The sequence below is a fragment of the Mustela nigripes genome, chromosome 13 (genome assembly GCF_022355385.1).
Source record: "Mustela nigripes isolate SB6536 chromosome 13, MUSNIG.SB6536, whole genome shotgun sequence".
NCBI classification, from domain to species: Eukaryota; Metazoa; Chordata; class Mammalia; order Carnivora; family Mustelidae; genus Mustela; species Mustela nigripes.
The window spans coordinates 98,722,538-98,844,433 of NC_081569.1; the positions used below are offsets into that span (position 1 = coordinate 98,722,538).

Sequence of the window (121,896 nt, forward strand, 5' to 3'; positions counted from 1 at the left end):
GTTTGCTGGTGATTCAAAAGTAGTTCTTTATTTTTAACCTTTAAACAATCCATTTTGTAATTTTCTGATGTTAGTGAGTTGACATACGGATCCTTTTTGATCAAAGATTTCCAGAAAGAAAAGCAAACTCTGTTCACGGATTATTCAATCAAAACACAGGGTATACTAGGACTGTCTAGGACCATTTCATAGAAATTAAATTCTGTACCTTCCATGTTAATGTGCTGTGGTCTCAAGGTGGGTTAGGAAGACCCGCTGGAGGATTACAGCAAGACTGGATTAAAAAGGTGGAGCTGGGGATTAACTCCTTGGTTAGGGAGGATTAGCTTTCCGTGCACTGAAAACTAGAGAGAGGTTTCTTAATGGCACTGCAGGGATACTGGAAGGATTTTCCCATGCCTCCAGGCCATGATTAATCTGTAGTTTCCCCCAAAGCAGCTTGTATTAATATTGAGGCTGAATAAATTTTCACCAAGATCATGGGGGGATAGTGGTGAATGTACTAACTTTGGGGAATTCAGAAACCAAGGAAAGGTCCTGATGTGGCCACTGATGATCAAAGTCTCATGCTGTCTCTCAGTTCACACATCCTCTAAGAATAATAGGAGCTAATACGTATGAATGCTTTCTAAATCCCAGGAACTATGAACATTTTGTGTACATCTCTTTAATCCTCACAGTCTCCTGTGGGCTGGGACTATAATCCTGTTTTGCAGGTGAGGAAGTGAAAGACCATAGAAGTTGGTTTCTCCAAGTTCATATGGTCAGTACGACCGCTTGGATTCCAATCCTGGTAGACAGACTCTCTTACCCTGAACATTACACCATGTCCTAAAATGAGGGAAAAGGATTAGAGGATGGTGAGGGTCCAGAGAACCCTACCAGTATGAGTCTGTGAGTGTGTAGGTGCGGGGGGGAGCAGAGGCAGAAATCTCTCTCTAGGCTGGGAATACATACCATTCAGATCTAGCCCATTCCCTCACACCACTGAGAAATCTTTTGGGAATACGTCTTCACTGCTAGGCTACAGGTAGCAGTGTGGGACTTGGTTTGGCTCCGTGCCCCACAAGGATACTTAATCAGGGCCATTCCTTTCTGAGCATGTGGGTTAAGTAAGATCTCAGTGGTAGTGGGACCTTGGAGAAATGAAACTGCCGGAATGTTGGCGACAGAGCAAAATGCTGCAGCAAGAAGCTGCAGGCTCCCAGCCGGCTGCCTTGAGAGGGACCACGTAGAGCAGGAGCAGCCATTGAGGCTGGTGCTGGATTTCAGGGCCAGAACCTGGCCAGCGGCTGTGGCCCCCCAACACCAGCAGCAGCAAGCAGCACCATCCACAGCTGGCCAGTGCAGGCTAAGCAGCCGGGGGCAGGAGGGGAAGCCCAGGGGGCGGACAGGCAGTGGCTGGAAGCTGTCGAGGAGGTGAGGGGAATGAGAAGGGGGAAGGAAGGAACAGAGGCACCCGAGGGACTTGGAACAAAGGGGGAGCGGGGTTCTGGTCACATTAGTGTGAGTAGCGCAGGAGGAGGCGAAAACGCGAGCTTGAGTGAGAGGGAAAGAAGCAAGCAGCGAAGAGCTACCCAGAAGAGAAGGAGGAAGTGGGAGATGCGCCGCTTCCTGTAGAAAGCACGATGATTGAAGACAAAGCTGGGTGGGGACTAGTCCCTGGGCTGCAGGCGCCGCTGCTACACACGCACAGCGCACAGCGGCGGCCGCTCCGTGGCAGCTCCTACTACTGCTGGGCTGGGCGGCGCGGGGCGGGCTGCGCGGGGCGGGCTGAGCGGGCTGCTCCGGGGCTCGCCTGCACACTTCGGCTCCCACACAGGAGACCGGCCGCTCTCCGACCAGCCGCGGGCGCCAAGGTAAAGGGGACGCTTTTCCGCTTGCTCCTTTCTCCGTGAGAAAAGGACCCCCGCCTACGGTTTTTCGGGGCAGATTTCTGAGGGAAGATAGGGACTTGGCTTCAGGAGTGGGGGAAAAGGATCAGGATGGGTTCTTTTAGAAGGGCTTTTGAGAATGATCAAATTTGTAGCACATTCGCCTTAAAAAAAAAAAAAATCATTGGCGTCTAGCTTTAGTGATTCGTCAGGAAAGCACGCTACATGCAAGGAGCCCTTTGCATAGTTCTCTTGGAGGAAGAGCAGGGATCAGTTGAAATGAATTGGGGCTCTGAAGCTGTGGGCTCATCTGAGCGTGCAGTTCCCTCATTTTGAGGGTGTAAATGGTGGAAAACGTTGGTTGCATTATCTTTCCTACATATTTCACTGAGATGTCTTCTGTTTTGCAGTATAATGACTGATTTTAGTCTTTCTGTTCTTCCTTCCTTCCTTCTTTTGTTTTTTGTTTTTGTTAAATCCTTTTGTACTCAGGATTTGCCAACAAAGACTGGAATAGCGTTTGTGAGGGGCAATATTTACCATTAAAAAAAAAAAAAAAAAAAGGTGTCTTCCTCCCTGGGCTCTGTGCAGCTGCTTTCAGGGTAGCCTCAGAAACAGCTCCCATTTGCCAGTAGGTCTCCTCCTGAAGTTGCATCTTTTCTCAAAGGAGTCTGGCGGGTTTAACTTGTCCAGAATCAGATATGTATGGATTGGATGTTTCTGTGGATTTTATTCATCTGTAGGTCAAGACGCATATTAACTTCAGTGAGGGACAAAATGTGGAAGTGGAGCAGGGTTATTTCTTTACCTGTATACGCTGTAAGCAGAGCCAGATAGTAAAATCAGAATGCAATTTTGTTCTTTGCTTATCTTGAGCCATGGGTCCTGTTAATGAGAGCCCATAACCTTGACTTGTTCAGATTTATGAATGATACCTGAAAGTCCAATAAATAGGTCTAACAGACTGGAAAATGACATTGTGAGATTTCTTTGGCAGGATATGGAGGAGGAAGAGTTTAAGACCCTAGTGAAGCATGATTTAAGAAATTAAGCTTTGTCTCCAACGGAAAGTGTGGGTGAGCAATAAATGGTCATTGATAAAAGGTTTTTTTTCCTTGAATTTTTAGAATGAAAGGATTAGAGGATTTTCAGAGGAAAGAAGGAATTGCTTATAGTGGAGTAAAAAACAATAAAAAGGTCATAGTTAGGCACTCAAATTCTTAAAATGCAGTTTTTAAATCCTACATATGCCATTGAGAGTGAATATGTTTCCTCCTTTATTACCATTCTCAATTATGAAGAGCTTGTAAGCTCTCTTTTTTAATGCCATTTTTCTGAAATCGATTTGGTGTCTCAAAATTTGTGGTGTAGCAGCACGTTTTCAGAGATAAGACTCCTTAGTCACTAAAAAAAAATGTCACTTTTTAAAGCTTACTTATTAAATTAAACTTGTACTGTGCCTAAGGGGTAAAATATCGCTGGTGTGGAAACCATGGAGTTTCCTTGCAGATTCATTGAATTTAATCAAACCTGTAGGCGAGATAAGTCATTCCCTTTCTTTCACAGTTGCACCTCCCATTTCCCTCCTAAAGAATAAAATATGTAAAGATAATCTTCCACAGAACAGGTGGAGGGTAGATCTTGGATCCAGAATGCCCCTAATCGGAGTTCCATGATCAAGCCGCATGTCATTAAATGAAGTAGAAAGTTGGGAATCTGGGCTGTATGAGGCTCCCCCCTTGGTCCTTACTCGTCTACGGGCTGGATTTTCACTAGATTGTGCTAACACCCTGCTTTGTTTGGGGATGTGTACACAGTCTGTGTTCTTCTCCTCTGTGTGTTTCACAAGAGTGAGAAAATGAAACCTTGGCCCTTAGGCACAGGGGAGTCAAAACGACCCCCCATTCTCTTTCACAAAACAGCTGAGAGTTGCCTATTTTCTGCACTCCACAAAACATTTCCTTAATTGTTCAATTCCATCTTGAAGCACAACATTAGTGAGTAACAGCTGATCAGTAACTGTGATGGTAGAAGGTTTAGGAAAAAGATAAAAATGCTTCAGTGCTATAAAATGAGACTCTTTCCACTTGTTCTGGCCATATGGAATATTGAAAGACATAATGCTTTTGCTCAGAGTATACCAGGGCCTTTGAGGGAGTCGACCTACACTGAAATTTTAATCATACGGTTTTTTTTTTCTGCCATATGGCCAATGGCTGGGTGGAAACATGACTCCCATTATTTCGTGGCCAGCCCTGGGCCTCATATGGTAGGCACAGAGTGAATGTATTTGGTTGACGGACTCTTTTAGCTCACTTCAGAAGGCAGGTCTAACTTTTAAGTATAAAAGCTCTATCGTCAAAGCAGAAAGCCAGTTCCAAAAGACAGCTGTGGGTAAAATAAAAGAACATCGAGGTGTGAAAAGAACATGGGCTTCGAGAGTCAGGCAGATCTGCCTTTGAATCCTACCTCTGGTTTTTACTATTTGACCCAGCACGTTAACGTATAAACTTTAGTTTCTTCGTTGTAAAGACAAGCTAATAGTGCATAATCAAGGTTTGATTTTTGTTTGTGTTGTGGTGTTTTGATTTTGCTTTTGTGTGTGACTATGTGAGTGCCTGGTGCCTAGTAGGTACTCAGATGTCAGTTTTCCTTCCCTGGTGGCATACGGAAAAGTTAGCATGTTGTTCGCCGTTGCCACCACTGCCAAGGTTCCAGGAGACATATATTTTTTTCTTTATTGGGGTAAAATATGTATAACATAAAATTTCCCATTTTAACTATTTTTAAATAAACCTTCTGTGGCATGAAGTATATTGACGTTGTTGTATAACCATTACCACTAATCCATCTGCAGATCTTTTTCATTTTCTCAAACTGAAACTATTCCCACTAAACAATAACTCCCCATTTCCTTCTCCCCACAACCCCTAGCAACCGCCATTCTACTCTCTGTCTCTAGGTACCTCATACCCGTGAATCCTGTAGTATCTATCTTCTCTGGCCTGGCTTCATTCACTTAACCATAATGTCTTCAGAGTTCATACATGTTATAGCAGGTGTCAGAATTTCCTTCTTTTGGGGGGCTGGATGATATTCCATTGTGTGTATATGCAATGCGTTGTTTATTCATTCATCTGTTGGACACCAGGTTTGCTTGCATGTTTTAGCCATTATAAATAATGCTGCTGTGGTCATGGGTGCACAGTTATCTGTCTGAGTCCCTGCCTTCACTCTTTTTGGGTACCCAGAGTTGAATTGCTGGATCAAATTGTAATTCTACTTAATTTTTTGAGGAATGACCATACTGTTTTCCACAGTAGCCGTACCGTTTTACAATCCCATAGCAGTGCACTGGAGTTCCGGTTTCTCCTCACCCTCACCAACACTTGTTATTTCTAGGGACTTTTGTTTTTCTTGATAGTAGCCATACTAAGGGGTATGAATTGGTATTTCTTTGTGTTTGACATTTGCATTTCCCTAAGGATTAGATGTTGAACATCTTTTCATAGGCCTAGTGGCCATTTGTAAATTTTCTTTAGAGAAATGTTTACTCAAATCCTTGGCTCGTTTTTTAATTGGATTGTTTTCAAGGAGACATTTTAAAATGGACACATCTTAACACAGTGTGTCCTAAAGATCCTGATTATAATATTTGAATTTCATCTCCTGCATATAGCAGTATTATCCCTGCCCAAGTAAAATACTTCTCTCAGAAGTAACTTTTAAAATCAAAAGGAGAAAGTAAGAAAATCTGCCTAGCTCCTGATAATTGGTGATATCAAGAACCTGATAGTGAAATCCAATCCCTATTGTAGACAGTCACGCTCGTGACCCTTCTGCTTACATGTGGACCAGACTACTACAAAGGAGGCATTGGGGCACTGTCCTTCCAGCGTCTTTCTAGTTTCTTCTCATCAGCTGGATGAGAAAGAAATGCTCAATAGTTGGCAGTGTCAGGAAAAGGAAAGAGCATCTGAAGTGCTAAATTGTTTTCCAGCTCTTTATAATGGAGAGGATTAACCTATGGAGAAGGAGCTATAATCGTTAAATAACAATAGATTTCTGAGAGAGGTTTCTACTAACGAAATGGGATTCTAATCTGAATTCCACTTTTGAAAATGGAGAATCCTTCTGGGTTTCATTTCTCACTACACATTTCACCCCCTGATTCTGAAACTGGTGAGGCAGTGTATGGCCAGGGCTGAGGGGAGTTGGACAGGAAGATGAAGGGGGACTCTTAAGAGAAACAATATCTGGGATTTATGGTTGGTTAGAGGTTGACTTTGAATGGTTTGAAGAGCTCCTGAATGATCATATGTGAAATTCTTGTAATGCACTCTTTGTGTGTGTTTTTTTGGTTGAATAATGAACCCCATTTTGTTTACTTTGCCAATCTGTTTTTTCTACAATTACTGGGTTTACTAGATCCAGGTGGAGAAGGGAATTACAGAGTTGTGTTAAGACTTAACCCCTGGCCTGGGGCACCTAGGTAGCTCAGTGGATTAAAGACTTAACCCCTGGCCTGTGACCTCATGGAATGGTACAACTGAGAAGACCTGGAGATGAGCTTGGTATGTATCAAACTCTCCATGGTGGATAATAGAAGTGGCCCAGAAATTAAGTTACCTTTTTAGAGTTGCACAGATGATTAATACCTTAAGTTCCAATTCAGTCTCCATTTCACCTCCCTTTGTGTTAGATCAAATGGACAGAGAAAGTCTTTACACTTTGTCATTTTTAAAATTTTAGGACAAAATTATTTTCTTTAAAAAGAAGACCATAATGTTTAAATTTAACATTCTGTGTAAGTATGCAGTTTATGCATTCAAATTTATTTCAGTGTAAAGATGGCACAGTGGGATTTGAGATTCAGATTTTCAGGTAAAAGCATTAGAGATGTGTAATGTTCCCCCAACCTCTTGTGTTAAAGAAAATAAGTTGTATTTAATGAGAGTCATTGTTCAGACAATCCCTAGGGGACTTCATTAAACATTAAAAAGAGGGAGTTCAATCTTAAATTCTAGTGATAACATATTTCTTAGAAATGGTACCACTGTATGCCAAGGTTTGAGATATGACAGGATCAGCTCTTTTATCTCTTGGCAAATATATGTAAACAGTCAAGCTCTTACTGGAGAGGCTTGGGAAAACCAGTCCCTTGACCCCTTCCTCCCTGTTCCTTTGGCCTTTATTTGTCTCCCTGCAAGCCTGGTCGTCAGGGTCAGACCTTCCCACAATCCTCTCCTCAAGCACCTGGCATTCAGTGCTAATGAAGAAGCTCTAGAGCTGGGTTCTACTGCAACATTAGCAGGGCCATTGCTATTCTTCGAAACCCCTTTTCTTTTTTTGAATTTCATATTTTACTATCCCCTATACATTTTCAGTAAATCCATTAAGCCCAAGTCCTTCCTTTATTTATTACAGGCGTATTTATTATTTTTTATTCCTTTATTTATTTATTGCTTTTGTTTGTCTGAGAAGGCATATATTACAGGCTTCCTCAGCCTCATTACTTACCACCTTAAAATTTCTCTGTGTCTCTATTCTCTTTCCCTGTTGTCTTAGGTCAAATTAACACAGCCTTTTGCTGAAGCTATGAGTAAACTCTACTTGCACTCTCTTTTCTATTTCCTTTTACATTTAGGGGACTATGTTCTGATAATAATTCTATTCCTTTCCTACGTATTTGGTAGGAAAGGAATAGAATAGAATAGAATAGAATTTATTGATCCTTTCCTCTTTGCCTGTAGATGTGGTTAGTTCACACATATAAATTCAAAATTAAACCTGCTGCCAACAAAGCTTCCCCTTGACTTTTATAAACTCTACTAACTTAATCTCTCTCTAACCTTAGGGGAAGAAAAATAGTTTTCCCACTACCCTTCTAAGTTCTCATCTGGGAACCCTGTAACAAAAGGAAGATTAAAAAGAGAAAAAGCACACAGTTTTATTAATATGTTATACCTCATGTATATCCAGGGAAAAGTGAGTAACTCTCAGTGGTGGCTTAGAATTCAGGCTGAAATACCATCTTCAGCTAAAGACAGAGGGGGAGAAGTGGAGGAGGCCAGTTATGGGGAGGTGACCAGGTAAAGTATGGTAAATAAGAGTAAGATTTTTTATGCAGACTTAAATTCATGCCTGTCTACTGACTAGAATCTAGTGATTTAGTCATACTTGCCTTTCAGGTAGGAGAGAGAGGCGCCCTTATAAGTGGAGATTTCCTTTATAAATGTAAATTTCCTTTACACAAGCGGTAACTTCTAGTCTGTTTTCAGAATTTCTCCTGTGTCTGCTGTTTCCCAAAATAACCTGCTCAAAATAATCCTTATGTCAAGGAGGCATATTTTGGGGTGGCACATTCTGTCACCCTTCATAGTTCTCTGGAGGCTCCCAACTTCCCCACTGACTCCCAGGTTCTATTCCCTAAATATGTTTGTTCTCAAGATTTGAATTTTCTGCCCCTTAATTTCTCCCTCTCCCTTTATAAAATCTTTTCTATGATTTCTGTCATTATCACCATGCAGGTCAGTTCCAAATCTGATCCTTCATCCTGATCACTCATCTGCTTTCTAAACTTGTACATCAAGCACCCTACAAAAATTCAAGCCACTGAAAATGAAACTTAAATGTCCAAATCTGTGCTACCATTGCCTTTCCCCACTCAAAACCAGCTCTTTCCTGATTCCCTGACTATTAGTGACACCCCATTCTCTCAGTCCCTCATTTATAAAATCTCAATTTTGGTGTTTCTCAAAAAACAGTTCAAGTTATGGCCAATCCCATAGCTTTTGGCACTGTCATTGGGAGCATATCTTGACACTATCTACTCTTTTCCATGTTGATAATTGGTGTCTTAGTTCAGGACCTCCTAACCTCCAGCTAGGCTGGTTGGTTTGTGTTCTTGCCTCTCCCTAGAAAAACTTTTCTACTTCCTCTTCCACACTTCACCCCACAGTCTTACTTCTCTGAATAGCCAAATTCCATTTGTTCTGTAGATGCTACTTCTTCCATGAAGCCTTCCTGTGTTTCTTCTCTGCCCTCCCCACTAAGAAACAATCTGTACCTCCCCTGAAATCTTTTGTTCTTTCTTCACAGCAGTTAGCACATTCTGGTGTGTATAATGGCAGTCTGAATTTTTTCCCCTTCATCCAGCTCTTTGAGGACAGTGTCCACACCCAGTTCTATCTTTGTCTTCCTTATAGTATACAAATACAGTTTTATGGGTTTTTTTTGTTTGTTTGTTTTAAAGATTTTATTTATTTATTTGACAGAGATCACAAGTAGGCAGAGAGGCAGGCAGAGAGAGAGAGAGAGAGAGAGAGATGGGGAAGCAGCCTCCCTGCTGAGCAGGGAGCTCAATGCAGGGCTCTCTCTATCCCAGGACCCTGAGATCATGACCTGAACCAAAGGCAAAGGCTTTAACCCACTGAGCCACCCAGGCGCCCCTGTTTATTTGTTTTTAATTTCAGCTTTATTGTGGTATAATTGACAAATAAAATGGTAAGATATTTAAAATGTACAATGTGATGATTTGGTACATGTATACATTGTGAAAATATCCTCATTATTGGGTTAATTAACACACCCCTCACTTCACATATCTGTTATTTTGTGTATGTGTGTGTGTATGTGTGTGTGTGTGAATATTTAAGTTCACAAATGCAGTTTGTTTATAATTCATTTATTTATTGAACTTTTTTTTGTCACTTATTTTTGTCACTAGGATAGATATTCTAGGAGCTCTCTAGGAGCTCAGAAACTACAGGGGAAGCAGGCAAATGCTGACATAATTACACTCCAGTTGGTCAGCTTGTCCACAAGTCTTAACTGCATGTCTGCAATGTGCCACGTGTCCTGCAAGGGGCTGGGGAGACTTGGAGGAACAAAACAGGCCAGTTCTTTGTTTTCTTGGAACTCACATTCTAGTGTTGGGAGAGATCCAGTAAACACATAAACAAATGGCTTTTAGATCTGGCTGCATATTCAATATTGCTGAGGGGTACTTTGGAAAAAAAAAAAAAAGTACCCAGGTCCTAACCTCAGCCCAGGCTGATTAGATCATAGCCAGGTGTGGACCCCATCAACAGAAACATGTTCTAATACAAGAAAATATCTGGTAGTGAGAAGTGTGGCGATGGATGAAGATAGAAACAGGTTGAATGATGGAGATTGTGCATATGATGGTGGTGGTGATAGAAATGTGTAATCCCTGAAGACCTCGTGGTGAGGAGAACACCATGTGAGGATCTGGGGAGAGAGGGTCCCCAGGCAGGTGCAGGTGCCTTCCTGATGTAAGGATGTGGTGAAGTCCCAGAGGAAATGTTCTTTTCATCTACGTGTATAATAATCTATGAAATAGGTCTTTCTTCTCCAGAAAGCAGCTTTTGCATTAAACTAGGCAGACTCCAAATGCAGCATACTTGGTGGCTCTGTTGAGTACTTGGTCTGGGTTAAATTTTATTCAGATCAAATTGATTTACACAGTCAGGAAGACTGCTTTGTTTAATTGTATTTTCCTACACCACAGTCGGTACTACAGGGCTCGTTATCTGAATTAAATGCCGACGTTATTGTTTAAAATAACCTTAGGAATTTGGTATTATCTCTTAGATGGACAAAGTAGAGAAAGCAATGATTTCTGCCCTTAATTCTGTTTGGGGGAACCAAGGAAAACCTTGCAGAGGAGTCATTCAAACCACACAGAGTCAAGCGCTTGCTCATGGTTGAACAAGCAAAGCTCAACACCTTTCAGCAATCAAGTTGAGAACTGGCATTTGCCAGGCATGCTGTTTGTGCTGCTGTGTGCTGAGTACTTTATGTACATTACTGTTTGCCATGAGTTTTAAAAATCACCCTATGAGATGGGAAGAGTGTTTTTCTATTAGGGCACTTTTGGCTGCTGGTAAAGGAACACCATACCAAAATGGCGTAAACAATGGAATTTGCCTCAAGAGGTCCTGAAGGAAAGGTAACCCCAGAGTTATTCACAACTGGGCACTGTTCTTAGCAACCTGCATTCTTTCCCCCCCTGTTCTGACATTTTCAGCAGGTGGGTGCACTCTTCTTAGGCTTCTCCCCTCCCCATGCTGAGGTGGCTGCTTTCAGACTAGCGGCTGGATTTCAGTATCTAGAGGCACAGTGAAGGGACTCATTTCTTTTCACGTACCTCTTATTAGTGTGACAGAAAAGCTGTCCCCAGCTGAATTCCCCTCACAGTTCACATGCCTTATCTCAAGAGACTAGGCAGATGGAACTGCTGTGACTAGCTCACGTGAGAGCTTCCTCCTGAGGCAGTGGGGGTGGAGGGGGAAGTGGCGGGGTGGGGAGGTGGGGACAGCAGCCTTTCCTCTCCGGAGAGCACAGCCACCAGATCCCAGAGAAAAGGTCTGGTTCTGTTAGCAAAGAAGAAGGAGTTAATGATTATCAGGTAGGCCATGGTGTCATGGAGTCCGACACCATTATTACTCCTGGTTTATAAGTGAAGATATCAAGGCTCAAAAAGGTTAAATAACATCAAGATCACACAACTGGGAGTTGGACAGTGTTTCCATGCATTTCCCATTGAAAAACACAAAGAGCTTGTTTTTGTTCATGGTGGTGATCTAGGTAGATTGGAGAACGAATCCTGAAAGAAAATACAAAATGGCTAATGCGAGACCTTAAAGAATGGCCTTCTAAACATATCATTCCAGAAGAAAATACATCAGGTCCTATGAAGCAATAAGAATATTATTTAATGTAGACAACAATTAATTTAGTCTTGCATTATCTCCATTGTGAACACACACACACACACACACACGCACACACACATTAAATTTAGTTTTCCTGACTGGTCAGTGAAATCAATTTGATGTGAATAAAATCCACTCTGGGCCAGGACAGGAGCTAGAGAGGTTAAGGGCTCTGTGTATGGCGCCTGTTAGACTTAAATGAAAGCTTGTTTCCTCTCGAGAGGTGTGTATTTTGTTGATTACAGCACCTGTGCAAGAAGAATGACTCATCTCTGGAATTCCTGATTATGAGTTATTTCGAAAATTGGTTTTCACTTTGTAACTCTGGAGGCAGCAGTCACTTCCATTACTGTTGTCTCTTCTTCATGGTTCCTACTTTCCACGGAGGTGGTGGGTGTATTTGAGAGGCCCCATATGTGAGGCAGCCATAGTGGAAAGGGAGAATTTTGAAGTGGAATTGCTGACATTACAGTGTTTTGACTGCTTGTCTTGAGGTGTGCTTTCTTTGCCTCCTCATCAGGGCAAACTAAGGATTAATAGTAGGAGTACCTTTTCTGTAATAAATGATGGAGTGCTTCCTACTCATATTTGCATTTTTAAACAAGAGAGTAAAGTTAATTTCTAGGCTTTGCCAATAGAACTCTGTTTAAGAGTGCTTTTCTGATCTGTACAGAAATGAGAAAAATTATGAAAAAATTTTAATAGGAAAAAAATCTATAATTTTAGAGTCTCTTTGGAGAATTGAGCTGGTCCTTTGCTTTTGTAAAAAATATCTCATAAGGGCACCTGGGTGGCTCAGTGGGTTAAGCCTCTGCCTTCAGCTCACGTCACCACTTTACACTTCTCTGTCTACTTTAGTTAAGTATAGCCACAACTCTTGTATTAGCCAGCAAAATGAGGGTAGAAGTGCTCTTTACCACTTCCAGGAAGAAGCTTCTGAGAACCAGGATGCGATGGCTGCCCTGGGCAGTTGGCAGTGGTAGAAGCACAGAAATGGGGGGTGCACTCTTAAGCCTGGGTCTTGGGGTAAAGACAATAAGGGGGGGGCGTCCTGTTCCTGTCCACTGACCTGCGATGCGCATGTAGTGAGAATGAGAAATAAACTTTGGTTCTACACCAAGATTTGGGGGCTGTTTGTTACCATACAGTATAACCTAGCCTATCCTGACAGATTCATTCTGGTTATCCCTTCAAACTCTCGAGGAAAAGCATATTATTGGTAACAGTACATAAAATATGTAGCCATCGGGAAACTGTAATTTTTAACAACTATTTTGTGTGTATGTGTGTGTGTGAGTGTGTGTGTTAAGTGTTGTGTTCTGTGTCGCATCAGGAGATAGAGTTTTAAGTTAAACAGATTTAAAAGTTTCCATTTCCATTTCTTTTAAAGTAAGGTTTATATCCAATTCATGTGGAGGAAAACTGACATAAAAAATTACCAACCTTTTTTTTTTTTTTTTTTTTTTTTTTAAGAGCGAGTCAACCATCTTGCTCAAGTTAGGACTCTTGAGTTCTAGGCTCAATGCTGTCATTGGAAAATGGTCCCTTTCATTGATAGCTTACTTAGAATGATGCCTTATGAAGCAAAGAATCTTTCCAAGATAACAGACTAAGCCACACCCATGGCCTTTGTCTCTGATAAGAAAATGGTCTTCCACGGGCGCCTGGGTGGCTCAGTGGGTTAAGCCGCTGCCTTCGGCTCAGGTCATGATCTCAGGGTCCTGGGATCGAGTCCCGCATCGGGGTCTCTGCTCAGCAGGGAGCCTGCTTCCTCCTCTCTATCTCTGCCTGCCTCTCTGCCTACTTGTAATCTCTCTCTGTCAAATAAATAAATAAAATCTTTAAAAAAAAAAAAAGAAAATGGTCTTCCTAAGCCCTGTGGCCCTGTTCCAGTTATAAACAATGACACTTGCTACATAGAGGGTCTTAAATAATGCGAATTGTATAAATGAATGGAAGCAGTCCACAGTTTTTCCAAATGTCTAGATTCTTTCATGTTTGCACTTTTAAAGATTTATTATTTATTAGAGAGCATGTGTGCATGCCTGTGTGCAGGGTGGAGGGGTAGAGGGAGAGAGAGAATCCCACGCGGACTCTACGCTGAGGGGCTCCAGTTCATGACCTATGAGATCATGACCTGAGCCAAAACCAAGAGTGGGACCCTCAGTTGACTGTACCACCCAGGCACCCCCATGTTTAATGTTTTTATTTTGGACATGGGTTTAAAAACATCTTGGCACTAAAACTTACCTCTCTTCTTTTGTAACACTTCGCATGTGGCTGACCGTGTGCCCACACATTTAGGCTATTTTACTTGATATTTTTCACTGTCGCTTTTATTTCACTTGATTATTTCATTTGGGTCTCTAAAACTACATTATGAAATACCTTAATTATTTAAATTAGGGACAGATTAATTATCTCCAGTGTACAAACTCAAATTAATTTCATTATTAACCCAAGTTTTAAATTGATTAATCTTGGAGCGGTTAAGGAACCAAGTGGGGTTTTTTTTTGTCATCCTCAAGGAGAAGGGCATATTTGATTTGATGAATCTCTCTCCATCACAGCAGTTATGCTAATAGGGGCAAGAAATTTGCAAGAAAACTTTGAATAGCTTTTATAAACCACCCAGAAACCGGTGTGTCTGGGGCTTCTGGGAGAATAATCTGTGAGTCATTTTAAAAAAACAAACACACTCATAATCACAGTGCATGTTGTTACCATGGTAATTAGGCCTGTTGAGTTGGCTTGCTTATGTTCCTGTCAAGAGAAGAGGGGGAGAGGAACTGAGAATTCAGAGCTTGGACTATGAGCTTCTATTTGCCTGTTGCAAGAGAGAGTTTAGGGGGTTCTTGAAAACGTACTGGCATAGTCATCCTAAGAGGGAAGTGAGGAAACTCTGGCATCCTGCCTTTGTTATTGAATATAAGTTAGCCATATTAGTGTCGGGTGTTGTGATTCACAGGAGAGAAAAGGACCATTTGGTGTTCTCTCGGGGAGAAGGTAGGGGGAAGTAGGTCCTTTATCTGATGCATAATTATATTTAAGTCTCTAAGGTCTACCTAGGGAAGTGTCTTGTGTGTAGGTCCACAGGGCTCTAATGATCTTCTAAAAGGCACCAGATACCACTAGCAAAATGTTATAGTGGATTAAGGGATCTGTGTTAGAAAGCGTGTTATTCTAGGGGCACTTGGGTGGCTCAGTGGGTTAAAGCCTCTGCCTTCGCCTCAGGTCATGGTCTCAGGGTCCTGGGATCGAGCCCCATATCGGGCTCTCTGCTCAGCAGGGAGCCTGCTTCCTCCTCTCTCTCTATCTGCCTCTCTGCCTATTTGTGATCTCTCTCTCTGTCAAATAAGTAAATAAAGTCTTTAAAAAAAAAAAAGTGTGTTATTCTATTATGGGTAGACACTGGTTTCAGAGCTGATTCCCAAGGAGACGAGGTTTCTTTTCTCTAATTGATGGAGTAGATGTGACTTTTTTTTTTATCTTGGACAGTCCTCTTATAATACAGGCCCAGATGAGGGAAGTTCTGTGAGCTCTGACAGATCGGTCACCATTCCAGAAGAAAGTAAAATCAAAATACAACGTTTGTTTGAGGGGGTTACCTGGGTGGCTCAGTCATTAAGTGTCATCATTAGTCTCAGGTCATGATCCCAGGGTCCTGGGATCGAGGCTTGGACAGGCTCCCTGCTCAGTGGAGAGTCTGCTTCTCCCTCTTCCACTCCCCCTGCTTGTGTTCCCTCCCTCTCTCTGTGTCAAATAAGTAAAATCTAAAAAAAAAAAAAAAAAAAGTTTGAGGATAATCAACAGAGTTATTGGGCCACTGGACTTAATAGTAGGAGTGAGTCATTATGATTTTATCTGAGGGACAAACAATAGCCTTAAATTAAAGATACGAGTTAGTGCACATGAAGCTGTTTTTAAATGTTTCTAACTTTACTTTAAGAGGTCTAGGTATCCTCTTCAATGGAGAATTTTAATATGTTGACTAGAGTTTTATTTTTTTGAGAGTAGTCCTCGAGCAGATATTAAAGCAGATTTTATTTAAAGCTAAAGAACTTTTCTGTATTAAAACTATTTTTCAGAAGCCTTGAAATAAAGTGCCATGAAGTGTGATGAAAAGGTCATACAAACTCAGGGAGTTGATGTGTGATTTATGCCCTTGAGAAGATATAATAACTACTTCTTGAAATTGTAGATTTCATTTTTTCTCTCATATATGGACAGAGGGCACATGTTGCTCGAACTCTATTCTCTGCTATCTTCATTTCCTTAAAATTACTAAACCATGCTTAACTTAAATTATTTTTTTTCTGGTAAAGTAATTCATGGTGATCATTGAAAATTTGGAAAATACTTCAATTATAAAGAAATGATCCCCTCTGTTGATTAGGTTGATTGAACTGCATGTAACAGAGGTTTGATTTCACAGTGGGGCGACAGAGTTCTTTCTCTTTCACATAATGACCCAGAGGTCGGGGGGGTCCAGGGCAGGAAACATAGCTCTGTTCCCTAGGATCATCCAGGGACCTAGGCTTTTTCTATCATGTTAGTCCATCGTTTGAACCTGTTTCTCTTGCTTTTTGATCTGAAGTGGCTTGCCCTACTGATCCACTTATGACCACCAGGAAGGGAGAACGTTGGAAGGGCAAGGGCATGGCCCAAAAGTTGCGCAAATCGTTTTTGCAGTGGTCCCACTGAACTTTGTCTCATGGCCACACACTTTGAAGAAATGGAGGCTGGGAAAAGTAGATATCCTTGACACATAGGATTCCTACCTTAAAAATCTATTATAAACTTGGAAGATCAGAGCAGATACTGACCATATATCTAGCAATTCCTGCTACTTCCATTATCCCTATAGGTAGAAGGGGCGATATGCTGTTTACATTTTGATGTACCTTCTTCCAGTCATTTTCCAGAATAATCTAGATCAGAAAGATTATAACATTTACTAGAAGATATTATTTGTGATATATTAGAAGAATATTATATGTGAAAAATATAAAGTGTATTTGAAAAATTATCTTAGAAAATATACTGAGGTTACACTATATATAATTCTGTATTTTTTCACATTACTTTATATCGTGTATATTTTTCCTCATCATTTAAGATTTTGTGTCTATTATTTCAAAAGTCCATCATGTAGAGTTTTTGTTTTACTTAATAAATTACATTACTTGTATTTAGGCTATTTCTAACACCTTGACAAAAATTCTTTGTCTACCTTTTGGATTTTTTTTTTTTTTTAATAAAGTCAAGGAGTGCTATCACTAAGACAATGATTGAGAATGTATTTGAGGATCTTGATGAAAGAGTCAAAACTATTTCCCTGGGAGGCTGCTAGCACCAATAATGCTGGGCCCTGAGCCCCCTTGGACAGGCCTCTTTTGCAAGTCCCACTAATCATTGTTACCCCTAGGATTCATTCTCTGGAAACAGATTGGTTTTGGCCCTTGGCTTTTTTATTTTTCTTTGCTGTCATTAATCATGAGATAATGCTTTCCTAATAACTTTGGCTCTTTTTAAAACATATGATCCCTTCTGGTCATCTGGGAATATAATTGGTTGGGCTGAGACTCCAGCACACCTGGCAGTCTGAAGTCACAGGAAATCTTTATAGACATGGATATTCATTTGGTCCTAGGACCCAAAGTGAATTTCACTCAACATTCTCCGAAGTCACGTGGCCAGGGGTGTCCGTGTCTCTGCTTCTAAACAACCTACACAATGTTAGACACTAAAGATGCTTTTATAATTCCTAAGTTGTCCAGATCTACCCTCTTAAAAGGGCTGGATACACACAAGTGGAAATCCAGCTCCTGTTCATAGCTCCTGGAACAAGAATGTGTTCTGCCTCTGCCCCTTTGGCCTGTTGGGAGCAAATCAGGTTAGTTCAGGGAAGAAAACTTCTTCTTAATCATCTCACTCACCAAGAACTCTGGTTCCCTTAGGTTCTAAGCCTACTTGATGTTTCATGTTTTTCGGCAGACCAGAGAAGTTCACAAAGAAAGAGACTCTTTTTTTTCACATCTGCTTCTTATTTATTTATTTATTTATTTATTTGACAGACAGAGATCACAAGTAGGCCAAGAGACAGGTAGAGAGAGAGAGAGAGAGAGAGAGAGAGAGGAGGAAGCAGGCTCCCTGCCGAGTAGAGAGCCCAATGTGGGGCTGGATCCCAGGACCCTGTGATCATGACCTGAGCCGAAGTCAGAGGCCTTAACCCACTGAGCCAACCAGGCGCCCCACATCTGCTTCTTAAAAGAAAAAGAGTTAACACAGTGCTTGTGTCCTGGCTCAGAAATGCAAGCCTCTGAGACCCTCTGCCCTTAGAGCTATTCAGCCGTTACCACCAAACTCTATTTACAGAAACACTCATTTGCTTATTCAGCTCTTATGTATCATGTTATTTTTCCTTTTTATTAAGGAAAAAACAAGAAGCATTCATTTTCCTCTCTGCTTTCTCAACAGCCCAGATCTGCCAGTGAGCCTCAGGCTTTGGGAACTGAAGAGGTAAGAATTAAGGAATATTTTCTCCCAGGAGCTTCTTGAATCTAACCAGACCTTGGAGCAGAAAAAAATATCCTAACAGATCCTGTAGACGAATGCATTTAACATGTGATGTTTATCAATAAGAAATATGCATAGAGGCTTTCGCAAAATTAGCAAGACTTCAGGATTTAAGAAAAAAGCAGCTACCCTCGATAATAGTTAAAATCAGATGTCTCGCCCAAATTTTCCCATTTTCTTCTAAAAACCTGAGTTGGAGAGCCTTGAGGTCACAGCCTGAAAATGTATTCCTATGGCACCAAACCTGATTGATTGTTTACGGCTACTGAAGACATACATACCCTGTGCAAGACAGACCTCATAGTAGATTAGATCAGAGAAGGGTAAGCCCTGTTCTTAACAGATTGGTTGTAGACATTGTAACGGCTTTTCCAGCAGCAACAAACAATAATAACAAAAGGTCAATCTGATGCTGTAGGGCTTTCTTCTTAAAGAAGCTGACTTGGCTTTTGAAAAGAGCTAAAGCCATCTGAATCTGGTTGTAGACTTGAAAGGTCCTCACCTTGCTGAGACAGGTGATAATGTGTTTGCCCTCCCTGACCTATAGTCAGCAATGTGGATTTTCCTCCTATTTAAAAATTTAACCTCATTAGGAAAAAATTTCAAGCTTTTTCCAAAATAGAATAATATCATGGACTTCCACATCCCCATCACTCAATTTCCACAACTGTCAACTCATGGCCAGTATTTTTCATTTATCCCACACCTATTTCTCTTCTTTCCCCACTGGACTATACATCAGTTGTTCGAATTTGGTTGTTGGATTTTTAATTGTTTATTTACATAACTATTTAGTGATTACAGGAGAGTGCTAATAAAAAAATCCTACCTCCCTATAACCTGATTTAATTACTGGAGCTGGTCTTTCATCATGTATTTATTCAGCAAGTTTTGAGTATTTGCTAGTATTAGAAATTTAGAATCTCTGATGTAGAGGGGCAGCTAGGTGGCCCAGGCAGTTGAGCAACTAACTCTTGGTTCTGCTCAGGTTATGATCTCATGGGTTGTGAGATCGAGACCTGCGTCGGGCTCCAAGCTTAGCAGGGAGTCTGCTTGAAGCTTCTCTCCCTTTGCTCCTCCCTCCCATTCTCTCTCTTTCTCTCAAGTAAATAAGTAAATCTTTAGGGGGAAAAAAAAAGAACCTCTGGTCTAGAGCTTATTAGAAGAAAGGCCTGTGTGAGTGTGCTTTAAAGACCGTATATAGCTACCCCATAGTGAGGTTCTTCTGGATTTAAGTACTTAGTGTCTTATAAATGAGTATGGAGCCATCCTTATATTCTACCAAATATAGTAGTCCCCCTTTGTTTGTGGGGGATACGTTCCAAGACCCCCCAGTGGATGCCTGAAATTGCACGAGTACTGAACTGTATGTATTCTGTGCTTCCTCATACACACACACACACACATATATGATAAAGTTTAATTATAAATTAGGCACAGTAAGAGATTAACAATAATAAAATAGAACATTTATAGCAATATACTATAATAAAAGTTATGTGATGTGGTCTTTCAAAATATCTTACTGGAGGCGCCTGGGTGGCTCAGTGGGTTAAGCCGCTGCCTTCAGCTCAGGTCATGATCTCAGGGTCCTGGGATCGAGCCCCGTATCAGGCTCTCTGCTCAGCGGGGAGCCTGCTTCCTCCTCTCTCTCTGCCTGCCTCTCTGCCTACTTGTGATCTCTGTCTGTCAAATAAATAAATAAAATAATAAAAAAATACATCTTACTGTATTGTGCTCGCCCTTCTTGTGATGTCACGTGGTGATAAAATGCCTACATGGGAGAGGAAATGAAGGGAATGACATAGGCATTGTGGCGAAGCATTAGGCCAGGGATCACGGGCTTCCTCGCAGGTGACCAAGGGCCCCTGAAACTGCAGAGAGCTAAACCTCGGATGAGTGCGGACTACTATATCACTAATAATGAAGATGGTCTTATATAAGTATTTGATGTTCTCTGTCTGATGTTTGTGTTGATTTCTTTCATGCTAATGAATGGACTTAAATTGCCTGGACAATCCAGGCAGACTTGCTCCATGGGAGTTGCTGGCAGGTTGAATGGGACAATTCTTCCTTGTACTCTTCGGTATTCCTGTTCTTGGCTCACAAAAGGCCTGTGGCATCTTCCAGTCATTGTGATATCCAGAGCACCCTAAGGAGACGTTGAGGACTACTGTGTCTTTGCACACAACTTTAGAGGGGTTGTCCTTTTCCATTCTCAAGCATTTTTGCTCCATGCAAAATTACTGATTTTACTTGTGCTCAGTGGTTCCTTATATAAGTGGTCATGTGCTAACAAACTAAAGAAAGAAGCAAAACCAAGTGGACATGTAAAGAAAAATGGTGTTTTGTGCTACTGAAGGGATTTTGAGCAAATTTGCTCTAGTATCAAATCTGTTTTTTTAAGTCTATATAGAGAAGTAAATTAAACACTGGGTAAGAAATGGTCAAATATTGGGGTTTAGGGCAATGTACTGCTAAAGCATCATGCAAATTGAAAAGCAGCAGTGATGAAGGTTATATTCTTGTTTGCTGTCATAACAAAATATCACAAACTTGGTGGCTCAAAAGCAATAAAAATTACCGTTCTGTAGGTTTGGTTCTGGAGGGATCTCTCTGGGCTTAAAGCAAAGTATAATAGAGCTCCCTTTCCTTCTGGAGGCTCTAGGAGAGAATTCTAGAGTTTACCTTCCTCTGTCTTCCAAGCCAATAGCATTGCCTCTCTGTCTGTCTTCTACTCTATCTACATCTCTTAACTCTGAACGCTTCTTTGATTTTAAGTCCCCATGTGATAAGATTTGGCCCACCTGAATAATCCGGGATACTCTTCCCTTCTGAAAGTCTTTAATTCAAAGTCCCTTTTCCCTTGTGAAGGTTACACATTCACAGGTTCCAGAGATTAGGACATGGACTTATTTGGGGGCTATTCTGTCTGCTACAAAGTGAAAGAGATTAGTTGTTCAGAAAAGCAGAAAGGCCTTAGGTAGCAGAGGTAGGAGTGTCTAACATTTCATTGTGAGGGGTGGAACAGGGTTAGGGTTCCCAGACTGCTGAAGCAAGTTCCTGTCTTGACTCTGCAAATCCTGTTTGTAGATATAGGCCCTGAAGGCTTTTGCTTTTCTTGGAGTATCTGGCATTGGATCTGGTGGATAGGTTGAAGTCCCACAGCTTCTTTCTTGGCCAGACCTTTTGGTACTGTGGGTGTGACCTCTGGAGAGCATGCTGATTTTGGAGTTCTTCTAACACTGGGGTGTTTGCCCACAATGTGCAGGTTCCAAGGTCTTTGAATAGTACCAAAGAAATGGGAGATTTTTATTTCATGCTGTTATGTCTGCCTGCCATATTATGCTATATTTATTAGGCTCTAAAATGTAGAAATTGGAGGAAAAAATAACATAATATCTTAGAACCTCACTGTAGTGGTATTTATTATAGCTAATTTCAAAGTATGGTTTAATTACCATCATATATCAGGTAGGTCATCCCCACAAAGTAAGAAACCATTTCTTGCCTCATGAGTGAAATAGACTGCTGGGTTATTTTTTTGAAAATCATCTTTGGAGTAGAATGTTGCTGGAAATTTTTGTTGGAGATTTTCAGCTATTTTTGTAGCAAATCCCCTCTCTATCCACGTTTAGACATTCCAACAATGCAGATCTGAAGACCAAACCTAGGACTAGCAATAAGCAACAGACCATCCTGATTTGTCCAAGACTGGAGGTTTTCGGGGACACAGAACTTTTGGTGCTAAAAGTGGGCTAGTCCTGGGCAAATTGGGACCACTGGTCACCGCACCAGATGTCTAACAAATGGCTCTAGTGGAAAGTAGCTGTCATGTCCATGAATTGTTAAAAGAGAAAAAATTTTTTTAAAGATTTTGTTTTGAGGGTGCCTGACTGGCTCAGTTGGAAGAGCAAGAGACTCTTGATCTCAGGGTTGTGAGTTTGAGACCCATGTTAGGTGTAGAGACTACTTTTTTAAAAAATTAGATTAAATAAATAACTAAATAAAGATTTTATTTTAAAAGTAATCTCTACACACATTGTGGGGCTCAAACTTAAAATCCTGAGACCAGGAAAGTAACTCATTCCACCGACTAAGCCAAGCAGGTGCCCCAAAATAGAAATTTTGATTAAACTAGGTAATGACAACAACCCCCAAGGTTTGGGTTGAAGATAGGAGTGACTCCAACTCTTAGAAAGTCTGTATCTGTATCCACATATACATGCTTGTTCAAACCAACTTAAAAAAAAAAAAAAAAAAAAGACAAACCCAAAAAACACTGACTGTCAGATTTAGCACTAAGAAGAACCTGTGACATTTAGGAAGTGTTACATTTCATGCCCTACCCTTTCAGTTCTCCAGTGTTATCAGCACCTTCCTACAAGATGCCTTCCATGAACACATCTTTAATAACTTCATCACTGAAGTGACCACAGTATCTCACCACATCTTTTTCTCAGCATGTCAGCGTGTTTGGAAATGATAAAAACTGAAGTTTGCCAAAGCAGCACAGGGCTCTCTCTCTCTTAGTTTGAATCTTGTCCTTTGTATGATGAAATGGAACTTTCCCACCTAAGAGGCAGCATAGACTGTCCAGAAAGAGGTAAGTATTAGGAAGATGATGTTGAAAGCCTGAGGGGAAGGGATTGGAATGGATTCTGTCTTGGCATGTTACGGAGCTTAAGAACTTGGTGCTTCCTGACCTTCCACATGGAGAGTGTGAGCTGCTTGCCCAGTTCTAAGTAGCTGCATCTGGGTAAAGACTTGTTCATTCCTTCTCCTTGTTTCTGTCATACACTGCCCTGTGTTAGCCACAGCAAGCCAGACTGAGAAAACAGGAATAATGAAGGTCCTAGGGTCTCACTTTTTACATTCTGTGACCTTTATTTGGATATTTTTGTTCTTTAAGCCACTGGGACCAAGAGGACTGCAAGAACAATGAACTAGCTTCCCTAGAACAGACTTTTTTGACTTTCAGAAGCTAAAACTCTTTTTTCTTTCTTTCTTCTTCTTTTTAAATGTATTTAATTGTTCCCTATCTTCCAAACTGCCCTAGTTGGTAGGTATAAGGAATTCTTCAATAACCAGCACTCCCCCAACCGCTACCACTTTCTTTTTCCAAGATAGATTGAGCTCTCTCAAGTCATGGAGGTTGGTCTGGGTTTCTGACAAGGAGAGGTCTGAGATAGAACTGTGGGTTATGTGGGTATCTTCCTCAACCCCTTTTTTTGGGTTCCTTCCTTCTAGGACAACCAATCCTGATTTCATTTTGTTAGGACTAGCATCATTTCAGCTTTAGACCACTGTTGTGTTTTGGTGAATCAAACAAGTTCCAGAAGAAATGAAAGCATACCCAATCAGTATGCAGTCATTTAAACCCAGATTCTTTTATTCTTTGCCAGCGAGAAATTAGAGAGTAAATAAATACGAAGTCCAAATGACTACTCTGGGTGCATGGTTCCTTTGGGGGTAATAGAAAGTCTTAGAACTAGAGAGAGGTGATGACTGCACAGCATTTTGGATGTACTAAGTGCTGTTGAACTGTACACTTTAAAATGGTTAATGGTTAATTTTCTGTTATGTGAATTTTATCTAAAAACAAAACAAAACTGATTGGATTTCAAGCAGGGTCGGGGGAAAGACTGCTTCTCTCTCTCTTTGAATTTTGGAAGAAGTCTGAGCCATTTTAATGCACTCAGGTTAAGTTTCTAGACCAAAATTATTGTTCTATCCTGTCCCATTACTCAGAGAAGATATTTAGACACAAAAGTGTCTGCAAGGCAGCACTGATGAAGAAATGCTCCAGGGGGTGAAGGAGGGACATCTCTGAGAGTTAAGACACTAGTTGTTCATTAAGAGGTATAGTTTTTGTTACTAGATTATAGACTGGCCTACACATGGCAAAGCTGCTCACAATAAAAATTTGTTTTCTAAGTTGAACCATTTAAAACACCGGACGGTCTTCTGACGTTCATGGGATAGACGTTGTGTCAACTAGGTTGGACCATTTTTTAATATCCTGTAGTTGCAGACTGTAGTTGGATATGATTAAATGGAAAGAGCCCAGATGTGATAACTTTAATGAAATGTGAGCAAGGTAACAAATTTCAGATACAGAAATTCCTTTTATTAAAACATCTCCTTTGACATCCCTGGGAGCTGTCACATGACCCAAGTCTGATGGGGACTTGTTTTAAGGGATGCTTACATAAGGGCTCACACAATCCCTGGTTTAATTATGAAGTTTTAACATTTTTTAATTCCTTCTAGATTTAGAGGCAACTATTCTGACCTTTCTGCAGAGATGTAACTAGGCAACCAGTAACAGGACCTAGCCAATACACAGCATCTGAACTTCATAGCCATTGCATCATTTTAAAAAATACCATTTAAATCCGTCTTTTAGCTCTGGCCTATGCTGCCGTGTAACCTTTCATTTCTTAGAAAATATCATGCAAATGCCCAAATGTAAAAGAGAATGGTTCCTAGAAGCCCAGCAGCCTCCGAAGTTCATAGGGAAGTGTGCCTATAAGAACAGCAGTAACAGAATTGTGAGTTAGCTGCATGCGCTGTGCTTTATAGTTGGGAATTAAGAAGATAGCTTTCATGTTTGGTGTGTGAAGGTGTAAGAGTTTAAAATCATATCCTCAGCAGGTGGCAATGAATATTCCTCACCGTATGATTAATGGAAAACATGTACAGTCACAGAGATGAAAGCTGGCTTTTATTCTGATGACGTTGATTTTACTTTGCTGGCAGGGTGGTCACTAGAAATACCTCATTTGATCAATAAATAAGAACTCACTGAAAGCTTTTTCTGTGTCAGACCCTATACTAGGTATATACTGTCGTCCTTTTCTGTGATAGCCATGGTTTTAATTTAGTTTTGTGTTATGAAAGGAATAGAATAGAAAGGAATAGATAATATTCAAGCAGTCGAGACAAACACAAATGAAAACTAGAAGTTTCTTTCCAAACACTAATTTCTAGCCCCACCCCCTGGAGGCTACCACTGTTAAGAGTCTCTCCAGAAGTGTTCATTTTTTTGGTTAATCTGTATGGGAAAGGTGAGTTTAATAAGTGCCACTAAAACCATCTGTTAGTAAGCTGCTCTTCTGGACTCAACCTTTTAATTTGGAGATGCTCCTTGAACTTCTTTCTGAGTTGCACATTTTGAAAACTGAAAAAAATATCAGCACCAAAGTGATCCCAGTGAAGCATAGTGGGAGGGAGGACTACACTGAAGGGTGTTACTGTGTAATTTTAGCCTCCCTCAAATTTACATTTACAACTTTAGTAATAAGCTTTCAGGTAGTTCCTTATAATTTTCAGAATCCTCTGGAGTACATGATCTCCCTTGATCATGTTGATGACCCCATGACTGTTCTCAGAGGATAAGTAAGTTGCCCGTGAGCACAGCTGACAAGGGAAAGGATCAGGACTTGAACCTGAGTCTATTCTAAGTTATATCCTTGTGCCAGACTACACTGATAACTGTTAGGAATGGAGAGACCCACAACCCCTTGGTGGCTCCTACATGACGGGGCTGTGCTGTTAAAGTGGATGGCCGCTGGACTTGCGCTGGGAAGATCTGGTTATGGTGTCATTCTGACTCTGCCCCCGGACAATGTATTTAATGCAGTACATACAAATTAGGGTGGCTGGCTCACTGCTCACAGTTTCTTCACTGACTCTGGCTATTCCTGTTTTGTTTGTTTGTTTGGGTAATACTGGCCACAAGGGTGGGGACTTGACCCAAGCTGGGGAAGCCACAGTATTTCACACCCAGACCACAGAAGGCGGTTCAAAGGGTGGACGTGACCCAGTGGGGGCCAGTAGGTTCTTCCTCTGGAATATTCCAACGCAAGTGGAGGATGAGGCCTCATCCTTCCTCATCTCAGGCCAGTAAGAGTCACATAAGGCCGTGTTTGAGTCTGCTGAAAAAAAGAAGTATGATGCCCAGAAAGGAAGCAAATGAGAGAGACAGATAAAGGGAAAGGAGAGCACTCACTAACAATCGGAGACCATGCATTCGGTTGATGTGAGTCAATACATTTCCATTTCCGTTTTTTACTTACACTAATACAAGTTGCTACAAAGAGTTCTGAATGATCTCTCCAGGTCTGTTTTCTCACCCGTAAAATGGGAGTTATAATATTTCCCCTGACTATGTTGGAACTGCTGTAAAGATTAGTTGAGATAATGAGTTGGAAAACACTGTAAAGTGTAAAATGCTGTACAAATGCAAAGCAGTATTATTCATTGATACATTGCATTGACTTAGGGAAAATCAAAAGCATGAATTTACCACTCATTTGGAAAATAAGTAGTGAGAACATTATAAGAGCCATCTGGTGTTATGCAAAATTAAATGGAAGCTGCCAGAGTCCTCCCCAATTCTTTTTTTTTTTTTTTTTTAATCTTCTCTCAGATACTCTCTGAGTTCTTAGGCATTCATGATGAATACAAAGATAGAGCTTACCTTGCTGGCTCAAGTTAGTTCAGTGAGTTTCTCCCCTTGGTCTGTGGCTAAAATCTTTAGCAAACATGAACACACACACACACACACACACACACACTCTCTCTCTCTCTCAAACCAAACAAAAATAGTCCCATATTAAATAACAACAACAACAACAATAGTTAGCTCTTTTTTACTGTGCTATGTGACATTTTGCCTTCATTACTGAAAAATCATCAAAGAAAATTAGCCTTAAAGTAGTTATGTAGTTATTCTCGTTATAGAATTTTCTTCATTTGGGAATTATACAGTCGGGTTAATTTTGGAGACTGGAGATTAGTTGTTTTGGGCTTAGATGGGATCAGATCCATCTTTTTCCTTAATGGACTTATATCTTTGATGTAGGCTTTCAGTAATCAAAATCTGTTTGAGATTATAATTTATGTCTGACACAGAAGCATCACTTCACTTTTATAGCATTTTTTACTATACATGATAATACCTCTCAATGAAGGAAAACAGATGGTACCTCTGAAATCTGCTCTTTTTCCTAGATTTGCCATTTAGGCAGTTTTTATTGTAGCAAACATCTCTTTTTTGTATTGATTGTTAGACTTCCCCAGAAGTGGTTTAAAGTCTCAATCTAAGTAATGTATGAAGAGATGTTGAAGGTGCCATGGAAATATGATTTGTAAGCATGAATAAGGATGATGGAGCAACCTGAAAATGTTTTACATCTCTCACATTTTAAAATCCGAGAAATGCCTCCGCCACCTTTCCTGTGCTCGTATATCTTGTGAATATGTCTTTGTGTTACATGACTGCCGGTGCAGTAAGTTTGAGTCAGTGTTGTTTGAGCTCTCCATTCCACATCTCACCTAGCCATTGTTTATTTTTGCCTGGGCTTGATATCAACCCCACGAATGTCAGTGTTTTCATATAAATCGAAGACATGGAGTTAAGTTCATTTTCTGAATAAGGCATACTCTTAGCCCTCAGAAAATGTCTGTTGTACTGGAAACATTTGGCATCCTCAAATTGGTTAATTTTAGGAGAACTTAATAAAGAGAATATTTACGAGGACATGGGCAGAGTTTAGGGAAAGTGCACTTCTCTTTGGCTCCTTTACTATTATGGGACTGAAGGGATGCGGGTGGGGAGAAGTGACCTCCTGCGAGAAGCTGCAGCCTCCAGGAAAGGGGTGGAGCCAGATTATAATGACTCTAGAGGCAGGGATCCCAGAAAACCTATAAGCTGAAATTATCCTTTTTCCCTCTGAACTGCTTATGCTCCCCATTGGCCAAACCCAACTGGAAGACAAAGAACAAAGAAACCTGCTGCTGAGTTCATCCAGTTTAGTTTCCTGAGTCATAGAGCTTGGTGGAATGGGATGGAAAATAGGTCTGAAGGGGCAAATGGAAGATATCTAGCATAGGGAACCTTCATTATGAAATTCTTGCATGAAAGAAATGGCATTCCTTCCTCCCCTCAATTTAGCTATCTTACCAAAACAATAGTTTTAACCAACTTTCATTTTTTTCATTAATTTTACTTACTCCAGGGTATAGCCCATGATCAGAGTGGCCCAAGCACAATGGTAGCATTTGGACAAACTTTAGCTGTGAATGTACATGGTAGGATGATCTGGAGGTTGTACAGAGGTGAGGAAGTGACTCAGGTACTTGTCCCATACAGAGAGGGGATGGTAACCTCAACCTAGAGCCCAAGTTTAGTGCTAGGGGTGTCCAAAGGCAGATAGACACCTCAGAGCAACTTTGACTTGTCACCGTTCTTGGACCTCCCATATTCAAAAGTGGAACCTATAGTCCCAGTGAAGTACAATGCTCGGCTAGTGAGTTGAGTGGCTAGTTTTGTTTTGTCCAGCTTGCTTTTAATCTCAGATGAGTCATTTTCACTTCTTTGACCCAGGGACCAGGATTACTTCCTTGATTTAATCCATATTAACTACTCTGATCCACTAAAAGTGAATAAATCAACTGACTCGGACTAATCCCCATAATTGGAGAGGTAATTGTGGAAGCTCACCATGATAGGCGAGAGGAAACAAATTTGGTACACCACAATAAAGCATGAACCTCTTCTGTGGGCCAGAAAATTCCCTGACTGGGGAAGTGCTGGGACCCAGGGATTCCAGAAAAAAGAGTTGGGTCTGTAATAGGAACTGTGACTGGCAGTGTGGTATAGAGAAAAGAAGGTGGGTTTGGGGGTTAAGAGTAAGAGATCTCAGTTTAATACTGATGGCAGCCACCATGGCAAATTATTGAACTCTCAATCTCAAGTTCCTTTGTGCATAAAATGAAAATAATTTGACTTGTTGCAAAATTAACTAAAACCATATATGCAAAACAAAGGCAGGTTTTTTTTTTTTTTTAAATACAGTAGTCATTCAGATACTTTTTTGGGGAGTATACTCACTTTTTTAAAAAGTTTATTTACAGCTTTATTGAGATATTACTGGCATACAGTAAATGGTACATATTTGAAGGTAATAAGTTTTGAATGAAGACACCCATGAAACCATCTCCACAATCAAGATAATGAGTATTTCCATTCCAGAGTTTCCTCATACCTAATAACTGTCTTTCCTTCCCATGCCCATCGGCAGGCAGTCACTGATCTGCCTTCTGTCACCCTAGAAGAGTTTACGTTTTCTAGTATTTTACATAAATGCAATCATATTATGTATGTTTTCTGGCTTTTGCTCAGCATGGTGGCAAGAGACACATCCTGGTTGTAAGGATCAGGAATTTGTTTCTATTATTATGGAGTAGTATTCTGTTGGATTGGTGTGCCACCGTTTGCTCAGCCACTGGGGATCATGTTTTGTTTCCTTTCTCCTTCTTCTTTCTTCGTTAATACTATAAGAAAAAACTTTCACATATTCCATGTTACCACAGTTGACCTTTTCATTGATATCCTCTGGGAGTAGGGTGGCTACTACAATTGGGTATAAATGCAGATAGAACAGTAATTGTGTTTATTAATTCCTGGTTTAGGTTGATTCTGAACTGAAGCTCAGTTCTTTCACAGAAATAAGCAACCTGGGGCATACAGCCCAAATGTCCATCAACCGATCCCTGGATGAAATTGCGGTGTATCTATGCAATAGAATATTATGTGCATAAAAAAAAGACTGAAGTACAGATTCATGCTTACAGTGTGGATACACCTTGCAAACATTATGCTAAGTAAAAGAAACCAGACACAACAGGCAACGTGTTATATGGTTCCATTTATTGAAATGTCCAGAATAGTCAAATCCATAGAGACAGAAAATAGATTAGTGGTTAAAGGGCCTGGGGTGGTGGAAGGGGAAATGGGGAGCAACTGTTAATGGGTATGGGGTTTTTTGGGGGGGCGAGGATGACAAAAATGTTCTAGAATAATAGTGGTGATAGATGCATAACTGTGAATATTCTAAAAGTTATTGCGCTGTATACTTTAAAAGAGTGAATTTATACAGTGTGTATTATATTTCAATGAAGCTGTTATTTTAAAAAAGCAGTCTGTAAAACTGCTCGGAGAAAAAAATTCAACAGCAGCCATTAATTTAATTTCCCCCTTTTAAAATAAATTTGCTAACGGAAAACTCAAGGCTGTTTTCCTTATTGATCATACTGCATTTCCAGGTCTTGAGCACCACGTGGAACTTTCTAGCATTAGGAAGTAAAAATGTCATGTCTGTACATAAGTCATATTTTGGAGGTGGCTCAGTATCCTTCTGTTTTGCTTTACTTGAGATGATAAGGGGCCTAGGGCTACATTGACTTTTTTGTCTTTTCCTTTCCTTTTAAAAATAACATGTATTCAGTTTGTCTAATCACTTTTTCCTTTGGCCTCTGTTAACTAGATGCAGGATATCCTGTCAATAAAGCATCTTAGCTAAATCAGAGTATTCACCAAGCTCCCAACAGCAGTAGACAGAATAGAGTGAGTAAAGTCGAAGTCCAAATATTCAGAATAATCCTCGGAAGGGAAAAGAAGCCGGTAGCTCAGAGTTTGTAGTGATTCAGTCAGAGGTATAACTTTGATTTCAAGCAGCTGTAGAGGATGGGAATCAAGACAGATTTCCTCCCTTTCTAATTGCTTTCCTTTACCTGGTGAAACACCGCCTTATTTAGAATACCCTCAGCTGCCCCACTGCTGTGAATCAGGACTAACACCGTAATGTCTGGAAATAGAGCTCCACGTGGTCTGCTCTCAATAAATCTTTGTTTCCTGGGTACTCGCAATTTGTAGTAGATAAAAGTCATTTTCATCCTACTCTTGCAATCTCTTTTTTTTTTTTTTAGATTTTATTTATTTATTTGACAGAGAGAGAGAGAGAGAGAGAGAGAAGGCACAAGCAGGAGGAACAGCAGACGGAGAGGGAGAAGCAGGCTCTCTGCAGAGTGGGGAGCCCCATACAGGACTCGACCCCAGGCCCCAGGGATCATGACCTGAGCTGAAGGCAGACACTTAACCAACTGAGCCACCCAAGGGCCCCTACTCTTAGCAATCTTTATAGCCATGGTTTGAGTATTGGTGTCATATGGTTTAAATCATAACTTGAATAAAATATGAACCCAGGGTGAAAGTAAAACCCATGAAACTCTACTCAGCAATGTTGCCTTTGTTTTTTGCTATAACTTAGCAAAGGAAGTTTTCCCAAGGTGACATGCTGTTTATCTGGGGTTTTCTGTGATATTCAGTCTAACCTCTGGTGCACTACAAAAAAGTTGCATAAGAAAAATTTCTGTTTTACCTTGATCCTGGAAGAAGTGGCTCCCAGGGATGTCCATCCATTTATGGAGTATATCCATCCATTCTAGAAATATATATTGTGTTATATTCTATATATCCTTTCTAGAAGTCTATCCCTATATAGGGATAGATTATATCTCTTCATTCTAGAAATATGTCCATTCATGTATGTATTAAGCATCTATAATGCAAAATATGCCAGGAAGATGTTTAAGTGACTTCTCCAGTAGTAGGACAGGCTTTGTAGGCGTAAGCAGACATTGACCTAGATTCTTTCTCTGTGGGTGTTCACGTGTGCCTGAGTGAAAGATACCATACGTCAGAAGAACACATTCACATACACACACACTAAAGACTATTAATAAAACACGCACACATACATTTCCCCCATCTTCTGCCCTCCCTACTAGCTTTAATGCTAAGTATCACTTTTAAAGACTCCCATTTTCCCATCGTTCCTTTCCTTTCTCCCCATTCGTAGAAAGCCATGTTCTGGACTTTTTATTATTCCTCTGCCTTTTTTTTTTTTTTTTAATTGTTTAGTGCTGCCTGTTCCTGAAATGGATTCATGCTTTTTCTCTCATTTGGAATTTATTCAAGATTATGTTTTAAGATTCATGCAGGTAGATAGCTATAGTTATTTTTACCACTCTCAAGTATTAATTAGTGTATCGATACCGCTCTTGCACTGTGAGACATATGCCATACTTGATCCATTCTACCCATTTTGGTTGCTTCCAACTTCTTGCTTTCATGAAAATGCTGTTCTGTACCCTCTGTCCCTCTGTACATCTGTCCTAGTCGTCATCCATGAGTTTTCTAGGTAATGTTCGTTGGAGGTCACTTGCTAGGTCATAGAATATGCAGTGTTCAACTGTATTAGGTAATGCCATATTGTTTTAAAGTGGTTACACCAATTTATTCTTCAGTAGTAGTGTAAAAGTGTTTTTGTTGCTCCCTTTGTCGATACTTAATGTTCTCTGAATTTTCATTTTTACTAGTCTTGTTTTAAATGTATTCTGAAATTCTTTGTTTTAAATAACAAAGAATTGGTTTGCAAAAAATTGGGTGGGGGTTTTGCTTTGAACTACCTTGGTAAAAGAGACAAGAAAATAAATTGCTTTTGGTTTGCTACATTTGATAAAGTTAAACAGACCATTGCCATAGGGGTACCTTGGTGGTTCAGTTGGAGTGTGTCCCTCAGGTTCAGGTCATGATCCCGGGCCCTGGTATCAAGCCCCACATGTAGGGTGCCCTGCTCAATGGGGAGTCTGCTTTTTCCTCTCCTTTTACCCCCCACCTCCCTGCTCGTGCTCTCTCTTGCTCTCTCTCTCTCTCTCTCTCTCTCAAATGAGTAAGTTTTAAAAAAAGAAAAAAAAAGAAAGACCATTGCTATAGATTTTGCCCCTAGATATAGGTGTTCAAGTAATATCCAGCTTGAGTATCTTATTTCTTTGCTGTTTTTTCTTTATTTGATATTTTTAATTTGCAAGTTTAACAGGTAAAATAGTGCAAAGATGTATCAAGAGTTGTTTATTCCTCCTTTGCTTCCTTGTCTCCTCCCTTCTCCAGATAACCAGTGTCAGTGTCCCGGGCTGTATCATTTCACATTTTTTTCATGCTCATACATATGTAATAAACATATGTTAGATTGTGACCTATGAAATTGCCATTTTATTAGCTCAAAAGCTATTGAATATCAGCAATATTTGTATAGCTCCATCACACACACATATCAGTAATTTTCTACAGTGAAATAACGCACACGTGCATACTGTGTTTTAAGATTTCTCCAATATAACTATTACCATCAACTATATTTTTACATGATAAATGTCACATTCACGCAACTCATTGGTATGGATCTGACGCACTCATGTTAGTTAGTGTGTAGTGTTCACAGCACCGTACCCCATGGAGAGAAATTAATCTTGTCTCCCTTGGTTGTGGTTGTATTTTCCTGGATGAATATGTCTTTATGCATCAGTGCTTCACTCTGGTTGAATCCCAGGGCAGAGGTATGGGGAGGAGTGTTGTTGAGTCAAAGGGGATATAGATCTCAAATTTTAAAATGTGTTACCAGATTTCTTTCCAAAAGAGTTTATAGTTCAGGCTCCTGCTAGCAAGTATGAGACTGTTTGGTCCCTACATTCTGGTGACCACTGGGTATTATTACTCTACTGAGTGAATAATGCTATTCTGTTTTAATTGATATTCCTTGAATTTTGGTGAGGTTGAGCATATTTTCATATGCTTTTATAGCTCTTTTGTATTTCTTCTGTGAATTTTTATTTCTTATCTTTTGCCCATGTTTCTATAAAGGTATCAGATTCCTCAGTTTGTAGGGGGCTTTATGTTTATTAGTGATGGTAAGACTTTGCTCTTTATGTTGTAGTTACTTATTTCTTGGTCTCCCATTTGCCTTTGATTTTTTTTTTTTAAGATTTTATTCATTTATTTGACAGAGAGATTCTGCGAGAGAGGTAATACAAGCAAAGGGGAGTGGGAAAGAGAGAGAGAAGCAGGGAGCCCGATGCAGGACTTGATCCCAGGACCCTGGGATCATGACCTAAGGTGAAGACAGACGCTTAACGACTGAGCCACCCAGGCGCCCCATCATTCGCCTTTGATTTTGTTTGTATCTCTTTTGCCATTCAAAAAATATTTTTTATATTTAGTCACGTGTATGCATATTTTTCTTTACAGTTTCTTATTTTGCTTAGGGAGGTTTCCTTTATCTAAGATAATATAAATATTCTCCTAACTCCTCTTATAATACATTTACTGATTTATTTTTATATGCATATATTAAATCCATCTGGAATATATTTTGTATATGGTGTCAGGTAGGAATATAACTTTATGTTCTTTCAAATGCGTATCCAGTCTGATGACACCATTTATTTTAAAGATTTTATTTATTTATTTGACAGAGATCACAAGTAAGCAGAGAGGCAGGCAGAGAGAGAGAGAGAGAGACGCAGGCTCCCTGCTGAGCAGAAAGCCCGATGTGGGTGGGACTCGATCCCAGGACCCTGAAATCATGACCTGAGCTGAAGGCAAAGACTTAACCCACTGAGCTACCCAGGCGCCGGCCAACACTATTTATTTTAAAAATGCTGTTTTCTCTACTGAATTTCAATGGCACTATAGTCCTATATTGTTTCATATATGCTTATATCAATTTCTGTATCTTGCCTTAGAGTTCTTGGGTCAATCTCCTATTCCTGTGTCAATATGATACTATCTTCATTTCAGTAGTTTTGTTTTAGATTGTAATATATAGTAAAGCAACCAAGTCCCACTTCGTTCTTCTTTTTCAATATTTCTTGGTGTCATTTGGCTTTTTTTTCACTCCATATAACTTTAAGTTCATTTTGTTACAATCTAAAAAGGGGTAAAAATCATTGGAGATTCTGATTAAAACTGCATCATATATTAATCTGGAAAGGATCAACTTTTTTTATATTCTTTTTTTCCCCATGTCTCTATTCCAAGTCTTGTTTTATATATTTCAAAAATATTTTGTAATGGTTTTCAAATAGATACTGAACTTCAAAAAAAAAATGTGTTCCTCAATATATGAGTTTTTCTTTCTTTTAGAATTGATAATTTGGTTAAATGACTAGATGTAAGATAAATATAAAAATACATAGCTTTTTTTCCTCTTAGTGTTAAAACTTGTTCTTAGACTAAAATACAGAGGAGTTCCTAGTTCCAGTCCCCAGGGATAGATGTGATAAGCTGACTTAAAGAATAGTAAAGAAGAGCTTTGTGCTACTTGATCTCATTCCAACGTTGCTACTATGGTACAGCATTATTGTAGATGAAAGCAGCTCTCTAAGCTTTGCGTGGTTAAGCATTTTGTTTCTTCATTTGGCTCTGGATTAGCCAAGACTTTCTTAAAAGTAGGATCTTAACAAAGAAGACTAATTATTTACATTTCAGTTTTCTTTGAAACATAACTTTATCTGTTGAACAGAGGCTCATAAAGACAAAATCTTAAGTATAAGGTTGGGGCGCCTGGGTGGCTCAGTGGGTTAAAGCCTCATGATCCCAGGGTCCTGGGATCGAGCCCCACGTCGGGCTCTCTGCTCAGCGGAGAGCCTGCTTCCTCCTCTCTCTGCCTACCTCTCTGCCTACTTGTAATCTCTGTCTGTCAAATAAATAAATAAATAAATAAATCTTTAAAAAAAAATCTTAAGTGTAAGGTAGATGAGGAATATTACTTATTGTAAGAATTTTATCCTAAGTTTAAAAAATACCTACAGTACTCCTGTATTTACTTTTAAAGGATAGAATTAACAAGTAGAGATTTTTTTTTGCCCCTTAGAAACCAATGACTTAAGTAACAGTATAGACAGCCTTCTTCATAGTAAACTTATTAAAATGTCTCAAAATCTTCAGTAAAATAACCTCAGTACCCAAAAAATTTTTTTAAAAAGTGAAAAAGAATTTTCAAAATAACCCAACTAATTTTTAAATGTTGGAATGCCAAAGTACAAAATGATGAAAGAATAGAAAAAAAATTAACTTTGAAATTGCCTGGTACAGAACAACCAAAATAGTCTCAGTTGGAATTCAAGAACTGACTTAAATAGACTCTACATGATAATAAAGAAGATAGAAAACCATGAGACAAACGCCATGTAGTAAAAATTGGAATAACAGTAAGGACAATTCTAGAAGTAGTAAAGCATTCACATAGAGAACTTCCAAATAGTTAATTAGGCAAGTATGCTTATTAACTAGAGATTCAAATCCAACGTTAGATGGCTTACGTAAATATATATAAATAATTGCAGACCACAATGACTCATGGCTAGAATTGAGCACGGTGTTTTAACTTAAAAATAATAGTCAGTACTTAAGCTAATAGAAGAAATACATTTTAAAGAATCAACAACTGAAGGTAAGACGTGTTTCCAGAATTAATCCAAGTCTTAGCCTAGACATGGATGTTAACATCTAGAGAAAAATATCAAAATATTACTTATAACATTTTCAAACTTCAGTGAGGAAGAAATCTTACAACATCTGGAAGAAAGGCCAGATAATATTCAAAATACTGACTTCAGAAGTAGCTGCAATTGAAACCATAAACTCTCCAGGGAAATAAAACATCTGCAGTTCCCTTTATGGAAAAAAATTATCCAGGCAAGATGTCATTCATTTGGGAAAGCTAAAGAAAGATTTTCGCATATCCCACCAACCCTAAATAGTCACTGACCTTATGCTTTGGGTCCTGAATAGGAATTTCTTCATATTGTGGCTGTCTTATCAACTCTGAGTATGAGAGAGGAGAAACCCTAAGTAGAAAGAATCAATACTTCTCTGACCACAGGCCCACTGCAGAGTAAGACTGTGATAGAAAACATAAAGGGAACTAATATAAGATATATTATATTATATATAAGATATAACTTATCCCATGTGAAAAAGATGCACTCAGACGTTCATATATTAAAATATAAGGTTGGGCTATGATACATTAATTAAACAATAAGGAAACTGAGAATAGTGATATCTGAGTACTAGTATCACAACAAAATGGCTAAAAGGGAAAAGTGTTAGAAACAAAAGGAACAAGCAAATAATGTTGACATGCACAAGTAATGGTATTAGGTTGGGGTCTTCTTTGGGTGGCAACATTCCAAGAGTGAAGGTTAACTTACCATGGAGCGTATTCCAAAAGCCCTGAGAGCCAGGGAAGAGCTTTGGCCTCTTGAAATTTAGGAATAAGTGTTGTATACCTCCTGGTTTACTAATACGGAGTAGAGTTAGACAGTCACTTACAGTTAGGAAATATAGGCGTTTCCTTGGTTTGGTCATCTTGGAGACAAAGATGCTTCCTAAGGTCAGCCAGCTGTAAAAGAGATTGCTCCGAAGCTAACGAGAATGGAACTGGATTTGGAGGCAGCATTGCCGCATTGTACAATTCCAGGGAGAATAAGTCTATGATGCGAAAGGGATGATGTTAGAATTAAGAGGTTATACAGTTGGAACCAAGTTTCCAGTTGAATCCATACTCTATGGTAACTGCAAGGAGAGATGTATTGAGAAGGTTAGTTAGTTAGAAAGTTAGTTAGTTAGTTAATTAGTTAGAGAGTTAGTTCCTAGGTGGGGGAATTAGTGATCAACTTTGCTTTCTAGGGACATAAGCCTATCTATACTGTTTCCTGTCTTTCCCTGAGTAGATTCCCAAATAGTTTGGGATCCCTTCTTACTCGGTTCTGAGACAACAGAGAACTCCTTTGGTGAAAAGCTATTTGGAAGTGAACTTGGCCATGTAGACGGAACATGTGATTGACTTCACTGTGAGGCCAGAGTCCCATAAGATTATAACAGCTGCATGTCCCACAGTGTGTTGAAGGAATAGGGTATTAAAGGAAGGTCGTGGGAAATATCTCCATCATAGCAACATTCCTTTCAAGTTCCACTTTGAAATGAAGCTATTGGGAGACAAGCCAATATGAAAGGGGCTCTATCAGCAGAGAGACCCTCTGACTGTGGATTTAAGACTCTTCATCTCTTCTCTACAAGGTTCTTCCTCCTGGGTATTGTTTTTCATCTATTGTGTTTTCCATCTATGGCTTGGACTTCTCAAGCAAATTGTCTCTGTCCTGTGGTTACATATGTTAGAGACCACAGATTCTAGTTTACAGATCTCATGTTCTGAAAACTTTGGAATGGTATTATTCTAACCATTTCCCTCATGCTGCCTTTGAAGCTAATATTATTGCTTACAAATGATTGTGAAGTATTTAAATTATACAGGAAAGGACAGAACATTTACTTTTTTTTTGTCTTAGTGGTTCTTTCGAATGGCTTGCATAGTGAATTTTAAGGAACTATTGCCCCTGCGTTTAGGTTTTGCTGGGTCTCCCATAGCTGTGCATTGAAGTAGATCTATAGAAAAAACACCACAGACTTGGCCGAGAGAAAAGATTGCCCTCATAGTTCTTTCCTTGCTCCCTTATCCCCAGTTAATAAAAGTGAAAAAATGCAATAAAGTAACATGAAACAAAGCTAAAAAGATCACTATTAAATAATAGTGAGCAAAAGCCCCATGGAACAAACAAAATAGCCACAGAGGACAAAGGAAAGTTCTTTGTCTGAATTAAAAATAACTACAAATGGTAGGATATGCATTGAATACAAATGTGGGTTTCACTGCAGAGCCCGCCAGCTCTGTAACTGCACAGCCCCTGAGATGGGGTGCCTTTGCCACCTTAGGGAACAGCTTCCCAGACAAGTGCTACCAAGTCACTGTCCCCTGCCTTCTTGGGTAGTCCACTAGAGTAGTTAGACATCATCAGCCTTGCCTTCAATTTTCCTGCCTCCAAACGATGAGGATTCAGTAGAAATAATACAGTAGGGTGGTCCAGACTAGTATTTAATAAAGACCTAAGTTTCGGTTATATTTCTCCTTCAGCAGGAGTGAGAGAAGGGAAAGAAATGGAAGGAAGGCTATTTGTAATTAAAAAAATCTCCATCTCTGATAGTACCTCCTTAACGTTCTGGAAACCCATGTCTATCTGGAATTGACCTTTAAGGACTTGTGTCCCAGCTTGTTTGAGACTCTCGCCTGTCTCTGCAGCATACCTCTGGTTCTGATGCCTTGCGGGCAAGTAAGAGTTTGCTTCTGGGCTCTTTGGGGGAACTCAGTGGTTTTCCCTGTTCCAGCCCATTTCTGCCCATCTGCTCTTGTAGGGGCCTTGCCTCCCCCAAGATTGAGCCATTCTGGGGTGGAGCCCACAGACGCTGAAGGAGTCCCTTCCCTGGGACTCAGACCATCCCCAGCCCAGGTCTTCGTTGGAACTGACACAAGAATGGTGCCAACAGTAAGGCAGAATTGTGATTTACATCAAAATTAAGGGTAGAAAAAGGAAAATAAACATCGCGGGTTTTTTTGAGGTTTCATCTTTTTAAAATTGTGGTGGAATACACATAACATGCAGTTGACCCATCTCAACAATTTTCAAGTGTACAGTTGAGTGGTATTAAGCACATTCTCATTGTGTTACCGTCACCACTAACCATATCCAAAACTCTTTTCATCTTGTAACACTAAAACTCTGTCCCTATAAAACAATAATATCCCATTCCTCCTTCTCCCCAGCCCCTGGCAATCACCATTCGACTTTCTGTCTCTATGAATTTGACTACTCTAGGTACCTCATGTAATATTTATAGACAGAATTTGTTTTTTTGTGACTGGCTTATTTCACTTAGCTGAATGTCTTCGAGTTTCATTCATGTGTCAGAATTTCCTTTCTTTTGAAGGCTGAAAAATAATATTCCACATTTTGTTTATCTGTTCATCTACAGACAGACCCTTAGTTTACTTCCACCTCTTGGCTATTGGGAATAATGCTGCTATGAACATGGAAGTACCAGTAGCTCTTCAAGACCTGGCTTTCGATTCCTTTGGGTATATATATACCCAGAAGTGGACTTGCTAGATCATATGGTAGTTAAATTTTTTATTACTGAGGAGCCACCATACTCTTTTCCACAGCAGCTGAACCATTTTATATTCCCACCAACAGGACAGGAGGGTTCCCTTTTCCCCACCTCCTCGCCAATACTTGTTATCTCTTGACTTTTTGGTAATAGCCATTCTAAAAGATGTGAGATGGTATCTCCTGGTTTTGATTTGCATTTTTCTGATTATTGAGCATTGTGTCATATGCTTATTGACCATTTGTCTTCTTTGGAGAAAAGTCTGTTCAAGTTCTTTGCCTATTTTTTTAGTCAGGTTTTTAATAATTAAGTTTTAGGCATTTTAAAAAATATATTCTGGATATTAACCCATTATATGATTTGCAGATATTTTCTCCCATTCAGTGGGTTGCCTTTTCATTCTGTTGATTGTGATCTTATTTGCACATTTTTATCTTTGACATAGTCTAACCTGCTTGTTTTTTTCTTCTGATGCCTGTGGAAAACTTTTTTTTTCCCTCAGACACATAGGAAGTTATAAAATGTATTCTCTACTTGAACACATGGGAAGTTTCAGTAAGAAGTAGGAAATCAGAAATCATGTCAGAGGTCACATTTTATGAATATAGTACACCTAACTCCAAAACAGTTCTAAGGAAAGTTTTATATATGAAATAATTAAGTTGTAGATGAGCATCACCAAGGAAGAAATGTATCACTTTCAGGTTTGCTTTATTCTTCATTTCTTTCGTAAAGAAAAGTGCTAACTGGATAGAGAAGAGAAGGGGTCTGCAGTGTTTTAGGATAGGTAGAAGCAAAAGGGCAGAGATATTTTGGAGAAATTGCAAATGGACAGTAATTAGCACATGATGATTTATTAATTTCTTATATTGGTATCACCAGTTGAGAGGATAAAGCCCCAAACCACAGTTACTGAGCAGCAGAGCTGGGATGGGAACCCAAAGCCTATTTTTTCCTACCCTATCATCAAGTGAACGAATTGTTAAGTAATTATTAACTAATAGTTAAGAATTTTAGTTGAAATGTTAACAGGACACTTGGTTAGAGTCTAACAAAATTATTCCAAAACTAATTGATGAAGATTAACTTTCAAACCATCAAAGAAAAAGAAATAAGGATGATTCAATATGTATTATAGTGTCTGATAATTCAAAATAGTGTGATATAGAATTAGAAATGGAAATAGATTATTGTGACAGGATAGAGACCTCAAGAATAAGCCTTCATACACTCAGGTTTTAATATATAATATGCTGAGCTTAAACAGTTGTCAGGAAAAAGCAAGTCTTCATTTTATTAAGGCTGAGATGAGTATAAATCCACATTTAGAAAAAGTAATAGACCAAGGTCTCCTACTAGCTAGTAGTTTTGTTTGTCCAGAGGTGTATATGTGTGTGTGTGTGTGTGTGTGTGTGTGTGTGTGTGTGTCTGGATTCGGTGCTCCCATGATGGGACATCTAGGCTACAATTTGCCAAGGACTCTACCATTTCTTGTAATTCTCATCTTGTCACAGTTACGTTTCTGTGCCTACCTGGCCCCTCAGCCATTTAAGCTATGGCTTCTGATGTGTTCTCACTCTAGTTAGAGTGTTTCTCACCTAGAATCATGTAATTGATCAAACATCAGAATCACAGGGAGGTCTTGTTAAAACACAGATTGCTGGGCCACACCCCCAGAGTTTCTAATTCAGGAGCCTGAGATAAGGCCCAAGAATGTGCATTTCTAACAAGTCCCCACATACAGTGTAGTCCCTGGACTTGGGGATAAGTGCATAAATTGGAAGTGAGCATTTAGAGACTTCTCTACTTTTAAAAGGAACTTCTGTATTACAGAGTCATTTGGATTCTCTTGGATCTAGTAATAAAATATGGGTCTATATTTTCTATGACCTTTAAAATTTCACTTTTGCGGAAATGTATTTTCACTGAATTTTACAAAAGCCTTGGTCCACAGGGCTTGGAAATGTAAAAACCAACAAATGAACAAACAACATGTCCACAGCCACAGGTTATCTGAGAAGCACAGTCACCAGAGTTCTGACCATCTGGCATTTCCCTTGGTGCTGTCATGTGGTCTGGGGCAGGCCACAGCCTGGAGGCCAGAAACTTGATCTAGTAGGAGAACCAGAGTTGACTAAAGTCACAACGCAGACACACGTTGTCCGTTCCACAAAGTACTGGAATGTAAAACCACATGCCAATGACAGTTTATTAATCTGCAGAAACTGCCGCTGGATGGGTTACTCATATTGGCCTGACCAGTGAATCATTTCCCTGCCTGAGAGACCAACTTATAGTCCAGAGGTTACTCAGTGAGCATGAACATGGCAGAAAAAAAGGGCTAGATAAATAGTCTGTGTGTTAGTGACATCAGGCTCTTTGCCTAGTGAAGACATAGAGATACACCTGCCAAGTGGACTTCACATCACCCCGGTCAGTGCTTCGATAGATGGATGTTTACTCATGAAGCTTCCGTTGCTGAACCACCAACTTTCCCTTCCTAACTGACAGGTGATGAAATTAATTTAGTCAAGTTACTGTCGTCAACCTAGCCAGCCATGTCTGGAAGTAATTCTGTCTCTTTGATGATGTCTTTGCCCATCTTCACCACAACCTATTAGGTTATGAGTGTCAAAGTCAATTTTGAAAAAGTTGAGAACATGAATCTCATACACATACATAATGACTATGTGTCAAGGATTTAATTAATTCATGAAAGGAAACAATGAATGAAAAACCTGATTTGAAGACTACAAGAAGTGTGTATGGTCAATGGAGAAAGGAATGCCATCACCGAGTTCCATACCAAACTGGCTAATCCTCTGTTGAGCAATACAGGCATAAGTCTGGGGGGTCAGTTTTCCAATTAAGTAATTTGTATTTCTACCAGAAAGAAAAATCATCTGTAATTTATCAGTCTCCTCTCAGTGACTCTCTAGCTTTTGTAGAGTCTGGGCCCTAATCAGCAGTAAATCAAAAAACCATTCCTTCTCCGAAGGGTCAGATGAAGCCAGGGAAGCTTGTTAGACCATGCTCTTGTATCATTTTGAAAGGGCACATGAATCTTTCTGTTTTATTTCTGAGTTTTGGAAAAAAATTTTGTAGCAGATTTAATAGTTTTACTCTTGGAGAACAATCTGATTCCTTATTCGCAAGTGCTGTGGAAGAGGGTAAGCTGTTCTGAGGGCCGAGCAGAGGGAAGCTTTTCAGTCCCTTAACCATCACCTTTCTGAGCTCTTCCCAGTCAGAGAGACTTGGCCTCAAAGGAATTTGGACCTACTGTTCGTCTAATTGCCAGAAAGAGTAACTCAGTATTCATAATTGGATAAAAGTGATGGTGTAAATATGCCCAGAGGCATTTAAATCCTCTCATCAAGTTTAACTGTGGGTTTTGTTTATTTAGATTAGATATTTGCAATGCATGCAAATTTCAAATGTGGAGCATTGAAGGATGATTCTATGTGTTCCCCTGTTCCTAGCAGGTTGACTACCTCAGGTATTTAGGAATGCTTAGGATGTATTATCTAAGCAGATGTCAGATCTATAGGAATTACATTTCTCAATAGTCATTTCATATGAAAGTCTTAGCTTGGTTAGGCACACCTAATAATCAGCTGGCACATGGAAGTAGAGCCGCATTGGGTGTTAAAACACTGAAATGTTTTCTTATCTCCATTGAGATTATGAAGTATCTAATGATGTCTTCCATCAGTGGCCATGGAGGTGGCAGTGGACCTGGGAGGAGCATGGCGCAGGTACTCAGGGCCCCGGCAGCTGCTGAGTGGTTTGGGAGACAAGGGTGGAGGGCTGTGCAGCACCCTCCTCCTGTCCAGAGTTGGTGCTTGGCATAGTGGGAGGGTGGAGGGCTGTGCAGCACCCTCCTCCTGTCCAGACTTGGTGCTTGGCATAGTGGGCACAGGCCCTCTGGAGAGCACTGGCATCCAGGTATACAGCAGTTGTGAAAAGCCTTCAGCATATCCAGCTGGAACAAAGATCCTGGAGATCTAATGGCTTTTAATACAATGGTGAAGTCATTGACATAGTTCTTATGTGATTTGAACAGGTGCATTATAAAAATCAACAAGTGGTTTGGAAATTTCTAGAAGGTTTTGGTGAATTATTTTTTCCATAATATATCGTTTATGAATATTTAAGTATACAGTTAGTTTAACAAATAGAGGAATGTTAAATATATTTTGGTTAAATATTTTGGCTTATTACATTACATCTTAATATCTTATTTTGCCAGTTTTTAAATATTTATTGAATAAGACTTTTATTTCTGCCTATATAGAAATTAAAGTTATTCAGTCAAACCATCAAAACTAAGGAGGGGTGCCTTGGTGGCTCAGCTGGTTGGGTGTCTGCCTTCAGCTCAGGTCATGATCCCAGGGTTCTGGGATTGAGTCCTACATTGGGCTCTCTGCTCATTCCCCCCTGCTTCCTCTCTCCCTCTTCCCACCATTCCCCCGCTGCTTATACTCTCAATCTCTCTCTCTTTCTCTCTCACTCACTCATTGTCAAATAAATAAATAAAATCTTTAAAAAAAAAAAACTTAAAAAATGAAATGGGAAGATTTTGTTAATAGGTGTAAAATGTATTATCTATATTTAAATAAAGAAGGTGCTTATTCAAAGCTGAAATGATGACACAAGCCTCCAAGAGGCAGACAGTTGAATGTTAGCAGGCAGTTTGTATAAAAGTAAAAACAGGCAGAAGGGAAGTTCCCTAAGGGTAGGGACAGTGTCTGACACAGGCCTGGTCTCCTGGTAGGGATTTGATAAATGCTAATTGACTAAGTGAGTGACTGAATCAATATATGAAAAAGCTTTTCATCCTCACCAGTAATTAAGTAAATGCAACTAAAACATTCATGAGATATAATTTCACACATACTAATTTAGGAAATTAAAAAAATAAAATCAGTGGCAGAGAACCACTGGGGAAATGGGAAAGCTTGTCACCACTTTTCTGAAAGGACCTAATTAATTTATTACTAGCAATCATGGCTGCTTACTTTCTTTATCCATTTTGGGGATTTATCCTTAGGAAACAATGTTAAAGGAAATGAAAACTTTCCTTAAAAACATTTATAGTAGAGCTGTTTATAATTGCAAAAATTGGAACCAATCAAAATATCCAACAGTTCAGTGAAGTAGTGTGGGGTCCTTTGAAATGATACACATGAACGTTACATAGAGAAGTTTAGAAAAGATGTTAACTAATATGCATGGTCTGCTTGCAGCCATGTTTGAAAACCACACAACATCGATCTGCGGAAAGAAAATCTCAGGGCCAATGGAGAGAATCTAGATGAAAAGCTGTCAGGGTGTAGTTCGCATTAAGCTGCATTTGCTTACGAATGAACAAGATGTGTTAAAAATTTACCTCCCATACAGATTTCCAATTGAGGAGGTCACTAAAGATCATCGTTAGCACATTAATATTTAAGCCCAAATGTATTTTCTGAAGGTTATTTTCTCCCTGCAATTTATATTGCTCTTCAAAGATTTATGATACCTCAATTCAAATGAGGGTGTGTAGTAACAATGGTCAAAAGCAGTTCCTGGTATCCAGGAAGATTTTTGTGAACAAAGTATAGTCAATCCTCATTATTCCAGATTCCATATTTGTGAATTTTTCCAATCATTGAAATTTACTTGTAACCCCCCAGTCAGTCGTCAGTCCTCCTGACACTTTGTGATAATTTGCTGGCATAAATAGAGTGAAAATATGGAGTTGCTCAACACATATTTGCCCAGCTGAAGTCAAACCAAAGCAACATTCTGCCTTTTTGTTTTAGCTCTCATACTGCAAATAAGTGTTTTTTCCATGGTCTGTTTAGTGCGATGTTTTTCATATGATTGAGTCTTTTTTGTTGTTGACGGTGATTTTACTGTTTAAAATAGTCCCCAAGCATTGTGTTCAAGTGCTCTCATTCCCAACTGCAGAAACGCTATGTGTGAGGTGACTTTTGGAGAAAATATGTATGCTAGATAAGCCTTGTTTGGGCATGAGTTATAGTGCTGTTGCTCAGTGTTCAGTGTTAATGAATCAATAATAGAGTGTCTCTCTATTATTATATCTCAAGCCCTCAGGTGCAGGGCTTGAACTCATGACCCTGAGATCAAGATCTTTGCTGAGATCAAGAGTTGGACACTTAACCGAGCTACCCATGCACCCCTAAAGTGTCTTAAAAAAAATTATAATAAAATATCTTAAATAAGGTATCTTTGAACAGAAATACACATAAAACTAGGTCACATATTGATCATTTGACCAAATATTGTGACCAGAGGCTCCAAGGAACATAGCCCTGCATTTCCCTTGGATGCAATGCTAATTAACATTTGCTAATTCAGTGTTTGTGGTAACTTCATAGAATATAACTACCATGAATAATGAGAGTTGACTGTGGTTTTAGTGGGAGCTTAAATTTATGTGTTCACAGCTGGTCCAATATCATCAAACAAATCTTGGGCAAGGCAGAAAATGACATCTGTTTTTAGTTTATGGTAAATTGTTTTACTCTGGTAGTGAATACACATGGTTCTAGACCTCAGTGACTTCCAATCCCTTTTTCCCTCTAAGATCAACAAGAATATTGTTATTTGAGTAGTGTAGACCTGCATAATAAATCCCAAGAAGATGGCAGGAACCTTAGTAGATAGATGTTTCCAGTATTTTTCCTTATGTCTCCACACGATCAGAAACTGGCTACTATAAATTCTTTGGTTTGGGAAGAACTCAGATGTGTGCCAGGGTACCTATGACCTAAATCTTAGCCAGATAACCCGTGCTGGACATCAAAAGACTCAAACCTCAGAGAGCTGTGCTCTGTTCCCCAGCTCTATCCACTGTGGGTACTCTTAATTACAAGCAGTGGTAAATAACTTGGGTGAATTTTACCGTAGAAGGAATTTATCAGCGGGGTACGCGATGCTCATCAAATCTCTGGGAGACATGGAGGATCTTTAGTTGTAGAGTATAGAGAGTCAGAAATAATAGCCAAATCATGCCACAGAGCTGGTCCAGAGAAGATGTCACTATTGACTTTCTGGGAGCAAACACTGTAGCACACAGCAGCTGCTATCAAACCCACATCCATCATCCCCAATTCTCCACGTTTCAAGTTTCCATTTTGAAGTCAGCAGCAAGTTGGGTGATGTACCTGTACTTTTGCCACAAGAAAGCCAGGGAAGCAAATTTTAGCCTCTGCCTCAAAATTTAGGGAAAAAGGTAGAAAAAAAGGGGAAAAAGAATGATAAAAGTACCTTACCATCCTGCACAGCTTATGTGGGGTAGTTCACGCTGTTGCTTCTTTCCTCTTCCATAGTTTATTATTTCATATTAAAGTTTTTGGCCTACTGGAAATTATGATATAGTATATTTCATATGCCATACTTACTATATAAAGAGACTGCTTTTCTTTTTAAAATGTATATTTTGTGGATGTAAATCTATACTTAAAGTATGATTTGTTTTAATCAGTGTATGGAATCTTCACATTCAGGGAGTGGGTAAAACGAAATGAGAATGCAGTTACATCTCAGTGAAGAATGACAATTTTTTTATCTCCCTGATCCTGTAACAACTCTAGAATAATGATTCTCAATGTATCAATTGGAAAAGTCTTCTTTTTAAGTAAAATTTTATAAATTTCAGTATATAAGTTGTACTTTTTTTTAAGATTTTATTTATTTATTTGACAGATCACAAATGGGCAGAGAGAGAGGAGGGGAAGCAGGCTCCCTGCTGAGTAGAGAGCCCAATGTGGGCCTAGATCCCAGGACCCTAGGATCATGACCTGAGCAGAAGGCAGAGGCTTAACCCACTGAGCCACCTAGGCAGCCTATAAGTTGTACTTTTGATATCCATTTGTTAAGAAAGCTGTTAAGAAGAGTGCTTTTAAATGGATTTGCATCTGGTGGATCACACTAGCATCTACTTAAATTTGTGAAAATAGAAGAACACGCATGTGTAGAATGTTTGAGTTTGAGAATTCCCTGTAGGGACTCCATGACTTCATTACTAAGGCATACTGGAGGCACAGACACACCAACTCTAGATTTACTCAGGTTGGTGGTGACTACAAAGTCTCCTTAGACCAAGCTGGCAGTGAATGAGTGGTGCCTTGGGAGAGATTGGCCCTCCTTGGACATGCTGGCTACCTTCCCTGAACTTTTATTGATTTTTGAGGTGGTGGATCATACACACATTTTTTTCAGTTATGCAGAACTGTACAGTACATGTATAAGCCATTTTCAAGCAGAAAATAAAAGCCATTTCTAGAATTATTTGGAAAAATGCTAATGGCTAGATTAAAAACCAAGGGTCTTGAGTGGAAAATCAACAGTAGATCAGAAACATCTTCTATGAAAATGAAAGCTCATTTCCTTCTCTGTGCTTGGCATTAAGCAGAATTAAACCTACTGGTGAAAAGAGTCCATTTCTTTTATCAGAGACCCCACTTGGCAAGGAAATAATGGGCAGATTTTTGAGCTGTTCAGTCCTTTTCTTTAAATTATGGGTGTTCCCTTGTGACATTTAATGTGAACCACTACCTAGGTCAATAATGTGATCATTTGATTGGATCAGATCTTTAAAATAAAGACAGAAGTAAAAACACGGAATTTTTATTTGAAGGCTGGAGACCATATCAGTTCCAGCTCCTGTGTCTCAGGTGACCTCACTTGGATTCAGTCCCCACCCCTCATCATTAGTGGCACGCTCCTGAGGACAGGACAAAATGTTCTATACTAACTTTAGTTACTGGTCTTTACCAATTTGAGGTTGGTACAAAGCAGGAACCAATATGCAACTAAGTTTTGAACACAGAGATGGTAACCTTAAAGGACTGTTTGTGTAGATTAGGAAACAGGCACTAAAAATTGCATAGGTGATTGGGTCCTGTATTCGTGATCTGTGGCTCCATAATAAAGTAATCCAAACAGGTGTGTTCAAATGACAAATACATATTATCTAATGGTTTCTGGCAGTCAGGAATCCTCAACTGGTTTAGCTGGGAATTCTGGCTCGGGTGCTCTCGTGAGGATGCCACTAAGGTATCAGCCAGGGCTGCAGCCATCTGAGACTTGACCGGGTCTGGAGGACTGGTTCCAAGCTCATTCATATGGCTGTTGGCAGCAAGCCTCACTTCATCACCGCAGGGGCCCCTCTGTGCAGCTGCTCATGATGTGACCTCCTCCGGCGTAAGTGATCCAGGAGAGAGACAACTCAAGACCAAAGCCCCAGTCTTGTATAACCTAATGGTAGAAGTAACGTACCATCAGTTCTGCCACATGCTATTGATGGCACAGGATGTGAGTACCAGGAGACAGGAATCATTACTGCACATCATCCTGGAGGCTGCCTACACTGGTTCAAGTGACTGGCTTTTCTAGAAATCATGGATTGGAGAGTTGCCTTCTTTGTAAGTCTGAGGACAGCATCTTGATGGAGTGAGCAATGATGTATCCTACTTTGAAAATAATTTTTATCTTTGTTTAAAAGCATAAGCATTATGATTTTTAAGTAACATGCAGTTATAAAGACTATAAAGAATAGACACTAGTGTACAATATAGAAATTTAAAGTTTTCTATGAACCCCTTATAATCACAATTTATAATATATGTTTGTATATCACTATGAAATGTATTTGTTTAAAAAAAAATTCTGAATCTGAACAGGATATTGCCTACATCTTTCAAAGTCAGAGTATACATTCATTTTGCATAAGTTGCATAGTATTCTATTAAATGACTGTAACAAATAGGATAACTGTACCAGAATTTTCTAACCAGTCCCTGCTGTTTGACAGTTGAGGTTTTCTCCCATTTTTTGACAAAATAAGAATCATGTTTGTACATATATCTTTGCATGCTGTATGAGAATCCTTCAGAGCAAATTTTTGAAGTATATCCTTGAGTGAAAATGAATGTGCATTAAAAATTTACTAGATAATGCTGAATTGTCTGCTAAAATATTATATTCACAATATTTTATGACAAAAGTGCCCCAAACACCTGCCTTCTAATGTCAGCATTACTTGGATACTCCTTGCTGTGATTTTGAGGGAGGCAATGGTGGTATACTTGGCAGAGAAATCTCAGAGACAAAGAAGGGTGGCGGGCAGGGGAGGCCTGCAGTGAGCTCAGACAGTTATCAGGGACAGCGGTCCAGAGTTTACACAGTACCAGAGCCCCGGTGTGGCGTCTCTGCCTGGAGTCTGAGCACTGGGCATGTTTGCCGTGCTCATCTCTTAATGAGATGACTCTGATGTCTGCGCATCAGTGAAGGAAGTAATAGAACAGACCAGAAGATAAGTGGATAGAAAAATCAGCTTAACCCAGATCTTCCCAGTAGTCCCCCACTATTTCTTCCTGAAAAATCTCACCATGGCTTTGCCTGACACTTTGGACTCAAGATCCTTTAAACAGCACACAGATTGTCTGAGAAAAGTAATGTCAGTATCAGCCACTCATATGCAAGTGAAGTTATTATTTCACCTTAGTTGAAGAGACTAAGACTCTGAATGCATGGAGTTCATTCATTCATGAGTTCGCTCAACAAAGAATAACTATTGAGTACCCACTGCAGGCCAGAAGCTATCCTAGGCCCTGGGTGTGTCATCATGAGCCAAAACAAGGGCCAACGTAGAGCTGGCAGTTAGTGGAGAAGGTGGACAATATTCAAATAATCTTATGATTGTATGATACATATATGATACATTTTTACAAACTATAATCATGTCTAGGAGTGAGCAGTAAAATTTCAAGGAGCAAGAAAAGTGGAGATCTAAAGGTTGAGTTTGAGGGTTGCTGCAGATGGGGAAGGGGAGAAGGAAGGGGGTGATTGGGCGATGGGCATTAAGGAGGGCACGTGATGTAATGGGCACTGGGTGTTATATGCAACTGATGTATCACTGACCTCTACCTCTGAAATGAATGATACACCATATGTTAATTAACTGAATTTAAATATAAATAAGGAAGGGAGGGAGGGAGGGAGGGATGGATGGATGGATGGATGAATGAGTTTGAGGTCAGTCGGAGAGACCCTGGGAGAATCACACTGGGCAGAACACAAAGTAACAGCTAGTGTGCTTGCAAAGGCCTTGAGGTGGGAAGGAGCTGAACTGTTTGAGAAACTGAAAAAACGTCTGTGTGGCCAGAGGGAGTAAGAGCTGAAGAGACTGAAGGGGCCCTGAGCCAGATCGTGCAGGTCCTACACATTTTGTGAGAAGAAGTGGTTTGAGAAAGGAATTCAGGATACGGACATGCTCGCAAAGGCAGATCTGAAGGAGAAGGCAGAAAGTGAAGGATGTAGGGCTGGAAGGGAGGAGTGGCGGCTGGGGAAAAAGCTCATCTGCTCCAATAGCCACGTGCCTCCTGTATGTCAGTGTCCGCCGGGTCTTCATGGGCACAGTGCTGTCGGGCTGGGACCCGTAATGACACATAGCACATACTCAGGGGCAGAGCAGCCTTGCCAGGACCTACCATTCTCCCCTCATAGACTTCAAAGACTGTGCCCCACTTTGCCTTCCAGCTGCCTGGGAGGATTCCAACAAAAGTCCATGCCCGATTCTATTAATTGAATTACAGAGGAAAGGCCCTAGTGTATTCATCAAACCTTAATCCATCTCCACGTTCCCTTACAATGTTCAATGTTTTAAAAAGCCCATGGCAGCGTGCCTCTACAGCGGCACTTAATTGACATAATATGGGTCACCTGTCTACATGGAATTAGCTGGCAGAGCTTCCAGAACAACCTACTTTTCCTCCCTTTTGCCTTTAGTTTTTGAACTTCTGAAAATGCGTCACGGCTGCTCAAATCAGTTTTGAGCCATTATTGACTAAAGTGGGGGTCGAGTGGAGAGCTGTGCCTCTAGCACCAGCATTTGTCCAGTAGAGTGGTTGGGGGTGGGAAGGGAATTCGGTCAGGGCCTCGGGAACTGGGCCAGGGACCTGTCCTTGCTGCTCACCAAGCTGGTCGGCTTCGGCGTTTGCAGTCCTGTAAAATGAAAAGTAAAACATGGCTTGACGTCATGCTTTTAATGTCAGGCTTTATAAAAACGGTGCAGGTGTGTGTGTTTGGTATGGGGAAAATGAATGAGTTCTGCTTTGGAGCAGGGAAGGAATTCTCATGCAGCCCTGTGGGAATGAGATAGCCCCTGGACACAGCTTGGTGTTCCTGTGTCCTGATCAAGCCAAGCAGGTGGCCTTGGAGATGTGCCATCTGAACTCAAATCCTGGCACCCCCCCCTACCACCACTTACTATCTGGGAAACCTTATTGATTTAATGAACTTAACTGAGTTTCATTTTCTTGGGAATAATGGTAGCCTCCTCATGTGGGGTTTTTGTGAGGATTAAGAGTTGAGGCATGGAAAGGCCTCTGGTTAGCATGATTATTTAGTAGATTTAAAATAGAGCTAACAGGGTCAACTGGGTGGTTAAACAACTGCCTTCAGCTCAGGTCCTGATCCTGGAGTCCCGGGATTGAGTCCCGTATCAGGCTCCTTGCCCAGCCTGGAGTCTGCTTCTCCCTCTGACCCTGCTCCCTCTCATGCTCTCTCTCTCTCACACTCAAATAAATAAATAAAATCTTAAAATAAAATAAAATACAGTTAACAGTGCCTGGCACTGTTCTAAGTGTCTTGAATATATTAACATATTTAATTCTTCCAAGATCCCAGGAGGTATGCATGACTATTCCCATCATCCCCACTTTCCAGATGCCCAAGATCGGCTGGCTGGGAGATGGCAGAACTGAGACCCAAACTTGGACCGTTGGGCTCCAAGTCCTAGCAAGACTGCTGCAGTGCTACTCAGTCTTATATATGTGTCAGCTGTCATTATTTTTAGGGAGGGAAGAAAGCATGGGAGAAATACAGTAGAATATTGCCAGAATTGGGAGATGAGAACACTCAGATTCCTTTGGACCTTGGACCTGACTGTAAGCCTCTCCACCCTCCACCGGACCCCGCCCCCCCACCTCTGCTACCCCTTCACCTCCCACTCCCACATGCCTTAATTCCAGTGTCTCAGTCTAAATACCAAGTATAGCTTAAATACCATACTGAAACCTCTTGATCCCACTTAGACCAGAGAGGGAGAGAGAGAGACTTTCTGCAGTTTCTACAGCTGCCCTGGTTAGTGAAGGCTGGCCAGGGGTCTGTCCAGGGGTACCATATGCCACCATGGCCAGGGAAAATCCCCCTCTTGTGGGTTGAGTCCTGTCCACTTTCATTACTGCCTGGCTTCTTCCAATAAACCAGAAGTCCCCAGGTGAAATTCTCAAAACAGAATTGGACGATTGACCAGATCTGACATTCTGGAGGAGACTTATTCCCTGCAGGGTTACCAGCCTTGATTCTTTCTTCTAATATGTCAATGATTCTAATATGGGGCCAAAGTCCCCACACTGGGAAACAACATCGTGTGGACAGTCCTTTACCAATACCTCCCCCAGACAAGATGTAATCCATATTTCAAACACTGCAATCTGCATTTCCGTTACCTGGCTTGGTTTTGTTTTATTTCCTTGAGGTGGGAAATGGCCTAGGAAAAGCTAAAATACATATTTAGATAAAACGGCTGAAGTTCACTAACTTCTGCTGGGGGTTATCTGAACCTGTAATCCATAGTTCTGCTTTCAGAGGGATGGAGTCTAACCATGTCTGCTACCTCATTTATAATGGTGGGGAGGGAGACAGGAAGCAGAAGTGATGAGGGCACATCTGGGTCGATGGTATATGGGTGTTCATTGTTTTAACGTTTCTGTGCCTTTGCAATTTAAGAAAATAAATTGGGGAAAAAATAAAAGCATTAAGATAGGCTTTGGGGAAGAAGTAAAAATAATAATAATAATAATAATAATAATAATAATAATAATAATACAATTGCTCCTGATGGGATCTTTGCTCTGTGGGAGGGCATTACAGGATTAGTGTTATTTTCCTCCAGGTCATCATGCATAGTGCCAAGGGGAGCAGCAGAGACATGGAGAAGTTTTAGGGGGAGTAACGAATGGAAAAAGGGTGCTCCTGATAAAGATAAAGAAATAAGTGTCCTGGCTGTTCATAGTGTCATAAAACTCAAAGTTACTGTGGGAGTGAAGCTTTCAACCTTTAAATTGCTTTCATAAGTATAATATTAAGCTCAAGGTGCTCCGTATGTTCCCTTGAAACTAATTCAACAATAACAACAGAAATGTTGCACATGTATCTGGAACATTTTTTTCATATATGTAATTTCATTCTGTATATATATTATGAATAATGGAAAGAATATCACTAAAAATTAATCTTTAGATAGTAGGATTACAAATGACTTTTATATTTTCTTTATTACCTCTCTGAATTTTATAGACATTTTTCAAGTGACAGGTTATTTTATAATCCAGAAAAAGTCATTATTATAATAAAAAATAAATGTTATATATGTGGTGTCTCTAAATAACTTGTTTTCTGTATTATCCAGTATTAACCGTGGCATCAAATGGAAATACACTCCCTATATCTGGAAAATAAAATTAGAAATTTCCAGAGAGTGTGTCTTGCATCTTAAAAGGAAATAATGAAAATAAACCTTTGATGGCTTTATTCATACTCCTGATTTATGAATTTTGGCCACCTTAATAATTTGCCTAATTTTGAAGAGTTTTGCACATTTACTGATTTAACAGTGCTTTAGGCAGTACTTCCACAATTTTGCCTTTGCTTTTTTTTTTTTTTTTTTTTTTTTTAAACTCTTTGAGTACCATCCTGGTCTGGTAATTTACCTAGATGCATGTAGTCAGTCAGTCTGGTCAAGAATGTTGTGTGCGTTTACTACTGTGTTTGATTTAATTGCTCAGACATTTCTCTTTCACAAGGTTATTTTCAATGGGAATCTTCCCAGTGGCTTCCTCAGAAAAGATCCATGCCAATAATTCATTTAGTTTCTTGACAAACATATTTTCATCCCCAGGCCCACATTATGTCCACAAATAACCAAATGATTTTTTTTATTTGTATGAATAAGTTTTATAAAGGATATACAAAACTCTTTCTGGCCTAATTTAAGTTTTTTACTCAGTTTGCCATATTTAGTAGGCATATTGGCTCTGGGTTTGGGTGGGAATTTCCACTGGGGTACTTAATACTGGGAGTCACTGGGTCTTTGCTTGCTTGCTTGCTTTTTTATTTACTTTTGCAGGAGATACTTAAACATTTTGTAGTCTTTTTCTTGGCTCTTGTGTAGGTCTGTCACCACTTTTATTCCAGGGACAGGCTGCCATACATGACAGTGCCATTGCACAGGGCTCATTAGGCAACATAAAATGGACATCAAGACCAAGGTAAAATGGAGGAAGACCACCATCTTGGGCAACCTCATTAAGTCCACAGAAATCCTGGTGAAGCAGAGCTGACCACATTAGCTATAGTTCCTGCTTTAATCCTTTCTTCCTGAATCTTTCTGAAGGATTCTCCCTGTTCAGTGTGCCCAGGTAGAGGAGGAGTTAGGATAAACACGAATGGTTTTTGGGGGGAAAGGTTTGATAAATCATCTTGTATGCTAAACCCCTATGTAACATTACCCAATAGTAAGGAGATGTCAGCAATCTTTAGCTATTTAAAGCTTTAACTAGACCACATGAGTAATGTGCTTCAGGTGCTTATCACTAATTAATTAATTCATTTGTAAGTGAAATACCTAATTAAGGCAGTCTAAGGGAGCTCCTGCGCAGCCCTGATGTGGTGGGTCCAGTAACAGAGACTTCAGTTGGCGAAATTTGTTGGACAGGTTCCCCGGGCCAGTTAGCATGATCAAATTTCGTTTGAAGTGGTGTGTGTGTGTGTGTGTGTGTGTGTGTGTTTTAAGTGTAGTGTGGGTTTGAACTGGTATTTAATATTGGTCAGAATCACTCACAGATTCTTAGCTTTGGAAGAAACTTGAAGATAATGTGGTTGGGATCTCATGATAAAACAAGGGACCTGGACAAAAGATAATGCGTGACCTGGTGTGATGCCTTATTGCAGTGCGCGCTGCCATCGGGAAGGGCCAAAGAGCCTGTCACTTCCTGACTTCTTCCTTGACTTTGATTTCAGGGACATTTATTTCTACTTAAAACTTTGCTTTGCCTTTACCCTGCCGGAAAACTATGTAACCCAAAGTGTTTGCCATTTTGCCTCAGCTAGTAAGAAACTTGAGCCATGTTTAGAGCTCAAGTATATTAATCAGTTTAATTATCTGTTCCCTATGCTCCCTTTCATCTTTTGTTCTTTTCTTAGAATAAGGACATTGTCCTTAAAGGAAAAGAGCCTTGTAAAAGCCTTGTAAAACTCATGGATAAAAATGCAATTTGGGGTTGAGAAATTTACATTTAGTCGTATTGGGCCTCTGTTCTGTTCTAAGGGAAAAGGACACATTTGAGTGTAATAATTATGACTGACTTATAATGAGATTTATTCCTTATAAACTGTTATTGCCTCAAATAAAATGAACAGAATAAAGAGCAGGAATGAATGCAGCAAAGATACCTAAGCTGCTCTCAAGATATAGGACGGATTTAGAGAGGCAGCAGGAAAACAGATTAAACTTGGAATAAATGGAAAATGAGAGGGAAAATGGATATATAAATATAACCTATTAGAAGCTACCAGTTCTCTTCTGCAGTCGACTTATCAGTGTGGAGTCTCCTCACACTACCTTTCACACAGTGCTCACTGACGCCTTCCCCTCTAATCACAGCTAATGTGATGTCTTGAAAAACAAAACAAAGCAAAACCCTTCCTCTATACATTTTAGATCCTTAAAAGATTGTCTCTGCAACACAGAATGGATGTTTTTTCTAAAATGTTTTGTAACAAAATGCTCTTTGAAAAAAAAAAAAAAGTGGCACTGCCTTAAATTAGTTCTTTGAAAAAAAGCACATACTTAGCATGAAGTAGTCCTTTTTGCCTACCCACATGAAGTAAGGGTATGTGCTGAGAACTTTGGAAATAGTTGCTACAGTCTTTTCTCAGGAAGAAACACAGGAAAACTACCACATCCAGGCTTTTCTGTTCTCCTGAATGTCTGACAGGAGGTAAAAGTTGCAACAATATTTGTTGTAAGGTAAACCTATAATTACTGTCATTTTTAGAGAGGGAGGCATCAGAAATACAAAGGATACAGTGGGACTCTAAAAGAATATAAAAGTCGACCTCAAAAATACATTCCTGAAGAATAGGAACCTCTTTCGGTTTATTTCTTTATCCCCTGTTGTACAACATCCTACATAGAAGAGGCATCAGATGTATAAAGAAGATTGACTTAGTGGCTGAAATTAGGCATCATTCTATCTCAAATCATTTTACTTCTGTAGGAAATTTCCTTGTGTTGAGTGGTAGCTGATAGTGTCTAACCGAGGGCTAATTTTAGATGGAAAGTCATGTTTTAGATCTATTATTATTTTAGCCAGAAGAAAACACAAAATTGAGTGGGTGCTGGAACATATCCATTATTTGCCCCCTGGAGATATGTGGAGTAGTTGAGAATAGAGTACTGCTGGCTGGCAGAACATGGTGGGAAAATTTGCACACTGGCTTCCCACAAGTACCTTGTGGGAAGCCAGTGTGCAAATTCTGGGTTGTTATTTCATATTTCAGTCACTGGGATGCCTGTGTTTTAACATTTTAAAGTGTTAACATTTCACCACCAAAATAATTCTGAAAACACACACACACACACACACACAACGGAAATTAGTCGAATTAAGCACACTGTCCTGGGAGATCTGGACTTGTGGCTAGTGCATCTTCGTCCATGGCTAATGAGAGAGGAACAAGCCAGGAGCAGAAGAGTGGGGCCCGGGAGACCTAGCTGCTTGCAGTGTGGTGAGGGCAGTATGGGGCCACTTTGGACCACACCCAGGGTGGTGTAGCTATCCCAGTTGTGCAGTGTGCTGGACAGAGGATGTCAGAGAACAGTGTTAGGTTCCAGGGTTATGGGCCAGCTGCAACCCTGCCTCCCATTTAATAGTGTTTATTAAGATTCAAGGAGGAAGGTCTGGCAGAAGGCCCAGCCAAATGGGCAGAATATAGGAAACATGACTTGGGTGCCTACGTGTTCTTCAGTTCTCTGGCTATGCTGTAGGGCTCAAACCGCACCCACTGCTGAAGATCTGATTGTGTATATAGTGCCAGGCTTGTTCAGGGCTGGCTTGGGTACCATGTTCAGCAGAGTCTGCTGACAACACGGCTGTCTGTTGCTAGAAAGGCGAGGAGGTGGTGGGCTAGGAAAGACCTGCCTAATGGACTTGACCTAAACCTTTGGTGGTCCTTTGGCATAGAAGCCCATCTCCATCTCTTTCCCCCACCCCTTCAAAATGATGTCTCCATTTTGAAATTTCTTCCATCCGAGTAGAAGCAGTCCCCAAATGCTCTCAAGTCAAAAATACTCAGTCACCACACTTCCCAGTGAAACTCAGCTGCTGCTGGCAAGAGGGATGGAGAAGGAGCAATTTTTCCATAGCTGCTGTTGTACAGACCCAGGAGGAAAGCACAGCAAAATTGCAACCCGTTTGTCAGAAAGCAATGACATGACTGGTTCATCCTGCAGTCTCCTCTGGAATCTTCCTATAAGATGCAACATGGTCTAGAAAATTAGAACCAGAACCTTAGCCCAGTGCCGGGTATATGCCGGGTATATTAGAACCATGTCTTTTTTATTACTTAACATCCAGAAAATGGTATAAATCCTGCACACACTGACTTTCCTCTGATTCAAGGTATTTAGTATTAATCAAGGGAGATTTTTGTTCCTTGAAAGTAAAAATCAGGCTTTTTATTTATTTTTTGAACCATACCATTGAGCTATTTTGCCTTTGACCATAAAAGCAAATCTGTATTTTTTAAATCATTTTCTTACCAAACATCAGAAATACTGTATTATTTTTCAAACTAACACACAAGCAACACCTCCCTTCCCCAAAAAGGGAAAGGGACCAGAGCGACAGGATAAAGAGCCAGAATGACAGGGGGAAAGCAGTGGGATTCAGTGGCATAGAAGTGATCCATAAACCACTTTTTTAAAAAAAGATTTTATTTATTTATTCGACAGACAGATAAGATATCACAAGTAGGCAGAGAGGCAGGCAAGGAGAAAGGGAGGCAGGCTCCCCACTGAGCAGAGAGCCCTGATGTGGGCTTGATCCCAGGAGGCTTTAACCCACAGAGCAATCCAGGCGCCCCTCTAAACCACCTGTCGAGGTTGTGCCCTAGTAAGATTTGGCCACATCGCCAAGATGGAATCATGCATGTTGATAAAGAGTGCGTCTGTCTCTCCCCGCACAGAACACCTTTCTACTCACGCTGCTTCGTAATTGTTCTTACGTAGATGGAAGTCCCCAAGGAGAGCACTTAAAACAATGAAGTTGACTTCTATCTCCTTCATTTCAAGGAAAGAGCAGATCTTGTAGTTTCATCTTTATAAGACAAGGCTAGGTTTGAACTCAAATTTAAAAGCTATTTATCCCAACTCTTTTCTAAAAATGAAAGAGCAGTTTTTCATCTCTGGCATAATCCCTGGGAAAGTGCTTATTTACCTTGTGTTTTGCAGACTCTTCTCCAAAACGCTAAGTAAACAAGTAAATACACTAACGTATATAGCACATAAATAAGACAGCTTTTTACTTGAAGCTGGCTGTGGAGTAGGATTGGTTACTTAACACAAAATTAACACTGCTGACTGGAATCTGTTTTCCTGTGAAAGAATTAAAGTCTAGTGTTGTTGTGTTTTAGAAGATATTCTTGTACATTACCATTGAGGAAATAGAATTTAGAAAACTTTATAATTCAGCTAGCATAAAAACTTGGTTAATTTAAATTCTATTAATTCACAGTTGGTTTCATTTCTGATAGTGACTGGATTGACATTGTACTCAACAAAACTCTTCTTTGTGGATAATAAGGCACGTGATTAAAATGCAGTTAATTTATAAACAAGATTGTATCTGTAGTGTTTAAAATGTTAAAAGAACGATTTGGTTTGGGACATCTTTGATGTCTTTAGAGCTAGCTCTCTACATATAAATAGTGAACATGCCAAACACAGATTGTTTTTTCTTGTCTTTCAAGCAAGTCACTAATGAAATATCATATAGTATGTTCTGATCACATACTTTGGGATTCACCTCAGAACTTAAAAGTAATACGTTTAGGGGCGCCTGCGCGGCTCAGTTGGTTGAGTGATCCCGGACTTCCAGGATCGAGTCCCGCATCGGGCTCCCAGCTCCTTGGGGAGTCTGCTTCTCCCTCAGACCTTCTCCTCTCTCATGCTCTCTCTCGAATAAATAAATAAAGTCTTTAAAAAAAAAAAAGTAATACATTTACCCCAAGGTAGTCCATTATTTAGTACATTTTTTATTAGTCTTCCTATTAGTTTGATGACTGAGGTTTAACAATATAGCCAGCCCCTCCGAGGGGGTTCCTGGGCCCTGAATAAAAAGTAGATTTACAAGTCAACTAGTTTGCTGCTGACTGTGACTTTGTCTGTTTGAGCATGTTCTGCCCTAAGAATGGATGTGGTCCAGTGATGGAGGAGAGGTAATGAGCACTAAGGAATAGATATTTTTAGGCAAAATGTGACACAGCCTAAGATCGTCTTTTATTGCTGTATTACTGAATCTAAGGGATAAACTCATTGAACACATATTAACTGAGTACCTACTAGATACCAGGTTCCAGGTATTTGTAGGCAAATAAAACAGATATGGCCCCTGTCCTCATGGAGCTTATAATCTATCTGGGGAGACAAGAAGTAAACATACATACAGCTATATATGCATATACACATACACACGTTACATACACATGCTCTAGAAGTAGTCTGAAGGATAGGAGTGAAGTACCATGAGATACAGTAGGGAAGACTTCGTTTGGATACAGTGTATACATGGAAAGGTCCAGGTGAGCATCAGAGATTTAAGCTAGTAGAATAGTATTCTTTGAATGGTTCTTAGCCCCTCCTTCCCATTCATGCTTTGTAAACCATGGAAGATGACAGGAATGCCCCAAACATGAGTTTTAACCATGTTACTACCAATATAGACCTTTCTATGCCAAGGCATCATGAATTTATACAGACCTAACAATTGAAATTGTTGGGACCATGGAAACACAGGAGGCAACGTAGAATAGTAAAAAGCTACTGGGCTACTGGGCTCCTTAGGAAGACCTGAAATCTTCTGGGGATGGAGAAGAAAGAACAGAAGAGAAGAGGACAGAGGTTCTCAACCTTTCTGTGCATCCATTTTCAAAAATGTAAGATGGGGGAGAATATTAGTACCCACCGTGTAATGTTGTGAGAACTGAGTGAATCAGTTTAAAGTAAAGTACTTAGAACATGTCTGCCTCTGGCAAGTTCTTAAGAAGTGTTACTATTATTACTAGTGATGCTATTGTTACTAGTATAATGGTGTTACTACTATTACTGAAAGGAGGTTATCTCCTTCAAGGATGCCAACAGAGGCAGAATGTTTAGGACACTAGAGCAAACATGTAAACAGAATAGTGTATGGAAACCAAGACTTACATTTCCGCTGTTTCTACCACACCTCCCTTTGTTTCAAGCATGTTCCTAAAGGGCCAACATTTTATTGCTTGAAGAGGGGCCATAAGCCATGAAATGCTTTATTTGACATCTACAGGCTCTGTCTTCTTCCTTAGGACACAGGCAGGTAATTTATGCTTCTGGGTATGAGATGTGTACAGGATATTAAACTAGTGCTAATTTCATAATGCTGTCATACCTACAGCTGGGACAAGACCACAGAGATAAATGCCATTACCAGAGGTGCTTAGATCCTGATTCTTTTAAGGCAATGAGTTGTTCTTTTTAAGCAACATAATGAGACCATGTAAATTAAACCTGGGAAGGGTTTTCAAAATCATGAAAAAATATATTAGAAAAATATAACTATTAACTGTAGCTGACTTCTACATAGATATTCTCTTAACAAAACTAATACAGGGGGCGCCTGAGTGGCTCAGTGGGTTAAAGCCTCTGCCTTCAGCTCAGGTCATGATCTCGGGGTCCTGGGATCGAGCCCCACATCGGGCTCTTTGCTCAGCAGGGAGCCTGCTTTCCTTCCTCTCTCTGCCTGCCTCTCTGCCTACTTGTGATCCCTCTCTGTCAAATAAATAAAAATAAAATATTAAAAAAGAAAACTAATACAGAATTGCAATAAACAGCACCTTTTTCTCTTCACTACTAAATGCATATAGATCTCTGAAATCCTGTCATTTTTTTCTTTGTACTGTTTCCTCAGCATTTCCTGTAGAGGTACCACCTGGATCCAGTTACATTATGATAAATTCTTATTGAATATTTACTTAACAAATAATAAATGGAGACTTTACTATATATCCCATTTCTTCTGTGTATGTGTGTGCATGTGTATATGATCATGTGACAAACACGTCAAATTATAAAACTCAATCCTTTTCCTACGCACACCTCAGATTTGGGGATGTCTGAAATAGTTTAGGAGATTATGTTTCTTTAGCAAAAGAGAGAGAAACCAGGATAGTATGATGGGAAGGAAATTGCTTGTGAACTCGTGAAATAGAAGATGTAGCTTTTTAGATAAAAAGAAAAGGAGAAGAAAAAGACAAGAAGTGGAGTCTACTCAGAAAACATGACGTGACAAAACAAAGCAACAACAACCAAAAAACCAACAAAATTCATTCCCTGGCATTTTTCTGGAGGGCAATGCCCTGGGATCTCTCCTAAATGTTCTGCGTATGGGTAGCTCACTTTCCAGGGGGCCGAAGGGGGGAGACCCCAAGTGGCTGTGACCAGCCAGTGCCCCTTAGCCCTGACCCCACTCCCTGTCAGCCAGAGACACTGCAGGTTTTACCTCCGAAGTCTGACACTTGGCCCTACCCTTCCTTTGTCCCTGGCTGAGCTGCATCCCCCGTTGAGCCTCCTCCCCGTCTTCAGTTTCTCCTCCCTCTCCAAAGACCGCTCAGAAGAAGCTCAGTTTTTCCTAAAGAGTAAGAAACAAAAAAGTCTTTATGTGGGAGTCTGTTTAAGAAATAACCGACTCCTGTTTATAAAGGCCCCTTTCATTCTGCTTGCTCGTATGTGCTTCCTGAGCAGCCGCGGGTGGGGCGGCTCAATGGAGCCCAGTCAGAGACTGCCACTGCTAATTTCCAAGGCTGCCACGGGGGTGGAGAAGCGCTGTGCCTGTGGCCAAGGAGGCACCACCCGCAAGAGTTACTCAGACGGGCCCCAGGAGCTCAGCCTTAAACAGCCTGACACGCGTCTTATTAGCAGCGCGGTTCTTTCTGCCAAATAACTTTCTTTATGTGTTTCCAGGTATGGGGTGGTTTTCTTTTTCACAAAATACCCTTATGTAAAAATAACAGCTGAGGAGAGAAAATAAAAGGCATTAAGTAGGAAACCTTGGGTTTGGGCCGCAGCGTGTGTCGCATTTCCGGCGGAAGCCATCAGGATGGCGCCCAGGGCCGGGCAGAGCAGTTCTGCGAGAGTTCCCTGTTGTTCTTGGGTCTTAAGTGAGAGTGACATAGTGGTTGGGGCGCCTGGGTGGCTCAGTGCTTGGCCTTTCGCTCAGGTCATGATCCGAGTCTTCCATCTGACTCCCAGCTCAGCAGGAAGCCTGCTTCTCCCTTTCCCACTCCCCCTGCTTGTGTTCCCCCCCCCCCTCTGTCTCTCTCTATTGAATGCATAAATAAAACCTTAAAAAAAATTACATAGAGGTCACCAAGCCTGGAGAAAATCTGAACTGGAGAGGTAAAGAGAGGGTTGGTTTAGTGATGCACAACATTTTTGAAGTGGTGAAATCAAATGGTTACTTTGAGTTTTCCCCCTACATATACAAATATGTATGTAAACACATTTGCATTTTTCTACTCTGTACTAGTAGATGTCTCTGCGTGTGTGTGATTTAGATTTAAGTAAAAAGACACATGTTTGTGGGACTCCAAATGGAGTTCGTAGTGCCTCCTGAAGCTGGGAGAATGCAACCCCCGACCAGGATTAATATGGTAAAAGTTTCACTTAATTTTATTTAAAAATTGTTTTATAGTAAAGCAAACATGGAATAGAATCCAAAGTGGATATGAATTTAAGGCAAAAGTGGAATGTAAGCTCTTGCTTATGACTGGAAAGGCCCACAGATTCCTGAGGGCCATAGGTTTACCCTCTCCTCTCAGCTTTAGCAAATACTCTGAGATGCTTCAGTGTACAGAGGTCCAGCACGAATAGGCAACAAAAATCAAAAAGATTCTCTGCCCAAAGATACTTAAAGCCCCACTCCCACTTTTATCCTATAATTATAAATTTATTACCCTTTCAAGTTTCTCTTTTTAAAAGCGTATGTCTCTTGACAGGTTTAAGCTGTTGGTCATTCACATCTTAGTATGGGTTACCTTATTAGCTTTATCTAATTAATTACCTACTAGCTTTCCATTTCTACTGGCTTTACAGAACAAATCAGGAACTGTGAGTTCCTTATGTAGAGTTACTTATCTGTGGACTAGAGCAAGCCAGTTCATTCATTTGAGCCTGTTTCCCAATCTGAAAATCGGAGTGCTAGCATCTTCTTTGCTATCACAGAACAGCTATGAAGGCAAAATGATATAATTCACATGGCTGACCTCTATGAAGTTACAAAGTACTATTTAAATATCAGTTACCACTCAGTACTTTTAGGTGACATTAGTGGTTATCCTCGTGGTTATTATTTCATTTTAGTTGAGATTAGTTAATAGATGAAGAAGAATGGCACAGGGAGAGGTAATTTCGAAATGTAAGACATTTGGGGAGATCAGGCTCACAGCATTACCTCACAGAGGGACTTCACTATTTGAAAGTATTACAAATCAGAGGAGAGAAGGGAGAGAGGAAAGAGGCAAGAAAATGCCACAACAGAGTTCTGTTCTGCATTCACCGTAGGAACCTTGAGGTAGAAACACCCGATGGCCCCAGCTGCTGTCCTAGAAAAAGTCGATAGTTGAGAGTCATCTTTAATTGTTAAGCAACCCCCAAGAAGACACAGGCTTTGGAGTTCTGAGTATCACATTTCTCCAAATAAGGATCTGCCAAAAGTATACATAATTAAGGTAAACACTGGTCCTGTTTATCTTTCAAAATATGTAATGCTCTTATCTACTTTTGATAACCCTGTACATAATCTCTTCTTTGGTGTGCAATATCTAATAATTGTAGCAACCATGTACTATGTCCTATGTATGTACTATATTCATGCACTAAGCATGTCCAATGAATGAGGTACTATTCTAGCATTAAGATCTAGGTACTGTAATACTCCCACTTTACAGTTGACAAAACTGAGGCCGAGTATTTAAGTAACTTGACCAGGTAGTGTATGGTAGCAGATCCAACTAAATAAGACCAGGTAGCATGACTTTAGAACTGGACAGACTCTGTGTCTCCTTACTCCCAACCAATGGCAGAACCATTGTGAGTAAGAGTAATTAAAATGTGCAGAAGACAAGAAGCACTCGGAATCTGCTTCTGTGGAAGTCAAAGGACAATCTCTTCTTTGGGATCTAGTGCTCCAATTCTCTTGTACAGGACTAGGACTTGACTTTGAAGACTTAAATATACTTGGAGAGGTGAGGATGGAGTGGGGCTAGAAAGGAGAGGCTCCAAGGAAGTAGTCAGTTTTCTTTTTGTTTTGTTTTTTAAGCTAAATAAGAGTTTGAGAAGAACAAAGATTTGAGGACATCGAGAATGTAAAGTGTCCATTTTTTAAAGAAGTGCCCCCTTTCTTTTTTAAGATGTGAACCCTCAGATCTACTGCTAGCCATAAGTTACACTGAGTTATTTTGCTGTCTTGCAAGTCTTCTGAAATCATCAGCTTGACATTATGTTTGCTTCTGCCTCCAGGCTTCACTAAGGCACATCTAAATTTATTTAGAGAAAAGTCATGAAGAGCAAAGCAAAAATAGTGGACTTTATGCCTTTGAAAAATAAGCTCTCTTTTCTCCTAAACAAGACATAGAAATTCAAGGCAAAAGTAGATTCATAGGTAAGAGGCAAGGCAGAAGTTCTATGTCTGATTCAAGAATGAGCTCTGGACTAACTTTTTCAGGCACAGAGGGGTACAGTGGGGAGAAATGTAGGGTGAAGTTTGATGTCTTGGCACCCCACGACAGACCCCGAATCACCACTGACACAGAATAGTGTTTCCAACACTGTCCACTGTCGCAGACTTCTATTTTTCCTTAATTTGGGTCTTGCTGACACACAATGCCACAGTTTCAGGTGTACAACATAGTGATGGAACAAGTCTATATACTGTGCTGTGTTAGACCACAAACAGAGCTCCCATCTGTCACCACATCATGCTACTATAATATCATTGACTATATTCCCTGTGCTGTACTGGATTATTAGTTTGTGATTCCAGCCAACTTTTTGTTAAGTCAATCAAATATAGACTAACACTTATAGTCGAGGAATTAAAGTCACCAAAAGGTAATCATCTTTTTGAGAAAATACTTGGGATATAAGTACCAGATATTTGCATTTCTCTATTTTCAGACTCATTTATCTTAAACAACTTTTTAGTTATGGACTGATCAATAGTAACTGGAATGTGTGGAGACCTTTCCTGAGCTCTTCAACAATGAGGAAAAGGCAGTTGTTGGAAGCAGATGGGACTGTCTCAATTGAGGCAAGTTGCCAAACACACTCCAACTAGTTCCTTTCCTTGGGCTATTAATTGGAAAAGGCTTTCTTCATTCCTGGGCTGTGCTGGCCTTCTCATTTTTTGTCTCCCCTGACCATTAGCAGTTCCATTTGGTCAGATAATTCCATCTGAGTGCATAGGTAGTCTGGCAACACGGTAAACAACTTTGTCTGGAATCAGATGTCTGCTGTTTATCTGGAACTGGTGTCATTTTGAATTACAGTCACTATACTTATTTTCTCTGTCTCCTTTCCTAGTTTAAGAGTATTAAAATTGTCCAAATTCAGATTTTCTTTTATAATTCAGTGCCTCCAGTTCGATTAAGACCCAGCTGCCATTAAATGAATAACAAAAAATAACACCAGACCTGCAAAGTCAGTCAGGTCTGATTCTTTATGTCATTGGCTCAAATTGTGATTCCACAATGTCCCTCATACAGGAATTGAAAAGCAAGTTCATAGTAGTGCTGATTTTGTTTTCTAGGGGTACTTTTTATGCACCAGATTTCTTCTTTTTCCCCTCCAGCTTTATTGAGATATAATCAGCATATGACATTGTGTAAGTGTAGGTTATGCAATATGATGATTTGATTCATGTATATAGTGCAAAATAATTACCACAATAAGACTAGTTGACACATCTATCACATTACATAATTACGTGTGTGTGTGTGTGTGTGTGTTGAGAGCATTTAAGATCTCAGCAACTTTCAAGTACCTAATACGGTATAGGTACTGTAATACTATACTAATACAGTGTAGTAACTATAGTTACCATGCTATACATTGTATCCCCAGAACTTATTTATCTTATAACTGAATGTTACCCATTTTGACCAACATCTCCCCACTTCCCTTATCCCCGGCCCCTGACCACCACCATTCCACTTATAGAGAAATTCTTATTTAACCTAACTGACCACTATATTTCACATTAGTGCTCTTAACTATTTCTTCCTTTCTTTTTTGGTGGGGGGGAAATGGTTCAGGTGCCTCTCCTGGGTTATTCTGGCACCTGGCCTTTCTCCAGTCTTAGCCTGTAAGACACCATATTGCAACTGCCTACTTATGGGTCTGCCTTTACCTTTAGAGCATAAGCTTCTTGAACACTGAGCTCGTGTCAGCTTCCCTGGCTCCCAGCACAGTCTGGCACGTGAGTCTCTAGAATACACTGATATTTGATAGAAAAGTAGTGCCAGAGGGCTGGCAAGAGTTCTGTTTAATTGCCCAGTTAGATTAAATAAAGCTACCCAGATGTTAAGGAAGAATGATCTGTTATGTAAAGGAAAACTGAAAGTTTTTGAAACCAAGTATTCTGGTGTGCTTTGCAAATGATGTTAAGGGAGATGAACTGATTTCCTTGTGTCATTAGATCCTAAGGATTTGTCATGACACCAGAGTACTTCATGGAAACCAGATCTTCTCTGGAGGCTCTGTTGGGTGTTTGCCTTTTTTCAGACTTTGTACAATCACAGCATCTGGTGCGAACTGAACCCTTGTCTTTTTGTCCTCATCAAGTCACAGCTTTAGTAATTTTAAAAGACTTCTATTAAAGATTCTTTTCTGTCATTTGTGGATATGTGGCACTCTTAGGAATAGAAGCATCTCACGGACAAGTGGGATTACTGACATTAGGGTTTTTAAGACCAAATCCTAGGAATTTCAAATGACTCAGGAAGGTCAGAGTATTAATTAGATCTCTGTAAAATGAACTGGGCTCATTTGCTGAATCAGGGATCCTCTGTATGACAGACTCAGCGAATAAGCTAGCTTAGATACAGGATCAGTTGTGTGTTTTTATTTTTCCAGCTATTTTAAATCGTTGCTGTAATGGGGACGAGTGACTGTTTCTGTTCTGCCCATTTCTATCTACCCCCAATGGTGGATGCGGTTCCTACCTGCAAGACCCATCTAACATTTGCTGAAGAGGGGAAAGCTGGGAGGGTGCTCGGAATCCAGTCACTCATGAAGCAGCCTTGTAAGACACACAGTGTTTCTGAAAAAGAGTATCCATAAACTGCAGACTTTTCTAGCAGCTCCAGCAGAATTTACTTCTTTAGGAGAGGAAACATAAAGAATGTGAGGCATTAGTCATGACTATAGGCTTTATGTGCATAGAGCCCAAAGTAATTGGGTGTGGGTGAGGTTAATGAATATACAAATACTGAAACAAAAAGTCTATCCACCTCTCTTTCCTACTCATTATTGGTTTGAGTTTCATGGAAGTATTCTTTAGGATGAGAGAAGACAGAACCCACTGGCCACAGGGACTCCCCTGATTCTTCTGTGCTTGGTAGGGCAGGAAACATAAAGGAAGGTGGGGAGCTGGCATTGAGAGAAGAGGCTGGCAGGAGTAATTGATGGAGGTTGCTCTGATACCAGCTTGGCAGGTAAATGGACATTTTAATAGGCAATTTAATGCCTTTGGAAACTGTTTGCTAGGACAATATTATCTATTCTCATCAGCCAGAAGAAAACCTATCATCCTACTTTTAAACTCAGCAGTAATGAAAGTATCTACCTCTAGAAATTCCAGAATATGTTTCTATATACAGATGACTGATCAGCCCCTCCCTGTCTGGGAAGTGTCCCATTCATCCTAGCCTCAGCCTGTAGACTCTGAAGAACCCTCAGCCAAGCAAATAGTGATCCAACCAGGTACAGAAGAGCCAACCAAGGCTCTTCAAATATTCCTTTGGCATATTTGGTCAGTGCACTGTATAAATATGGTTGGAACGCTCTCATTCATCTTCAGCAAGATCAGCTTTGTTTTGTTGCAGGATTGCAGAAGTGCTTGGTAAATCCTACCCTGCCAGATCCCTTGGTGATAGGGGACATAAGAACCATGAGCCTGACTAATCCAACACTACCATAAGTGAAGTGATTCTGGGTGTCAGCTCTGTCCTTACACCTACTTTGTGGAGGAGACTAGTCCTTTATGCAGGAAAGACCTAGTAAGAAATGGGATTCAATCTTCCGGGGTAAGTGGAAGTTGTGAGAGATGTAAGAATTGGCTTATTGTCACCATTTGTGACCTTGGTCAGGTCACCTGATCTTGCTATTGTTTCTTCATCTGGAAGTCTGTTTCTGGTTTGTCTTAGAGGTGTTTCCCCAAAACAGTAGAAAATACAATAGGAGTTCATGAAGGTAACCTTCCACTATTATACTTATCATTCTGTGTTGATGGCCTAAAATTAAATGGAACAAATAAGCCTTAGGAGTATCTCTGACAAGTTAGCATCAAATCCCCTACAAGTTATAAAGACGATGTTTAGAGGTTCCAAGAGGAAACTTGTTTTAAAACTAACTTCCTGTAGACCTTTCTAAGAGTTCCAAAGTGCCTAAGCTCTCGAGGCCTATCTATAAATAATCAATAGAAGCAAATCTCCTTCTGGAAAAGGACTCTTTTGACAAAGGCATGATAGGTGCTTCATTCATTCTATAAATAGTTACTGAAAGCCTGCCGTGAACCAGACACTGTTCTAGGCACTAGTGATTGAGCAGTGATTAAAACAGACTTATTTTCTGTGCTATGGAGCTTCTATGTTAGTAGGCTATACTAAATAAATGCAGGCAATACAGGTAATGAAAATAAAAATAAATACAGATACAATATGTCAGTTAGTTCCAAGTACCAAAAAAGAACACAAGGCTGAGTAGAGAGCATGAGAAGTATAAGAAGGGGAGGTACTTTTTTAGACAGGGAAAGGCTCTGATAAGTTGATGTTTGAACAGACACCTGAATAAAGTGAGGGAGTAAAATATAAGAAGAACAGCCCAAACAGAGGGGGCAGGATGTGCAAAGGCTCTGGGACAGGAGTATGTCTGTCTTATTCAAAGAACAGGAAGGAGACACTCTCGCTGTATTCAAGTAGGCAAGAAGAGACTGGTGGAAGGTGAAATGAGAGAGCTACCCATGGACGTTATCATTCAGCTCTTGTAGACCATGTAAGAGTCTGAGCTTTTACTCTGAGTGAGGTGGGAAGCTGTTGGAGAGTCGTAAACAGAGGACTGACATCATTCTGACATACATTTTATTAACATAAACTCTAGCTGCTATATGACAAACACACTGAAAGAGGTCAGGGCAAAATCAGGGAAGACAGGCTGATACTGAAATTTTCAAGCAGGAAATAAAGGTGGCGAGGGGCAGACTCAGCTGTGGGAGGAGAAGGGGCTGGGTTCTAGATATATTCTGAAGGAAGTGTTGAGGGATTTGCCAGGAGATTGGAAGTGAGCTGTGAGACAAAGAAGAAAGAATGTCAAAGTTTTTAATCTGAACATCCAGAAGAATGGAGCTGCCATTGACTGCCATGAGGAAGACTGTAGGAAGAGCAGGTTTGGGGAGAAAAATTAGAAATTTGGTTTAGGACATATCAAGTCTGAGATGCCCATTCCTGTGGAGAGGTTGAGGAAAGAGTTGGCTCTAGATTTCAAAAGCAAGACTGGTAATGGAGATAGAAGCTTGAGGGATGGAAGCCAAGGGCTCATAATTCAGCCATGGGTCTGAATGAGATCACCTGGTTTGAGTGTAAACATAGAAAAGTGTAAACATAGAAGAGTGCAAACACACTGAGACCTGGGGATCAAGGAGATGAATAAAACCAAGAGGAAAGACTGAGAAGGAATTGAGAGGAAAGACAAGAATCTAGAAAATAACAGAAAATAACAAGAGTTGCAAGGAGAGGGAGAAATTGAAACCCTTGTGCACTTCACTGTTGGCAAGAATGTAAAATGATGCAACTATTATGAAAAATGGTATGGCATTTCCTCAAAAAATTAAAAAAAGAACTACCCTATGATCTAGGAACCCCACTTCTGGGTGTATATCCTGCAGAATTAAAAGTACAATCTATGTTCATAGCATCATTATTCCCAATAGCCATGTTCTCCAGTGGATGAAAGGATAAACAAAATGTGATATGTATATTATATGTGTGTGTGTGTGTGTGTGTGTGTGTGTGTGTGCGAGAGAGAGAGAGAGAGAGAGAGAAATATGGGATGCTAGCCGTAAAAAAAAGAAGGAAATCCTATCACATGCTACAGTGTGGATAAAATAAGCCAGTTGCAAAAAGACAAGTACTGTGTGATTTCACTTATGTGAGGTGTCTGAAGTAGTCGAAATCATAGAAACAGAAAGTAGAATTGTGGTTGCCAGGGGTTGGGGAGACAGGGAAAAGAGTTGTTCAGTGGGCATAGAGTTTCAGTTTTGCAAGATGAAAAAGTTCTAGAGATCTGTGCAATGTGAGCATGGTTAAGATAGTAAATTGTATGTGTCTTTTACCACAATTAAGGAGAGTGAATGAATGAATCAATCATTCAATCAATCAGTGAGTCTAACAGTCAAGAAAAAGCCACATCCTTGGAGTCCGGTGAAGAGGCTATGCAGGAGATAGAAGCAATGCACTGTGTTAAATCCTGCCAGAAGGTGGTAGTAGCTGAATAATGGCCACCAATGATACCAGGTTCTAATCCCTGCAATTGTAAATGTTAACTTTATATGGATAAAGAGCCTTTGAAGATGTGATTAAGTTCTTGACATGGAATCATTATCCTAGATTACCTTGGAGAGTTCCAAATTCAATAATAAGTATCCTTACAAGACAGAGGCAGAGAGAGATGCCCCATGGAAGAGAAAAGGGCAATGTGATCACAGAGACAGAGCCTGGAGTGACGGGACCACAAGTCAGGGATCTCCAGCAACCACCAGAAGGTAGAAGCGGCTAGAAATGGATTCTTTCCTTGAGAGTCTAAGAGAGATCATGGCCCTGCTGCCACCTTGATCTCCCTTCAGTGGAATTGATACTGAATTATTATCTTCCAGAACTGTGAAAGAGTAAATTGCTGTTGTTTGAAGCCATCAAGTTTATGGTAATTGGTTCCAATAACCACAGCAGCCTGAAGAATAGGTCAGGCAAGAAGAGGACTGACCAAGTGATGACTGGATTTGAAAAACTGGAAATCGAACCTGCTGCTGACCTAGACGAATGTAATTTCTGCAAATTAAGTGGAGGAGAACCCATTTGGAGGGGCTATAGGAAAATAATGAAGGAAGGGAAGTGGATACAGCGAGGCTAGACAAATCTTCCAGTCATCTGTAAGGGAAAACAGAAACAAGGGACTCTTGCTGGGAGGGCATGCAAGGTCAAGGGACAGATTTTGTTGTTTTTCTGAAGATGGGAAATGTTTTGGCATGTTTATATGCTGATGGGGTCGCTCCAGTAAAGAGGAAGGAAAATTGATGATGCAGATGAAAATGAAAGAAAAAGGACAAGGCTCAGGTCCTTTAATAGGTAAGGTGGAGCCAGTGTTGAAGTGAAGGGGCTCCTCACCAAGATATTTAAAAAAAAAAAAGAAAGAAAGAAAGAAACCAACAGCAGCAAAACCAAGGCATGAGCAGTTCATCATCACAAGAGAAGAGAAGGGAGTTATTTATGAGCACAGATGTGCATGTACCTGTGAGTGGGTGATGTTGGTCATGGGAGAGCATAGGTGTGCTCTTCTGGGTACTGCTGGGTGATGTTTTTTAGTGAAATGAGAAGTGTGAAGCAAGGTCATCAGCTAGGAATGACGATGGGGACTGAGGATATATTAGAGACTTGAGGAGAGAGAAAAAGGTGTGGAAAACATTACTGGAGGTTGACTAAGAAAATATGGAAGAAAAACTGGGCAGCGCTACAGACCTACTTGAAGTTAATATCTGTGCATTCGTAGTTATGTTTTACTTGGCACTCTTAAGTTGCTCAAGGATAGATTGAGAGTTGGAGTCCATCAGGGTTGGGGATTTTTATAAGCTGGTATGACTGAGGGAGATAGAGGCCGTGTTGCTGTAAATTTGAAGGGAGTGGACCACACAACAGACCATGGAGTCTAAGCCTGGTAAGGTGGCACGTGAGGACATGAGGGTTTTGAGGGATGATGAAAAGGAGGCATGCTCAACAGGTGGGTGTCCCTGAATTTTTATAATCAGGGTCCAGCGGGAATGATGTGGAAAGACAGAAAATAGAAAGCTTGAAATCTTCCTTTCAACCAACTGGGTTCCTCTCGGTCTTGGGGTCTTACTTCATATTTGTCCACTCTCCTTGAACATTTAATTTTGGAATTGGGGCTGACGCTTAACTATGTTGAGAAAGTCCTGGAGCTGTGGGATTCAATGGTACACTGACAAGAGTGAAACCATATTAGTATCTCTAAAACAACCAACAAGAATCAATCATTCACATCAACACTTTCATTTTACAGAAGGGGAAACCGAGGCCCAGAGAGATTACAATGACTCATCTGTAATCACTGGACAAAGCTAATACTCGAATCTAGACCTCCAGCCTTGGAATTCAGCATTATATATTACCCCATGCTGATTCCCACATTGTCTTTATAAACATCCATCAGTTCAGTACCTTGGGGAGTTGTGGATGTCAGCTCAGAGAGCATCTTCACAGCTCTCCCTAATTCCATGCACCTCTGTCTTCCCTTCATGCTCCCATCCAAAGACACCACACATGTTCCAAAGAGATGGCCTCCAGAAAATTCCTTGGAGAGCTACACAAGTTTCTCTTTCCACACAACATTAAACCCATTTTGTTAAAGTATAGAGATTGGCTTGGCAAATACCCTTTACTCACTAAACAAGGCACCTGTTAGTCAAATTTGCCCATCATTTACATTCTTTACAAAAATAGCGCGCGCGCGCGCACACACACACACACACACACACCCCACACATAAAACTAAGATGAGAAAATTAAGTCCAGTGCCTCTAGCCTTAGTAGATCAGACAGTCTCACTGTTGGGTGGTGATCATCGTGACGTGGCGGGGGGTGGGGGCGGTCGGCAGAAAGAGTGGGATCATATTTTTTCATTTCACCAACTCCCCACCCCATTCTCCTGATAGTTTCTTTAGGGGTGACCACACATGGGGACAGGGTGGGACTTACTTAGTGAGAAATCTGAAGAAATTTGAACCTTAATAATTCTGATATTAGGCAGCCTCAGGAAACAGGGTTAAGTCCTTGGTTCTGACACTAGGTGATGGCTGTGTTTCCAAGGCAATGTTGTTGTTGTTGTTGTTTTTACCTGCAAAGTAAGGTCTTGTTTCAGTGAGTTTCAAATGCCTCGTATTTAGCCTCTCTTTAAGGGTTAGTGGCATATGTTTGCAGAGGAGTCATTTTGGAGCCATTTTTTTAAACTTGCTCATTCCTAGAAAAATCCTCACCCCTCACCCTGCAGAGGCCTTCCTGCCTTGACCACCCAGGGGCTGCCAAAATGGAACTAAACTTGTTAAATGAAACAGTGCCAACCGCAGGCTCCAGACGTTCAGAGGCATTTTTGAAACCTATGTCACAAGTGATTTTCATCACTCATACTTTGGCATATTAAACCAGTGATTACAAAAAAAGATTTGTTGTGGGTAGATAGTCCTGTAAGATAACTTCTGGCTCCTGCCAGTCTCTGAGATTTCATACCTCTGTGAACTCCATGTTAAGGAAGGTCAGTCGAGTTCACAGCCTTTGCTTTCCTGGAACTGCTCTTGGTACCTGGCGACGAATCTCAAGGTTGTGCATTCTGGGAGGCCAGGCTAGGAAAAGAGTAAGCAAAGTGGCTAAGTAGCTCCTGAAAATAGTCTGCGCAGCTTTGCGGTGGTTTCAAGATTGCACGTACATAGTTGTCAGATGGTCATCGGCGTGCTGAAAATGGTTGAATTTTAATGTATGTGAGTTATATCCTGATAAACCTGACTTTTAGAAACAGTATCTGTAAGACAGTCTCCTGGTCCCCACGTCATCATTTCAGATAAATCCCTTTACCTTTTGGAAATGGCGAGTAAACAGCTGTGCTGTGGAGAAGGGTCCCCCCCCCCCTTTTTTTTTTAAAGATTTTATTTATTTATTTGACAGGCAGAGATCACAAGTAGGAAGAGAGGCAGGCAGAGAGAGAGGGGGAAGCAGGCTCCCTCCTGGGCAGAGAGCCCGATGTGGGGCTCGATCCCAGCACCCTGGGATCATGACCTGAGCTGAAGGCAGAGGTTTAACCCCCTGAGCCACCCAGGCACCCTGAGAAGTGTCCTTTCTTGATGCCCTTCTCCTTCAGTCCAGGGACTTGCAGGGTGAGAGCTGTCTGTGTCCTTGCTTAGTGATAAAGTAAAAGAAAGGGTTATGTGTCCCTTCACCTTTAATTTCTTAGGTTTTTTTTCCTCTACCCAATCCTTATCATCAAAGATATATCAGCAGGACAATTTATTTTATGCGCTTAGAGTAGTAGTTGTAAAAAAATATTGTTTAGAAGAATAAAAATGGCTCTGTACTACATGTCAGAGATGTGTGATAGCCTTAAAAGAGGATATAAAATGTGACAGTTGAGTAATGGGAAATATTAAAATAACTTCATTCTCTTATGGATATGGGGGGGGGGGGGGGGATGGATAAATCTTACAGTGTGCCTAATGGGAAAACATCTCGGAAATTCAGCATCGATGCAAGGCCCAGAAAATTATTATGTGTATTAGTTAATATTATCTTCCCAACATGATACTCCACACCCAAAAAGTAAGCATTCCAAGTTGGGGAAAGGTACTTGAAAAATGGCTGGCAGATTTCCTTTGACTGTCTCCTGATAGTACAGTACAGGGGAGTTTTGCTTTCTGAATCTCTATGTTTTCCAGTTTTCTGATAATGGCTATGTATTTCTTTTACGTATTTAAATATTTTTAAAGTAAAAAAAATTAATACTTATTTTTTAATATCTTAAAATATTTCAAAAAGTCAGTTCGAGACCAACGTGCTCCTTCCTGTCCCTGACACTAACCCCAGAAAAGGGAGCCAAGGCCTTGTGTGCTGCATTTCAAGGGCTGTAGCCTCACGCTGGGTTTCTGCCTAAGCCCGTGGGTGGTCACTGCTCCGTGGAGGCTGGGGGAAGGTGAGGCCAAGACTACAAAGGAGCTTTGAGCATCACACGGATGTTTACACTTTCAAACAGTGTGTTTGTGTAACTTTGCAACTGAGAAAAGTTATTGATGATTTATATGTTGCCAAAAACAACCTACAGGGCATGTGGTTCCCTGGGGATCAGTCCCTCTCTTGGCAGTAGCCAGGAAATGAGGAGAGGAAAGAAGGTATAAGTCACAAGCTTATCCTTTGCCCTAATTATGTGGGTATACTAAAAGATCAGATGAGATCCAGGGCCTGGGAGATGCCCTTTTAGGGAATATGCTCCATTAGTCCATTTGCTACCAAACAAAAGCCACCATTAGCAACCTGTACTGAGGAGCAGTGTTTGATGGGCTATCGTGAGGGGCATGGATGAGTCCGTGCTCCGGGCACTCATCCTCACAAGCAGCAAACGTGTACTGAAGCATCTAAGACCCATAAGGCCGGGTGCGGAGGGTGCTACATGAAGGACTTTCATTCATTTAACAAATATTTATCGAGCACCTACTGTGAACACCACAAGCTATTTGCTCTTAGTTTATATTTAGAGGAGGAGAAAGATGGATGCTATAAAAATTCAGTGACTTCAGATGATTATAATGCATTGAAAAGAAAAAATAAACAGGGAGCTCTGCCAGAAGAAGGATGGGCTAGACAGGACACTTTATTATACAGTGTAATCAGGAGACCTGGCATTTGAATGTTGTCTCAAAAGAGAAAGCAGCAGCCATGGGCCTCACCGGCCAGGGCAATGCAGCATGGCAGACAGGGAAGGCAGCAAGTGCAAGGGCCCTGTGGTGGAGCCTGACTTGGCCTGTTCAACTGGTGAAGAAGGTCAAACAGGGCAACTTTGGAGATAGAAGGATAGGTGTAATAAATATTTATGGGAGAAAACCCAGATGAAATACTAATGATAAGAGCAGTTAGTGTGCAATATTTATTTTCTTTCTTTTATTTTTTTTAAGATTTTATTTATTTATTTGACAGTCAGAGATCACAAATAAGCAGAGAGGCAGGCAGAGAGAGAGGAAGGGAAGCAGGCTCCCTGCCAAGCAGAGAGCCCGATGCGGGTCTCGATCCCAGTACCCTGGGATCATGACCTGAGCTGAAGGCAGAGGCTTTAACCCACTGAGCCACCCAGGCGCCCCTGTGTGCAATATTTATTAAAAGGCCAGAGAAATGACTTGGTTTCTACTAGCACAGGCTCCTGGTTTGGTGTGAGTTTGAAGGCCTGAGGAGGTCGCTGGGGTAGGTAGTTGCTGAGGAAGGGTTCTCCAAGGAAGGGAGGCTAGGGCCTGGCTGCAAGACATAGGTGCACGTGAGGGAATAAGCCATACAGGGAGATCATGAACGCTCGGGCATGGGCTATGTTGGGTAAACAGAGAACAGGCTTTTTTGGCTGAAAGCTAGGGCTGGTGAGGTGGGGTGGCCACAGGTACTGTAGATATTGATGGGAAAGCTGCTGTGTATGCAGTGATGCTCTGCCGGTCTTCACACACAGGAAATAGACCCAAGGAGGAAGCAGAAGACAATTAGCCTCAGGTGCTTGTCTTGCAAGTTTATTCTGTGCCCACAGGAAACCCTTACAAACACTGTAGGTGGATGTGAGTATTCCCTCCAGAAGATACCAGTAAAAGATAGCAGCGCCTTCTTAGAATTATGGAGGGAGCCCAAAGGGTTCTCTTTGTGGCCAGTTTCCATAGAAACTTACTATGTGTAACACATGCACGTGTGAGTCACACACTATAAGCACTTAATAAATCCTTGTTTACTAATTTTTTAAGGTTTTATTTATTTATTTGACAGAGATCAGAAGTAGGCAGAAAGGCAGGCAGAGAGAGAGAAAAGGGGGCAAGCCAGCTCCCTGATGAGTGGAGATCCTGATGTGGGGCTCGATCCTAGTACCCTGAGATCAGGACCTGAGCCAAAGGCAGAGGCTTAACTCCCTGAGCCACCAGGCGCCTCCCCTTGTTTACTAATTTTAAATTGCAATTGATTTTCAAATGTTCGCCATCTCTTTAAGAATCGTCAGTGCAAATTAGAAATTTCGAAATCAGATGTGTAGATTTACCCACCTCCCCCCACGCCACCCAAAGGTCCTGGTTAATAGAGGCACAGTTGGTCATAATCCTAGATATTTTTTCTCTCTGCCTTTCTTAGTTCCTGATTCCTTTTCCATGTTCCTTGTTGTGAGGGTTGGAAATTATGTATGTAATATTTCTAGGTTATAGTGCTTAGTAGTTGCTCAGTAAATGGTGGTGGTCATTTCCTACTCATGCCTGTTCCTTCTGTAGCAGCCCATACTTTATAAGGTGTTATCACAAACATTAGGGACACTTGTACAGCCCTACAATCCAATTGAGCTCCTGAGGACCAGAAAGATTAAGTGATTTTTCCCACTGAAAAGAAACATAACAAAACCAACCAACGAACCAACAAACAAAAACAAAAACAACCTAGCCAGGAATGTCAGAATGGACCAGAATTCAGATCTACTGTCTTCTAGTACCTGTTTCTCTAATCTTGTACCACCCATCAATTCTATCATAGGAAATATCCCTAGACAACATGGTGGTACCAAACATCAGTGGAAGGGCTCCAGTTCTTACCAGGGAAGCTGCATTGCGGAGCTCGGCCAAAGGACTTCGGGTGTTACCGTTTTGAGAGCCTACAGATCCATTTGAGCAGAGAGGCAAGGAAACAGGCATGCTAGTCTCCCCGAACTCCCGGGGTTGCCTAAGGCTTAAGATCCACTGAGGATTTAGAATTGAAGCAGTGTTTTTTTGGTTTTTTTGTTTTGTTTTGTTTTTAAGAGAAATTAATTGACCAATAAATAATTTCCTACAAGGAGGCAGAAGGCCTCTGACTATCAGCTTCCCCTTGCCTGCTGTTGTGGAGCATTAGACATCAGTAGGTTAACAGAGCCATTTCTATGGAAACAAGCTCGTTTTTTCCTCTTCGGTTGGAACCCTACTGGTTCACGGTCAAGGTTTCCTTTTTTTTTTTTTTTTTAAAGAAAATCCAGCACATACCATACAAAATACGGGTCTTTTTGCTTTCATGCAAACAATGCCCATCTAACATCTGAGAATGCCAGCTCCCATTTGTGGATACAGCCATCTGCATTATCCAGGGCTCCGATAAAAACTATAGCTCGCGTGTCATTTTTAAGTTGCAGCATGCTCTATTCATTACTGGTTCATTTTACAAAATCTGTGAAACCCATGATTTTGAACCACGTTTTCCAAGGGCTATGTTTTTGTCAAGGTGGTTAGCAGCTAACCAGTGATGCTCTTTCCAAGCAGAAGGCTGCATCTCACAGAGATGTTGTTTCAAAAACAGCAGTTTACTGGAAAGCAGAGAGCTGTCATTTTCAAATAATGGTTTCTGGCACCCAAGTAAGTCAGGGAAGCTGTGTTGTGTCTTACTCTCCACCTACACAGCATAGATGGCTCCCATGCTGATTTGAGGGATTTCAGATGCAATCTTGTCTTTCTCTCATTTGGTAAGTGGCAACGTCCCAGCAAAACCACATGGTTTCCCGAGTAGAGTTTAAGTCGATACGTTGCTCCCTTGGTTCATGTCCTTCCCCAATGGCCCCATAACATTTTTGTTTGGTACAACTTTTGCACCAGATCTCACTCCCATTAGCTCTCTCCATAGCTACAAAGACCATAAAAACTGCTGTTATGTTTGTGAAATGGCCAAACAGATACCACAGTCCCCAGATTAGGATCAGTCTGCTGCATCTAAAAATGGAAATTGAGAAGGACTGGAAGAACATTTTTCCCTGGTGGGGGCTTGCTTTAGAAACACCCATCTCTCTAATGTTCCGACATAACCCAAACCTTGGTTTCCTCCAGCGAGGGATGCAGTACTTACGTCCCTGGGGTTGTGAGGATGAAACAAGGACTTGGCCCAGGGCCTGGCACATGGCAGACCCTTGGTTTATAAGCTAATACTCATTTTTAATACGAGTTCCTGGTCCTCTGGTAAAAGAACAAAGCTTTTGGCCTGTAAAACCAAATTTCCAGAAATGAGAAGCATTGAAAGATGGGGAGGGGAGAGAGGAGGCAGGGAAGGGGTTTGGAAGGTTCCTGTTTTGTTTTATTTACAAATCCATCCCTAGCCAGCGTTGTGCAGTCTCGTTCTCTGCATTCTGGGTGCTCAGGAACCCCCTGCGACTCCTCTTCTCCCTTCCCTGGGGCTTCCCTCCCCTCCCCTCCGCTCCCCTATTCAAATACTATCCAGTGCCCCCTGGAGTCCAACATCATTTCTCATACATACCTACTATCCCCAAACACTTCCACGCTGAAGTCTGTGTGGACATCCGTTATCCTACCCTTTTCCTGACAATCCCCTCCCCATTCTCATGTCCTTTTTATTTGCCACCATACGCCTATTCTATAGCCTCCATACGCCTACTCAAAAATGAGCAAAGACAAGTGAGGAAACCAGGACATTATGACACCCAAAAGACATCTTTGTCATGGCTCCGATTGTTGAAACACGTAAGATTGGGAAAGAGTGAGCCCGTGGGGCAGATTCCAACCCTGACGCTCTGGTGCTTGAAAGTGTTGAAGGAGAAGCAACAAGCTTCCCAAATAAATCCTCTATTGATTTAAAATTTCCCCAGTGGTGGGAGAACCAAAAAGAAATTAGTGTTTGCTGATTAGTAGAGATGGAAATGTGCTATTTTGGTATTTTCAGGTCAAAGTGGCCAACTGGTAATACGAGGAGCTATCTCACAAAAAAGTACCGTGAAACAAGGCAGGCTGTTTTTTACAATTATTATTCAACTCACGCCGCAGCCACAACTCAGAAATTCACTTGTGTTCTGACTGCGAAAACCCTTCCCTGGACCCTTCATATATATACTCTCATCAATTTGGTGATGGTGGTTCTTACTTGCTACAGAATGAATTAGGGTAGGGATCCAAAAAACAAAATCAACAACAAAAAATGAGTTTGGCAAAATGACCAAACTGAACTTTTGCTGATATATAAGCCATTAACAAAAACATTTACCCAGGTGACTAACTGTAGAGGCTCTGAAGAACTACAAATTGTAATTGTTAGGAATGGTCCTCTAATTCAAACCCAGCCAATAACCGATCGCCAACGATATGGCTAACTGACAATTGAGAATAATGAAGATATCATCAAATAACTGGGAGACTGTAAACCTCTGATTTGACTGTAAACCTAGAATTGTTTGTTTTATTGCCAGTGTCATCTTAACCTGTAAATATATAAAACAAGTAAATCAAGCCCCCTTACCACCAACTGCAGATATCAAAACACAGTTCTAAGGAACGCACAGTTGTAATTAAAATGAAAGGCCAGAACGAAGACTGGATGCCGTGCTTAAAAAACACCATTAGAACCTGAAAAGAATGGCATCCTCCCCAATTAACCTATACTGTCGAAGGCAAAGGTCTCATTATCAAAACATTTATTTATCTTGGTGCCACAGAAATAAGGAGTTGTGTGTTAACTCCCAAGCCTAAATGACAAGAAAATGTATGGTTTCTTAACAGAAGAGTTCCTCCTGAAAGAAATGAGAATGCTTGATGTATTTTTAGCAGAAGAAAACTCATCTAATGGTTATTATTCTATAACAAGCCCTATCTCTCATGTTCAGGGGGTGGGGGGAGGAGGGGTGCTTCTCTCATCAGTGAAAAGAGTAAAATGCCTTCTGTATGATTCTCAGGCTTGGAATTCAGGTGGGATAATTAGGACATTCTTCCGGAGTCCTACCAATCTCTCTCACACAAGCTCTGTAATTGTTCTAGGAGCTTCAGTTGTTTGTATTCTTTTTGCTTACTGGCAGATATGACCCAGCATAATCTCACTCCACCAGCACATTGCAAGAGATTGTGCCCTCTTTTAAATAAGCAGGGACTAAATATCCATAAAGCACAACAATGCTAATGAGAATTATGAGCACTTAACACTTATTCATCCCTGGGAAGGTAATAGGGATCCCAAGACATAATATAAAAGCCAGTTTCCTTGAACCTTTCCTGGTGGAGTACTTTCTCTGAGCAGATTTTTCATGCATGGATCTATGACTGTTTGTTTGGTTTTTTTTTTTTTTTTTTTTTTTTTTTTTTCCGTGTCCTTTCTGATGGAGGGGCTGGGAGCAGTACAATTCACTGTTGTCTGGCACTCCACAGGGCATTAGAGTTTCTGCCTCTGCTTTCTAAATGCCATTAGCACCCCTGATGACTGTCATAACCCAGGCCACCCCCACACATTTCCAAATGCTTCCTAAGGGGTTGCACTTCCCTTGGTTGAGAACCATTGCCAGTGGGTTTAGTGTGGGGCTTGGAAAATAGATTGAATCCCATTTGGAATTTCCAGAGGGTAGACTGTTCGAATTTTGAGAAGAGATCTTGGCTGTGGCATCTGAAAGAATTAATCTGTGGAATTCTAGCTCTCCGATTCAAATCCAGAGATGTGCAGTCACCCATTTCAGTACTTGGGAGGGGCTACCAACTGCTAGACGGAAGAGGGTCACACCAGCACTACCAACCTTTGATCATCAGCCCAGCTGATTCCCAGAGGTGTTTTGAGGTTCCAGAAGTGAGCTCAGGACTTCAGAGTCTCCCCAAGAGAGGCAGACACTGGTTCTATTTCCCTCTGCCCCACTAATTTCTAGAAGAGTTGGAATCCACAGATGGGTGCATCTTTGAGGTGGGCGTCTGATGGTTCTGGGGCCAGGCTGGACCCCCACAAAGGTAAACTATGGTGTATCATAAGGCAATCCAAAGACTAGCTGATGGGGGGTGAGCAGGGAGCGATCTATAGGAATTAATCACTCTCTCTTTTTAATGAAAAGTTTTTTGTTGTTTGTTTTTAAAAGGGGTGTACATACACCTGTGTTTTCAAGTTTTGTCCACATGATCACTTCAGCAGAATTTTACTTTTTCTTTTAGCTATTTCAGTGGTTGCTATATTCAAAGCATTTCCTTCCCTCTTAAAATAATGTCTGCCCGATTTCAGCCAGATGTAGAATGAAACAGGAACCTTAGTAAAGCGTATCTGATATGCATCTGTGCTTCTGCCTAAGCACCTAACAGGACTCTGTCAACAACTTCTCTTGGCCCGATGTGCTCACAGGACGCAACACCCTTTTCTCAACAACACTTCTCACCACATGCAATCGCTGTCAGCTTGGGTAGGGACAGAAGACCAAAGTTTTTGTCTCCCGCATTAGGAATATGTGATGTAGCACTACACTTGTCTACATGAACAAGGAACAATCTGGAAAGGATACTAAGGAAACAATTCCATTTGACAGTAGTGTCAAAAATAATAAAATATTTAGGGACTTAGAATAGAATTAACTTGGGACTAGAGAGCCCAGAAATAAATCCTCACATATACAGTTAAATGATTTTCAAGAAGGGTGACAAGACCATTCAACTTGTAAAAGACAATCTTTTTGACAAATGGTGCTGGAAAAACTAGTATCCACGTGTAAAAGAATGAAGTTGAACCCTTACCCAACACCATATACAAAAATTAACTCCAGGTGCATCAAAGACCTAAAGGTAAGAGCTAAACCTCTATAACTCTCAGAAGGAGAACATAGAGCAGAAACTTCACAACATTGGATTTCCTGGATATGACACCAGAGGCACAGGCAACAAAAGAAATTTGGACTTTATGAAAATTAAAAACTCTTGTGCCACAAAGCACACTATTAACAGAGTGAAAAGGCAATCTATGGAATGAAGGAAAATGTATCTAAACCCCATATATCTGAGAAGAGGTTAATATCCAGAATATATAGAGAGCTAAAACTCAACAACCAAAAAAAAACCTGATTCAAAAATAGGCAAAGGTGGGGGGCGCCTGGCTGGCCTGGTTGGTGGAGTGTGCTGCTCTTGATCTCAGGGTTGTGAGTTTTAGCCCTACCTTGGGTGTGGAGATCGTGTAAAAATAATAAAATATTTTTTTAAATGGGCAAAGGATTTGAACAGGTATTTCTCCAAAGGACATAAGCAAATGGTCAATAAGTACTTGAAAAGATGCTTGACATCACTGATCATTAGGAAATGCAAATGAGAACCACAATGAGATACCACCTCACACCTGTTAAGATGACCATGATCAAAAAAAAAAAAGGGAAAATAGTGTTGGGAAGATGAAAAATTGGATCCATGTGCACTTTTGGTGGGAATGTAAAATGGCATAGCTGCTACAAAAATCAGGATGGCTATTTCTCAAAAAGTTAAAAATAGATTTACCATATGACCCGGCAATTCCACTTCTAGGTATATAACCCAAAAGAATTGAAAGTAGGGTCTTGAAGAGATATTTGTACATCCTTGTCCATAAGAGTATTATTCACAGTAGCTAAAATGTGGAAGCAATGGAAGTGTTTTCAACAGATGAATGGATAAGCAAAATGTGGTATAGACATGTAGTGAACTATTACTCAGCCTTAAAAAGGAAGGAGATTCTGACACATGCTACGACAGATGTAAACCTTGAAGACATTATGCTCTGTGAAATAAGCCAGTCATGAAAAGATAAATACTGTATGATTTTACTTCTACGAGATACCTAGAGTAGCCGAAATCATAGAAACAGAAAACAGAAGGTGGTTTCTGGGGCTGAGGGACGGAAAGAATGGGACTTCCGTTTATTGGGTACAGAATTTCTGTTTTATAAGATGAAAAGCATTCTGAGCGTGTCCGTGTGTGTGATGCATTGTCCAAGTACCTTAGGCTTAGAAGACAAACTAACTTTTCTTATCTACCATAGCCACTTTTTAGGAAAATACATATTTCTTGGGAACACTGGTCTAGGAACCTATAGCGCTTTCAGTCTTCAGGAGAAGGATTTTATGGGAAAGCAGCTGGAGGTGAAAAAGAAGAAAATGCACAAAGTGATTCTAATAGCTTGAGGCGCCTGGGTGGCACAGCTGGTTAGGTGTTCTACACTTGATTTTGGCTCAGACCGTGATCTCAGGGTCCTGGGACTGACCCTTGAGTCAGGCTCTGTGCTCAGCATGGAGTCTGCTTGAGCTTGTCCTCTCCCTCTGCCCCTCCTGCTCACGCTTGCATTTTTTTTTTTTCTCTCTCTCTCTCTTGCCTTCTTTCTCAAATAAATAAATATTTGTAAAAATAAATAAATGTGACCCTTGACTTTTTAAAATTTAAATTCAATTAACATACAATGTATTATTAGTTTCAGAGGTAGAGGTCAGCAATTCATCAGTCTTATTTAATAGTACCAAGTGCTCATTATATCACATGCCCTCCTTAATGTCCATCACCCAGTTACCCCATATCTCCAGCCCCTTACTTCCAGCAACCCTCAGTTTATTTCCTATGATTTAGAGTCTCTTATGGTTTGTCTCCCTCTCTGGTTTCATCTTGTTTTATTTTTCCCTCTATTCCCCTATTTTTCCTCTCCCACATGCTCTGTTTTGTTTCCTAAATTCCACATATGAGTGAGATAATATAATTGTCCTTTCTGATTGACTTATTTCACTTAGCATATAACCTTCTAGATCCATTCACATCATTGCAAATGGCAAGATTTCATTTTTTTGATGGCTGAATAGTATTCCTGTGTGTGTGTGTGTGTGTGTGTGTGTACCACATCTTCTTTATCCATTCATCTGTCAATAGACGTGTGGGCTCCTTCCATAGTTTAGCTAATGTGGACATTGCTGCTATAAACATTGGGGTGCACGTGCCCCTTCAGATCACCACATTTGCATCTTTGGGGTAAATCCCTAGTAGGAAACACTAGATTCTTTTGGGTCATATAGTAAAACTAGAACACTGAGGATGTATCTTCCTAAAACTAAAACCAAAGTCTGTGTTTACTTTTTCTGCTAAGTCCATTTAGTTTTCAGAGGTTTTCTCTCCCCAACATTTCTAGACTTGCATCCTACCCCTTCTCTCTTCTTTTTCTATCTCAGCCCCCATCTCCCCACTTCTCTCTTCTCCCATGCAGAGGTCTTCTTCCATAGTAGGTAGATGAAGTCCCCCCAAAGTGTCCATGTCTCCATTCCTGGAATGTATGACTACACTATGTTAACGGCAAAGGACAATTAAGGATGCAGATGGAATTAAGGATGCTAGTCAAGCTGGCCTAAAGATAGGGAGGTTGTCCTGGGTTATCTGGGGTAGGGGGCAGTAGAGTTGCCAGGTTCTTAAAAGTGGAGGAAGGGAGAGAGCAGAGTCAGAAGGGGATGTGACTGTGGAAGAGGTCAGAGTGATATGATGTAAGAATAACTCAACTCACCTTTGCTGGCTTTGAAAATGAGGAATAGGACCTAGAGCCAAAGAATGCCTGTAGCCCCTAGAAGCTAGGGAGAGGCAAGGAAATAGATTTTCCCTTACAGACTCCAAAAGGATTACTGCTCTGCTGATACCTTGATTTTTAGCCCAGTGAGACCTATTCCAAACTTCTGACCTCCAGAACTGCAAGATAAGAAATTCCTATTGTTTAAGCTCCTACATTTGTAGTAATATGATATGGTAGCAATAGAAAACTCATACACTTTCTATCTTAGTCTCCTAAGACAGAAAGCCATAACTTTCCCAGGAAACATGAATAGGCATTAGAACATAGAATTTCCTAGATACTCAAATGAAAATACTGGGTCATTTACTCAGGTGATGGTAAATCTATTGTCCAATGGCAGAAATACTCTTAATAATAGTGGTGTAAACAAAGTGGGTACTTATTTCTCTTCACATAGATGATAGCCAGTTCGCAGCTGGCATGGTGGCCCTACAGTGCCAGTATGTGCCAGATCCTTCCTGCTTACCCCAGAGTATAAACCTAAAGGTTCAAGGTGAAACTCTGTGGTCAACAAGACCGTCTTCCAGGCCAATATCAGGAGGAGGGGGAAGCAAAGAGCACACCCTTCTCCTTTCAAGGGCACTTCTGCTTATTACTCATTGGCCAAAACTTGGTCGTCTAAGTTTACTGACAAGCAAAGGAGGCTGAAGAATGTATATTTCAGTAAAGTATGCCCAGCTAAAATTCAGGGTTCTCATGGGCTCTATGAAAAAGAAAAGCAAATTGTTATTACCAATAAAGAAGAGGAGAAGTGGTATTTGGAGGCAAGCTATGGTTTCTGACACAGGTTACTGTGTAATCTGATTTAGATTCAAGGGCAGATGAAGAGCTGGCCAGACTCCCACATCTCCCTCAGGCCCAATGAGGATTTGGCAATTCTGTGATAATCTATATTCTAGTGTGGTAAATTCTAGTTTGGAAGGAATGTTAGCTTCACAAAACAGTGTCCAGGGTCTTGTAGATCACGACTACTTCCAACTTTGGATGAATGAAAAGAGTTAGGCTATGCTTCCTGGTAAATCAAGATTCCATCTTGGTCCTGTGACGTTTTGCACGGGTGTTAGATTTTTGTTCGATCTGGGGACATGTAATTTCCTTGTGGGGCTGAGATGATTGGGTTCCTAATTATGCTGATGAAATCATAGTTGTTAAAGCCTCTTGTTGTTGTTGTTGTTGTTGTTTTGGTTTGGTTTTACATAAAGATCCCTCCGCTGATCTTCAAGCACATGGAAGTAGAGCTCAGAGATCTCTGTGGCTTCAAAATCCCTTCAGTCTTCCTTTCCATTTTATTGTCTCTGATGCCTTTGAAAATAACTGGAGGGAACAGTTAATTATCTTTCAATTATACTATAAATGTTATGCTTTTGGGGTGGCTGATTTTGCAGTTTTCTTTATAAAATAACACTATGAAGGGACCTCTTTGTTTACAAAGACTTATACATAATTTCTTCTTTTGCCTTGAAGAACAAGATACAAATATATAAGAACCAAAGAAGGTAATTTACATATTTATGCTCTTTGGGTAATTAAAAATTGTTTTTTGATTTTACTGAATACGTAACAGTCTTGTATTGAATTTACCAGGGATTATATTTCATTTCCCAGGTTTTCTATGTGTCCTCTTTCCTTCTTGAGATGGTTGCCTGATTTTACTTTACCTCTGGATAAAAATATTCCCCAAAGCTAGCAGAAGTCACACTTTTTAATATGTCTTCAGAACAGGAATCAACTGTTGACTGAAGCAAGGCTTGAATGCCTCTCATTTCTTGGGTCATGCACTCCAGCTAAATTGCTGCTCTCAGACATTGCTTCACTGTGGGGTGTCAGTGACCTCAAAGAGCACATTTATACAGACCCAAAATAGCATATGACACCTTGACATGGAGCGAGACCTGATCAGAATGTGGAAGAAATGGGCCCTCATAAATAAAATAGGGTACTTTCCGTGATGAACAACAACAACAAAAATTGCGATGGTGGGTCAAGGAAGAATTAGAAGAGAAATGAAATTGGGATAGGACTTAAGCGGGTAGGGGAAAGGATGGGGAGGAGATCTGGCAATCCTAGAGGCAAAGAAACCATCTCATAATTTACATAAGTACAGAATTCCACTCTCTGAACATTTGTGTCCCATTTCCATATTTATAAAAGTAGTAAGTCCATTATACTGAATACAGATTTCTGCTAGTGAACCCATTGATGTCATTAACAAGTTAGACATGGCAATCCTTCCCCCTTGACATTGCAGATGAAGAACTGTGAGTGAAGAAAATAGTTGTGTCTAGCCATATTTCAAATAGAATAGAGAGAAAAGGCTATATTTTTTTTAATGCTGGATAAACAACACTGAAAAACCACACATCCTATGCAGCGTTTCTGCAGTGTGATAGACTGAGGTGGCTACAGTTAGCTAGAAAGTTAGTGTTGGAACCCACCAGCAGAACATTGTAAGCTTGGTATCTTTAGTCCTAAGGGATTACTTTACCATTCCTCTCTGCTTGCCTTTCATTCTTCATCCTCTGAGGGCACTGAAACAGAGTATCTGACCATAGTAGTACCTGAAAAATAACAACACTTATAACGTCTGCTGTCACCCTTACCATTTTGAGCTCAGTTCATACATTAAGATAATTTTAATGACTTTCTTCCTTAATTCAGCAGCACATCTTATTCTAACTGATTTGGTAAACAATCTTCATTGTTTTTCCCTGAAGAAGGGGTAGAAGTGCAGAGGGGTGTGTGTGTGTGTGTGTGTGTGTTGGGGTGGGCTATGAGGATCTGGAAAACCACAAGCACATGTCATCTCCTGGCCTGCCCGCAGTCAGACTTGGCACTGGACTGGGGCTGGAGAGGACTGGGAGAGCCAGGCCTCACCACAGCCACTCTTTCGAAGTTCCCCCATGCTGATGAACCTGTACATTTGGCAGCTCCTGAGTGCCCTGATGCATTCTTCCCTCCTGTGTTCTTTCCTAGTGTATCTGAAAAACCCACCCAGCATTCCAATGGCTAGCAACAATACCGCCAGCATAGCACAAGCCAGGAAGCTGGTAGAACAGCTGAAGATGGAAGCCAACATCGACAGGATAAAGGTAAGGACCACATCACCCACATAGACCCTCCAGCCTTCATTATAAGGAGCATGATTTGCAGGCCTCTGTCCCTTGACTCCCCTTCTATGGAGAGTGATGAAAGCAGTGAGAGCAAGAGAGAAACTTAATAATTAGGCAAAAAGTTCATTTTTCTAATGTGCTTTATCTTCTCCAAATTTCTCCAGAATAAAATGACAACATAAATTAAAACTGGTTCTCCACGTAGAATTTAAAATAGAATAATAACGGCAGAAGAGACAAACAAAAAACAAGATCATGGTTGAATTCTAGCCAAGGAAATCGGAGAAAACACAAAACTTACCAGCTGACCTCCCTGATTCTTTAGAGACTGTCTTTTCATTTGGGTTTTAGCTTTTCTGTCTTGGTTTAGGTTCTAAGTTTAATTGTCTATCTGTCATGATTAATCTTTCTCTTCACCACTGTAGGTTGTATTTAATAACTTATGGATTTTTTTCCTTCAAAACACAAAAATCACACATGGTCTCCCTAAGAAGTTAAACAACATAGCGGGCTAATGAAAGTATTTTATCAAATGGAACTTAGAAACATATCTCATTTTCTAAAAAATAAAGCTAGAACATTCATCCAAATGTGAAATTCTTTTTAAAACTAGAATATTTTTCCTATTTCCTCCATACCAGAGTTAGCAACCTCAACAACCCACCCAACCTTGGAAGTATGCTTCTAGAGCAAAGGTCAAAAAATTAAGGCTCATGAGCCAGATCAAGGTTTTATTAGAACAGACCCATTCATATACACATTGTCTATGGCTACTTTCTCACTACAATAGCAGAGCAGAGTAGTTGCAAGAAAGACAGTGTGGTCCACAAAACATAAAATATTTACTGTCTGGCCTTTTACAGAAAAGTTTGCTGACCCCCAGTCTAGAACAGTGGTTCTTAGCTCACCTGTACATTCACATTACCCAGGAAACTCTAGAAAGATCAATTCTAAGACCATACTCTAGAACAATTAAATTAGAATCTCTTGGGGTATGAATCAGGCATCAGCTTTGGTTCCCCCCCCCCCTTTTTTTTTAAGTTGTCAGTTAGTTTCAATGTATAGCCATGGTAAAGAACCTAGGGGAGGGGCACCTGGTTGGGTCAGTGAGTTAACTGTCACCTTTGGCTCAGGTCATAATCCCAGGACCCTGGAATCAACCCCCAAGTGGGGCTCCCTGCTCATTGGTTAGTCTGCTTCTCCTTCTCTCTCTCCCTCCTGCTCATGCTCTCTCCCTCTCTCTCAACTAAATAAATAAAGCCTTAAAAAAATAAAAGAAGAAGAAGAAGAAGAACCTAGGGAAAAGATTTGCTCCTCCTCCTCTTTTTTTTTTTTTAAAGTAAACTCCACACCTGATGTGGGTCTTGAACTCATGACCCTGAGATCAAGAGTCTCATACATGCTCTACTAACTGAGCCAGCCAGACACCTGGGGTTTGCTCCTTCTAACTCCCATCAGCTATGGACTGGAGAGTCTTTCTTCATAAAGAAGCTGAGCAAATATCCATAGGCATCTGTCTGTCCTAATCTTTTTGAGTTCTGATAATGGGGCCATGTAGGCGCATCTTCTCTTCTTTCCACAGCTTTTATTCATGAAAAAATCTTCTTATTCATGAATGAGATAAATACAGGGAACTCACCATTTGCCTTGCTCCTTTACAACACCTTCCTCTTTTCCCTTTGCCTCTTCTTTTTCACTCTCTTGCTGAAAAAGTACAATGTGGAAGGTAGGCACAGAATCTGCTGCAAGAAGTGAGGGGGTTCAAAGACCATGGCATCAAAGAGTCATTTGGTTCTTCTTCTTTTTTTTTTTTTTAAAGATGTTATTTATTTATTTGACAGACAGAAATCACAAGTAGGCAGAGAGGCAGATAGAGAGAGAAGGGGAAGCAGGCTCCCTACTGAGCAGAAAGCCTGATGCGGGCCTCGATCCCAGGACCCTGAGATCATGACCTGAGCCGAAGGCAGAGGCTTTAAACCACTGAGCCACCCAGGCGCCCTCATTTGGTTCTTCTTTGGGAGGGGTGGGGAGAGTGGAAGCTTCTGCCCATGGGCCTTCTGGAAAATGTCACTTTGCCTTTCAGGGTGGCCCAACTAAGATAAAAGTATTTGTGAAGCGCTATTGTGGTTGGCATTTTCTCTTACTGCTCAGGATCCTCAGATCTGGCTCCTGAAGGAGGTTGTGATGGTGTTAGAGGTGATGAAAAGCCAGCAGTGGGAGGAAGAGGACGGAAATAGGCCTTTTCAACCATAAATCAGACCTCCATCCTCCCCCACCCGAATTACTGACTGCAGGGGGCTCCTAGTTGATCCGTGAAATCCATCTCAACCCTGTCTCCATCCCTGCCATCAATTATCCTCCACATTGCTACCAAAGAAAATTTTCTCTAAGAAAATCTCATTATGTTCCTCTTGCACAGAAAATCTTTTCATGATTCCCATCACCTATAAAATAAAATTCAAACTCTTTGACAGAATATGAAAGGTCCTTCTGACCTCTGCCCCTCTTTTTGGCTTCATCCCCTTTTTTTGCCTGAACATTCCCTCTCCTCCTTTCTGTTCTTCTGCTTTAAACTCTGGCAACTCCGTGAAGACTCAGATCAATCATTACATCCTTTGAGAAGCTTTCCCAGACCCTCCTCATAAGGTTGAATTTGGGCCAGTTTTCCGTTGTTCATTTATTCTTTTGTCTAATAAGTACTTTGTTGACAGCTTTTTAAACGGCCAGACCATGTTAGGTCCTAGAGATGCAGAGGTGGAGAGGGAGAGACGAAGACCTGGCTCTTGCCCTCAGGGATCTCCTAATTTAGGAGGGGGTTACAAAAAAATATGAACAAGACCTATCACATAAATAAGATATGCAGGAAGCATGATCACCAGATATTATCAGAAAGAAGGCAGCACCACACCCTGACTCCCTTCCTCTACTACTTCTCAAGACATCAGAGGCATGGCCACTATAAGAAAGAGAAAGCGTTTATCTAACAAACCGAGCACTAGGTGGTGATCTTACTAGGTGATCTTCGCATCCACATCTCTCGACCCTTGCTCTGTCGTTAGACCTCAAGTTGTTGGAAATACAGTGGCAGCTTGTCACTCAGCCTTTGTCCTGCACATCAGAGCCAGGCAGGCATGCTGTGGTGAAGTGTCAGATTATTTTTAGTTCAAGCTGTTGGCTAACCTGCGACTGTGTTGACAGAGTTGTCAGCTAGCTGGTTTAGGGCTTGGCTATTTGCCTTCAGGACTCCCTTCAAAGGCTTCTGAGCACTCAGGCTTCTCCACCTACTTTCCCTGCATGATCCTGTCGGCAAGAAAGGGCTTTTCTCTGAAGATCCCACGTATGTGATTCTGCAGGCAGAGAAGTGACCGCTTCGAGTTCTGTACGGCGGCAGTGACATTATGTACATCTGGCAGAGCCCACTGTGACTGAGGCCGTGAGAAGCAGGGGGCAGGGGACACAGCTGGCACTGATGCTTCGAGAGTCCCATCAGCAGGGGTGGCCTCATCCCTCCTGCAGCCTCCGGGATAACTCGGGCTGCAGAGAGAAGCTGTACCATAACAAGATCTGAATAGTGTATTCATTTTTAAACCTTGTGTCCTATCGCTCTGCATCACAGACCCCGGGAGAATTGAGCTAATGAACCCATTATCTGTTCATAAGCCTCAGGCATATATAAATTATACTCCCAGCCTTTCTGTGTTTCTTTGTTAGCATTTCATTCAAGGACAGAAAGTAAAGAGAAATCAAAGGAAGCTGAGAAGGGATCTAAGGACAGGGACAGAGAGGGGCGTAGAGACTGTGACACTCAGATGGATGAGACAGCAATATAGTCACAGAGATGTGGAGCAAAGACAGATGAAAGGAAGCTTTTCCTTAGAGCACAAATTGAGAGAGCATGTCCAAAAGTAAAGGACAGCAGGTTTCGGTGAAGTCTATTTATTCACCACTCTGGTAGGGCTCGTTGGGTTTCTAATAATAGAAGCCTAGGCCAAGTTCACTTAAGCAGGAAGAGGGGATTGATTATAAAAGATAGAGTGTGTCTCAGATTCCAAGAGCAAAAATGTAGCCGGGTAAGCCATAGAAATAAGAGCTGGAAGACCATCAGAAACCAGGAAAGCTCTGTTACATGCCCTTGCCTCACTCTGTGCGTCTGTCTCTTTCTTTTCCCGGGAAGAATAGATTTCTCAGCTTCCTGTTCCATGTGGCAGACATGATGGCTGCCCACAGCTCCCAGGATCCCATGTTACTTCCAGCTCCATGAAGAAAGAGATAGGTTGATTTAATTACCTTTAGTCTCAAGTGCCTGTTTGCTAGAATGGCATCTCTGTTCTAGTCAAACGAGTGAACCATCTGCAGTTCAATCAACGGACATTAGAATCAAACCACAACACTGCTCTAGGAATTAACCCACACTCCATAGTTAAGGAGGAGTAAGAATCATTGTAAACTAGAAATATGCTCTTTGACAGAGGGCATCGTTAGCCTCATGAAAAGTAATGTAGATGTAAGAACAAAAGAAAGCCAGGGCCAGAAGCATGGGTGAAATGATTGCTTCTAAACTAATTGGATGCTCCATAAATTGACCCCACATAAAAATGTCAAATTTCTTTCTCATTTCTCCCAGTATTCCTAATAGACCTTTCCAACTTGTTCCCCTTATTATCCCAAGAGTATGCTATGTAAATTCCCACTTCTCTGGTTATTCTGGGTTCCTCAGTGAGAATGCCCTTCCCCTCATTCTTTTCCTGTACTACAGACTGAATGTTTGTCTCTCCCCACCCTCCCAAGATTTTGTTGAAACCCTAACCACCAATATAATGATATTTGGGGGTGGGGCATTAGGAAGATGATTAGATTGGGAGGGTGAGCCCTCATGAATAGGATTAGTGTCCCTAGAAGAGACCCCAGGGAGATCCCTCATCCCTGCCACTATGCAAGGTAATAGTGAGAAGACATCTGTAAACCAGGAAGTGACGTCTACCAGACACTGCATCTGCCAGCACCTCGATCTTAGACTTTGCAGTCTCCAGAACTGTGAGAAATAAATTTCTGTTGTTTGTCATCCACCCAGTCTAAAATATTTCGTTCCAAAAGCCCAACCAACTAAGATCCTCCCCAAATCTTACTCCCCAATTAGGGGTCAGCTCCAGTCCCCACTTGTCCGTGAATATTTTGCCATTCTGACTATGTTTACTAATTGGTTTCATTTTCATCAAATAAATTTTTCCATAAGACTACACAGTCCTCAGGGCGCCTGGGTGGCTCAGTGGGTTAAAGCCTCTGCCTTCGGCTCAGGGCATGATCCCAGGGTCCTGGGATCAAGCCCCACATCGGGCTCTCTGCTCAGCAGCGAGCCTGCTTCCCCCCACCCCCCACCCCTCCGCCTGCCTCTCTGCCTACTTGTGATCTCTATCTGTCAAATAAATAAATAAAATCTTAAAAAAAAAAAAAACTACACAGTCCTCAAAGTCAAAGACCATGTAATTTACTTCTCTGTACCCTTCAGGGTGCTGGTGTACAGGCATTTAAGAAACTTTTTTTTTTTTTAGTGGATAGCTTCAAGTTCATGTACTTAGAATGTCACATAACAGAACATCAGAAGCTATATTTCACATGACATTTCCAATGACATTTATGGTTTAGGAAATTGCAAGCATGGTCACATTGGCCAAATAAAAGTGTGGTCATAGGGGCACTGGGTGGCCCAGTCAGTTAAGTGTCTAGCTCTTGATTTTGGCTTAGGTCATGATATCAGGATCCTGGGACCAAGTGCTACGTTGGGCTCTGCACTCAGCAGAGTCTGCTTGAGGATTCTCTCTATCTCTCTCTCTCTCTCCCTGGAAAAATAAATAAATCTTAAAAAAATAAAACACAAAACTGTGATCATAGGAGAAAATTCATTGAAATATAGAAATGAAGAGAGTACAGTAAATACTTTCATGTGTTGTGTTTGATTATAAGAAGCCAGTATTTATTGTATATTTTCTTTTTATAATAATTCAACATAAAAACAGATTGATTTTCATAACTGACAAATATGTATAAATTATCAAACACAAACGTTTCTAACGATTGAATCATCTTTCTTTTTTTTTTTTTTTTTTTTTTAAAGATTTTATTTTTTTATTTGACAGACAGAGATCACAAGTAGGCAGAGAGGCAGGCAGAGAGAGAGGAAGGGAAGCAGGCTCCCTGCTGAGCAGAGAGCCCGATGCGGGGCTCGATCTCAGGACCCTGAGATCATGACCTGAGCCGAAGGCAGAGGCCTTAACCCTCTGAGCCACCCAGGCGCCCCTGAATCATCTTTCTGATGACTGACTCATAAAAGGTTGGAATTGAGCGTCACAGAAAATGGTACTGAGAAATGGACCAGTTAGACATCATCCTTGGTAGTAGAGAAAGGACATAGATCCTAGGTTTGGGACTTTTGAAGTATTTTTTCAGAATTTGAAATGAAATATTTAACATCTCTTCTCTAAAATGCTTGCATTTGAGGGGCGCCTGGGTGGCTCAGTCGATTGAGTGTCTGACTCTTGGTTTCAGCTCAGGTCATGATCTCATGGGTGGTAAGATTGAGGCCTTCATCCAGCTCCATCCTTGGTGGGAAGTCTGCTTAAAGATTCCCTCCCTCTGCTTCTCCTGCCACTCACACACTCTCTCTCTCTGAAATAAATATTTTTGAAAAGATGCTTGCATTTGATTGGGGAGAATGAGATACTACCTCCTCATTGACCAGTTGAGAGTATTTTTAGGGATAATAAAATCAGTGTAGTATGTCAAAGGACATAAAGAGGAAGGGGTCATATTCACAGTTGACCAGTCCTCATTCATTCAGTTTGCTGAAAATGAAGCAAAAAACATAAAATTGAACTCACACATACATTAGTAACTAAGCTTGACACTTCATTTTTATGAGCGTTGATATAACTTTTAAAAATTCTGTATTTATTAAGCACCGTGTACATGCTTAGCTTTATGCATTGTGTCTAGGAGCTATAGCAGTAGTACTGTTAAACCCTGATCATTTGAAATCCCTAGGAAAAGAATTTTTCTGAATAGCCCAGTTTTCAGGCCAGATGAAATCTCCCTTCTTAAAAAATGTAACTTCTTTGGATGACACTTTGAATGTCTTTCTCTTTTTATTAAATAGAGCAAATTAAATATAATGTACTTTTTTTGATGATTCATTTGAAGTTATTAATTTCAAGAATATTTCCTATTTCATTTTTTAGAAAAATCCTATTGATGTACCATTCATTTAATACCACCTTGGAGGAGAGGGGAGGGGAAGACCACTTAGATGATTCACTCATTAATTTATAAATAAAAAATAGTCAATATTTATTTATACAATTTTACTTCCTCTAGTATCATAATCAAAGTTTGATCTTGGGCAGTCTTCACACCCAGGAAATATCCTTTAGACTTAATTTTGGCCACCAGCTGTGATGGGGGTGCCATGATGGTGTGAGACATCATGGCAACTTGCTGCCTTTCATTCTCAACATTAGTAGTCTTGCTGTCCATAACACCTCTCATATTTTCAGTATGGTTCCAGGGCATTTCAAAGAATCCTAATTTTTTTTCTGCAGTCACTGTGTTTAAGCTGGATGTTTTCATTTTTTTCTGACTTGAATTACATTTTAATGATTCAAAGAAATATGAAGACTTAAAAATAGCCAGTTGCTTTTGACCTGAGCTAAAGACCTTTCTAGATAAATGTCAGACCAGTCTCTCCTACTTTGGAAATTCTGTCTCATCCCAGAGGTTTCGTAGTTTCTTTTGTCTTCAGGTACATTGCCGAGCCAATGACAAACAATGAACATCCCATTTCAAGCCTGCATCCCAGCACAGTCCTTGAGGTCTTTTTAAGCAACAAATTCAAGTTAAGTCAACCCTGACTGTTGCCTTTAATGCAGGCAACTCAACTGAAGGACTTGACTGAATGACTGATGCCCTTACCATACATGTGACTTCTCACACATAGAGGCAGTGACCCCCTGTCATCTTTGCCTGATGGCTTGCAAGCATTTTGTGACATCAATTTTAAAATGTGTCTTCATTTCAGAATGTAATGAAGACAGAACTATATCCTTACAGACTGTTTAAATTCTTAGGTCTGATTTGTATCCTGACAAGTGCTTCTCAGAGCTGTCAGAATGTCTGCCTAGAGTCGGTTCCTATTTTTTCAGAGCCTAAAATCAAAGTTTGGTAAACTTTATTGGAACTCTCTAGGGTCACTGTTTCTTTACTTCCAATTTCTTAGCCCCAGTCTAGCTGAAGAGGTTGCTGGATAGCTGGGTTTCAACAATGGTCAATCTGAGAAGATCCACGCTCTTAGCAAATGTAATTCCTTCACGTGTGCATCAGTTCTCATCTCCCTAATCCAAGCTCACACTCCACCACCTGTCCATCCTGAAACATCCATTTTGATTCTCTATGTCATCATTTCCATCAGTGTACAAATGTAGTATTATTTCTCCGTCTTAAATAAAATTTTATTTTTTCCCTCTGAATTGCCCACTTCCTCTTCCAGCAACTGCCTCATTTGTTTGCTCTGCTTTGCAGAACTTCTTGGAGAAGTTGTCTATACTCATTATCTCTAATGTCTCTTTCTTTTGAAAAGTTATTTTCACTCTGGAAATAATCTCAAAGATATAGCAGGACTGCAAATGCCATACAAAGTATTTTGTTTTCCCCTGAACCATTTGAAAATAAGTTGTCAAAAGTTACTGCATCAACACCAAATACTTTAGTATGTGTTTCCTATAAGTAAAAACATTCTTCTACATAATCATAATGCAGTCATCAGAATTAAGAGACTAACACTGATTCGTGACTACTTTCTAGTGCTCAGGCCCCATTTAAGTATTGCAAATCGCCCTATTCTCAAAGCCCTTTGAGAAAAGGACCCAGTTCAGAATCATGTGTTGCATTTAGTTGTCCTGTCCATAGAGTTTCTTGAATTTCATGGCCTTGACACTTTTGAAGGTTACGGGACATTCACTTTGTAGAACACCACTCAAGTTGGGTTTGTCAGATATTTCCTTATTATTAAATTCAGGTAGCAAAACGGGAACATAAATATAGAATTGATGGGGATTTTTATCTCATTACATTTTATCAGTGGTGTATGATTTCAAATTGTCACTTACTGGTAATGTTAGCTTCATTACTTAATTAAGGTGTTATCTTCTAGTTTTTTCATGTAAAGTTCTTCTTTTGTCTTTTGTAGTTAATAAATACTTGGATCTTGGGAGATAGACCTTGAGGCTATATTCACTACCCGACTCCTCACTAAAAATTTGTTTTTAAAATTGTATTTAATTATATTGATATTAGACTCATGGCTTCCTCTTTTATTCGGTGGTTTATAATCTGCTACTATCATCATTTATTTCGATGTCTTAATTGGCACAGACTGAAAAGCTAGCTACCACGTCCTTCTGACGTGATTCCATCTTTCTTTGACCGCTTCCTTAGTGCTTGGCACAAAAAGATGTTGTAGGGTCCTCTTATTATTTCCCTACCCTGACCTTAGAAGAGCTAACTAGGTCCTTTGAGAATGGTATTTAGAAATGAAACTCTGGATGCTACTTATTCTCATTGCTGAAGTGTTTGAACTGTTGCTGCTCCAAGTTCCTCTCAGTGGACAGTTTTAGAGAACACTATACATGTCTATTTTTTTCTTTATCTTTGTATCTGTATATATGTAGTCATGAGTTCACACCAACACCACCAGGTCCTGTCCTACACCACAGAGTATATTCTAGCTTTTTGCTTCCCATATTTGTAACTCCCTTCACTGACAATGAGGATCCTAGCCCCCCTGGTCTGTATTTGGCCAACTCTCCTGTAGAGAACCAAGGTCCCATTCCATGACCTCTCCTCCTGACATGGATGCATTCACATCCCACTTGAGTTCCTACACACCTTACCAGGCTATCCTTTGCAGATGCTCTCCTTACCCTGCTCAAGCTCCAACCTCCCACTATGGATCCCTGATCGAGTGTGGAGCCCACTTTGCTTAGTCTGACCCAATCCCTTTAAGACTGAATTGTTCATGAAGAAGAAGGAGGAGGAGACCCCATTTGCTTGTAACCCCATTCCGGTGAGGCTTTCATCCCCACTGTTCTCTTGAGCCTGCTCTCACCAAGGTTGCTGATGACTACCAATGGCAAAATCTAATAGTCAATTCTCCATTTCATCATACTTGACCTACAGGCAACATTTGTCATGGCTGATGATTCCTTATGCCTTGAAGCATTTTCTTCAGCATCTGGTTCTCAACAGTCCCCACTCTCACAGGGGACTATGTCTAAATTTCCTGTTCTGGCTCCTCCTGGGCTCCCCAGTTTCTTATAATGAAATGTTCTGGAGTTCAGTACTTGTTCCTCTCTTTTCTATCTAAATATACTCTCTACTTTGACTCTTGACTCCCACAAAGTAGTCGCTGCTTTCCCCACAGCATTCGGAGTACTCCTTTACAATGCAAGTCACTGCTTCCCCTCCATTCCTCCATTCTGTAAGTTTTCACCCAAAGATTAATTGCCTTCTCCGTTAAGCCTAGCTGCTGCTTCTCCAGTAGTTCCCCAACCCCCTATGAGGTGAAAGACCTCATATTCTTTTTTTTTTTTTTTTAAGATTTTATTTATTTATTTATTTGACAGAGAGAAATCACAAGTACACTGAGAGGCAGGCAGAGAGAGAGAGAGAGAGAAGGAAGCAGGCTCCCTGCCGAGCAGAGAGCCCGATGCGGGACTCGATCCCAGGACCCTGAGATCATGACCTGAGCCGAAGGCAGCGACCCAACCCACTGAGCCACCCAGGTGCCCAAGACCTCATATTCTTAATCCCTTTTACCCTGCTCTACTTTTCATTTTCTTATAAAACTTACTACCCTCTGGGGCACCTGGGTGGCTCAGTTGGTTAAGTGTCTCGATTTCAGCTAAGGTCATGACCTCAAGGTTGTGAGACTGAGGCCCGTGTTGGGTTCCACAGTGGGTATGGAGCCTGCTTGAGATTCTGTCCCTCTCCCTCTACCCCTCCCACCCCCATCTCTCCCTCTCTAAATAAATAAGTTAATTAATGAAAACTTATACCTTCTACCATTCTCTATAACTATTGTACTTTTCTGTTCTCTCTATTCTCCCATTCAAATACTGTATCAGCAATTTGATGATGCTGTTCATTGTAGTTTGAGTCCTTTTTCTTCATTTTGGTTTTGTTGAGTTACTTGAACCTGTGGGTTTGTTGTTTTCATCAACCATTACGCATTTTTCAGCCACTATGTCTTCAGATATTGTTTCTTCCTTCTTCTGCACCCACCATCTTTCTCCTGTCCTTCAGAGACCCCAATTATATATGTATTCAGGTCCTTAAGTTATTGTCTACCCAGGTGTTCTATTCATATTCTTTCAGTCTACTTTCTCTGTGTACTTCATTTTGGAGAAGTCCTGTTGTTATCTTCAAGTTCAATCATCTCTTCTTCTGCAGCATCTCAATCTGCTGGTAATTCCATCCAGTGTATTATTTATCTTCAGAGATTTGATTTGGATCTTTTAAATATCTTCCATATCTCTTCTTTTCATGTTTTGCTTTCCTTTACCTTTTTGATTTTATGGACAGTATTTACAATAGCTATCTTAACAAGATCCTTATCTATTAATTTAATCATCTGTGTCAATTCTGGGTCTTTTTTTTAGTAATTCTTCTCCTTATATGGGAGAGATTTTTTTTCCCACTTAATTATATGCCTGAATTCTTTTTTTTTTTTTTTTTCACTTGGATTCTAGATATTGTGGCATACTGGAATTTTTTTTTGTATTCCTTTTAATATTTGGGGGTTTTGTTCTATGGTGTGATTAAATTACTTGGAAACATTTTGGTCTATTCAAGACTTACGAGTGAACATTGGCATGTGGATCTGTAACAGCCTTTAACCTAGGCCAATTTGGCACCACTCCTGAAGCAATACTCCTTATAAGACTCTATTCAACCCTCCAGTGTTATAAGATCTTTCTACTCTGCCCATGGAGGCACAAACTACTCCAGCCCTGTCTGATCACCAGGGATTATTCCATTTGACTCTTTCTGAATATTTTTGCACAGCCTCAAGCAGTTTTCTCCCATATATGTGCTGATCAATATTCAACTAAAGACAGAAGGAATTCTCTGGAGGCCTCCAGAGCTCACACTTTCTCTCGCCCTCTTTCTGTGTCTGTGAAGCTCTTTTTTCTCTGTTACTCTCTCCTCAACTCAAGGAGATTCCTTAACTCTATTTTGGTGGCCCCTCCCTGTACCGTGGCCTAAAAACCCTTTTTACACAGTCGGCTGGGTCAGCCATGGGGCTTATGTTGTCTCCCTTCTCTCACTGATCACTATCCTCTGCTGCCTGTTGCCTAACATTTATAAACTACTTGTTCCTATATTTTTCCAGTTTAATTAGTGTGTGTTTTTTTCATCATAATCTGAATTAGAAATCTGGAAAAATACATAAGTTCTACAAGGACAGGAATCTTTGTGTATTTTCTTCCTTTCTTATTCCAAGTATCCAGACCTATGCCTGGTGTATTAGGTACTCAGTAAATATTAGTTGAATGGAATATTTGTTGAATAAGATTATATTTGAGAACTCCTTCAGGAATTATCTGAGTGTCTACCGTGTATCTGGCACTGATCATACACAGTGGTAGATAAAGCAGATATAGTTTCTGTCTTCCTAGAGTATAGTGTCTAAAGTGAAAGGCAAATATCAAACACAAATAAACAATGGTTGTTGTTATAAATTGTAAGAAGTGTTTTCCTATAAAGGAAAAGAATGGAATGAAAGCGCATAATGAGGAAAGTCATTATTGGATGAAATGGTCATTGAAGACTCTGCAAAGAGGCAATATCTCATTTGACTCCTAAAGGAACAGGAGTCAGGCTGTAGAGAAAATGAGGAAAAGAATAGTCTGGGGATTGTATATGTGAAGCTCTGAGACAGAAAAGAACATTAGCGGAGGTGTGTGTGAGAAGGGAGGAATGCCACACATGAAATTGGAAAGATGGGCAGGCCCAAAGCATGCAGGCTGTTTTAAGATGTTTTGGTTCTCTACAAAGTACAATGGGAAACTATTAGTAGTTTTGAGTAAGAGTGGTATGAGCCAATTTATATTTTTAAATTAACTTTCTAGCTGCAGTATGGAAAATACTACTCTTGGCACAGTAGTAAAATCTGGGAATTCATTTACAACTGAAATTCTTAAACTTTTTTCTGCCCTAGACCTGTTTGGCAGCCTACTGAAGCATATGGCCTCCTTCTCAGAGTAATGTTTTCAAATTACAAAGGAAGTTAATCATACTGAAATACAGTTTATCAGAATAGCTTTTAGAAAACTATTTGTGATAGAGTAATATAGGTACTCCTTTATTGGCTGATTATAGAAGACCTAATATTGAGTCTATAATTATACAGTGGATGAACATAAATGAAATGTTGTGATCTTTACAACAGTACTTATGGTGTGATGGGAACTATCTGACTTCTATGGCTAAACAAGTCAGAGGGACTGCTAATGCTACTGTTTATGTTGTCTACATCTGGGAATGTAATGGACAGAAATGCTAAATCTCTATTTGAGGTTAGTGAAAATAAAGATGTAACTTTTATCATCAACATTCACAGACCAGATCACCCCCTGAATTCTATCTGTTGACCCTGTGTTAGTCCATTCGAGCTGCTGTAACAGAATACCATACTGGGTGGCTTAGAAAAACAGACATTTTTCTCACAGTTCTGGGGCCTGGGAAGTCCAACATCAAGGCACTGGCAGATTCCATGTGTAGTGAGAGCCCGCTCCCTGGTTAATAGATGGTTGACTTCGCACTATGTTCTCATATGGCAGAAGGGGCACAGGAGCTCTGTGATCTCTCTTACAGCACTAATCCCATTTATGAGAACTCCAAATTCCATCACATTGGGAGTTAAGTTTCAACATATAAGTTTTGGAGGCTATGAACATTCAGTTTATAGCAGACCCCTTGGAAAACCCAAATTAATTGCTTTTTAGTTAAGAAATTATTTCCGTAAACATGGAGAAAGAAGACGGGAACCTAAACTTGGGTTGTCACCACAGCAATGACAGTAAGGAGACAAATGTGAGGTATTTTTGGAGGAATAAGCAGTAAGACAGGAAAGAGATTGAGTAGGGTTACTGGGGAAATCTTAATGGAAGTAGGGATATACAGTGTAAAGGATGCAGTGTGCACAACGTTAGCAGGGATAGTCAGAAAGAGTCTTGCCCATTGCTGTGGCTCATTGAAGGCAGGGGACAAGGATGACACTATGGGTTAGAAAAGAAGGATTAAGTCAGGAACGCTAAGACTCCCTACTCACCCACTCATGATCTGTGAGACCTACAGCAAACACCTTCCTAATGAAGCCTCAAATTCACTTATTCAAGATGAGGACAGTAATAGCTTATGACCCATAACATTGTTGTAAGCATTAAATAAGATACTATATGTAAAGGCGTTAGCACAGTTCTGACATATAGCAGGGGCAGAGAAATATTTGTAATTATTCTCATTACAGCTAGGATTCTGAAAATGTGTTGGACTATCATCCACAGGGAAGTGCAATCTAGTTAAGGAAAACAAGATAAAACTCAGAAAATATTTTGAGAAAGAACGTATTTGGAATCAAGTGTTCAAATCTAAGATGTAAACAACTCCTAAGCTCTTCATTTTGCCCAATATAGCACTTTCTGTGTCATAAAAAGATTTTCATAAAAAAATTTCTGCCACGCACAAGCCGACCTTGTTTTATTGCGCTTTGCTCTGCTGCCCTTCTGATACTGCAGTTTCTACACATTGAAGGGTTTTTGGCAACCCTGCATTGAGCAAGTCTATCTGTGTCATTTTTCCAACAGCATTTGCTCCCCTCACATTTCTGTATCCCATACTGGTAATTCTTGCAATATTTTAAACTTTTTCATGATGCGTTTCGGTGATCTGTGATGAGTGATTATGACTTGCTGAAAGTTCAGGTGATGGTTAGCAATTTTTAACAATGACATATTTTTGAATTAAGGTATATACATTGTTTGCTTAGGCATCATGCTGTTGCACACTTAGCAGACAGCAGGATAGTGTAAACATAACTTTTAAATGCCCCGGGGAACTGAAAAATTCATTTGACTCATTTTATTGTGGTCTTCACCTTATTGTGGTAGTCTGGAACTGAACCTGCAATATTTCTGAGGTATGCCTGTGTTTGTGTGTGAATGTTGTATTGTGTGTGCTGGTGGTGCAAGTGAGTTTTACATATTACTCTTGCCTAGTCTTCGCTGCTTACAGCTGAGCTCCTGTTTGGAGTAATAATGACTGTGGCTCAAACAAGTAAAAGGCACACACACAAAAAAAGTCATTGAGATTCAGTCTGAAAGTCTGTCCTTTGCTTTCATTTAGAGGAGCTCAGACAAGAACAGGCTGTTTCCTTTCATTCCGTCATAGTAGCATTTCATAAAGATGCACAAGGAATTTCAATTTCAGCTTTTGGAACTAGCCCTGCATTTGAGTAGCTCATATGTAGATAGCTGTGGCTTAATGGCAAAGCATCAGGGTTCGGTTCTTTTTCTGCCAAGAGCTTTGCTATATGACATTGAACAACTCAAGCCATCTGCTGAGCCTTAATTTGTCACCTATGAAAGGAATTTAACACTTCTTACCTCGGGATTATTGTGTAGAGCAAAAGAGAAAACCCAACATCTGAAACATAATAGGAGCATAATAATATTTTTATAAGAGATGTAGTGTCGATTAAAGAGCAATGCTTTAAGTCAAAAACTGTAACAAGAGACAGAGGTCCTTACATAATGATAAAGGGGTCAATTTATCAAGAGGATATAACCATCATAAATGTATATACACCCAACACAAGAACACCTAAACATATTAAGCAAATATTACCAGACCTGGGATGCCTGGGTGGCTCAGTTGGCTAAGCATCTGACTTTGGCTCAGGTCAGGTTCCAGGGTCCTGGGATCAAGTCCCACATTAGGCACCTTGCTCAGCGGGGAGCCTGCTTTTTCCTCTGCCTGCTGCTCCCCCTGCTTATGCTCTCTTTCTCTCTGACAAATAAATAAATAAAATATTTTTTTTTTAAAAAAGCAAGTATTACCAGACCTGGACTTGAACTATACTATAGACCAAATGGATCTAAAAGACATGTACACAATTTTCCATCCAACAGCAGCAGCATACATGTTCTCAGGTGTACATGCTACCTTCCTCAGGATAGGATGAATAATAGGCCCCAAGATAAGTCTTAGCTAATTTAAGAAGACTGAAATTGTACCAAGAATCTTTTCCAACCACAGTGATATGAAACAGCACACCAATAGATCAAAGAAGAAATTATAAGGTCAATCAAAAAATACCTGAAAACAAAAAAGTGGAAACACAACATCCCTAAATTTATGAAATGCAGCAAAAACAGTTCAAAGAGGGAAGTTTCCTTTCACCTACATTAAAAAGGAAGGATGGAAGGAAGGTCGGTCTGTCCTAAGTGACCTAACTTTAGACCTCAGGAACTAAAAAGATCAAATTAAGGCTGAAGTTAGCAGAAGGAAAGAAACAAAGATAAGAGCAGAAATAAATGAAATAGAGACCGGAAAAATAATAGAAAAGATCAATGAAACCTAGCGCTGGTTTTTGAAAAGATGAACAAAACTGATGAATCCTTAGCAAGGCTAAGAAGAAAAAGAGGGAAGACTCAAATAAACCCAGAAATGAAAGAAGACATTGAAGTTGATGCCACAGAAAAACAAAGGGTCATAAGAGACTAGTATGAAAAAATTATGTGCCAATAAATTGGATAACCTAGAAGAAATGGATAAGTTCCTAGAAGCATATCCCCTTCCAAGACTAAATCATGAAGAAATAAAACATCTGAACAGACCAAAAAAGAGTAAAGAGATCGAATCAGTAATTAAAAAGCTCCCAAGAAGGAAAAGCCCAAGACCAAATAGTTTCCCTGGTGAATTCTACCCAATATTTAAAAAAGAATTTATGCTAATCCTTTTCAAACTCTTCCAAAATCAGAGAAGGGAGTACTCCCAAACTCATTATAAAAGGGTAGAATTACCCTGCTACCAAAACCAGATATGGATACTACAAGTTAAAACTACAGGCCAATATCCCTGGTGAATATACGCAAAAATTCTTTGCAAAACATTAGCAAACCAAATTCAACAGCACATTGAAAGGGTCATACCCCAAAGTTAAGTGGGATTTATCCCTGGGGTGCAAAGACGGTGCAACAAATCCATAAATGTGACACATCACATCAGTAGAATGAAAGGTAAAATATAATGATCTCAATAGAGGCAGAAAAAGCATTTAACAAAATACAACATCCTTTCATGATAAAAATTCAATAAATTGGATATAGAAGGAATGTACCTCAACGTGATAAAGGCCATATATGACAAGCCCACAGCTAGCATCATCCTCAGTGATGAAAGATCGAAAGCTTTTCTTCTAAAATCGGGAACAAGACAAGGGTCCCCACTTTTACCTCTCCTATTCAACATAGTACTAGGAGCCCTAGCCAGAGAAGTCAGGCAAGAAATAGAAATAAAAGGCATCCAAGTTAGAAAGAAGTGAAATTGTCTCTGTTGGAAGATGATATGGTCATATGTAGAAAATTGTAAAGATCCCACACAAGAAAACTTAGAACTAATCAACAAGGTAAGCTAAGCAGTGAAGTAGCAAGATAAAAATCAGCATCAGACATCCATTGTGTTTTTATACAAAAAAAAAAAAAAAGAAATAGAACAAGATATAAAATCTCATTCATAATAGCATCAAAAACAGTAAAATACTTTGGAATAAATTTACCCAAGAATATGAAAGGACTGTACACTGAAAACTAGGGTCTCAATGAAAGAAATTTAAGACACAAATAAATGGAAAGCTTATCTGTGTTCATAGATCAGAAGAATTAATATTGTTAAAATTTCCATACTACCCAAAACCATCTACATATTCCTGTAGTCCATATCAAAATTCCAATGGCATTTTTCACAGAAATAGAAAAAAAAAATCATAAAATTCGTATGAAACCACAAAAGACCCTGAATAGCCAAAACAATTCTGAGAAGCACAAAACTGGAGACATCACACTTCCTGATCTCAAACTGTTTTACAGAGCTGTAGTAATGAAAACAGTATGGCATAAAAAAAAGACATGCAGACCAATGGAGTCAAATAAAGAGCCAAGAAATCAACCCCAGTATATACCATTAACTAATATTTTATAAGGGAGCCAAAATACTCAGTAGGGAAAAGATTATCTCTTCAATAACTGGTGTTGGGAAAATTGAATAATCATATGTGAAAGAATGAAACTAGATCCACATCTTACACACTGAGGAAAACTAACTCAAAATGGATCAAAGGCTTAAATATAAGACCTGAAGCTGCAAAACTCCTAGAAGAAGACAAAGGAGGTGAGCTACTTGACACTGGTCTTGGAAATGATTTCTTGAAGATGACAGCAAACATACATGCAACAAAGGCAAAAGCAAATCAGAGGTCTACATAAGACTAAAAGGTTCTGCAGAGCAAAAGACACAATCAACAAAATGAAAAGGCAACCTTTGGAAAAAGAGAAAATATTTGCAAACCATATATATGGTAAGGGGTTAATATCCAAAATATATAAAGAATTCATGTAAGTAAAAAAATCTGATTAAAAATGGGCAGAGTATGGGGTGCCTGGGTGGCTCAGTGGGTTAAAGCCTCTGCCTTCGGCTCAGGTCATGATCCCAGGGTCCTGGGATCGAGCCCCACATCGGGCTTTCTGCTCTGTAGGGAGTCTGCTTCCTCTTCTCTCTCTGCCTGCCTCTCTGCCTACTTGTGATCTCTGTCTGTCAAATAAATAAATAAAATATTTTTTAAAAAATGGGCAGAGTAACTGAGTCGACATTTTTCCAAAGAAGACATATAAATGGCCAATCAGGATATGAAAAGATGTTCAATGACACTAATTAGGAGAATGCAAATCAAAAGCTTCGTAAATATCACTTCACACCTGTTAGGATGGCTATTATCAAAAAGACAAGTGATAACAAGTGTTGGTGAAGATGCAGAGAAAAGGGGACCCTATATGCTGTTGGTGGCATGTATAATGGTGCAGCTACTATGGAAAACACTATGGAGGGTCCTCAGAAAGTTAAAAATAGAACTACTGTATGATCCAGCTATCCCAGTTCTGGATATATAGCCAAGGGAAATCAGAATTTCAGAGAGTTATCTGTACCCCCCTTTTCATTGAAGCATTATTCATAGTAATCAAGAGATGGAAACAACCTAAGAGTTCATCTGTGCATGAATGAATAAAGAAGATGTTTTATATACACATAATGGAATATTATTCAGCCATGAAAAAGGAAATCTGGCCTTTTGTGACAATATGATGGACCTTGAGGGCGCTATGCTAAGTAAGATAAGTCAGACAGAGAAAGACAAATACTGTATGCTATCCTGTGAAACCTAAAAAATCCAACTCATAGAAACCCATAGAAAGAGCCCCTGGTTGCCAGGGGCTGGATGGTGAGGATATAGGGAGATATTGGTCAAAGGCTATAAACTTTGAGTTATAAGATGAATAAATTCTGGAGACTGAAAGTACAGCACAATGACTATCATTAACAATACTGTTTTATACACTTGCAAGTTGCTAAAAGAGTAGATTGGAAATGTTCTCACCACACACATACAGAAAAAGGTAATTATGTGAGGTGTTAATTAACTTGTAGTCACAGTTTCATAATACAGTAATATATCAAATCATTGCAATATACACCTTAAAGTCACACACTGTTATTCAATTATATCTCAATAAAGCTGGAAAAGAGGTTAATAAAAATCTTTAAAAAGGTGAGACTGACTTTTACACAACCATTCGAACAGTATACCCTAAACCTACCTGGAACCTTAGAATGTGATCTTATTTGGAAGTAGGATACTTGTAGACGTTGAGATGAGCTCATACTGGATTAAGGTGGGCCCCAATCCAATGATTGGTAGGTAGGAAATTTGGGCACAAAGAAGAGAATGCCAAGGGAGGACAGAGACACACAGGACAGAAGGCCATGTGAAGATACAGGCAGAGGTTGGAGTGGCATGTTTATAAGAAAAGGGACACGAAGGATTGTTGCAAACTACCAGGCGCTAGCTAAGAAGCATGAAACAGATTCTCCTTGGCCTCAAGGGGGAACCAATCCTACTGAAACCTTGATTTTGAACTTCCAGTCTTTAGCACTGTCAGAGAATAAATTTCTGTTGTGTTAAGTCACCCAGTTTGTGACAATTCGTTAAGGCAGACCGAAGAGACTAACAGATATGCTAATACCTATACCTCTTTATATCAGTCAGAGTCGACTAGGTTTTGTTACAGTAACAAAAAGGTCCTCTCCTCCCATTCTTAAGGGCTTACAATAACAAAGATCTACTTCTTACTCCCACCACATGCCCTTTATGGATTATCTGCCACTCCACGCCATGCCACTCTGAGCAGGGACCCTGGCAGAGGCAGTAGCCTCTGTCCAGAATATTGCCTCTATCTGGCCTGTGATGAAAGGTACAGAGAGTCTGAAAATTCGAAAAGACTTACAGGGTTGGAAGATGAAAGCAGTAAACCATAAAATTGAAAGGCCTTTAAGTGACACAGCTCGAATCAACTCAGCCATAAGGCAAGGACCAAATCAAGGGTGTGGCCACTGTGACTTTTGTTAAAACCTCCAAATCCATTAAAGTGGTTCTCAGTATATTATTCAGTTGGACAATTTGGCAGAGAGAAAGAGCTTAGCAAACGATGCACTGGGTCTTGATGCTTCCACCCCAAAGTGACCCACATCACTTCTCTCACATCTCATTAGCAGAGCAAGTCTGACGTCATTGTGTGGGTCTGTGTAATCCACCTGTAGGGTGGGGCAGTGAATTTTTTTTTTTTTTTTTTAAGCAATGGTATCATCCATTCCACTATTACAGAGGACTATCCTTTTGGCAGTCACTTTGAAAGGCTATCATAGGAGTACAGTGATGTTAAAAGCTCTTGGAATAATCTCCAGAGCAAGTATGTCATGTGAGAAAGTGACTCTTAACTTTATGGTTTTTGAACCCAAATTGACATTCCTCAGGTGGATCATTCACCTATCCCCCAGATGTAGTTAAAATTGACCTCTGGTTTATTTTCCCAAATCAAGTCTATCCTCGAGTAGTGAAAATTTGCCATTCTGAAGGCTGGTTGAAGGAAGGTATTCCAGACCATTCCCAAGACAAAGCTACAGAAAAGTGAGAAATGGCTGCATCACTGAAATCACTGACCAGCCTTGCAGTGGGACTCCTCCCTACAGGATTCAGTGCCAGACTGAAGTAATATATATTTCAGATGTTTAATAAATTATATGCAATGATGTAATATATGAAAACTGAGCTTGGGAGGCTCAGTCAGTTAGCATCTGCCTTCCACTCAAGTCATGATCCTGGGGTCCTGGAATGGAGCCCCGCAAGGGGCTCCCTGCTCAGCGGGGAGTCTGCTTCTTCCTCTCCCTCTGCCCTTGCCCGCCCTGCCCCCAGCCCTGTGCACTCACTCTGTCAAATAAATACAATTTTAAAATACATACATACATACATAAAAATGCATAAATAAAAATAAAAAGGAAATTAACATGGCTTCACCCTTCCCATGTGTGGAAACTAAGCAATTTGCATGGATTATCTCCTTTAACCCTTGCAGTCAGGGCTGGGACTAGGGTGAAGTGGGTAAGAAGCCACAAAATGTATGGAGACCTGCATTGTCTGGACTGTGCAAATGCAGGGTTGAGCCTCACGTGACCCTAACAGCGAGCACCCCATTCCGTTTGTGCTCTAAGAGCCTCACTCACCTCGCCCTAGTCCCTTAACTGCCAGAGACAGCCACGTGAATCAAGATCACCAACCCGCTTCTTTGCAGAGAAGGAAACCGAGGCCCTAAGGAGTTTGAGCGCCTCTTCCCTCTCCCCCCACCGCCTCATTTTCCCATGAGCTAGTGACCTGCGCAGTCCACAGAGCTGAGCCCAAGTCCTTGGGGGATGGAGGGGTGGGACAACTAGACTCAGAAGTCGGCCCTGGCTGCCTGCGCATGCCTGGATTGCTTCCACAAATGCTTCCTCTTAAGGTCGGGTTGTTTTTGTCCTCCTCTTCAGGTATCCAAGGCCGCCGCAGACTTGATGGCCTACTGCGAGGCTCATGCCAAGGAAGACCCCCTGCTGACCCCCGTCCCGGCTTCAGAAAACCCATTTAGGGAGAAGAAGTTTTTCTGCGCCATCCTTTAAGTCGTCGCGAGGAGCCTGTAGAGCCTCAGGGCTCCTGGGACACTGATGTTGAGTTTTTAGCAAAGTGGGCGCCTTTCTAGTCCACAGCATTTAAAGAGAGGGAGGAGAACCATCCTGGAAACTCCAGGCTATGCATGTTTAAAGAACCGGTCCCCTTGATGAGAATGAAAGCCAAACCACATCCTGAGTTAAGAGATCTGATTATCTGCAGAACTGCCTGGAGGAGGGGAATATGTAAAGATAAAATCCGCCTCATTTCTTTTCTGCTATCCCTTCCCAAACCTTATGTTTCTGCTTCATATTTAAAAAAATAAAAATAAAAACAGACAGCTGTACTGAGCTAAGATATGTATGACCTTCTTGGAATGAATATTGCCTTTAGAATACCCTTTGATAAGCTGAATTGTCCAGTGTAGCCGCGGTTTGGTTTAATGGCATTGATGTTTAGTCTTTGTGCCTTTTTCTTTTTTCCTTCTCTCCTGCCTCTCCTTCCCACCCCTTCCGGTTAGAGTAGTGCAGAGCGAAGACTGGATTATCTACAAGACTGAACTCCAAGGATGAGCACCCAAGTGTTTAGGGAGCTGTTCCCCGTGGTTTGCCCTCATGGTGATTAACAACAAAAAATGCCCAGTTGTCTGTGTTCTCTTATCACCATTCTTAACATTTGTACATGATAGCTTTGATTCTGCAAGTAAAAGTAAATCATGTGTTGTGACTGGTGCTTTCATATATTTGTGACGATTTTTTAGTAATACTGCATGAAAATGTCCCTATGTTACATCCATTCAGAAGGTTTGTTGTTTTACTCAAGTTTGGAACAGGAATGAGAAGGAAAAGAAGCTGGAGAAGAACAGACTCAGTGTCTTGAAAATTGAGATGACTTCAGAGCCTTAGCCATGCCTAAAATACCTCTGAGTTCACGGTGGCTTAAACGCCTCTTCAACGTATTTTCCAGAATCCAAAGCATTTTGATTGTATCTAGGATCCAGGGCAGCACAGGAACCAACGGGCAGGAGAAGGAAGGAAGGATTCACCATCAGTGAGGAGGCCTTTTTGTCATAGAGTAAGAGCCAATTTCATCTTTCCCTGCATTGTGGAAATTTTAGATTGAAAGAACACTTTCTGTTCGTTCAAATATCAGGAGAAATAAACCAATGGCTCGAGAGAAGACCCATTCTCCAGAATCCCGGCTGTTCACCTGCCAGGGAGAAGGAGGCAGGTAGGGGCCCACCAGCACCACCAGAAGGGATTCTGGCTCTCTCTTGCCACTGGGATAGTCTTTGTTTTTCACTCCCCCAATTTCTCAAAAGAGCCTTTTCTGGTTTTATTCTCCATCTTGTTCGTTAGAGTCTCTCAGTCTTTCTTTACAACTTCCTTCTAGCTAGAGCTCTCTCTTCCTGAGAGGTGATATTGAAACTGATTTTTCATTTCAGCTCTAGCCTTCATCAGCCAGGGAAGGTACTGGAAACCTGTATCACTTTTTCCTGTGCCATTCCCACGCGAAAGAGGACCGGTCTTACAGCTCGCTGTTTACTTTGGAATTGCAAAAGATCATATCCAATTTAATTCTATTCTCTTTCCCTTCTCTTCCTTCTGTTTAAAAAAAAAAAAAAAAAAGGTGAGGAAGGAAAAGAGAAGATATAAAAACTTAGTAGGCCAAGGACAGATTTAGAAAGAGTTAGTAAATGTTTTCCTTAGCTCCTTTTTAAGGGCATGATGGTAAAAAAAATAAATATATCCAACTGGGGCAGGGGCAAAGGAATGCTGAGATACTTGCAAAATGTATGACTCTACTTCTACAACCGGGTACTTCTGTTCAAACCTTGCGATGTTGTTACAGTCAGAGAGACACTAATGAAGATTTAGTGGGAAGACCCTGGCCAAGTATTCATTAAACTATATACAGTGTTGTACCATTAGCTTCATAATACTGTGGAATCAGCTAAAACCATATCACATTTAAAAAATTATCCAAAACAGGAATTGAGTATGTGGTCACCTAAAAACTAGTGTGAATAAAGCACCTTTTGATGGTGATTAAAGCGTCATTGTAAGACCCCAAGGATTTTCATAATCCACACCATTTATTTTTCTTAGAGGGATGCTTATGTTTTTAGGTAAATCTTGATCTTTGGAGCAATTAAAATGGAATTAAAACTTGAAGAAAGCACTGTAATATGGCTCTGGTAATTAAAAGGTAAGGAAGTTCCAAACTTGTGACCTTGTTTACAAAAGAGGAAAAGCAGAAAATACACAGCCCATCTGAAATTAAGTTTAAGGAAAATGTTTTGGCTTTTTCATAACTTCCGTGTCCTGTACTATGGTACTATAAAGTCAGTCTTTATATGAGTTTTTGCTTATTGGTATTTTTACTTGTTAAGGGGAAAAGAAATCTTTTGATGACTTATACCTCTAAAGAGCTTTAATTCTGTTCGAGATTCAACAATCATGTCCACCAGCATAATTTTATCTTAAGGAGTAACTAATAGGAAATATTAACTTAATTTTTCAGGGCCCTAATTTCTGTATATAACGTATTGGGTAGTAATGGAAATCTGTCATGCAGTTAGCTTAAACTAACAATAACCCTCACATTAAGAAAAAAAAAATCTTGCTTTGTCTTCAGTATTAACTCTATTTATTTATTCTTCCTTCCTTCCTTCCTTCCTTACTCCCTCCCTTTCTTTTTCTTTTCTTTTCTTTCTTACTTTAAACCAAGAACAATTTAATTTAAATTAGAGGTTCCAAAACAGTACCTTGATCCAATGTTAATTTTTATAATAATATTTGAAAGAGATGGCTTACCCAGGAAAAATTAAAAACCATTTCTCGAGATACTCCTATTCACAAATGGGATTTGGGGAAATCGAGCATGCTGTCTTAGATTTTTGTAGCTTTCTTGTTTTTGCTTCTGTTTTTGTTTTCAAATGTTTGCTTCAAGCTGCTCCTGGCAATGGTGAATTGTTACATATCATTAATGTTTTCCAAACCCAAGGATTGTTCACATTTTTTCCTATATAAGATCTGTGGAGTGTGTCTTTCAAAGAGAGGGAAATACAGGAATGTTAAAGCAGGAAAACCTGAATGTGATGTGCACATTTTCATCCCACATGGACAATGTATTTGTTTTAATAAATGGAATTTTCAAATTCATTTCATATGCAGTCAAGTTCATGATGAGGGCCTGAGGGCCCGCTTGCCCATCGATTCTATGGTTAATTTGAGAAGGATGATAACACATAACGGGTGGGGAGACAGGAATCCATTGATTTTTTTTAGGATTTTGTTAATAGAAGTGTTCTAAGGAAGGGCTCACATGAGACTCTAAAAGCCTGTCTCCCTGGGTCTCTGTGTCTTAAAGGCCCATGCCTGGGGACAAAGAAAGGTGATGTAGAAGAGCCCAGGGCTCTGGCAGGCTGGACCATGAGGACACGAGCTACACTCTAGCATGATGCACTGGGGGTTTTTCCTTCACCAAAACAAAGCAACAACCAACAAAAATAACACAGTGCTGTCCTCCATAAATTGTTCATGATTTAAAAGGAGTTCTGGAGAAGACAAAATGCTTAGAATTCTAGATTCAGCAGCTCGTCAGAGATAGTCTCAGTCAACAAAACCTGTAGGCTCATCAAATGATGCCGTGAGTAATAGACTCCGTTAGGAAAGAAGGAAGGGCGGGCTCTCCCAGGAGTTGTGTCAGGGACAGCCACGTCTTTAAAACTGATGAAAGGGGCCACTTGGAGTTAGTGCACTTGTCCACTTAGATCATTGTTTCGCAGACAGGGGTCCCTGCTTCCGAATCGCAAGTGGGGAGACAGATGATGGGCCCCAATTCAGAATCTCTGGCAGGGGCACTTAAATACATGGGCCCCACTGCATGCTGGAACCCGAGGACCACCCACTTGAGTATTTACGACAGAGAGCTTTTCACAATGCCTAAGGGAAGGCACAGACCAGTCGTATGTATGCTCACTTATTCCCACAGCCACAGGAAGTGCCTGACAAGGAGTAGACATAGAACCTGTGGGTGAAAAGGTAGACAGATCCTCCGTGTCTCCATGAGACACGGAGCCGAGGCAGCTGGTGGTTTTTGCCTCTGCTCCTGTTTTGTCGAGCCCATGCGAAAGGATGGCCTCCAGCTCTGGTTCTTTAATAAGCTGGTCACATTTTAGACAGCTCTCACAATGACGTGGGAATTGGAGCTGGGTCAGCTCCAATCCACAAATTGCAAATAATTTGCCAAGGGAAATCCCTTTCCCTTCGGTTCTGCCCCAAATCTACATTTTCTTCTATTTAGAACCAGGAGACTCAGGCAGAATTTATTTTTAATGAAAAGGGTCATGGGCTCCCGGGCCTTTCCTTGGCTTCTCCATGTCCTGGGGGTGGGGGTGCACCTCCATCCTGAGGTGACAGAGAGACGGTGCCTGTGACTTCATACTGTACCCATGTAGGAGTCCAACCAGCATGAGCTAGAACATCAGAGCTAGGCCCCAGAGTTCCCCCCATGACCTCGGGCAAGCCTCTGACTTCTCCACACTATAGGACGGGGACAAGAATACCTGCCTCATTGCTTCACCAACTTGTCAAAACTGAATGAAAGAGAGAGGGTATGAAGGCATCTTGAAGGAAGAGGTGATAAAGAATCATTAGACACTGCTTGTACAACTTTCAAAGAGAGGAAAATTCTCAATAGTTCCTTCTCACCACTTGACTCACCTCCTTTCCTCTCGGCCCTCACACTCCCTGTTCAGACCCTCGGTACCTCACATTTGAATTCCTATCACATCTACTGGTGTGGCTTATCTCCTCATCACCTTCCACTCTGAACCATCCCACTGACCCCAGGTATTCGTTAGTCAGGACTCCTTTGGTTGCAAGTGGCAGGAACCTAACTGAAACTGGCTAATAATGGGAGAGCTCTGAAAGAGGTCCCCCTTCAGGTTCAGCTGGATCCAGGTGCCAAGATGATGTCATCAGATGTCTTCATTTATCCTTTGGTCCTGCTTCCCCCTGCATTGGTTTAAGTCTCAGATGGACTCTACCCTGCAGCCTCAATATAGTATCAGCGATTCCAGGCTTGGTCTCACCGGCTGAGCAATCACAGAAGATAATAACAGCTCCAGCATAAGTCCCTGGTTGTGTCCTTGCAACACTATCTCAGACTCTCATTGGCTGGATCTGATTTGTGAACCCAGGCATGGAGGTGGGGTCACTGTACCACAGGGGCAGAACAGCAGATCTAAGGAGATTGAAGCAAGACCACTAGGGGGAGAGAGAGATGGAAGGTCAAAGGCAGAAAAAACTGATGCCTACCCCACCTTGCCAGACTCCTGGAGGCACCCTCCAGTTCCAGCACGCTCAGACACCAGGGTGCAGTGCCTCGTGGTGCTCTTCCCAACCCAGCAGATCCACACTCCAGCCCTGGGGAGGCAAGTACCACCCTACTAATTCTACCTTCTTTTCTAAACTTCCTTGCAGTTCATCCAGTCTCCCATAAATATAGTATTTTCAATCCTACCTCCATGTTTTGGTTTATGACATTACTCCCCTGGAATGCCATTACTCAGCCCCTCAAGTAAATAATCTTGCTCATTTTTCAAATCTCGTCTGAACTCCGTATTGTCAGTGAATGACTTCAAGAAATACTTCTCTCTTTCCTCTCAACTCCTATTGCCCTTGTCATCAGCCTCAAATAATTTGGGCATTTGACTGTGCTTGAGGCATGTGCTGGGGTAGACACCACATGCGTGCCTTCACGTGCTTTGTGGTTTAGTGGAGGAAGGAAACCAGGAAATAGTCAATTACCAATCAGAATGACCAGTTGTAGAACACAGGAAGCTGAGGGGAGGAGGGGGGGGTGGTGAGGTTGGAATCTGTACTTACTATATGAAAATCTTGTCTTTATGGGTAAATCTTTATTTCCTTGAGAGTAGAAAACCCCAGGTGAACAACCCTCAGGGCCTCACACAACAGTGGGGGACGTTAATATCATTGCCAAGTACTGTGTGTCCAGCACAGCCCACGTGCCTGCAGAGAGAAATGGGCCAACGCAGAGGCGCAACCAGTAAATGCTGGTCTTGCCAGGCTGCCAGCGGCAGCTAATAAGGCGACTCCCTGCTGCACGATGGTCAGCAGCTGGCTCTGTGCGCAGAGCGATGATCCAAACTGCACTGAGCTCGTGGTCTCGCTTCCCCCGAGACAGTGCTGGCTAGTGTTGTCAGGACTCCATTCTCTTCCGCCGGCAGCCCCTTGGCCCCATTGATACCACCACCATCCTCCAAACCAGAAGTGAGATCTAGTGGGTACCTGCGGGGCCAGGTGAATTACACCCCTGGCCACGTGGCCTTCATCTTTGGCCCAGGGGCAGGATCTTGTCCAAGATGTGCTGGGAACACTCTCCTTAAGTGGCCTCTCCTGGGTCTCTTTGTGGCTATTTAAACTGAGACAGAAATTAAGTAGTATGGAATAAAAGCAAAGATTCAGTGCTTCAGACACACTAGCCACATCTCAAGTGTCCAAGAGGCTACCGTATAGGATAGCAGAGATCTAGAACATCTCCATCATTACAGGAAGTGTGATTAGACAGTGGTGCTTTGGGGCCATGCTAGCAACCTTTTTACCACCCCACACAACTGAAAGAATGTACCTTATCTTCGTTCCAGATTTGGGCAAAACACACACATGCACAAACAAAAAGGAGAAAATCAGAGTACCGTGATAATCACAATTGGCCGTAGGTCATGGTAAATCCTAGATGCTGTAGTATGGAAGACATAGGCTATGGACTATAGATCATTCCTGGAGCCCCCTAAGCCATCAAGTTACCCCCATGTCTCTCATTCAAGAAAGTGCATGCGTATGGTCACAAGGATGATCACCATAATAGCAGCTGCAACGATCATGCCAACACTGATTGGGCACCTAACTGCGTGCCAGGCACAATGCTCAACATTTTAAGATACTGTTGCATTTCATGCTCATGGTGGCTCTATGACATGGATGTCATCTGTCTCAGAGCAGATATCTTATGTGCCTCATGTCACAGCCTGTGACCCACTTTGATTTCAGCCACAGTTTGTGGTGAAGATTCATTTTTCCCAGGGAAAATTCATTCCTCCCACCACCCAGGGCAGTCCTCAACCAATGAGGGAGGAGATTAATGTCTCTGGCACCGACCCTTCAGAGGATAATTCTGGGGGTACATTTCATATTGTTTCTCAGAGGGTCTCTGGTAGGATTGAGCCTCAATTGTCCAGAATAGTAACCAGCCCAGGAATACACCCTATTGGGTTATTTTTCCTTCTTATCTGTCTCCTTTTTTTTTTTTTCCTTCCTACTTTTCTGCTTTCTGAGATAACCCTCACCACCATTCAACTATGTTCCCCCAAGGTCTTGATCCAGGGTCAGTTTCAGGAGACATTCAAACTAATTTGCCTCCATTTTACACTGAGGACTTTGAGATCTGGAAAGGTTGACACGTCCCCCAAGTTCCCGTTGCTATCAAATGGAGATCAAGGATAAGAACCTACATTTGTCTTGATCCCAAAAGTTTAACCGTTCATTACTATCTCATCGTAGATATTGGAAGGCCAGTACTTGAGAAGCAGGCTATCAGAAAGTTCTGAATCTGTTCTCATTCATAGAATGAGTAGATTTTTTGTAAATATCAAACCTCTGGACTGTTTTTCTGGAAAGACGAAATCCGGGGACTCTTTCTTGTCAATCCTTGCCTTTTCTTCACTGTCATCACGTGGTCACTCGCACAAGAAATAACTTCCTGCTTGGAGGAGCCCATGCAGGGAAAACCATGAAGGAAGAGTGATGGGAAAGGTCCGAAGTGTTTATTTTTTTCAGGACTTTCAGGAAGGGAAAATCCCTTCCCTTTCCAACTGCTGTTCTAACAACTGCTTGCCTGTAATCTCAGAGCCCAGTGACCCTCGTAGCCAGAAGCAGGGTGTGGGAGGCAATGGAGGCTTCCAGGGGTTCATTCCAAAAGCCCTGATTTGAGAAGGGATCAGGAAGAATCTCAGGACAGAGGCCCTTGCAAATGCAGTTTCAAGAATTCACCCAGAGCTTCTTGGAAAGAGATAAAAAAGGTACCCATTCCCTTTCCCCTCCTCACCCCCACCTCATTTCCTGTCCCTACTCCAGGAATATGCAACATCCCACCACAGCCTGTCACACGGGATCCCAGCACAGAGCAACAGATGCTCTTGCATTTGCCTAAGGACACACAGGAGCAAAAGCTTACTGTTCCAGACTGTTCACAAAAGCAAACTGTCGCTTTAAGAAAGGGGTCTGCATGATGCACTGGTACATCCCATCATCAAAAAATCACTGCTTCCACCTGTGGGACATCTTCATTGTCTTTACAAAAGCTGGTCTCAAAGAATATTTCCAGAGCTCCTGAGGGTCCTGAAATCCTTTCTGTGGGTTTGATCGCTCAAAATTATAATGCTATGGGATGATTTGCCTTTTCTATTCTCATTCCCTCACGAGTGCACAATAGAGCTTCTAGAGCCTACGTAATATTGACGTCACAGTAGATTGAATGCAAATGCACATATGAGCATCCAGCACTTGTATTAAGCCAAGCAAGAAAAGGATTTGCAAAAATGTAAATGTCGTCTGTCTCACTGTACTTTTTGTTTTAGAACATAGTTACATTTCATACAAATGTTATTTTATTAACATGTGATGGGTTTGTTATTGTTACTTCAATGAATTAGTAAATGCATATTTTTAAAAAATTGTTTTAATTTCCAATGTGATGAACGGCCATAGATGTAACCCACATAAGCCAAGCCTTAATCATTCAAGGGTTCTCAATAATTTTAAAAGTGCGAAGGATTCCTTCAACTGTAAAGTTTGAAAACTGCCACTTTATGATGTTTCTCCTCCAATCTCTTGTTTTGCAGATGAGGAAACGTGTCATTCAAGTCTTATAACTATTTAGTGTCAGAGTCCTGAGTAGAATATAAGAGAATATAAGTGGAACATAAGAATATAAGAGGAGATAATTCAAAAGGACAAGAAATGTGTTAAGTTATCCCCTAGGATGCTGTTCATATGTTTTCCAAAAATACATTCCTGAATTCAGATTCATGATTAAATGGTGTGTGAGGAGATAATTTTCCACAGAATAGTTAAAAATCATGACTCACACAGGTGTAAAATACAGACATGTCAAAGGTTTTATTTAACTCATTATTGATAAGGAAATCAGGTAGATGCTCCAAACTGTTTCAAAGCAGAAGGCAAAAAGCAGAGATATTTGCAGATCAGAAATACTGAAATGAATTTGCAAATGGTACAAAACTGTCTACTTTCACAAAGGGAGAGGGAAGTCAGTTGAACCTCCCCAAGACAGAATTGAGTTGCATGTGTAAAGTAAGAAGCATTTCACATGGCTATCAGTTATCCATAACTCACAGGGCTCTAAAATAGCTCAAAGGCAGGAAAAGGTGCAGAACCCCATGGGATCAGAATCAGGTAAGTGGGAAGAATGTGCTCAGAGAGATGCATGGCTTTCCATCAAGGCACAGGAGTTTCTCCCTTAG

At 40.6% G+C, this 121,896-nt stretch overlaps 1 protein-coding gene across 2 annotated transcripts; it reads left to right on the top strand.

Moving 5' to 3' along the window:
* Window positions 1-1,623: 1,623 nt before the first annotated feature.
* On the top strand, window positions 1,624-115,489 carry GNG2 (G protein subunit gamma 2). Of its 2 annotated transcripts, XM_059373197.1 has the most exons (4): window positions 1,633-1,859; window positions 18,095-18,136; window positions 89,832-89,947; window positions 112,208-115,489. In XM_059373197.1, the coding sequence occupies exons 3-4, from the start codon at window positions 89,861-89,863 to the stop codon at window positions 112,334-112,336; spliced, it is 216 nt and encodes a 71-aa protein (XP_059229180.1). In that variant the 5' UTR covers window positions 1,633-1,859; window positions 18,095-18,136; window positions 89,832-89,860; the 3' UTR covers window positions 112,337-115,489. The 2 variants fall into 2 exon arrangements, with proteins under 2 accessions (XP_059229181.1, XP_059229180.1); XM_059373198.1 differs by lacking the exon at window positions 18,095-18,136 and having other exon boundaries at window positions 1,624-1,859.
* The last annotated feature ends 6,407 nt before the right edge of the window (window positions 115,490-121,896 follow it).

Coding starts and splice junctions, on each gene's coding strand:
- GNG2 (XM_059373198.1), top strand. CDS start 89,861: ATGGCTAGCAACAATACCGCCAGCATAGCACAAGCCAGGAAGCTGGTA. Junction 89,948..112,207: donor CCAACATCGACAGGATAAAG/GTAAGGACCACA, acceptor CCTCCTCTTCAG/GTATCCAAGGCCGCCGCAGA.